The following is a 144,179-nucleotide window of genomic DNA, read 5'->3' as shown; positions in this document are numbered from 1 at the left end:
ATTGTTATGCAGGTTAAGTGAGTTAACAATGGCAACACATTGAGAATCACACCTGAAACCATAAAGGAGTTTGCTAAGTAATACCTAAGTATATTCAACTGTAAGAAACACAGATGTAAATGGCAATCCTTTAAAATTACTGCCACAATAATCAGATAATCAAACTGATGCTGGCGATCATGACATGTTAATTGAATTAATGCTCTATTATCATATATATACTGCATTACGCAGGGCTAAGCAGAAGGTAGTACGTCCGTGTAGACTGCATTAAAGCGAAGAGAAAGAATACAGACTTGAGATGGCAATGTGATCCTGTTTGGGTGTAGCTTCTTTGACTAGAAACTAATTTTTCCAAAAATAGATCAAACTGGGAGAAATATATGTAACAAATTATGTGATGTAGGTAATTCGTAAAAACATGAATAAGCCAGCAAGATGAAATTAACGCTCCGATATCCGGAAGAGAGAGCTCTCTGGTATGCCTCGAGAGAGAAGGTTTTATGAATGAAATGTCCATCAGATGGGATGTTTCATGTCCAAACATGGCAGGGAAACTGTATATAAGAGGCATCCATGGAAACTCGATGCAATGAAGTGAAAAGAGAAGGGTTTGATTTTCTTTGAAGTGTTTTCTTGTAACGAGAGATAAAAGCAGGCATCTATTTTCTTTGAAGTTTTTATCCCAAATTTGTGTTTGATTTTCCTATGGAGATCACAGAAGTTTCTCCTTTCCATGCACTAGACCATGTCCCCATTTTCAAAGAAGCGAAGACTCACAGGAATGGTGAGTGCCTCGTAGGCAGCTCTGCAACGATGAGCAGATTTCTCACGGTGGGACCGCGGGTTTCACGTTCACTTTCCTAAGTGTTAATCCACTATGCAAACTGATGTGCCCACCTTAAACCAAATGTTCTGCACTTCAGTACTTTGCATGCTGTTTACTCCTCAGAAGAGGGTGTTAAACCTCGGATAGGCAAGGCACACATCTATGAACCACAGTGATATCATTCAATGCCATGTTTATACCTAGTTAGAAAGAAGTGAACATCTGCTGATGAAAAAATAGAACTGTAATAGTGGCCAGCAGGGAATAAAACACTTTACTGAGCTTTGTTATGTAGATGGAAATGTGCTTTGTAGAAAGTGCTTTATTTGCAAATAAAACAACTAATTGCTGGAGCTAGAAATATATGCACAAAGTGGATTCTGAACTAATTTTGAGAAAGTATTTGTTTTAATGTGAGCACGATTCTGCCTCTCCCTAAATTTATATTGATTAACTTCACTAGCTTGATTTTGGCTACTGGGGGAAAGACTTGCCTGCCCCCAAGAAAATCCTGCTAAATAGGTATCTGTTCACCGTCCAGCCACAGTCACAACTCCTGGGAACTTTGCCTGAAGTTTTTCAAAAATGTCTTTGATTCTTCATTCTTTCATTCAACAAACAACTCAGATCCTAGTATATCTGGTTTGATACCCAGTATATGTCATCTCTTTTTAAATGGAATGTTGATAGAACTCTTAGAACACATTATGAACAAAAGGTATTTTGTTACTCTGTCTTTATTCTCAATATGTCTCCTCTACCCTCCTTGGAAATGCATGTCTTAGGTCATGCAGGTCTTCCTAAATCCCAAAGCCAAATTTTCTTTTTGGGCAGACCCTATTAGAGATTTGTGCAGATTTTTAAAGTTTCCTTGTTTTTTTTTTTTAAATTGGATTCATTAAGGTGACGTTGGTTAATAAGATTATATAGGTTTCAGGTGTACACATCTAAAATACAACATGTGTATTGTGCCTTCACCATTCAACGTCAAGTCTCTTTCCATCACCATTTATCCCCCCATACTCCTTTCTACCTCACCCCACCCCTTTCCCTCTGGTCATCATCATATTCTTGTCTGTCTGGGAATTGTTGTTGTTGTTGTTGCTTTGGTTTTGGTTTTGGAGGGTTTTTTTTGTTATTTTTTTGAATGTCCATTTTAAAAAATATTTCCTGGTTTGTTCTGGCTGGTGTGGCTTAGCAGATTGAGTGCAGGCCTGTGAACCAAAGGGTCACCAGTTCGATTACCAGTCAGGGCACATGCCTGGGTTGTGGGCCAGGTCCCCAGTTGGGGGCATATATCAACCACATATTGATATTTCTCTCCCTCTCTCTCTCTCTTTCTGTCTAAGAATAAATAAATAAAATATTTTTTAAATTAGCTGACTTTAAAAAAAGAGAAAATATTTCCTGGCTAAACAACTTCAGGTATTATATCTGACTGTGTCTCTTTCTGTGATACTAGTTACCATTTATACCCAGTGCTACATCTATTAATACATTAGAGGTTGCAAAATGGCAATATTTGAATATTACTTCATTGCATTTCTCATTAGGAATAATTTTATAAAGAGTTACTTCTCATCTACCACTTGGTTACCCAATGATTTATACAGATAGGCAAGACGGGATAACCACTTGATTCTTAACCAATAATCTATCAGTTTTGAAGATAACTGTTTCCCTATCATCTTCCAAAGATAAAAATATTAGCTTTTTTTCTTTCTAAAATACATTATGATGATTTAGCCAATTTGGAAAACAGGGTGGCAATTTCTTATAAAGTTAAGCATCCACTTACAATGTAAACTGGGAATCCCATACCCAGGTATTTACCCAAGGGAAATGAAAACTGTTTCTCACACTAAAACCTGTAAATGAATACTTATAGTGGTTGTCTTCATAATAGCTCAAGCTGAAAATAACCCAAATGTCCTATGCTTAGCTGGTAAACAGATAAACGGTGGTGTATCCATGCAACGTAACAGGACTTAGCAGTGATAAGTGACAGACTATTGACACACACAGTGTGGATCAATCTCAAGTGAATTACATTGTGTGAATGAATCCAGACTCACAAGACAGCATACCATATAATCCCATTTACATGATGTCCTAGGAAAGACGAAACGATGGGGATTGAGAACGAGGGAAGTGGCTGCGGGGGGCTGTGGGCAAAGAGGGAGCGTACGTTTAGGGTTGGCAGAACTGCTCTGTATCTGAATATAATACTGCTGACATGACTCTACGCAGCATTTGCCGAACTTCTAAGAACTATATACCAAAAAAAAGAACAAATCTTGCTGTATATGAATTTAAAAGAAATGCATATAAAAGCTAACAAAGAAGACATTGGTGGAATCAACAATTAGCTCTCCAGGGGCAGTGCATATACAAACTGTTGTTTGTTCTGCATTCCCTTTGTGGGGGAAAGGTGGGGCTAATTGATTAAAGATGTATTTTTTAATTCATGAATATAAACAATATTTACTGGATTTGGGTTTATTACATTTATTTTTTCACTGAAGTTTAGATAGACCCATCTTTGCTAATGACTTCTGACTGGCTCCAGCATTCTTGCAACATGGTCCCAACGTCACCTCGGATGACGATGCTATCCACCCTTGCTATCTGGAATCAAAGGTGTCCCAGACTCAACTTGTATATTGCCTGCCCCAAACCTAGAATGAGCCCTGTCAGAAGCCCTGGTTTATGTTACTGTAAAATGTTATTTAAAGATCACAACCTCTTCGGTGTCTTTTGCACACCGGGGAGGGGGGTGCATTGTCACCTAGTTTTATTGTAAACATTGTCCACGAATTTGGGGTTTTGCTCTTTCAGTGCTTTGTAGTCCAAAGTCTCTGCTATCCTGGTTACCGGCGTATTTCCAGAATCCTCAGAGGATAACTTCTTTTGATTCAAGATACATTTTGTAGGCAGAGACTCAGTGATGGACTAAATATGGGGTGTGAGGGAATGAAATGAACCTAGGTTCACTGTTAGGTTTCTGACCTAGGTAGCTGAACAAATACAGAAGTATTTTCTAAATTGATAGGAAAGCCTAGGGGAGGTGCAGGTTGGGGGCAGAGGGGACACATGGAGACAAAGTCGGGGTTCTTATTTAGATACATTGAGCTTGAAAACCCTCCCAGACCTGCAGCTGGAGCTCTTGGTTAGATCAGTCCAGAGCAGAAGTAAAAGGTTACGGCTGGAGATATGGACCTGGGGGGTCATTGGCCCCTGGATGACATCACAAGCAATGGGACTAGGTGAAAGGGTATGTCACTGGAGAAAAGACAGTGACGCAGGAGAGATCTGGGCAACTCCGAGAGGAAAAGCCGAAGAGGCCGAGAAAGAGCTTCAGGGGAGGGCGAGAGGAAGCTGTGCCAACAGCCATACTGAGGAACAAGACTTATGGCCGATCCCTCCCAGGGGAGCAACAAAGATGTGACTTTGACTTCCAAGATACCCTCTTTCCTTGGGCCCATGATGGAAATGTAGAGTGAACATATCATACCTCAGCAGTGCTCTGAGGTTTGTTCTCTTGATATATGATTTCTATCATACCATGACAACTCCAACAATCTGTTACTTCTCAGAGCCTGTTGTCTGCAGTCTGGACACGTGAGGCAGCCCCTATGGCTGTCCGAAGGAAGGCCAAACCTACTCTCCACCTCCTCCTGCACTATGGCTCTCTCAGCACCCCCCAGCCCACGTAAACCTCTCTTTCTCAGCTCTCCGCATCTGCTTTCTGTCTTACTACCCAGGGACACTCACTGAAATGATTCCACTGCCCTAGAGTCTCCCTCCCCGCCGCCATCCCCCAGCGTCCACATGTCTAAATCGGACTCACCACTAACGTTACTTAGAGGAGCCACTTGCAGCAGCCACTGAGAGTCTGGTTTTATGATTATTCTGTGTCCAATGTCCTGCCTTAAGGAGGTGAGTCAGGACCAAAAAAAGTGCCCATAATCCAAGAAGAACATCCATGGAAGAATTCTATCAGGAAAAAATTACAATAATATGTCTCTTAGAGTCTGGCAGAACCTTAAGAACTAATCATTAGAACGAAGGAAAAGCTAACATCACCAGAGGCAGGTCAGACATGAATCCAAGGAAGCTTACATTTGAGGGCCACTTGCTTACATAAGCTCTGCACCTGATTTCATACTTGCAATATTGTTTTGTTTGTTTGTTTGCTAAAGACAGCCCCCAAATGTGTATAAGCTTGAGGACTCATAGACTATTCACCATTTTTTATTATAGTACCAAAAATGAGAGAAATAACTAAGAACAAAAGCATCACAGATTGAGTCACTGACCACTTACACTGTTCCGTGATTAAGTTACATAACTTTCCTCTGCCCTACTTTGCTCATCTTAAAATAGGGATAAGGTCACTTTCTCTACCTATATTTAAAATACCTGGTGAGGATTAGACAGGAGCCTTCAATCATCAAGCAAATGTTTGTCAAGAACTGACAGTGAGCCAAGTTCAATGCCGGTTCTTGGGGGCTTACTGATAAAGAAAGAATAGTCCATGCTCTCATGCTAACAGCTTAGTGTGAGACAGTTGTTAATAAAAAGGTAACTCAAATAAATGTAATAGACCTGAGAACAGTTAATTAACTGTAAGGTGATAATGACATAAATGTGGTGCTAAAAACATTTCCAATGTCCATGTTGCTTCTATAGATCTGGATTTTTAATCATCAATATATACAGAGGTGACTGATCCCTCGAGGAGGAAAAGGTAACTCTCAAGGTAGCCCAAACCCAAAATTAATTACCAGGAAGTCAATTAAATACCTGATAATAGGAACTATAATGGCTATGGGGACCAATATTCAAAATAGTTGGTCAGCACATACTTTCCCCAGAGAGGGACCTACTTAAATAAAGATTGAAAATTTGCTTAGTAAATATGTAAAATAAAAAAAAAGGGGGCCAGAACTATGAAGCTGAATCTACACAGGCTAACAATAGAAAGCCCGGATTAACTCAACATCCTCTTGCTCAGCAATTCTGGAAGTGCAGGCTGTGAGACTCTGAGCAGACAGGGTCCTGCCCCGCTCCTCCCCAACATGTCTGCTCCTCATGCCAGGCTGCAGAACGCAGGGTTTTAAGGAGAACGACAGTACGTGCCGGATAAAAACGTGAACTCCACAGTCAGACAGACCTGGTCGTGGAAATCTCAGTTCCTCGGGGTTTTCGCAAAACTCTGGGAAAACATACATAATACCATACAAGACACTATAAATCAGGCAAAGTCCTTCACTTTCAAATCCTTCCTCAAATACACGCTAGCCAGGTGACCTGAGCACATTTTTATATTTCTCTTTACCTTCGTTTCTTCTCTATGAAGTGTGAGTAATAATGGTCCCTTTTGATTAGTTACAGGATTGAATGAGAGAACTCACACTAGGTGCTTACAGTGGTGCCCGTCAGCACGCAGGCGATGAAAATTCACAACTGCCTCTCCCACTACAGCCATCAGCACTGCCACCGCGGTTGCTACCACTATTGCCACTATTATTACTACTGCCACTACTGTTACCTCAACTGTTACCACCACTACTATCACTACTACTACACCACTACTGCTTTACTGCTACTACTGCTACTAATGTTACTACAGCTGTTACCACTACTATTATTGCTGCTACTACACTACTACAACTGTTACCGCTGATATTACCACCACTACTATACCACTACTGCTGTTACTACAACGGTTGTCACTGCTATTGTTACTACAACTGTTACCACTACCATCACTACTGTTACTACACTACAACCGTTACTACTATTACCACCACTACTATTCTACTACTGCTGTTACTACATTGTTGCCATGGCTACTACTGCTACTACACTACTGCTGCTATTACTACAACTGTTGCTACTAATGTTACTACAACCGTTACCACTGGTATTACTACTGCTACTACACTACTATTGTTGCTATAACTGTTACCACTACTGTTACTACTGTTACTGCTATTACTACAACTGTTAGCACTGCTATTACTACTGCTACTAACACTGCAGCTGCTGGCACTGTTACTACCACACTGTTGACCTCAAAACCATCTCCGCGTATTTTAGAAAACTTTCACTTAATTCCTTCCAGGCTCATTGAAATTGGTGAGACTTTATTGGACCCAGACATTAGAAAGTGACTTAGGACCAGACAGTTAGCTTAACAGTTACTAGATCTCATTCTTCAACATGCAGAAAGAGCTTTGCTCAATTCTTGATGCACCTTCATTAGTCCCCCTCCCCGGCCCACACCACCCTCCACGCCCACAATCACCCCACACCCACCCCACCCCGGGGAGCCCAATGGAGAGGACAGCTAACGGGGTCAGCTCCGCAGTCTCATCAGGTGGGCTGGGCTGAGTTAGAGTGAGTCATCCTCAGAGCAGCTCTCTGCACACTCATCATTTTGCCCCAAACCGCTGCTGCTCTTCCCTTCCACCCAGAGGTTGGCTATGGCACACAGATCCCGTCTACTGCATGTACCTGCTTTGGAGAGAAGGACAGAAACATGTCCGTTTCCTCCAGAAAGTGACCAAAGGAAGAAAAAAAAGATTTAAAGCCTCAAGGTTTCTTTGGTTAATGTGTAGAAAGTGAGATGAGCTGCTGAGGAGAAACCTCCTGCTGGAGCAAGAACAGCATCGTACACGGAGAATGGAAGGACAGAGAGCAGAATTGGGAAGGGGATACACACAGTACACAGAGTGGGGCAAAGGTGAGTTTACAGTTGCATGTGAGACAGAGTTCATTCTCGTCTTATTTATTAACTACGGTATTACTTTCCACACACACAACTGTAAATCTACTTTTGCTCCACCCTGTACATATGCGCCAACTGAGGAACAAGGAGAAGAATGTCGGTTCTATTCAACATTAATAACTGCAGAGAGCTGTTTGATGTGGCAACAAGTACTAATGCCCGCAGAATCCCGAGTGTCCGCTGCCCACCTGCTCTGACAAGAGGATTATCCTAATCTCTGTGTTTGAGTAAAGAAAACAAAACACAAAATGTTGTTTTCTATGAACTAGTTTGTTTTTTAACCTCCTTGATAAATCTTCTGCATTTCGGTTCTTCCTGTTCCAATTAAAATAGTTGCCAGAGTTCAATTCGCGGGTATAATGACTATGATTTCTTTCAGAACTCTATTCCTAATTAAAAGCAGCATTTACAGAGAAAGGGTTTTATATATTTATGTATTACCTTATTCAATCCAAGCAAATTGCTTCCCTGTGTAAACTTCTGAATAGTTTCATTTCTTCAAACACTGAAAGCCATTCTAATGTAGATTTTGTATTAATTTGGGAAGGGAAAATGAAGCATAATTTAAGTGGAGTTACTGTTTCTAAAATTAATTCTTGATTTTATAAATTGATATAAACACACATGTATATTATAATTGTGTGTGAGTGTATTACTATCTCCACAAGCCAAGCAAAGTCTGGACATTTTGATTATTTAGGAAATTTATGCAAACAATTTCCCTTGTTTCTTCCTTAGAAAAAACCAATATATTGGAGGAGGAAATGGGGTATGATGGTTAGCCGCACGCACCTGCGTAATGGGTACCAGGTTATTTCCTTGTACTAATTTAATTCTAACACTATTATTTTCCCATTTCACAGAGCAGAACACAGAGAGGCTAAGTAACTGGCCTAGAGCAAGAGCTTAGACGGAAAAGGGAGGACCCGGGCCCAGGCCACCAGGCTCCCCGGGGTGGTCTCGCACCTCCTCATCCACCACAGCACCAGGATGGCACCATGGAGAGAAGCTGTCTGTAGAGACAGACAGGGAAAGTCTCAGAATCTGGATCTGGCTCTTTCTGGCCATTTCATAGGGGACTAGTTCCTTGACCTCAAAGTTTTCTCAAGGTCTTCTCAAGGTTTTTTATGTCTCATAAAGTAGGAAATGGCAGGTTCCAGGATAAATGTCAAATTAAGTTAACTTCAGTGAAAGAAACTTTCTTACCCTTCTTACTCTATTTGGATCTAGATTTAATTAAACTCAATTTATAATTAGCCCTCTCTTTTCCTTCTCAGTGTGGTCTTAGGCCGGATGACGCTGCGCGGTGTCCAGAGGTGCAATGAACGTTTTGACAGACTTGTTTTCGCACATCGCCTGGGGCTCCGTCCACTCCTGTCTTATTAGAGGAAACCTACTCAAAGCCTTCACAGTGAGAATTTCTCACCGCACTGAGTCAAAAAAACAAGCACGGTCTTTAATGGATATAACCACATTGACTTAATTGCCTTAAAAATGCATGGCTCAAAAGGCTATTGTTATTATTATTTTTTTTAGATTTTGCACCTGTGTCTAACTGGAAGCTGGCAGTGCTGGACGCCAGCCCAGACCGCTGTTCCGAGGGGATCCCGAGATGCTCTTTGATTCCGGAGGTGGGAAGCCAGTCCCCGCCGGTCTGGTTCCTGCAGGCCTGGCTCTCGGCATGCCCCTTCCGCCTCCCTTCCCACTGCGCGGCGTCTAGTCAAAGTGGACGGACGAGGCTTTTCAAAAACTGGTTTACCCTCTCCGATCTCCAAAATTCTTCCTAAGCCTTTAAAAAGCTCACAGGGGAATTTAGAAATCAGCATTTGTGTCTATTCCTGATATAAATCTAATCTGATATGTATATTGCATAAATTCAGTCCATACACTCGGCAAATCCTTGATGAAAATGGCCTAGTTGTTTCTTGGCTAAAGAACTTCGGTAAAATCAATGAAAACGCAGGTATGGTTTATCCCGCCAACCCCGGCCCACTGTCACGCTAGTAGGAAGCTTCGGAAACAACAGGCATTTCTAAAGTAATACGTTATGAGAGATGGGGACAATCAGACATGGCTCTGAAAGCAAACAGGAGACAACTGAAATACACAGATACATAAATCAACTTCAGAAAGGCAAAGGTATAAATGTAAGCCTAATGCTTTCAGTGGCTCACTCTCCTAGATCAAAAAGCCTCCAGGTAGAGAGTTTCTGAAGCAGCATGAAAATAGATGGGAAGGCTTCAAAGACTTGTTTTCCCTGTATCTACCCATGACTAGGTAAGGCCTTCCCTCTCGCACAACTTGAATATAACAATTACATTGTTAAAAACGACTTTCCATTATATCTCATAAGCTTGCATTTGACAGTCTTTCAAATACCTGAACACGGGCAAAAAAAAAAAATTATTGCACAAGTGTCTTTCAACTTTTAAAATGTATTTTAATTCTGAAAAATACTTTCATCAATCACACATTAACACTCCTTAATTGCACATTAACACTCCTCAATACTTATGTATAATGAGTTTGTTCTTTTATACATCAATTAACAATTAACGTTTTGAGCAATCTCAAAGAGGCTGAATATGCAAGCCTTTGTTTCATTTTCAACTGCATCACCGTTTGTGTTTGTGCAAAAATATCTGTGTAATCACGTCAATGCTTTATTGTATTTAGCCCTTAAAGGTGGCGATAGGATAGGTCTCGTAAATTTGGTACAATTGAGAGAAAGGTGGCCATCATTAGTTTATGCCAAGAGGCGAGAAGACTTAGCTGATCAATTATGTGTATTCATAATAGGAAAGAATAAAAGAAAAACAAAAGCTCATTTATAAAATATTAAATAGGTACCTAGAGGGTGAGGTATAATTAAGTCTTAAAAAATTTTTTTAGCTCTTAGGAGACAGCATTCTCCTTTATAACCTACAAATCTATTCTTACCTAACAGGTGGGGTGTCAGGCTCAGTTTTCAGAGAGGCACCACGAATGTTGCGGCTGGCGCACAGCCTCTAGCCCACAGTGTTCTCGCTTGTTGCTGTGTCTCCCTTTCCTTCAGAGTTCTCAGCCCGCTAACTACCTGTGCGTACTGACACTGGGCCAGGCTTGCAAGAGGGTAGGCAGGTGAGAGTAGGGTCTTTTGAGACTTTCTGCTTAAAAAGCAGTTCCAGATCTTAATGTTGCTTGTGTAGATTTCCATTTTCATGGGTTACTTCAGCGTTGGCTGCTTTACCAAATGCCTGTTCCTTGACTTCCTTTGCTAGGTCCTCCCAGATAGTCCCCTGAACTATGCAGGGGTTGACAAACCTCACCTGTGAAGATCCGGGCTACAAATACACTTTCAGTTTTGTGGGCCACGGTGCCTCTGTTCTAACTACTCCACTGCCCAGATTGCTGGGCTCCAATAAAATCTGATTCACAGAACAGGTGGCCAATGACGGCTAGGATTTGACCCATGGGCTGTAGTTTGCAGAGCCCCCTTAATAGTTTTGCTTTCTCGCTCTCACTCATTTCCCACTGAATGATTTGAGAGTCCACATCTGATCAAGGCTCAGCCTTCCTCGAGGACCAGAGCCCGGCCTCTCATCCTTGCTTCTGCTGGTGTTACAACTGGAATGCTCCTTGCCAGGCATACAGCCATTGAGAGGAATGTGCTGGGAGTGAGCACAGTCAGATCCTTTCATAATTTAATAACAACAGCAACATGACAGCAGCAACTCTTTCTGCGTACTTTCTGTGTGTCCCACCACATGCCGAGTGGCTTCTCTTGCATCATTTAACCTAGCCCACATTCTTCAGAAACAGATATGATGAAGGCCCCCATTTATACCTGAGCCATGGGAGACCATCTACAAGTCACAGTTGCAAAAGCAGCCAAAGGAGGGAGTAGGTACCACGCCTGCCTTACCACTGGGACCACTGCAGGATTGCAATCATTTCTTGTGGCACCTTTTCATAGTTGCTTTGCTACAGAGGTTTCATTGCGATTAACCCTGCCTTTCTAAGTAGGTTGCCTCCAGTGGGGGGTTCCATGTGATGTCTATAGAAATCTGCATGTGGACAACGTGGACAAAATTCATGACCCTTCACTTAAGATGCGGAACGAGAACCCTGAAACGTGTGGTACAGTGAAGTGCCGAAGGCCAAGGAGCCAGTGAGCCTCACAACCAGGAGAAAAAAATCACGTGTTTTGACTTCTAAATTAATGCTTTTCTCAACCACACCCCGCTGGAATGTCGGTTGCCTCTAACTTTTGTTTTCCACTTTAGTTTAAATCTTCCTTTTCTTACAGCCAAACCAAAGCCCTGCGGAGGAGAGTGACAGGCTCAGTCAGGGTAGTCTGTACTATTTGATTGTTTCTCCTTTGCCTTCAACCTGGACGGGCATTCTCACCTGCGGAGGTAGGTGGATACAATAAGGCAGCTTTTGGGTTTATACAGGCAAACAAAAAACAAGGAGCACCACACCCCGGGAAAGTAGGGCATGGGTCACAACCACATTTCTGTTTTGAAGCCAAAGGATCACACCCTCCAGGCAAACTTTTCTTCTGACAATGGCAGCCTGTGGGCTCATTCATGAGCTCGAAGTTGTGGCTTTAATTTGAAGTAAAGGGTAAGCCTTCAAGGGGCAATAATATAGGCCTCTGATTACTTGGCCCTTTGGTTGTAAAACTGGGATTTGTCCGAACAAAGGAGGAAGAATGCATACTAAGTACAATTTAGTATCTACTACCTTTGGTTATCAGATCTGCTAACTAGTACTAGGCTCCCCCATTTAAGTATAAAACAGGAAGACATATTCCTTTATTATCAGTATCATCATTGGTATCTTCAAATTCTTTGTGTTTGATGGAACTCTTACACAGTCAAGGGTAGCGCCTTGCTGTTTGCATTTATTTTTTCTCGGCACAAAAAAGCTGAGCAGAAAATGGTCCTTAATCCCTGCTGAGCCTCCCTGGAGGCCTTGGGGAGGTTGTGTAGGTTTTTCTCACCACATGACAACGTTTACTCACTATACCTATTTTCATCAATACCAATTGATCATTTTTTTAATAAAGTGAGGTGAGCTCTTCCTATAAAATTTATGCTAATTTAATGCACATGCTTTTAAGCTACTCTTTATTTCTCTTTACAATTCACATTTCTGAAACACAAAGCAGGCAGTCTTCCAAAGAAGCAGCATTCAGCACATTTTAGTGTAAGGAGACACATAATTAATAAAATGTACACACGCCATTTAAAAGGTGATCAGACCCATGAGTGCGAGAGAGACTATATTTGACCAACTCATAGATCAGTTGTAGTGTTTGAATAATGATTTCAATAAATGTATTGAAAATAATGTCTTATGACTTGTGTATTATCACAAATGCACTCTCAGATAGCTCCCAGTTCTTCACCAGGGTGGCTTCCCTTAGAGATGAATTTATATGCTATTTAAGCACCATTGATATTATCAAATGATGTCAGATTTAATTAGTAAAGAGCAGATTTTATAAACGTTGACCTTGGTTCAGGGGGAAATGAAAAAAAAAAAAACCTGACGATGAGGAGATAACAATTGATGGATGGAACATTATTCTATTTGAGAAAACGAAAATGGTAAAGCATTCAGAAATTGAATTCATGACCTGCAAAACAAGATCAAATTAAAAACTGTCAGCCTGGTGAAAAATTCCTAAATGTGTGAAGGCAGAACTTTCTAGTTCTGAAATTCAAATGAGGATAGTGAGACATGTCTGAACACAAAGCTCATTGCAAAGTAGAGGGGAGACGGCCTGAGAAAAGAGAAAAAGCATGCAGCATCTGGGTTCCTGCACTGGCGGTGATGTTGGAAAGGATTTCAAGTGCTGGCGATTCCATAAACTGGGTTAATGATATATTCACAAGGGAAAGGATTCTCTACCTGAGTGTGTTAAAAGGACATACATCCCTCCTTAAAATGTTTAAGATGCTTTAACCTGTGATATTTGAAGTGCAGTATAATCTACCGCATGCACTGAATGCTGCCTTGCACACGGTAGACAATAATTATTTACTGAAGATGTGGGGATGTTAAAAGAAATTTGTGAATGATCAGGAGTAATAATAGGTGCTGTTAAGTTATTTTCAATAATTGTGAGAGAGTAAATTAGAGGATTTTTTTTTGATGATTAAGAGAAAAAATGGAAAAATAATACCGGCGATACCATGGATATTTATACTCAAAGGAAATCTGAGCACATTTTCCCTGAGCTGTAATTTACCTCTGTGTACTCTGATGATAATAAAGGAGTAGGATTATTAAAAATATAAAGGAATCCCAAGGATATGAACTACAACTGAAAGGGCAAGTGATGTGATCTTAATTTACCAATCCTAAAGACATACAAACATAAAATAAATAGATTCTTCACACTAATGAAATGCAAAATTGGGCTGAATGTTGAACTACGATAATAAAGACAATAGCACAGTGTGTTTATGAAGTGCAATCCTGTTTATAAACATCTCACATTCACACCTTATCAGAGATGGGGTAGATATTAATCCATTTGATGAATGAGGAGACTGAACCTCAGCAAATTTTATTCAGCCTCTGACTTGACTTGTTTATTGAACATTTACCATAGGCCAGGGTCTCTGCCACCTACTGGGATCTAAAAATGAGCTTCAGCTCTCACAGAGGTCACAGTACAGGTGAGGCAAGCATCAGTTAAATAATCACACTAATGTTTCTTTGATCACAAACTGAGAAGACGGTACAAAGGAAAATATCTCTACAACCATAGTTTCTCTAAATGGAAGTCTGATTCAGCTTGCAGAGAGAGATGCCACCCTGAGGAAGCGATGGTAGTGCGGAGGATACATAAAGGGTTAGTCGCACCTTATAAGGTCCAGAAGGAGGAGGAGAATTGGGAGGAAACAGCCATCCAAGCAGCGGAAACAGCATGTGCAAAAGCCCTGAGGTGGGAGTGCGTGTGGCACAACTTCTCTGCTCAGAAAGCTCTCACTCATCTATCAAGGTCCATACCAGATGTGACCTCTTCCACCAATTTTCCCAAGGTGCTGGGCAAGTATATTTGATTTCCTATTGTTCTCTCAAAGCAGTAAGGTCACGGTATTATAGCCCTTATCAATTTCTATTAAAATTATTATTCTAGGTAATAATCTTCTGCAACAACCTGGTATGAGAAGCTGCTTCCCAGCTTCACTCCTCAACTGTTCACTCCGCAGTGCATTGCTCAATGTGTAGCAAAGACAGGATCTCTATAAATACTTCAAAAAATCAGTGAACATACAAACGAATCCAAGAACCATATGAGAAGCCAACTTCACTTATACCAAATTAGCAAAATGAAAAGGAACTTAATTTCTAACAAAATTTTAAAAGAGAGCATTTAATAAGAATGTTTAAAGCAAATTCATAGCACAGGTACTGAGAGGATGATTACATAATATGGTAAATCACTTGAAGAAAATAACCAAAGCAAATGGGATTTTGGCATGATTATTATGCACCACCTGAAAGGTGAAAACAAATCTGTCTTGAGATCTTGAGTCGTATCTTTAACTATAATTTTCAGAATCCAAGAACTGGATTATTGTCTTCTTCTTCAGGACCGAGAGCAATTTATAAATGTTATAGTAGGGCTTGAAAAACATGGTGATTTATGTTTCTTGTTAATAATTTACTGGGGAGTGTGATGCATCTTTCTTTCTCTCCTAGACATTGCTGGGTTTTTTCTTGATGAAAAGGCAATTTATAACCAAAGTGGTAGAGAAAAATGCCCCAGAAGACTGGAACACAGCTATCTTCCCCCTGTCCACTGAGGCTGTGTTGGATATTGATTTTAGAATGTGTAGAGCGGTATTCTTTTCCTAACTAGTGCTGCTTCTTTCAGTTTTGTTTTAGTAAACAAGTCAATACTTCACAATTTAGATACTTCCCCAGAATAGTTAACTTATGAAGTGGAAATAATGGAGTTGTGAGCTCCCAAAAGTATTCAGCGGATCTGATTAGTAAGGACTCCTTGAGCTGCTTACCAGAAATTAAAGCTCTGACCAATTTAAGTAAGATCTAATGGTCTGCAGGTCATGCTGGCGAATCCATACTCTCTCTGGTATGACATCAAACCAGTGTTTTGTTTAGGAGAAAAATGACTCATGATATAGGAGGCAAAAGGATGGACGTGTGAGCACACCATATTTTGCCATGTGTAATGCGCTCCCATGTGCATTGCACGCCCACATTTTTCGCCCTAGCTTTCAAGAAAAAATAGTTCATTTTAATTTTTAATTCAATTATTTATTTATATTTAGATACTTGTTTTTTTGTATTATAAAGGAATTTTAGCATTTATTTTTGAACATATTATGGTACAAGAGATTTTATTGAACAAATACTTACAAAACACAAGAACAGATACAAGGTATTTCAGGCACTGCCCATGTATAATGAGCATCCTTACTTGCCCCTCAAAAATTTGGGCAAAAAACTATGCATCATGCATAACAAAATATGGCACATGGATGAATACGTAGTGTGTGTGTGTGTATATACACACATATATCTGCTTGTGTATATATGTAGTCTGAGAAAATATATTCAGTAATGAGACAATTTGATATTAAAGCATTTTTAAAGTTCTATTTTTTCATTACAAATCCTTATAAGTAAAACCTAACAAAAATAATCTTGACCCTTAGGGACCATGATCAAAATAACGTTGAAAGCACTGGTCTTGTCAACGGTTGGTAGTCACCGGTCAACAAATGAATAATGGAGCAAATAAGCCATCCGTGAGCATCGCTATGTCTATTTCTGGATTCATTTTTACATTTTTGTCAGCTAACTGTGACAAGTGAAGGAGAAATGAAAGGTAGACATGATTTATATTTTGAGGATCTGTTAGTCCAATTGCAGTAAAAATGGTAGCACAGAATAGAAATAAACAAACAAGTGAAAACCAAAACATGGTCACACACAATAAAAACAGCCTACCAGGAAGTAACCTGGAATACCCTAGGATGAACTAATGAAGTTTGGAACAGGCAAAATCACTATTATGTAAAAACCAGAAGTTCCAGGTCAAATAGCTTAGGGAAAAAGCCCATCGCACAGGCTGAAACAGTTGGGCACGCAGGGGGATAGCTAGAGAAGGAAAGGAGGATTTGCCCTTCTAAAACACACCTCTTTGGCATGGCAATTATTTTGAACTGATTATTTTTGAGAGGCTGCAGACACAGCTAAAGCTCTGAAAACTGGGCAGAAATTACCCTTTTGTAAGAGACATTTGCATTGGTAAGGGAAGTCTCTATTTGCCCAAGTGTATGGGCTCTCTGTAACAGGGAAAGGCAAAGTGACTAAATTTCTAGAAACTTAGACATGGAGAAGGCTATGACGTAAGTCCACATAATAGCCATAGCTTTGTTACTGTGCCTTCCTCGGTCACATCCCATAAGCAGCCTCCCCACAACACACCCTGACATCTTACTTTTGTCTGTAGCTGAAGACGGTATTGAAGGTCATGGTTTAGACCACTTTGGAGAGTGACTCCATTTTCCTTGGTGTCTCCCATGTACAGAGGAGGCACACATGTTATTAAACTTCTATTTGTTCTTTTCCTGCTAATTTGTCTTTTTATTACAGGGGTGTCTTAGCTGAGAACCTTAGAGGGTAAGGGGGAAATTCTTTTTCCTCCCCTACAGTAGGAATTTAATATCGCCAATAATGCCTCTTACTTTGCCCCCAACCCTGCCTCTTTCTGGGCGTCAAGTTCAATCTCATATTTAGAAAATATGGGAGGCAGCTGGGAGTGGGGTTGGCTGCTGTCCCTACAGAGGTATCGTAAACAAACAGATAAACTCCCCACAACTTGTGTGAGATTGATCGGATGTCCTTTTATTTATTACCCATATGCAAATAAATTTAGTCCATAAATGTGATGATATTAAACATATTGTTCTATTATCTGCTTTTAAGACTTAACTCTCATTTCATGCCAGTACATAAATGCCAAGCCGATCTTTTTCTTAATGACTATGGATATGAATTCATAATGCATTCAAATCTGCTACTCACTGGCTGTATAACTTTGTGTTAGTGTTTAACATCTCACAGCTCAGCTTCTTCATCCAAAAAAATGGGGTTAATTAGAATACCTACATGATGGAGAAAATGAAGTGATATAACAAACATGAAATGCTTAATGTGCTGCTGAAACTTAGTAAAAATCCAATAAATGTGATCTATTATTTTTTATTATTTTTATCAGTTCCATATGAGCACATGGATTAATTTTACATCAATATAAATAACCCTGGAATTGATATTCTTACATTAATCCTTGTGCACAAATCATTTCTTTCCCATTCTTTAGGATTAATTTCCAGAAACCGAAGAGATCAAAAGGTCTGGCATTTAAAATGTTGGGAATCACTGCTAGATGGTTCTCTAGAAAGGCTGTGTCCATCTGTACACCCATTTATAGGGGCATTTCTCCATATTCTTGACAGCACTATATGCCTAGCTGATCATAAGTAAGTCTGTCCTGCCTCCTACTTTTGGTTTCAAAATAAATATTCTTTATGGCTTGCTATCCTACAATGTTACAATTATTTAAAACAGGAATAAAAAGAAAGTAAAATAGTATCTGGGGACTATAAAAAAGTTTTCCAACTCTGAATCCTACTGCTATTGAAAAGAGGGTGTCTGGGGAAGAGTTACCGTATTTTTCGGACCATAAGATACACCTAGGTTTTAGAGGAGGAAAATAGGAAAAAGTTTTTGAAGCAAAACATGTGGTAAAATATTTAATAACATAATATTTCACCAATGTAAATGTAAACAGAACTCAACAGCAGCATTAACAACCATTATTCCTCCCAAATTTGGGAGGGAAGTGCATCTTATAGTCTGAAAAGTATGGTAAATAATGGTTCTGGGGTGAGCAGCCTTTGTTGCTAAGTAGAAAATTTTGGAAAGAAGCCAAGTGAGTTTAACTTCCCACAATACATCACTTCAACCATCTGCGAGAACGATAATGCTCTCTTAAAAGGAGAAACAATGACTGAAAAGGGGGTTTAGGGGAAATAAGTTGATGCATATTCTTTATTCTTCAATTAGCTCTGTTAATGGGTTACTAAGACACATAAAAATAACATATTAGTGTCTGAAACACTCATGTTAAATAACGTAAAGATACATGACCTAAAATGAAATAATATTCCCTGTTATAACTAGGCATGACTTTATTAGTACGTATGATAAAAAAACAAAAGAAAACACGACTTTCACCTTCTTGTGATAGAAGCATGGATGGCTGGAAAGAAAAAAAATCCTATGACCAGTCGATTTACTTGATAAAATATTATTATAACTTAGAGGATAGAATAAGGAGAATGGCTTTCCCAGAAGAATGATTTGAAGAGAGATGATTTCTAAAATATTTTTTGTGGGGAGTTATTGCTCTTTTTCATTCCATATCCCTACAGATAAATATACTATCAATTTTTCTGATACATATATTTCTCTAAAGTTTATCTCTATATTGAGTAAATCTTAGGCTCTATTAGCTATATAGCAAATATTTAGTTTTCATCAGCCACATTATAGGACAATCTCCAAGAAAGCTGCCTCTGCGGCAGGAAGAGTCGACTACACAAAGAACAATACTATAAATTACAGGATCAAGTATCTCGGTGAGCATGTGCTTTACTCATACATTAAAATTCATCTCTGCAGTGATGCTACAAACAACATTCTTGGGGGGAAAATTCACAAAAACCTTCAAATTATGGAAAGCATTTGACTTGCAAAACCAAGTTAAAAAAACAACACAACAACAACAACAAAATCTTCTGTGTAAAATTTCCTAGAAACACAATTTGTGTCCTAGCATACTTAAAGGCTAGGGTTGTCCCAGGCAACGCGGGCTTTTGTTCAGCGTATCTGGCTTTGGGTGGATTCAGGGACCATTTGCAATCAGCGCTGAAATGCAGGCTCCAGTGAAAACTGTGAGAAGCTGAGAAATGTTACATGCATAATTCATGGTTCCCTCATCACTAGATGTATTTGTGTGAGGATTCAGGGTTATACTGCTACCCAAGTTCATTGAAAGTATGAATCTGGATGTATTCAACATTCTTTTACACATGCTTAGGAAAACACACTTTTCACTAAAAAGTCGATCTTTTGGAAGGGTAGCCTAACTTTAATGCTCACAACAGCCTGCTGGAGCCTACCCAGCCCTGAGTTCCCACGTCTAGTTTTTATTTACCGCTCCCATCCCATTACACATATTCTGGTCTCCCACCTCTACCTTTAAGCTGCACTGGTTTCTTGACAATTTCCAGGACATTCCAAGCTATTTTCTGATTCAAAACTTTTGCTACCTCACTGTTCTCACCACCTGTGGTGGGCAACCCCTAGGATGGCCACCGGTGCCCCTAACTCCCGATGTGGACGACACCCTTGTTTAGTCCTGTCCCTGAATGCAGACTGGACCCAGGGATCAGCTCCTGGTGAATAGAAACAGCAAATCAACAGCATGTCCCTGCTGTGACTAGCCTGCAAAAGTATGAGTGTTCTTTCTCATTTGCTTAAAGAAACAAACAAACGGAAAAATGCCCTCAGCCTCAGTGCTGTGAGCTGTCCTCGGGAGAGGCCCACGCGGCAGGATGCTGAGGGAGGCCTTTGCCCAAAAGTCGTCCAAGAACGGAGGTTCTCCATCCAGTAGCTGGTGAGGGACTGATTTCTGACTCTACGCCTGAGTGAGCAAGCGTGGGAGCAGATTCTGCTCCCGGCAAACCTGCAGAGACCACGGCCTACAGGACCAGCAAATCCACAGGCTGCAAAGACACCTTGAGTCACAGGCGCCCAGCAAAACCGCAGGAGATGCAGGTCTTCGGTGTGTGTTGTTGTCAGCCAGTAAACGTTGCCATGCAGTGCTGGGTAAGCGAGGCGCCGGATAAACCGGTCTTCTCTTGGGTTTGGCATGCCAGGCTCTTTCCCATTTATTTCCCAGTTTCAAGGTCACCTTGCCGGAGAGGCTTTCTCTAATCACTCCATGTAATTTAGGCTGCATTTTACCCTTTGTTCTCTATGCAAAAACTTGTTGAATTTCTTACTAGGTTAGCAAATAGAATAGTTTTCTATTTGTTTAGCATAATGTTAAAACTCAAGGGGGTTTCCTAGTATTCTTTTGTTCACAGTGTCTGTCACAGTGCCTAGTGTTTAGTGGGAGCTCCGTAAATATTTGCTGAATTAACAAAACCAAAAGTTCAAATAATTCACAAGAGTTCAGTTTTTTAAATATTTTATGGTTGCTATTAGTAGTAGTATTTTAGGTCATTAAAATGACTAAGAATAAACAGAATATAATGGATATTTCACAGATATACAGTGAACTTCACTTAACCTTATATTTAAAATTTGTCCTTAACTGATTTTCTTTGACTCGGAGATAGCAGGGTAATCTTAGGCATATTCAAGAAACAAATAAAGGAGAGAATAAGCTGCCCCAGTTTCTCAAATAGCTCGTATCTTCTCTAACACCAGGTTCTTCACAGAATAGTATCAATGATCAGAATATGAGACACAGATACCCATATAACTTCCCATTACCATTTAGAAAGCTGAATGGTTTATCAATGGCACCAAATGTTAAATGTTGAAATGTAAAGAAACATCAACAAATTTTAAGTGAGTTAGAGCTACAGGTTTGTGCATCTAAGAATTAAGCGGGGGTGTTAAGATGAAAGACGTTTAATCTTCTAAGCTGTTTTGAAACATACTATTATAATAAGAGATTGTTATTCTGTTTATGATAATACATTTAGCCAAGGAGAAAAATAATCTGAACTTATTATAACTTATTTGAGTTGAAGGTAGGCTCAACTGGTAAAGACAAACCATGTAGGACAAGGATACGTTCTTTTGAATAAAATACCAGAGATGCTGCAGTAGTCTAAAATTCTTGGAGGTGTTTCACCTGAGATAAGAAGTGATTTAAATAATAAGCAAACTCTCTAGGATAAGGTGGAGACAGTTCTCTTAAGACGGTGGTGAAATCTGGGTGGAGTCAAGTACACAGACTGGGGGTTTTCTTCCTTCTCTGCCGCTTACCCGCGGTATGATTCCAGCCACTTACTAAACATCCCTGAGCCACTACGTCTGACACAAAGGGAACAGCAGAATTTCCTCTGGGTTGATGGGAAGTTACATGAGCTTCTCTGTATTAAGATCAGAACTTAGGACAGGGTCCATAACAAAATCCAGGCTTAATAACATCCACTGTAGAATGAACATAGTCATTATTATTTCCTCGCTGTTATTATTACCTATTACCATTCCCAATATATGGAAAATGAAATCTGCTTGTATCTGTCTACCTATGGTAAATAAAAATAAGAATTATATTAGCACGTTAAGGAAGTACGATTGATTGTTACTCATAAACAATAGGATGAAAACTTTTGGAATGCCCTCTGTGATATATGACCTATATGTCTATATATACAACAAAGACTTTTCTACAATGTGTCACTTACAATAAAAGGTATCATTCTAGCATTATTTGGTTGCATGGAGTCAATATTTATGAAAATATTAGCAAAAATAAATAATGGTGTCAGTGACCTTCATACTTTGAACCTAATTTCTACAGTAAATATCTTAGGGAACAAATAAACAACGTCTGAAGTCAATCCAGCATCCTGTTTTGTCCTTTAATATAAAATTCATGCCATTTCCAAGGTAATCTTAAATATTTAATTGTACATCACACTAGTGGTGTGATTATAGATTTCATTATAGATCTGATTATAGACTTAATGATGTCAATACTCATTTATACCAACATTGCTGTAAGTGCTAAAAACTTATCTTTGCTCTCTTCTACATTTAAAACCACTTAGAGGTGCTTCTAATTACTTCCTAGAGACATCTAAACAGAATTTCTCACTGTGGCTTGGAGATGTATATTAATGTTAGATCACAAGGCAACATGACCTGAAACTACCTTCGGTCTCTGCAGAATACCTGAAAAATCCTTCAGCAAGGGGTTTGAGACTTTCCACTAACACCCCTATCTCCTTCTTCAGACTTACCCCCAACCTCTTTTCCTGTTCCATAACCTTGAATGAATCCCTTAATAGGATTCATGTGTTGCATTCTCATAGCTGTATGTTTTTACACAAACTGCCAAATCTGAACATGTCAGCGCCAAAAATTTCATTAGTTTTTTTCATTCAAGTCCCAGCTAAATTCTCATTGTCTCCATGAAATCCCCACTCACTTTTGTCCCTTGCCTGTCTTCCACTTCTAGAGATAACGAATGACTTGCTTCTTTGTGTGCACTTAATTTTTATCTCCAGCAGAGCATGGCAATTGGTTGTTGGCCTCTGATCCTTACATTGTTTCTTTCAGGATATTGGGATCTCTCTGACAAGGATCCTATACTCTATTCTTTGATCTTGCTTCAGGACCAGCAACAAAGTTTGGTGACCAGTAAGTGTACTTGCGATTGAGGTACTGGACTGAAACACATTTCATTATTATGCTAAGCTTGGTTTTCAGGTATGTCCTTACAAAACTAGCACATTGATTCACACATAACTGGTGGCAAAGATATTAATGAATAACTTTTATCCCGTGGGCAGTAAAGCAGGCAGGGAGAGATAAAGAGAAGCTGCCTTGACCTCCTTCACAGATATGCACACATGGACATGTGTATGTCCTATGTGAGAAGTACCAGGACCGTGATCACCACAGGGAATGTCTGATTTATGATTAACAGAGTTCCAATGGCATTCCTTCTAGACATTATAATCTTTCTTATTTTAAATAAGACCTGTCAACATCAACAATCCAAAAACACTTACGGTGACCTATTCATGAATGATGGGCTTTTACTGGCAAAAGCGCGGAGAGCTGAGTTGACTTCATTGATTAGATGTAGCTGCTCTTAAAACAGTCGTCAGAGAGGAGAGTGTAGAGGGGATAAATGGTGACGGATGGGGACTTGAGTGACTTGGGTTGTGAGCACACAATGCAGTGTACAGATGACGTGTTTTGGAACTGTGCACCTGAAACCTGTATCGTTTTGTTAACAAGTGCCACCCAATAAATTCGGTAAAAAGAAAAAAATTGGAAAAAAAACCCATAGCCATCAGATTTTTGTAACTTATCTTAAAATTTGGAATAGTATTTCATTCTACACTGTGTGTGGGAATTAATGTATAGAATGTCAAAAGAAGTGTCATTAGAAGAAGAAAAGTTCAGAAACAGATAGCTTATTTTAAAGCAAAAGGATTGGGGAATGAGAGACTCCAAACCTGAATGGTTGGTTTCCACTATAAGCACACATTCAACAAGGGAAGGTAAAATACATGGAGACAGTCCAGAGTGCCAGATGGATCCAAATCAACAGTGATGATATTTGTGTATGTATGTAGGTAATTGCATCTATAAGCATGTGCATAAGCATGTGTACGTATGTACTCAGTGGTTTGCATAGTGAGGAAGGTAAATTTCTGATGGCATGATACACACTTAGATTCTACACATCTACAGTGGTACCTCAGTACTTTTTGGCCTCAGAACTCATGAAAACCAGTATATGTCACATTTTGATGAGGAAAAAAACCGTGTCAGCATTTGGTGCTTGCTTGCCACTTATTGGATTTGCTAGAACTTGCATGAATCATAATGACACCACACAGGAGAAAATGCTTCATCAATCATCACTTGTTTGCCACACCTCGGAACAAATTAATGACCAGTACTGAGGTACCACTGTACAGGGTCCAGCAGAAGTAATGCCTGCTTGAGTGTGGTTGGTAGAATAATAATGTGGGTGTAATAGTTTACAGTTTTAATTCGAACATTTCCCCTAAAGTATCACATGGCATGCTTGAATGTGATATTGTTATGTTGCAGAATTACATGCCTATGATTGTGTAATAAAATATTTCGTAATAAAAAGGGGTGTTATTGGTGCCAGACCCTGTATATTTTTTTGATCCAAGGAAAGTTGCTGGATGCATTAACTTTCAAAGTATCAAGAGTAAGAACTTCTTTTTAAACATAAACAAGGATAATATTATTCCTCAGGAAGAATCAGCTTGGTATAATCACCACAAGATAGCAACTATGCAAATACCAAGATTTGCTACAGAAAATTTCAGAAAAGCCAGCTGAACTTGCTGAGTAAGAAGACTTTTTGCATGCAGTAAGTGCTTATTTTAACATATAATTTTTAAAGCTTTATGGTTTATACAGCTACATTGCTAAAAAAGAAAAATGAGAACCTGGCTAGAAAGCAAACAAATCAATTATTAGAGTCTTATCCAGAGTTCACCAATAAACCGGGTTGGGAGGACAGGGGATCACTGAAGAAAAAGGAGTCAGAATGAAAAACACTCTCCCAGTATTTACTACACAAGAGCTCTCAGAAGTAGGCAAATTAAATGATAGTGAAAATTCTTGGAATGGATGAGCTCAGCTTCGAATCTTCTCTGCTTATGTCATGACGGGTGTTCTGCCCCAAAACCTGACTGCCCGTTTGTCACATCCCTTATTAATAACCTTGTCCTGTCTTCTGATTACATGTATTCTCAAGTGACTAGACTCAAGAAACAATCAATGTTCTTCCAATGGTCAGCTCTAAAAAATAGCCTATTGGTCATTTTTTAATGATTAGAATATACAGAAATCACAGCTACTCATTGCTGATTATATCCAGCCGATGATTTTATAAAGCAGAAAAACACCTAAATGCGTGTCTATGTATCTTTATAAACAGGTCAGTCCTACTCCGTCCAAGACTGAGACCTCCCTTGAAGGAATCTCCCCCTTCCCTTGACTCCAGGAAGAATCTAATGATGAGCATGAGGTATGATCCCCAAGAGAAAAAGGTTCTTATATAGTGGTAAATCTGAGAACATTTTTATACCGTATAGAGTTACACAGAAGAGGTTTCTTCTCCAAATACCCAGTTAGTCAATCAGAGACAAAGAATAAAGGAAGAATCACTTCCTTTCAAAAATGCCTAATACTGAGGTGATAGGTATCTCATTGTTAGCTGGACGCCATTTTTTGAAATGAGAAAATTCCGCTTGCTGAAAAGAAACCTACGGTTTTACATTTCACATGATACCAGTTGCTCTCATGTACTGAATACCATCAGGAACCTAACTTTTTTTTGTCCTGTTATCACTCAAGAAAGTATCTGTTTGAGCTTAACATGGGCAATTATTATTCACGATTTCAACAGAAGAACTTTTGTTACTGTGATTTAAAACTGATGTGGAATATGCAAGTGTCTACAGAAAATAAAAAGCAAAAAACAACTTCCAGAAAGTTTGGTTTCAAAACTGATAGCCTGATTCTTTGCAATATATGTAATTAAAGTCTTTGAAAAGACTGGAACTCTAATCATTGTGGCTCACGATGCTCCCCAACAACTAAAACCTTCAGGGAAACAGAAGGGCCAACTCTCCAAGAAAAGAAGTGACGGGCAACTGGACACTAAACCTGTCAAATGGATTATTCTATCGAGGGACATTATTATGTGAAGTAGAGATGGGTGTAAATGCACATTCAGCATTCTCCCCAGTATGAACTTGACCACTGTTTAGATGCAGTCTCTTGACTTTAGGTTCATGTCACTGATCCTTCTTACATTTTCTTATTCCCCACTTTTGGAGATGCCCATTTAGAGACATTCCCTTTTCTCTTTCTCTCCATTGGTGGGATTTTGCAAATAAACCAGGAACAACTGTTTTCCATGTCAGTACTTCTGAAACTAAAATGCATGGGAATTCCCTGAGGATCTTGTTAAAATGCAGATTCTGATTCCATTGGTCTGGAGTGTGGAAAATGATTCTGCATTTCTGGCAAGCTCCCAGGTGATGCTGATGCCATTTTTCCACCGACCACACCTTGAGTAGCATGGCTCTGTGTGACCTGGAGCAGGTGATACGCAGTGTTACTTAGCACCGGGTGATCAGTAGCCTTGTCAGTTACTATAATTAAAATCCCGGGCCAACAAAACTTCAGTTATAATTCACAAACCCTTGGGACGAAAGAAGTGGTGAAGAATCAGACAATAAACTTTTCATTTCTAGTTTGACAACAAAACATATTTCTCCAAGCCTATTTTCATTACCTTTATAATGAAAATAAAAATACCTACCCAATAATATCACGTGAAGATTAAATAAGATGCTGTGTTGAGGGCACTTATCATATGTCCTTGCACATAATAAGAGCTCAGGGGACATTTTGCATTTGTTATTTATATTATTACCACTATCTCACTACTATCAAAATAGAATTCTGAAGACGACTGGGGAATCAGGACCAGTGTAATCATTATACAGGTGAGGAAGGTTAAACCCCAGCAGTGGAAGTAACTTGTTCAGATGGTACAACAAACCAGGAGGAGAGCTAAGCTGTGAATCTTCTCTCTTCTAATCCAAGGAATCGATTCACTCATTCATTCATCCAAACGTTTGAATGTCAACTATCTGCATTTACTACACGCAAACGTAAAATGAGAACAGACGACTTCTTGCCTTCAAGGAACACTGAGGGACTGTTTGCCACTAGAAAGCCATTTAAATAATTGCACACCAATTTGCTTTCTTAAAGGAATACTTGCTATAATAGAGGAATATCAGAAACACAAATAGAAGAATTCACAGAGAAATTTAAAAAAATTGGAGTTTACTAAGTATGAGAGAGGAAGCATTTTACACCAAAGCATCACCATGTGCAAAAGCAAAGGATGGGCAGGCAGGAGCCGGGTGTGTACACGGGCCCCCGACTGTGAAGGGTCTGGGACAGCACAAAATTGGATGATAATGCATCGCAGGGCAAGACTACTGAGTTGGCCGCTAGGAGACCCAGCTCTCTGGAAACTGTTGTCATATATGATGCTTTAACATTTTTTGGTTTAGTTACTAACTCTTAACCATTGGGAATTGCACATGAATATCCCACTTTTCAGTCTCCCTTTTAAATTTAGAAGACCTTATCACACAGGGTGCACTGCCCCGTGCTGCGAAGCCTCATTAGAACTAGGTGATTGGTGTCCCTTGTAAATGATTTATCTGCTCCCCAGACTCAGGTTCCTTTTGATGAATACCTGAATCCTGTAGGCCTCTGAAATTTATGACCGAGGTAGCTCATATATTAGGACTTTTCTACTTTTTATGGTGAACAGCATTGAGGTGTTTAGAATCCAAGATTCGTGGCCAGTGGGTGACACACCAAAGTAAAAGATTTTCCAAACGCTTCCTATATTGGGCAAGCTAGCCATCGATACTAAAATGGTGTGTTCTGTACGTGAGGACCTCCGTGGGTCCTCTGTGGGTCCTCCTTGGGTCCTCACATACTAGTCAAAAGTTCTATCTCTTTGGACACAAGTAATCTTAGTTGATCCATAGTTATCGCTGCAGATGAAGAATTATCATTAAACTGTCATCCATAATGAAAAATAAATTTCAAATGGAAATAATCAAAGGGAGTCAATTCCTTGTTAGTCGATGTTTATATTCAAATTTCTCCTTTTTTATTGTTGTTCTATTACAGTTGTCCCAATTTTCCCATTACTCTCCCCTGCCCCAACCAGCCCCCCACCCCCGCTCCTACAGACAATCCCCACCCTGTTGTCCATGTCCGTGGGTCACTCATACTTGTTTTTTAACTAGGCCCTTCCTCTTGAATATCTACATAAATCCAAAGATAACCCTTGAATAAAACTCATATTCAAAAATGCACATAGAACAGGGCTCCAAATGAATACAGATATGAGAGACAACTCAATAAAAGGATAGTTCCATATGCTAAGCACTGAAACATATTTGCAGAAAGAGAACAATTCTTTCAAATATTTATGGGACTTTGTCCTAATCTTGAACACAATTCTCTTTACTAGTTCATTTTTTATGAAATCAAATTCCACAATGATATTTAAAATCCAAAGTAAAATTTTACTGGTACTATTTATTTGAATGTACAAAGTGCACTTACTTATTCATCTGGTATTTTAGAAGTGTGGGTGGGTTCTCAAGGTGTAATACAAATTTTTTCAAAACAGGTTTGGGAGAAATAATATGAAATATATTAATGAGACTATTTATAGTATTTGTTGGCATAGAATAAATGAGGACAATGTATGCGTCTAGGCAACAGAATAAGAATTATCTGAAAATAAATGGTCAGGGAGAATTGTCAGCATTTTTATTTATGTACTTATCTCCTATTTATGAATTTATTTATTTGCTTTCTTTAGGGTGAATAAATTGTCTACAAGTTCTTATTGATTACATACATTTTAAAGAAACTGTCCTTTTCATTGGTAGTTTTTAAAATTTTTTAAAAATATTTAATTTTTTATTTTTAGAGAGAGGGAATGGGAAGGAGAAAGAGAGGGAGAGAAACATTAATGTGTGGTTGCGTCTCATAAGCCACCCACTGGGGACCTGGCCCACAACCCAGGCATGAGCCCTGACTGGGAATCAAACTGGCAATCTTTTGGTTTGCAGGCCCATGCTCAGTCCACTGAGCTACAGCAGCTAAGGCTCATTGGTAGTTTTTGATTGACATTTTGGGATTCTATTGCCATGGGGAAGGGTGATCAATGACCTTAAGAGAAGCATATGGGTGTTTAACAGTACATAAACCTAAGCATGTATTTTTTTTACGACTGCATTGAGAATTATGCATTTCATGCATAATTTACATAGCATAAAGTTATGAATTTTAAGTGTACTCTTCAAAGGCTTTGTAAACTTTCTGAGTGTTGCAGCTGTTACCCAGATCACATTTTAGAACATTTTTATCTGTCCAGTAAAGTCCTTGAGCCTGTTTACAGCTAATCCCCATCCCTGTGCGCAGCCTAGGCAGCCATTAATTTACTTTCTGTGTTACAAATTAGCCTTTTCTGGAAAATTACACTTAGGTAGACTCATAATATGTGAGCTTTTGTGTCTGTCTTCTTTCACTTAGCGTGATGCTTTTGAGGTTCATTCATACTGCATAAGTATTTTGTTCTTTTTTGTTGTATAGGCAAGCCATATTTTGTTTACTTGTTCACCAGCCTAAGTACACTTTTTTACATTTTATTCATAATAATTCAAGAACTCCTTTGTTGGCTCCCTTTGTAATGTTTCACATCTTCACAACAATCTTAATATTCCCCAGCTCTTAAAGAGAAATGTAAAATATATATCTGGATTCCATTTCAACACTAAGTTGGCCAGGCCCTGATGTATTTGCATTCTATGAACTAATTATGTAAATAAACTACCTACTAATAAAACAAATATAATTTAGTTGTGACACGGAAATCGTACTGAAGCGAAAACAATTTCTAGGACACAAATAGTAATTTTTCCAGACACTGTCACACTAGCAGAACCAGCAGCAAGAGCCATGGGAGAGAGATTTGAGGAAAGAATTACAAATGGAAAAATCCATTAATAAAAAGAGCACGCTTAAAGATACTCCATTTTTCTAGCAGAGGTCAGAAGGAGCTGTTTTGTTCAGCAAAGCTTTAATGCTTCATGAACACAGAGCAAAGCTAATCCCAGGCTAGTTAAAAATGCCAGGTTCATGTGATGGCAAAAAGGAAATGTTATACTGATTATGGACTTGCAGAGAGAGCAGAAGAAAGCATTACATAATATGTTGCTGTATATGCTAACAGGCTTCAGAAGAAGCTTCATCTGCTAATAATCAAAATGCTGATATTGGCTGATACATACTCAGAATACATAAACAGAAAGAGAGAAGCAAAAGAAGATGTGAGAGATGTAGCAGAGTAGTGTATAATTTATAAATCCTGGAAAACTATAGAGTATAACAGGCAAACAATTGAGACTCATTCTCTGTGCACCACAGAGAAAAGAGTAACTACCTCATTAGTATTCAAATATATTTTCTTTGTAAGCCCAATATACTTAATTTACAATGGATTTTTGGGTAATCATATTTTTAATCTTAAAATTTTTAAAAAGTAACATTATTAATGCATTTTCAACTTCTAGATATTTATTTTAAGCAAAGGAAACGGGTAAATAAAGTAAACAACATCTCAATTCTTCCTTCACATGTTTTTTAATGAAATATCATCTCAACGATTTTATTTCTCTGGACCAAGTCTAAGTTCTTAACATTTGTGAATAATAAAACCTTTGCTTCATTACACAAAGTCCTTGGGATACAACATATCTCTATACCATAGGTCAAGGCCCACACTTTTGTCACTGCGCACTGTATTGAATTGCTAGAGAAAGAGAAATGATGTCTTACGGAAGTAAAATGACAGCATCATTGCACTGGATGTTTGGAAATACTTCCTTTTTCTTATTTGCTTTGGGATCAGGAGTTTTTACATTTCCAAAAATACAAAAAGCATTATCATCTGTATGGGGGGGCATATATAATTATATTATCTAGGGAGTGTCTTCTTAATTTTGGGTCTATTTTGATTCCAGAATTCTTTTCACTCAGTAAATATTATTTCATGGTTGCTGGATTTTGCTGGAGCATTCTAGAGTTTCTTGGTATAAAAATGTCTTAGGAAATCTCTCAGAATAATTTAGGAGGGCCTGGGAGAGGAGCGCCTGGCAGTGATGGTGCTCATATTACTATCCCCAGATGCTGTACCTTCGCTCAAGTGCTTGGGAATAAATTCACACACTCATCCCACAAACAGGTATTGAACATGTGCTAAGAGCCAGGTGCTATGAAACACACAATTGGGATGGAGTAAAGAACAAAGAAGAAAAAGAAATCCCTGCCTGGTTGAGATTACACATCATACAATCAGCACATTGCAGGGAGGCAAAATATACAGAACGGCAAAGAGCGACTGAAGATAAGAGGAGGGAAGAGATTAGTGAAAGGGGACATAAAATGTTGCTGGGTCGGGTGAAATAGGAGATAGGGAAGCCTGGAGAGGCCTTTCCAGGAAGGTAAAGGAGCTAGCCCTGGGTGTATCTGTGGGGAAAGCATTGCATGAAAGGCTTGGAAGCAGAATTGTAGCCAATAAGTTCAAACTGTATTCATAACCCAAGCACAGTTCACTACCCACTTTCCCAGCTCCCTCCTTCAGCCGCCAACATCCTTCCCTGGGTTATCCCCTTCCTTCTCTACCTGGTCTCCTTACTTACGCGATACTGAGCTCGTTCCTGCAGAAGTCAGCAAGGGAATTAGGGAAGCCAGACCAGGATCTAGAACCTAGGGGAAGCTGCTTGATGGGAGAAGAAGGAGCAGAGGGGGATGAAATAAGGATTTTAGCTTTGGACAAAGCTGGGATAAGTATTTGACATACCCATCCCACATGCAGGTAGAGATGCAAGTTGGCCACTGAACATATGTCTGGAGTTCGTTGTGGATGTTCGGTTGGTAAATGATGCTGGGAATGATCAATTGTTTAGTCTGGGGTTAAGCACAGAATAAGCTTTGCATGATTGTTATTTTTTTTTATTTGTAAAGCATGTTTCAGACACAACAAGTTAAAATAGTAAGAGTACTTATCATACTCCTATTGGCCAGGGAAAGCTTCCGTTACTATTCACCTTCACCCACACGTTCTTAGAAATGTTTCACTCATGGAATCATGTCTAACACTAACATGCCATCACTCTATAGTTGTCCACGGGACCGCTTCTCACTTGATTCCTCAAGCTTGGAAACGCGGTGATTTCTGTACTTGTTTTCATCTTTATACCAAATCAATATTGTCTCATTGTTACTTCCATCAACAACATTTCTTTAGCTTTCCTTTTTGTAGTTCCATTTCTTCTCTTCTACAGTGGAATCATATACAATTGCAGTTTTCACCACTTGGTCTCTCTCCTCTTCCAATGGCCACGAATTGGGGAGAAACACCTTAAAGCATTAGGCGTCAGGGTCTCTTTAAGATAAGATTAAAAATAATGTGCTGTCCTCTCCTATTCTCCTTTTATTGTACTGTTCCCACCTACCTCTTTGAAAATGCAAATCTTTACTTTTGTTTAACACAAATCTTCCTGAAGATGTACTTGATCATATTTATTCATTATACTCCTACTTCTCTGAATTATTTTCTCATCTGAAATAGCATCTAATCTACCATGTGTCACATACTAATGATTTCTCCCCATAAATTGACTTCTTGCTTTTCAGACCTTATTGTAACTCTCTCAAAAGTAGTGACCCTTTTATTTATTTTATGTGGGTCTCACCACAAGCTCTAGCAGAATGCTAAGCACAGACTGCGTGGTTAACGTCTTTGCATTGATGTATAGATTGAGGAATATAAAAATTTCTAATGATCAATAGGCAATTAAGCATTTTCATCTTTATTATGATGAGTACAATGCTATTAAAAAGCTACAGAACTTCTTTAATACATGCTTGACTTCTCAGAATTACATGTAATTTCTTTTCTTAAAATACTTAGCATGGTATGCAAGTCAAAAAATTTCCAAATCTCTCCATATGTAAAATGCAATTTTCAGAGAGCTGACTTTGGTCATTACCATCATATTTCTTATTAGATCCAATTTCTGATAAGCTATAAACACACTTTATTCCAGTACATATTGGCAAATTCTTTAATTAATTTGCTTTTTAGTGGAAATTTTGACTGCAATAAAGATTATAATAAACAGAGAATATATAAACCCAGGCCTAAGGAATAAGTTGTGACCTAGTACTAGCTTCTAAAGGCCATTTTGTCTTGTTCCAAATCTCCAAAACTATTTTTCATCCGGAGGTAGAAGGCGAAATAAGAGGAAGTTCCTGACTTGTTCTAAAATATTCCTGGAGTCGACAGAATGACCCTCCAGTGGGGAGCCACCAAGGCCTGCCATTCTTAAGAGCAGGGCCCGAGAGCCAAGTGGAGGGCTGGCTTAAAGCTCTGAACACAGTATTTATCACCACGGAGGGTCTTCTCACTGTGCTGCAGGTCCGACACCACATAGGGTCTTCTCACTGTGCTGCAGGTCTGACACCACGTAGCATTAAGTCTCCACTGTAGACTAGGTTGCTGATATCATAGCTCGAACATTTGCATATTTCCATTTGATTGGCTATAAGAGACAACGTAGAGTAATAGTCCATTTCCAGATAAAGCATGGGTGTCTCCCCAAACGTGGGCAATGACTAGAGGCCACCTATCGCTCATTCATGTACTGAACAACTTTCTTTTTATCTACAATGGCGAATTGTACTTGGTGGTTGTTTTAAATCTATTCTCATTGTTCACATCACTTCCGTTTCAAGGTGACAAAGGATTACTTGTTTCTACAGAATCTCTGATGTTTTGGGACTTATTATGGTAAGCAGATTCTCTAAAAAGAAACCATTTTCTAAATACAGAAGACAGACATGATGTATGGCAACCCATCCGTTTACTTAGCTGCATCCATATGCTGGCCTGGATCAATGATGATGATGTGCAATGCAGAAAAAGATAAAGTAGTATTAAGTACAAGCAAGGTGCTATAGTAAGCAACACAAAATATCAATTAAGTCTCAACTGTGTGGTCATTATTAAGTGTGTGTATTCATTCGTTGGTATGGATGCATGCACGTGTGTGTGTGTGTGTGTGTGTGTGTGTGTGGTTTTTGTTGTTACCTTTGTTAAGATGCAGTGGAATTTCTTAGTTCCTCTCCTACCTCAGGATATGAACCAGAGACACACTTCTCCATTATATGATGTTCCAGTAAGTGTTGTGCTGCTTAATAAGGGGTTATGACTTTGGCCTCTGTTTCTAGAATTCCTTGGAGGAATATTGCCTGGAGTATGCTGTTCATGGGGGCTCTAAGTGTTTAGGGTACTTTCCTGATTGACTAAGTCAGTGACACACAAAATTTGACCAGATTTCTGTAAGTCACTCTGATGACAAAAAGCATTTAGACTGAAATTCTGATGCTGCTCTCAGTCATGAAAGCCACTAGGCCCACTGTGAGAGTTTCTGCCAGCTCAGTTGTGGGCTTCTGCGATCTTTATAGCCTTTCTTGTAAACCTAGGCTCCATGGGCACAATGTGTCTTGGAGGGAAAAGGTTACAATAAATATGCCTTGGGATATGCATGTCAACATGAAATGTGAAGGCTAGTGGGCACTTACATGATTCTAAGGATGCATATTTTTATTTAATGGAGCATGGAATCTTTCTTGGAATTTTAGAATTTATTCTTCAAATTGGGTTGCATTAATAGAAAACAAGCCATGCCTGTTGTCAGCTGTCTTGCGATGCTCTGATGGGCAACATCACATCTTCAAGGTGTCCTGGGTGAGAAAACCAGTGCCTGCATTGCCGCTCACTGAGATCTTGTTCTGCACTGAGATGCCTCTTTCAATGCCTTACCTTTGATCTGCCCAGCCTCTTCCATTTCCTTCTTCCTCCGGACTTCTTTGCTTCCCCACTTCTTACACCTCTCTGTCTTGACCCCAATCTGGTAACTACCCTGTGGTTTTCAGGTTGCAGGAAGGCAGAAAGAAGAATGAATCCTAGAATAAATGGCTCCCAAAGAGTGAATGTTGCCATTCCGTAATTCATTCATTCCTACAATTTTCCTTTATATGCTTCTGGCTGTAGGGATGTTTTTGAAACTTTATATTGCTAGGTAGTGTTTCATATGTACATTTCCCCTGTATCTCCTCATATCACGTGGTCATCCTGCCAAGTCATCAGCCAGGTATTATACATCAGGGCTGAGACAGAGTGGTCTCAGGAAGCCCACCATTCACCTCAGCTGTTGAGAAGAAACCTCAGCAGCAATTCTTGGCTTTTGAGTGCCCAGGTGTTGGAAGACAGGGATGAAAAGCAGGGCATGAGCAACACATTCAGGGCACGACTTGATAGGAAGCAGTGACTAGGCTTCCCAGAGGCAGGAGGAAAAGAAGCAGAGGGTGCGGAGAGGAAATGCAGATGGGTCCCTGAGAAAAGAGAGCTTCGTTCCCTGGTCTGTGGACCAAGCCGCATGTAGAGGGAGATGAGAGGAGTATCCCTGAGGAGTTTGTGGCACCTGCTGTCAGAGGGAACCTGTGCTTTACCTCCTGGGTGGAACCCCGGGAGAGCTGGTGATAGCCTAGAAGTCATAAGGCAGTGTTCAGGGTTGAGAGAAAGGGGGTCTAGAGGAGGCTGTGTTGCAATTGGTCAGGCCTGGCAGGTTCACAGTATTTGGGCAGATGGAAGAATATTCATGGAGCCATTGGGATATCGGGCATGCCTTTATTCACGGGTGGGCAAGCCACGTGCTCTGCAAGCTGTCTGTCCCCCTGCATGTCTCTGTGTGGCACACTGCACACCACCTGTGCCCTTGCATGGCACCTGTCGTGGAACCCAGGGTGGAGCCCCTACCCCCTTAAATACTCGATACAAACAAAGCCACCAGCAAGCCAGAACAGGTTGTATAACAGCAAGATTCTGCGTAGACAAGCCACTTCGTATTATGGGAACCATTTATTGGACCCAGTCTAATGGCTACGAGAACACTACTTATCAGGCCCATTCAAGGTTATGGGAAAACTGCTTCCCTTAGTTACCCACACACCTGGGTGAGGAAGCCAGACTGCCTCCATTTACCCTACAGAGCCCCACTGGTCCAGGTACAAAATGCAGTAAAAGAACAGCATCGACCTTAGCAACAACGTGCTGCTAAGGACCCGAACCAGAATAATGCTGGAAGATGGAGCAAGAAGCTGATTTGGCATGGACGACTGGTGTGTGCCGGGGATGAATGACAGACATATGACCACACTTGGGGTGAGAAGTCCTTGCTCATCACTCTGAAGATCCGGCACCGTCCCACACAAGCCTTCCACCCCCCGTCTACATACGCCTCTGGGTATTTGTGCTGAATCCACGGGAAAGGTGTCAGAAAACCAAGAGTCAACAGAGCTTCAAGGTACGTGAGACCACATACTAGAAATGAAGCTAGGTTCCCAGCAAATACATGGTATCTGCTGCCCATTTCAGGAATTAGATTTCCATCCATATCAGCGACATATATAATAATTTAAAAATAATGTTTAGAAAAACACATTTCTGTAGAATGCAGTGTCTTTTATTTTGATAGCACTTACACATGGAAAATAAAGTAGAGGAGAAAAGAAAGACCTGTACAAGTGATTTGTTTGCTATCTGCCACGATTAACACACTGGACTAGGTGTTTCACAAATACTTAGTATTTTCATGAGCCTCATATAATAAATAGAACCACCCCCGTTTCATAAAATAGAGTAAGGAGCCAAGCCCTAGGGAGGTCCAACCACTCCTCGGCATGGTTAAAACACGAGAGAGGTAGGATTTGTGCCTTGCTCCTAAATATGCAGAGCCCTCAAGCCCTTTTATATTTCCCACATAACAAAGAAAGGTTAATTGAAATAATCAGGTAATAGAGCATAGGAAAAAAAACCCTACCTTTTTCTCCTGAGTCATGAAGAAAATAACCTAAATTCCCCACTTAACTGTAACTTTAAATGTGGATGTAAAAGATATTGATATATAAATGAAACATATTTCCCCATTATCATATTACAGAATCCATTAAAGATATCATGGACTCTTGCCTTTGAAAACTGACCACACGTTTTTCATTCTAAAAGTATTTAAGAAGAAGATGAAATAATGGACAGCAGCATTAAAGAAAAACCTAACACAAAAGCTACTACAGAAAAGAAATGGTTTATAATATATATCCTGATTATTCTGAAAGTGTGTTATGAGAGACAAATACTAGACTTGGGCTTGCAGGTGGAATTTATACCACAAAGTAGGATGGAAGCTAGAATTTAATTATCGGGATTTTATTCTGCTCCTGCTTTATACATAAAAAGTAAAGGGTTATCTGGCCGTTAGCATGAGGGAGATATAGATATACATTTTTTCCTAGAGCTGATAAATTCCAGTTAACAATTAATAAAACAACTAAAAATAATGAAAGAGCTGGAAATCTCAGAAATCACTGACACTTTGAAAATCCTGTTTACCAGAATTAGCACTAGATCTAATGGAAACAAATTTGTTATTTACATAATCCAGAGGTGGCAGATAACAACAAGCAATTGTGAGTCAAGTAAGAAAAATTGTTACTTTAATCCAAAACATTCCACAAATCAATCAACACAACAAATTATCAGTGTGATAATATATTCAACACATTTGACATTTACATTAATTGGAGGTAATGAAGAAAATATTTTTTGTTGTTTGTTGGATGGAGTTAAATGGGCTGGAAGTGCATATGAATAAAACATCATTATTACTCTCACTCTACACCTGTTCAAATTTCTATTGACAATTTGATATTTTTATTAGAGCCCGCACAGAAAGACGAGAGACACAAACAACAATTTCTTACGCTCACAGGATGAAAGTAAACACGCAGGTTGCGTGCCCAGCTCCCCTAAAAGACCACGGCGCTGTGACAAGGGCTTAACTAGCCCCTGAACGCTGCCACTTAGTAATGACTTCTGGTTTTATAAATTATTTACAGTTTGCTAGGTATGAGGCTGGTGGAAAATGCTTTTCCTAGCTGCCTGATTGACAGTATAATTATACTGTGTTTTGTTTTAAGCACTGTTATGCAGAATTGTAATGCCATGAAAAATAAATAGGGATTTTATGAGCTTTTAACTTTGACAAGGTCATGCTGAAGTGAACCAAAGAGATGTCAGGAAAAGTCATGGCCACTATTAGCCGTGTCCTGTATCTGCCACTGCACCTCGAAGCTCCCTTTGGGTTCAGACATGTACTCGCTGCTCTCCGCCTCAGCAGAGGAAGGGATGGGATGATGGGAACCATGCAAGCGGTGGGCACACTTGGTCCTTTAAGGTTTTCCTTTCCTTCTCACCTTAAGTGCAGCCTGCTTAACCAGTTGAATTTTATAAAGATAATAAAATACAGAAAAGCAATAGGAATCATTTTACGTTTGATTTTATTTTGGCTCATGTATTGCCGTATCTGAGGAGAATAAGAGAATAAATTCTCTTGTTTTCCTATCTGCTTGCTGTTGATGATTTTTATTCTAGTTGAAGCATGCTAGGACTGTGGCGATGGGGGCGATGATGCTACATAATATCAGTCACTGTCATGATGTGAGTATCAGCCTCGAGTTCTCACTTGGTACCCCCAGGGTGCCTCAGAATGAAATGCCTACTCTGCTAAAACCTGCAGTGGGATCTTCGAAAGACACAGAACAGATGGGGTTTTAAGGTCTTTCTCCAAAGACCCATCTACCACGTCAATCTCAATTTCTCTAACGTGGCAGAAACGGATGCTGCATCACCCCGCTGGGGACTGAGCCCTCGGTTCTAGCTGACTGCTGACCAAAAGTTGTTCTTCGCATGCAGTGGGACCTGAAGGTCAGCTTGGACGAGGTCTCTTCCTGCACAGAATGAAACACTTTTTTCCTGGTGTGTTTCCCAGCAATGTCGTCTTTGATGTGGTTGTCTCCAAACTCCTAGTCTTGCGACACCCTAAGTCTCTTGTTTGCACCAACAGCATGAATACATTAATATTTGTCTTATGCATCCTGTTCCAGCTTTGGTACCGTGACAACATAGTTTCTCATTTCTCCCAAGTCATTTATTCTCTGTGCTCAGTCTCCATGACCACTATAAGGAAATGAGAAAGGAACACCGCGTGATGATGGTGGCACTGGCAGGGCACAAATGTCACTTCAGACCTTCTTGTCAAGCCCGATTCCAAATGCTGCCCATCTTGCTGAGAAAGAGTGATTGCTTGGCGGCAATTCCTCTGGTCCATCATCTAGGAGTAAATTGTTCTGAATAATGACCTATTCCATCTTTCCCACGCAGAATATATATTACAAGGTGCCTAGAAAATACTACTTTAACCCCGTTGTAGTGATTCAAGTTCACCATAAATGCAAGAAAGAATGCTTGGAGTCTTGAGCCTCTTGAATGGGAAACACGACTCTGAGTCAGATTCAAGCTTCTGACAATTTCCTGGGTCCATTTGCCTTAAAAATTCTTCTGGAAAGTGAATTTGTACAGGAATTGCAATGGAAATTGCATAGGCAATCATTTCGTGCCTGTGCGTCTTGTGTGTGTGCAGGGGGAGAGGAGGTTGGGGGAATTTCGCTTGTGCAATGCTTCAGTTTGAAAACAAACAGAAATTTGTTTTCTGTGTTGTGGTGCTACCAGACAGTATAATAGCCCGATTATTTTTACTTGTGAAACTACATTTTCCCCTCCTCACACGCTTGAGTGGATTGATTTAAGTTCTTTATTCTACAGCAGAAAGGAGAGGCAAATTGCCACCTTCTCTTGTGTGGTACTGTTAGGGGTATTCAAGTCTCATCTGGAATTGCTAACTCATCTTGGAGGATGTTTACAAAGGGATCTCTTGAATGCAGTGTCAAAATTCCTACAGAAAAATGAAAGGTTTCTTGCTTTGTGGTGTACCTACCTGTCCCAGGAGCTGCGTTTCAGATTTTAGGCTTTCCTTAGGTATCACAATAGGTTCAACTCTCTTGCTTTATATTAAATTATAAATATATATATATATATATACACATACACACATATCATATATATGATGTATCTTGTGGTTGTACATGTGTATATATAATTCAAACTTGCTGGCATTGTATTATACATAAAATTTGTTGAGAGATTATTTGTAAAGGTTTAATCTTACAAAAAGTTAACAATTCAAAATGTATCTATAATGCATATTTCTTTTTAAAATTAAATGTTATTTATTTTAGAGAGAGGGAAGGGAGGGAGAAACAGAAGGAGAGAAACATCAATGTGAGAGAGAAATACAGATGGGCTGTCTCTTGTACTTGCCCCTAGGGACCGAACCCAGAACCCAGGCGTGTGCCCAAACCAGGAATGGAACTGGTGACCTTTCACTCTGTGGGATGACACCCGACCAACTGGCCCTCACTGGCCAGGGCCCATAGTGTATCGTTCTGATTTTTAAGGAAAGGAACATAAACGACATCTCTCCATGAACACTACAGAGGATTACAAGCATGCCTTTTCCCTCACGAAGTCACAGTGATGTGCCACAAATAGCAATCAGTGTTCCACACTTCTAATGAGATTCAATCCCGTATCGTCTGTTAAATCCTGATGTTACATAGTAAACTTAGGATGGAGATGCCCAAACCTTTGTGCGTCTCAGAATCACTGAGTGCTGTTTGAGAATACGGGTGCCTGGGCCTCACCGCATAGTTTCTGCTCATGTTGACCTGGGGCAAATCCTAGGCGTCTGTATTTTTAACAAGACATCCAGGGAACCCTATGCTCAAAAATGTTTGAGAATGACATCCAAAATGCAACATTAATCACGTTTCTTGTTTCCTTTAAGCAACAGAAATATTAAGGTCAAGGTATTATGTAAACATTAAGTTTAATATATAAATTAAGGGAATGATAAAGTAGATAATAGAAAATGCTTGACTAAAAGTCTGTGATTGAAATGGTGCTTAATTTTGTACTTACTATAGTCTTACCATACAGGGCTGCAGTTCAGTGGAACTGTGCAGAGGATTGGAGGGAACACATCATCTAATATCTACTTAACGAAAGGAAAGCGTCCATAATAAAGAAATTCCAGGCTGTGTGGATCACTCCAGTGTTTCACATAGGGTAGGAATGCATGATGGTTTAGGTTTGGGAGTTGGCTCTGGCATCAAAAACTGAATCTCTTCTCTGTATAATGAGGGCAATGCTACAATTGACCCTTGGACATGGCTGTTAAAGACAATGTAATGTCCCTGTTTTGGCGTGCTAACAGATCAAACAGAGAAAAGCAATAGTCATTTTGAAGTAATTTTGTTATTACGACTCCGTCTTGATAATTAGTGTATCGTTTCTGCTATGGAAGGCTGGAGAGTGTCCACTCAGCACGCACGGGTGGGCCAGCCCAGGCTGACTGTTTCCCTGCAGCCTCGCCCCCCATCTCAACCAGGCTTTTTACGGTTCTCCTGAGTCTGAGTGTGAGGGGCGCTGATCCTTGCCTTCACTCAGATGATGAACACGAGAGACCAGCTGTCACCCGGCAGGTCCAGTAAGTGAAGGAACCGTTTCCTTCCACTGTGGTAACTGGGAGAGCGTGTGCCCCGTCGCCAGGAGAACGGGCTCTAGCAAGCCCCATCCTCAGTTACCGTTTTGAGAACAGGGGCCCAAGTCTGCCGGTTCTTCTAGATTTTCAAAGGAAGCTAGAAGTCTGTTTTTAAGTCTGAACTATCCCTACTTAAGTAAATTCAGAAGAATGTGGACTGTGTAGGTCCAATAACAAAGGTGTGCAGGCCAGGTGTGGCTGAGAGCTCCCGGCTTCCTCCGTCTGACCTTCGGGAGCTACACGAGAGCGGTGAAATGAGATCTGTCTTCTCACTGCTCCTTTGAATCGGAAGCTCAACCTGCTCCTCTAAACTTGCAATTCTTTGGTCATGAAAATGGCTGTGTCTTTCAATAAGTTTCCGACGTATAACTCCTAATTCAAACACTCACACAAGCAAGGCATTTAACACTAGTATGGGTCGGATGTAAAAGGCTAGGGAGAGAGAGAGAGTGGGGGGGTCGCAAGAGTACGTAACTCCCCTAGAGAAAAGTGATAAAGTTATCTTTCAAGCCAGAGCAATTTGAAAATGAGGACGAATGACATTAATGACACCAAAATTAGAGGTGTAAAAGGGGACCTAGGAGGTAAGAAACTCTGAGATCCAGCAGCTGCTCATGTAGGGTCTGAGAAGGCTGTAGCTCCATAAGAAGGAAGGAAATCTTACCCACTGAGACAGCACGGATGGACCTGGAGAGCATTATGCTCAGTGAAATAAGCCAGCCAGAGAAAGACAGGCACCATATGATTTCACTCACATGTGGAATCTAATGAACAAAATAACAAAACAGAAATAGATTCATGGATACAGAGAACAGACTGACAGCTGCCGGAGGGGAGGGGATTGCAGGGCTGGATGAAAAGGGTAAAGGGATTAAACAAACAAACAAAACCCCCCAGAGGCACAGACAGCGGCATGGTGATTACCAGAGGGAACCAGGGGCAGAGGGAGGCCCAGGAGGGTATGGGGGTGGGAAATGGCAAAGGAAGGAGACCTGACTTGGGATGGTGAACACACAATACAGTATACAGATGACATGTTATAGAACTGGGCTCCCGAAACCTATAGAAATGTATACCTGAACCTATACAATTATGTTCACCAATGTCACTCTAGTAAATGATAATTTAATTTGTAATTCCTCTTTAAAACAAAACTATAAACCCACCACCCATAGTTGCCAGCCCTCTGTCTTTGTTTGCAGCCTCACCACGTGGCTCTACGTTTATATCTGACTGTGTCTCCCAATACCTGTTTCTGACTGATGGCTGTCTTTGTCCTTGGTTTGTCTTTGATGCCCTAATCTAACTCCCATACAAATGAATATGACTTGTACCCATCCCAGTCCTTAGATATGAGCTACAGAGACGGAAATGCTTGCACCCTCTTCCATTTCTACTTTTACTACCCATTTCCGGACCCCTGCCTAGAGCTGCTTACCCTTGCCCATTCCAAACAAGGTGTCCTCAGCTTCACCTTTGAATCTGCGTCCTAATATCTCATTGTGGATGACAGGTGCTTAGAAAAGAAGCCCTTTACAACTGTTATTTCTATTCTTTGGCAGGAATTTTACCTCTGTCAAATTTACTAACTATAAGACTATTTGCAAACATAAAATAATTACAGTCCTATATCAGTAAACACACAACGGGTGAACAATTTCATAAATAAATATGGCCCTCATAAAGCTACTACAAATATCAAAGCTGCGTGCAAAATGTACCGGCAATGGTAAATACCAGATTAGTGAAATTTTCATAATTGCACTATTTTGTTAGGAAATTAAGGAATTTTCAAAGTGAAGCTCTCTAAATGTTATATTTAATACATGCACACTTTCAAGCAACCCTCAGCAAATGAATAAATGCATCAGTGAAAGCAATACGTCTTCCAGAGTTAAATTTGTACTTATATGATGTACAGCGATTTCACTTGCATGTACATATTTAATAGGTGTGTAATCTTCTCGTTTGAATGAGAGTCATCATATATGCAGGCGCCAAGAGTTGGCAAAGAAAATAAACATTAAATTGAGTTTAAATGTTCTTCAAAATTGATTATAGCAAATTACCCAAACTAAGGCTATATTTAGAAGTAAACCTAGGAAATCTTGTTTTGGCAGAGGATATAGGTCTCCTAACTAAAGAGGTGCACATTCATCCCGGGGGCTTTCAGGAGTGCTTTCGAGCTGAGGGGCAGAGCTAGGGAGACTCTTTGATTTACTGTCCCAGGCAAAGCCATGCGCCAATAAATTATGCGTCTTGATCCAAGATCTCAGTTTTAAGTAAGTTACATTTTCCACAAGTCTAAAGCGAGTCTACTATTTATTTTACAACTCTCTACTTGATGGTAGCTGGACATAACGACATTATCCCCCAAGTCAGCACAGGTTTAAGTATCTGAACTTCAAATAGTTTGATTTCTCCTCATACACTTCCCATACCCCCTCACCATACTTCTGTTCTTCATATATTCATGGAAAATATCAATATTTCCATGCATTGAAGTATTTTATCTTCTAGATCTGGCTAGTTTTTCAAATGTCCTTCAGTATGCAGTTAGCACCTTTTGTGTTTTAAATATACCTAGAATGAACATTATTCTTTTCTCTTATGCCAATATTCCCACTCCTTTCTAATGTGTGCCGACAGCCTGTTACCAGGCAGTGTTCTAGGCGCTGTGAATACAAAGATGAACACACACGGTAGCAGCCCCCAAGGAGTCATGACCTGCAGGCCAGCATCTGAGACTTCTGAGCAATTAAAGCAGAGATGTGCAAAAATACATAATAAAGATGGGGGATCCGATTTCAGTCTTGGGGAGTATTGCACCTTCAGAAATGTCTGCTTGACACATCATTAAAACATTAGCACTGGAGTAGAGGATCAAGACAAAGCTGGGAATGGAGAGAGAGGACAGGTAAGATGCTGGGTTGCGTCTTCATCACGAGAAGAGGAAAACATCTACCTGCCGGTTAGAAAGTCGGAGGGGAAACCGTAGCCTTGCTGATTTGGGGCCAGCTGAGAGATATAGCTCATGGCTCCTTACATCTTTCCAGGAACAGGCCGAGCCTTGCAGTCTGCACAGATCTGCACCGATAGATATAACTCTTATCTCTACAGGGCCAGAGAGAGGCAGAATTGTAGACAGGGCACGGCTTGGCACGATTAAAAGGAGGTTTGGGTTTTTTTTTTTTTTTGAAAGAAAGCAAGGGAACCAGTATTTATTGAGCTTCTGTTCTGTGCCAGGTACTGTGGTGACTGGTAACAAAATGGAGATGGAGATGGTATTATTCTCACTTTACATACTTAGGTAACTAATGGTCTTAGCGGTCAGTTGTCTCAAATCACAGAATTAATACATATATTATCTGGGCCTGTTCTGTTTAGCCCCAAAGCCAAACAAATTCTTTCATATTGAGGTCGTTCCTTGTGGACTAGCCCACAAGGTCCACTTCAAATGCTTGTGTAAGGGTGCACGCGCGCACACACACTCACAGACACCTGGCAGCTGATGGCCTACGTGCCTCCTGAATCAAAGAAGTGGCTCTGGATCTCCGTCTGAAGAGAGATTGAAGAGATGTTCTCTCAGCAAAAGATAAAACAGGAATGTACTGTTCGGGGAGCTCCCTCACTCCACCGGCCGCTGCCACTCCCTGGCACCCCGGCCCTCCCGTGACACCAACAGTGTTCTGAATGAAGCCGCCCCAGCCAGACGTCCCTTTCACTGCTGACCTGAGCCCACCTAACTGCTGACTTCTTCGTCCACTCCTTGCTGACAGCTGGAAAAGCAACTACACAACATGCTTGGGTTCATCCAGACCCAGTCAGGGGTGAGGGGCCATTTGAATGATGGCCTTCAGGTTCTATAGAAACCCTGTGTCTGACCAGATCAATGCATCGATGACACTCTTTAGGTCAGGAGTGTGAATGCCGCTGTCACGTCACTACCAGAGCATCTGCCTCAGGAGCGGGGTTTAGATTTGCATGGAGGTCCGGTCAAGATGGTACGGGAAGTGGTACCCCTGCAGGAGCCATCTGCAGAAGAGGGCACAGCCGGGGTTCATCTCTGCTGGTTTTATAATAGTTCTCCTACAAGGAATAGCCTTTGCCTTCAGATAAATAAACTTGCTTTTATAGTTGGAAGTGCTGATTTGTTTCTTACTAAACCATAACAAAAACATTAAAACTGGTCATATATTAATATTGTATTATTTGTCTGTCACATCTTAGCACTCAGACCTTACTCATTCACTCAGAAAAGACTGTGTCCATTTTGTTCTTTTATTCCTTTACTACTTGAAACTTGGTAGGCAATTAGCATTTTCTGATTAATTTCTCAGGACTCTGAGGATCGTACTAAGAATCTGTTTTTCTTGTATCCCTAATGCACGTATTTTATTTCAGACAGTTGTGCTTTCTTGTCCTTGGGTTGTATGCAGCATGATTTATTAAACACCTTAATGCCTCTTTTTGATAAACTATAAACTGTCTCATATAAAAGATGAGCTTTATTTTTTAAAGACACAGACTCGTTTGTACTTGATAGTGAAGGAATCCTAAGTCATCAAGAGCCATGATGCTGTGAGCCCAGGATGAGGTGGTTTATTTTGTCCTCATTATAGATTCTCTGGATAGCTTCCTTGCAGGGCGAAGCTTTCTTTCCCACATCAAAAAATGACTCATAGTTTCTTCCATCGTATTGTTTCACCACAAAGAAGAAAAAAACACTGAAGGAATAAGAGAATGTGTACATTTGTGGAAAAGATATCAGAAAATAGGCAGTGAGGAAAAATATCACCTGGTTGATATTTTTAATTTTTAATAACTCACATGTATTGAAATAAGATGAAGCCAACCATTCCACAAATATTTGTTCAGAATCGACAAAGGGTGAGAGACAGCAGTGAGCGTGGAAAAGATGGGCAGATGAGGAAGACATGTTTTAATTTCCAGGAGGGCGCACGAGACTGAGATGCTCCCACATAAACACCACACAGAAGGTGAGAAAGGAAGCAGACGGATTCGTACGCTATAACTAAACTATTAACCAAATGCCAAGTGCAAGTTGATATAAAGACAAGCAAACAAACAAACAAACAAACAACACACAAACCAAGTCCGGGCATTTCATCTATATTTCCACATTTACCCAAGTCCACTGGAACTAAGAGAGTGTTCTTGATACTTTTTCTTACGTTTCCCATTTATACGTTAATTTAAAGGTAGGAAGGGAAAAATCAGGTAGGAGGATGGCCGAGATTTCTAGGCAAAAAGAAGCGGTGATATCAGAAACATATGAAGGAGGATCAGAAAATCATAATTTAATATAGAGTGTTGGACCTTCAACAAACGTCTCCCAAAACTAAATGAACATGCTAACCCTTGCATAGATGAATCAAAGCAAAGCAAAGCAAACTATGGAGAAAAAAAGACAAGGGCAACAAAAAAGCAGATGTGAATGCATGACACGTGTGTTGAGGTTAAAATAAAAGAGTGGTTTATTTTGCTGTAAATGTGTTTTACAAGATATGCTTTTCCCCCAGAAATTGAACTTCATGCTCATGCTAGTAATGTTAGTTACTCTCATTCTCCAGCTGCATGTCGGGATTATGCTCATTTGCTACATGACTGCAGTTGTGGGGATAGGGGCAATGAAGGCAAAAGAGCTTGTCATAAAAGAACCATGCTTTGAAGTCCAGTAGATTCGGAACTACATTCCAGCCCTATTATACTTTCTGGGTCTCTGGCCTTAGACAGTCATTTGACTTTTCTGAACTAATGTGCTGTCATCTGTCAAATAAGAAAAATCATCTCACAAGATTTATGAGTTAAATTTAGGACAGTGTCTGACAGAGAGTAGGAGCTCAAAAATGATAGAAGGAGAGGAGTAACATTAGTGGTAATCCTAAGGTCACGGGGACAGTGGATTGTTAAACTCACTTGGGATAATGGCTGTTGACATAGGAATTGAATTCAGTTTCTACAGAACTTTTTTCTGGATTAAATGTTAAGTTCAGAGCGGTGCTTTCAGTGCGGGGGGGAAAAAAAGTAGCCTGTTTGAAAGCATCCTATCGAAAACCATCATTGTTGACCTTGTCAGTTTGCCCTGTTATATCACTGCTTCTCGTCTCTCTGGCTGTTTCCCCCGGGGGACTGATGTCAGCTGCATTTCCTGACTTTCTGAGACTCCCTCCCTTGGCAATCTCACAGACCAAACATGACACTCTATTCCTCTTCAGATTTCTGGTTCTCAAAAACGCCAGTTTTCATACCACCCGAAGTTAGCCTAAAACCTCGAGCAAATACTGCTGTAGCCTTGAAGACTCTGTTTGGTCAGAAGACGCAGTTTCTGTGGCTACGTACTTATTTTTCTATATAAGGGTCATTCTCATAGTCATTTAAATGGACAGTTTTTCTTGGAAAAGGAAACCAAAATATCTGACTCCTGAGAGCCTAAGGACCATGATCAGCTGGCCCTAAGCAGAAGTGTAGAAGACACCATTAACTGGCCTCCATCCCCACCTCTCCCTGTCCTGACAGAACTCGGTCTGTGCACATTCACACCAGCACACAGCCTCTAAAGCTCCAGGAAAAAATGGCTCCTTCAATGTCAACATTTTCCTCTTTTACCAGAATTGTGTTTCGAGGATATGGGACCAAATATGGGCTATGAAATGTTAGGAGATGTTCTGGGTAATTTAAAAAGAATTTAAATAGAAAACTATTTCAAAGGGAAGGAAGAAAACTTCCTTCTCTCTAAATCTCCTGAGAAACTCCCCAAACTGCCCCTCTTCCCTCTGGATGCTATTCATCATGACTGTGAGGTGTACACGGCTGCAGCCACCTTGAAGATAAAGCCCTCCACAAAGGAGGCCAAGCCCAGGACAGAGAGTCATTAAAATAGATCCATTCCCCATGTCACCTGACTTCTGGACTTACACTGTGTAAGCAACAGTCCCTTCCATTGTGAATCAGGTGCTCATTGCCTGTCTTTGAATGAACTAAAATGACTAAGGTCCTGAGCCCCACATGTGGTCACCACGTCTCCATAGCAACACCTCTTCATACATGTGTCCTGGCCTGATTTATTCCAATTAGTTGCTTCCCAGGCCATGGTCAGCATTTAAGTGTACGTCTCCTATGACACACACACTGAAACCAATCCTGCCAGAAAAACATCAGTGGTTTATGGATTCTCAGGACTCAAAGTGAAATTCTGTGGCCGGTCATTTTCCCTCCTCTTCAAAAAGGAATGATGCGAGGAAATTATCCCAGGGGGTGTCTCCCCTTTTTCTGTTTCTGTATGAGGCGTCTGCCCAGGAGACAGTATAAAATAGTCCTCCAGGGTGAGGGTTCTGGGATCAAACTGCTTAGGTATAAATCCTCTTCCTTCTGTTCCGCATCTCTTTAAGCTGTGGTAGGTGGCAACTTTGAAAACTGTCAACATTCTTACGTTGAATATTGGGATAGTGACTATATTAAACTTATTGGGCAGTTATAAGAAAATGAGATAACACATGTACTTAGCAGACATCCCAATTCACATGAAACACTCAAGGCATTAGTTTTAAAAACTAAACATAACTGACATAGCATTTTAAATTGTTTGGAGTCAACACATCTCAACTAGGAAATGACTCTTTCAGACACAGTTTAAATTATGGTGTATACAACAAATAGCTGATGAAATGCACATGTGTATTCTTCTAAAAAAATTGTAACCTAACATCTTTGATCAACACCCTGAAGTTATCATTTTTGTATGAAAACATACCACATTTATGTACCCTTACCCTTGTGTGGGGGAATTATGTTTTTCACACTGCAAAAATGAACATTTACGAGCTTCCTCTGCTGTGTGTCAGGATAGACATTCAAGAACTTCCTTTGAGAATGGGTCCCTTGCACAGCTCCAGAATTTCCCAAGGAGTTGCATTTCTGTTTTCTTTTTAACTAATTTTTAAATTTGTAGTTTGTATTGGATTTATTGGGGTGACACTGGTTAACAAAATTATACAGGTTGCAGGTGCACAATTTATAACACATCACCTGTATACTGCGTGGTGTGTTCACCACCCCAAACCAAGTCTCCTTCCATTAGGGAAAATTCTGTGTACCTAAAACCTTATAGGAGTGTCCGATCTTTTGATATCTCTGGGCCACACTGGAAGAAGAAGAGTTGCCTTGGGCCACACATTAAACACACAAACACTAACGAAAACTGATGAAGAAAAAAAAAAGGTTGTAAGTAAATTTATGATTTTGTGTCAGGCCGCATTCATAGCCATCTTTGGCCACATGTGACCCATGGGCTACGGGTTGGACAACCCTGCACCAATAGCACCCTAATAAATTTGATTTAAAAAGAATTTAAATAGAAAACTATAACAAAAAATAGGCAAAACAAAAAAAAACACTGAAGTTTTACATACACGGTGTTTTGAGTCAAAAAGTTGAAAAGAATTATATTCTACCTAAAAGGGTGGAAATCAATTATTAGTCACCACTAATCCACTGAACTTTGTTGCTGGGATCATTCTGTAGCGTAGCCGAAGGATTTTTGCATACTTTTCCTCAACAAAACCTCTTCAGTCATTAAATTAATGTACATACCTTGAGCAGAATATAAATTAAATTAAACTCTTTCAACAGTGCTGCATTTGTTCTCAAGGTTTTAACTTAGAAGAAGTGTGGTTCGCGTCAGACAGAAAGAACACTACTGCTGCATTACTGCTACCACTTCCTTGCACCTGAGGTATATTCATTTTAGCAGATTAAGTATAGATTAAAGTGCAAGTCAGAGACCTACAAGTTATAATTTGATCTCTAGCTCTGCTATACCGGTGCAATATGGCAATTTCTCTGCCTCTTCAAAGACAGTTTCTTTCATAAGTATAGAGATAATATCCATGTTTTTAAAATTACAGGATAAAATTGCATACTAGATGGGGTTATGTTGTATAAATTTAATAGAATTAGAAGAAGACAGATTACAATGAGTAAAAAGAGTAACAGTTAATAAGTCATTATTATTTTCTCCAAAGCACCTGGCTACTTTTTATTGAGGTATAATTTACTCAGAGTGCATGCATAATCTTAAGAACATAGTTCAGCATGAAGAAATGTATACACTCAGTAACCGGCGTGCTAATCACGAGATACAGCATTTCCATCATCCCAGTAAGATCCCGCATACCCCTTCTCAGCCAGCCACCCCCACTCACTCAAAGCAACCACTATTTTTAACAACTTGAATGAGGTCTAATGAATGTACAAAGAATTGCACTGCCCATACTTAATGCGCACAACTCGATGAGTTTGCACGCATGCAAACACCCGTGACACTGTCACCACAATCAGAATAGACGACATATCCAGCACTTCCTGAAGTTCCCTGTGTCCCTTCATTTTTTTTTTATTTCTAGGTTCTTTTTAGTAAGAACACTAAACATGAAATCTACAATGTCAACGAATTTTGAAGAGCAAAATACCATATTGCTACCTACAGGTACTATGTTGTACAGCAGATCTCTAGAACTTATTCATCTAGAATAACCGAGACCTTATACCTGTTCAACAACAAATCCCTATTTCCCTCACCCTCCAGCCCCTGGAAACCTACTGTATTGTCTACTTCCAGTTCCACGAGTGTGATCTACGAGTGTGACTATTTTAGGTAACTCAGACATGTGACGTCATGCAGTGGTTGTCCTTTTGTGACAGGCCTATTTTACTTAGCATAATGTGCTCCAAGTTCACCCATGCTGTTGCAAGTGGCAGGATTTCCTCCTTTTTTCATCTGAGTAACATTCTTCTATATATATATATATATATATATATATATATATATATATCACATCTTCTTTTCCATTCATTTTTGGATGGACACTTCCTTTGTTTCTATATATTCATATTGTGAACAATGCTGCAATAAACACGGGAGTACAGGTATTTCTTTGAGATCATGCTTTCATTTATTTTGGGTATACTTCCAGAATTTAGATTGCAGCAAAAATTTTTACTGCCTCCTACTGTTGATCAGATAGTTCCACTAAACATGATGCACACGATTAGGAAACTAGAGAGCAAGAGAAAGCTACACAAATTAATAAATCTGCATTGCTTTGATGATTAAACCTGAGACTTTAATTCAATAATTTGTAATCTCCCTCTGCAAATTTTGCAAAACAGAGCCTCACCTAAGAGAAGTGACTTAAAGTTGCAGTGACACCCTGAGGCACATGTGGACTTGTGTCATCATTGGTACCCGACCGCTTAGACCTCTCTTCTTTATGGCCAGCCTGCTCTTGAAACTGGGTCCTGCTCCTTAGCTGCTTTGTACTGGCTATGGACTCATCTGTGTGTTTAGCCTTTCTAGATGTCATTCCTTTTTTAAAATACAGATTATCAACATACTGTTGCACTATTAATGTTGTAAGAATTAAAGGAGGTAAAACCCAGAAAGTGCTCTTCACATAAGTGCCAAATAAATGCATGTGTGATCACCAGTCCCACTGATTCTGTCACTAACATAATTACTTTTTTTCCCCAGTAGGCCTCAGTTTTGTGAGAAACTAGGAAGGCTATGTCAGGCTCCACAGCTGGATTCAAATGACATCTGTACATAAAATATAAATAATTCAATTTCTGTTCATGTTTCCTGAAGTCACTCTAATGTGTGAGCAACACCAGGGCTGGTCCTTGTGGTACCGTGGCATAAAACACTTCGTGGCAGGAAATGTTTTGGTCTCAAATCATTGCATCCATGCATGGAGGCACCTACTCTGCTTAATGTGAGTTGATGGAAATGCATGATGAATTCTATCTAATGTCTATCACCGTCTGTAAAAATCAAGCCATCCACTAAGACGCGGATATGACATGATCATTTCTACATGGGGTGACATGTTCCTGTTGTACTGTCAACAAGCATAAACTTTAATCTCTACAAAGAGAGTTTCCATAAACTGCATGTCACACTAATGCTTTTCTTTTGCATGCCACTTCTCCCAGAGAAATTTCTTTTACCTTCATTTCTATACCACGATTGTAATTCATTTCTGACTGACATGCTGACAAATCTATTCAATTTCTTCATGTTATTGCACAGCCATTGATTATTTCAACATAGTTTTTGCTCTTTTTTCTTTTAGAATAAATATTGCTCCTATCGTCTTCACAGATGGCTTTGAATGTACATTCAAGTTCAAGGGGGATGAACATATCCCCAATATTAGGCTTGCCATGTCTAATTTCATATGCCGTACCTTGACTTGAACAGAAGACTGAAATCATTTTCTCATCAACAAAACTGTCCTTTAGAATTGAAAATCTATCAGAATCAATATAGTGTGGTTTTAAAAACCGATGCGGCCTGTCTGTCTATATACAATAAATGAGCCAAATATTGAGGTACCAGTGGAGGTTTGAATTCAGTTTTATGTCAAATTTGACCAATTTCAAAGTGGGAAATAGGAATTGATATTTTGCAAAATGGCTGAATAATATGTTACTTATGTTATTCCATTTCTCCAGGTACTTTTTCTCCTATTCTACACCATGTCCCTCAAGGCCACATTATAGTTCTGCATTCATCTTGACCTTCAATGAATTTATGAGCATTGTTCTCTGTGCCACTTGCCTCCTTGCGGGTATTTGTGTTCCAGGCACATCACTGGCATCATGGGTACCAGATGCATATTTGTTGACTGAGAAAATTAATAAGATCCCATGAAGATACTGATTTACACTCTCCTTTCTTAGGTTCTATCGCAGTATTTAAACAAATATTCTTGAGGAGATCAATTTGGTTTGTATTTTACTAAGCCTAGTACTCCTCGCCACTACACTTTCTTCTGAAATTGGTTTCTTGGCTGAAGTATAACTTACTGTGGTCATGAACTTCAGTATGTGTCCTCTATGGGTGATTATTTTTAAAGTGGAAAGAAAATGAGAACTTCTATTCAGGACATCACTTCACTAATGTGTTAAAATATATACCAGCTCAGTGTTTTTTATCCCAGTTTTTATTTAAAAAGATATAAATAAAAGAAAATTAGATAGCCTAAGTTTTGTATACATATTTAAGTCAGGTTTGATAAAACAGAGTTAATTTACAGTAAGTCACATAAATTACTTTTAATTGCATGGAGTCGACCCTTTCTACTCTGATATTTTAAAATTGATGATCATTTTTATCTATTAAGAACTTGATATGAACTCATAAGAAAAGTGGTATGCTGGTCTATTACATTTATAATTTGAGACTGAGTTCTGAAAGATGGATATGTGTTCGTGAGTTCAAAAATAAAATGGTTTATTGATTCCAACTACCCAGAGATGATTCTGACTGTCATTTAACTTACAAGTTGGTGGTAGATACATCGCTTCTTTTCTATGCATTTGAAAGTTTATTTCAAAACTGCGAAGTATCATGTGACAAGATAAGAAGTTGTGATGGACACTTGTGCTGATGACCATTCCATGGCTAGAGAAATAAAGAATTATATAGCACTGAGCCATAACTCCATGCTAAGTTAGTTACAGCTTAGCTTAATACCGTTTAATATGTCCAAATTCACTTGTAGAGCCAACAAGAAGAAAAAATGTCAACACTTTGGATTTCATAGCCACATATAGTATTCTTGCTCTTTATGATTCCTGCACTAAGAAAACCTGGGATCGGGTGCTGAATTTATTTTTTAAAAATTATGACAATCAAATCAATGTCAGGTCTCTTTTTACCGGCATTAATTAAATTGTTTAATAGCCATTGAATTATCAGCCTGCCTTTTTGTGGCTTTGTCACTTCCCGTGGACAACCGACAACTGTGAGCTAAGGTGACAGAACTACAGTAAAACGGGTATCAGATCTTTTGGTCTGAACCCAGCAAGGCTGCAAGCCTTCTCCAAACCAGGGCACAGGCCACCCTGTCATTCACAGTCCACAACAGCATACGGCAGCATAGTGTTTGTGGAATCCCTACTGTCCTGGAACCCAACCGTTACTGATGGAGTATCTTCTCGGAAACTGAGTGGGGAAGGCGTTCCTGGAGAGGGTGCCATTTCCAGACAATGTTCTCAATTTTTTAATGCAACGATTATTATGATTTATAATTGCCCTGAAGGTTCTCTGTTAATTCTCCTCCGGATGTGTTCATTGTTATCAGTGAAATCCTTAACTCCTTAGGAGGGATGTTTCGTGAACCTCTTTAATAATATAACACTTCCCTGAAAAAGAATGCAACCTTCACTTCTTTTTATGGATCAGATTTATATCTGCAAAGTTAGAAGGGCCTCCTAGTTCTAAATAACTCTAACTTGAAGGGGTATTGGATTTGAGGGTGCTTTTTCATTACTCGGATTAGGAAGAAACACAAGGTATCTATGTTTTTATACGTCATAATTCTGAACTGTTTATCAGCGTATCCATAAATTAATGTTTATAGCATGATTTGAAGACATTGGCAAATATTGGAGTAGTTTCTTTTATAATCATAATTGTACTAAATATTTCAGGTAATTAATGAATTCTAGTTGAATAGAGCTTGTCAAAATGTATTTTCCAGAACTACTGCACTGGCTTGACTTACCAGTGACTAGGAGCTGTCTGGACAAATGCAAAAATATTTTATTAATAGAAGAAATATGTTCAAGCTGCATTGAAGCTTCAGCATTACAAAATTTTTTAAACAGAAAATTAAAAAGAAGGAGAGTCTCTATTAGACTATGTCTTCAGGGTCTATTACCCAAGATACAGGAAGGAGTTTGCAATAAATATGTTTCAGTCTTGCAGATGTGTCTTGAACATACTGGAATCACAGGGCTCCGGCATATGAATTATACATGCCTCTTGATAGTGCATTAACACTATCTTCTTCCCTTAACTCTTCTTCTAATTTCTCAAAAGCAGGTTTTGGTTACAGTCAAGTTTTGAACATTATTTCCTATTTATTCAGAAAGTTAAGAAGAAAAGAAAACTCGAGTGCTAAGAAATACATTTAGCTAAGAGAAATACTGGTTTGGAGTTAAATATTTATTTCCTCATGTTTTTTTAACTTATTAGATACCAGAATTAGGACTTGGAAAAAGTCAGCCTAATGTGTTGCTTTTACCAATAATTATTCAACGAATACAAAACAAATTTAAGAATAACATGAACATCAACAATGGGGAAAAGTCTTTTGAATTGCTTCTGGATAAATACAAAGAAAATGTAAAGGGATTAGATTAAATTGCTGCCATTGGGCATAGAGTTGTTAGAATTGGGATCAACATAATTATATATTCTCTAATCAAGCATGTGAGAGTTATCCATATGGTAAGAGAAATTTAAAAAGATGGAGCAATAAATCTTGGTAAACTAATGAATCCAACACATCAATGATTAAGGAACCTATTAGACACTAGTATACATATATTTTGTTACAAGAAAGTAAGAGCAAGGCAAAAAAGTTGTTGCAAGGTATTGCAGTACCCAATATTTTGATGTTTGGAAACAATTTCTAATTTTACCAGAAGCAAGCCACGTATTCATTCTAGCGAAGTGCAAAACAACAGCACACTACTTGTTCCCATATCCCAACAAAAAGCCATTTGGCAAAGCAAAAATGTCTGTAGGAAAGAAAATTATATGAGGGTGAAAGAAGAGAAAAATACCAGTACATATCAGCTAGTATTTTTTTTAAAGATAAAGTGAGCATTAATCACGGGATTTTGAAAGGAAAGAGGAAAGAAATGTAGGAGAAAGGAAAGGAAAGAAAATACAATGTGAGCTATAATGTGCACCATAACACCCAAACATTTTGTCACCCTCTTCAATTTGCTACGAGATTTGTAGGTTTACAGGACGGGCCCTGATATTCAACTGGTAACGTGGAGGGCATATAAATATCAACTAATATACACACATATACACACATATATATTAGAAGTTTTATAAAATGATATTAAGTTCAGAAGTTGTGTTAAGCCACCAGGAAACTTCTATTTCAGTCCAGTTTTAATTACATGTTATTAGATCATAAAATATAAACTTTCAGATTTAGCACCCTGGTTTTTAACTATAAAATTTTCTGTTAAGGCCTCTTGTCTCTGCCTCTGAAGTTTCTGAACTGAGACTGTAGACTCTCTTAAGGCTGACTCTAGGTGAATTACACGTGGCGGCCATGCTTCACTTTGGCATTCCATACTACGTAATTTATAGTCTACCACTTAATTTACAGTCTGGATAGATTGTTTTGTTGTGTAGGTAGATTCAAATGGAACATATTTCATGATCTTAGCTCCTAGAAGAACACTGTAGAGAATGAAATGGGTTTAAATCGGCATTCCTCACATCATGCTAGGTTTTGGAAAGACACAACCCGGTGGCTTTTAGCTAAATCAGACAAACGGTCTTGCCAAAATTCGCCAATATAAAATTCCTGGGCTGTACATGGGTTCCTTCCTATATAGAGGCTACCTCTGTTGCTGGCTCAAATGAACACATTTAGAGATACAAGATTTAGATATCCCAATCATGTCTACAGACAGAACAGGAAATTCTCTCCTCAAAATGTCACAATCTGAGGTACTTAAGTCTAGCATTCATTTTCTTAATTCCTCCGGTTTCAAAACTCACTCTTCCATAACATTCTCAGGATCTTTGTCTTCTTGAGCTGTCTCACGATTTTCCACCCACCCAACATTACAGGGAGAAGGGAGCAACTGCCCAGGGCTCCCTGCGTGGTCCCGCCCCACCTGACTTCTTTCGTGCATCCGTGGACACTTTCTCTCGGTGGGTCCCTTTCACACGGAGTCAAAACCCACATCCCAGTGTCAGCACATGAGACAGCAGCCACCGACATATGCAACCCACATGCACAATTGGTGGGGAGGACAAGCTACGCCTTTGTAAGGAGAAGAAGTGCAAACATCGTCTTAGAAGCTGCTCCCAGTGTTCATCATAGTACGGGCTTGTTTTTCTGGAGGTAAACAAATGACCACACAAAAGGACAACAAATATAACAAGCCTGATATGTATTTAGTTGACACTCTGGACTGATGGCAAGAGGAAGGAAGAACTGCTTAATATGGGCCTAATTCAGTCACGTGGCAGCTTTGAATAGACACTCCTTTCCTGATTGCTCACTCGCCCATCTAAGATTCCATCACTTTGGAAGCAGAGCAGCATAAGTTGGGAATGTCCAGGCCACATACAGTTCGCTACATGGCTGGTACAAGAGGGTGAATATAACACTGACACTTTTTCACATCCATTAAAAATTCTCACTAGAATGAAAGCAATCCACTACACAAAGTGTTGCTAATTTCACTCACTCTCAAATAATCAGTTGGTGATATAATATAGCAATGAAGTTCAAAACCATTTTTCAACATGTGAAGATATTTCAAAAATAATTTTTGAATTATTAATGTTTAATTAAGAAATATTTCAAAAATAGAAGTAGAATAATCAACATTACAGATATCCACATACCCACCAGTTAGGTTTAACTGATATTAACATATTGCCAAATAAGCTATTTCTTTTTTGAAATGAATTTGTAGGGAAAATCCTAATATGAAAATTTCACCCTTTGTATAATCTCTGTGACCTCGCAAACATACAGTGCCTACTGAGTACTGAACTGGCAAGATTCAATAATGCACAGACAATCAAAGATCAATAATCACTATTTTTAAGTCCATTACAACTTAGACTATTGAATACACAAGTAGAAAAAAAATAAGTCTACACTACAGCCATGCTTTTCTTCCCTTCCTCCTCCCTTGCTCACTCCCTCCTTCCCTTCCTTCTTTCCTTTTTCCCTCTCCTCTCTTCTCCTTCCACTATCTTCCTTTTTCTTTTACTTTACTTTTAAAGGAGCTCTTGGTCTTTATATTTTAATCACACATGAACGTGTTATTTGCTCTGACTTTGTTATTCATTTACACTCAGAGTGACTTTAGAAAATACCTGAAAACGCTTTGACCTCATTGTCTCTACTTCAAGATGATTCTAAATGTCTATTACACACTCAAAAGCGAAGTACACCAGGTAAGTCATCAGTAGAAATGCCATGACTTTTAATTATATCTCATTGGTCATAATATCACAAATGTTTTATACTTTCCTAATATCGAATGCATATAAACTCTTTTTAAACAGCAACTACTACATTATGCTAAAATACCAAAACACAAATTCCATTATGATCAACTCCAGTCTATGACCTTTTGCATCTGAACTTGAATATGAGTCATATTCAGCTGCCTAGATTAATACTACCCTGAAATTTTAAACACTGTCTTTGCCATACCCGGGGAAAAGACAAAAACAAACTACACACAGAGCTAAGATTCACAATTCAAAAACAGGAGATTGTACAGAGATTTTCTTGTTACTGTGGCTGTGACCCACTCCACACGATGGCACAGCAAGGTGGCTGGCATGCAGAAAACAGCAGTCTCAAAATGTCAGGGACAAGTGGCATGATTCTGAGCAGCACAGCTACCGCAATCATTTCATTTCCCCCTGAAACACTCAATTTGTCTAATTTATCCGAGACACGAGCCCCCGAGAGCTCCCAAACAAGCTTTGCGTGATGTCTTCTGCACACTTCAAAAGTGAGAAATAAATATGATATGACTTACCCTGACCTCCTCTCCAGTAATCCCTGCCTTTATTCACTCCACATTCCTAAAGAAAGAAAAAGCAAAAAACACTTATTATTTGTGTAGCTACCAGTGATATAATTTAATCCAGAGTCAAATTCAAAAATTAACTGCTGAATGGTAGCTGTGCTTTTTTTCAATGTTTGACAACCTCTTGAAAATTGGTTCTTTTTAAACTACTTTATTGAGGTTGACATACATGAAGATGTACGTATTTAATGCATACAACTTGATGAGTTTAGAATTAAGTACACACCAGGAAACCATCCATACAATCTATGTCATAAGCATACCCATCACCCCAAAAGCTACCTTTGAAAATTATTTTAATATTTGCTATCAATAACTGTCCACTTTACCTGTTAAAGTAAATCAGTATACATCTGTTCAGGGAATTTAAACTGCTCCCTTTTTCTATAGAATCCATTTTGTCTTTAGATTTTGAATTAAATGCAGTTTTGGCTCTATATTTCACTTTGGAACTTTATAACATCTATTTAACTACACTGGAAAGAGAATGTATAGCCACATTTTTTCCTTTCCTGTTGTTAATTTAGGTCAAGCCCCCTCTCCCATTTATTTTATTTCTTTAATTGTCTCATATCTAAATAAGTCGACATTGATTTAAAAGAAATAATCAGGTAGCGAAATTCAATAAGTGCTAAGAAAAGTGGGAGAGTGGCAATGTCATATGTTGAGCATAGTTTCTCATATTTTAAAACGAAGGGAAGAGGGGGATGCAAAGGAGAAATAGCTGATTGAATGATCATGCCATAAAGAGTTACTTTTAAGAATTTGAGCAAGTTTGCATGGTGACAGATGACTGCTAGTAGTAGTGGGGTGATCCCACTGTAAGGTACAAAAGTGTTGAATCATTACACATATTATACATAATATTGCATACCAACTCTACTTAAATAAAATGGTATTATTTTTAAAAAAATTAAAAAGAATTTAAGCATGTTTATTTGGTAAGTGGATTCTATTCATTTGATATACTTTCAAAAATAATAAATAAGACAATGTGGTTTGATACCCAGTACCCTTTGGTATAATTCTGAGAAAAAAGTCAAGACCATTTGTTAAAAATGGAAGAGTCACCTTATTTTCTTATTGCAATTTTGTTTAAGGCAAAAACTGAATGACCCCACAGGGCCCCGCTACTATTATAAGAACAGGCTATGGCGAGGTAAAGACACCTGAGCTCTTTAGCGATTGTACAAAACTAACAATACAATAGCAACAGAATGAGGAGTTGGCACAACCGCATCTTTCTATCATATGCTGACAGGAAAAAAAAAACAATAAAGCTGCACCAACAACTGTATTTCAGAAATACATGCATGTACATGAAATACTGGATACGAGGCAATTCGGGTTTTTCATTTACAGCAGCTTGTTTAGGAGAGTGGTACCCACAGTCCTTGGTAATTAGAGGTGTCAGCTCATCCCTAGACCTTCCGTGAGGAAAGTGAGAATTCACCTCCTGTTCCTTGGGAATTACAGTTTTCGAATCAACTTGAAACAGAGGGTGACGTGCTTAGTCAGCTCCCCACTCTGCAAGACACAAGCGGCCCGTCTGGGAGACAGCTGCGGAGGAAGCGGGCACCCTGCGTTCCCTGGGACTGCATTCTCCTCTCAAGTTCCCCACCGTCCTGTTCAGCGCCCTTTCGGGGTCACTTGGCTCTGAACTTTTACAAATGTGTATTGTTTTATGCTCTATGTGCCAAGGAAGCTCAGTACATCAAGGAAAAGACAACTGCAAGGGATGGGGACACGTATTGTATTTTCGATGAAACCGGACGGCTCAGCTCCCTGCTAATAGGATCCTCGGGGGCAAAAGGGGTAGCGAGAGCATCCGTAAAAAGCAGAAAGCTCCCAATTTTTTTTTGAAATGTAAACTAGAAACAATAAATTAATAACTATGTTTGTCATGATTATTACGCATTTATGATACATTGTTCTCATTCAGTAAATGGGACCATAGACTCCAGTGTCCCAAAGGATTAAAAGAAGACGGCACAACTGGGGCTAAAAGGCCTTGGTGACCGACCATTCCGGTGCTACTGAGGACGCCATCGAGCCGTTAGTGGGTGTCAGCTACAATGTGATTCCCTCACTCCGAGCGCTTAAGCGTCTCTCTTCCTAAACCCCATCTGATTGGTTGCTGCGTTTTCCACCTGAAAGCAGACCCTAGCGAAGATGGTGCTGTTCTCGCTACAGAACCGTAGTAGAGTTCTGGCATCCTCCACCCCCCACCCCCACCTTTATTTTTAGTCCAATCCTGAAGATTTATTTTTCAATCAGGCCACACTATCAAAGGAAAGTTCCGCTACTTTTAAGCTGTCCTTGCGGAGGGACGAAGCAGCATTTTGCAAAAGAATCATGACCAAAGCAATGGAGGTCCATCTGCCTAATTAACCGGCGATGAAGATCGCCTTCGGTAAACGCAATATTAAAACTGTTCTTGCGACTTCAAAGTGTGTGCTGTCCCGCCATCCTCCCTGGAAAATAATGAAAGGGAGACGCGATAGCAGAGCGCTGGAGTGGATGTCGTGCAGCAAGGGCTCCAGGCAGGCACTGGGTTTCCTCCTGTGAGAAGTATCACCGTTTATTATCACTCATTAAAATTTAATTTTATATGGCATCTTTAAAGGTCATTTTTTAAATTGGAATTTTGTAGGCAACATTACTGACTGGTTAACTACTGTGAAAAAACAAATGCTCATAGATTTATTGTTTTAAGCTATTATTAAAGAGGCACCAAAACAAAACAAAACAAAACAAAACGAATTACTTCCCTCTTATAGAGCTGGAATGTTCTCCTAAGTAGTTGACACAATATCTTCCGTGGGTTTTTACACTAGAAGCCCCTTGGAAACCTAATTATTAGTGGAAGATTATTAGCACATAAAGAGGTGAAGTTTATAACTGGACTATTACAGATGTAAACTACAGCTGAGATGATAAAATAGGAATAGCACTAGAATGAAAAGTGGGGTTTAACATATCTTTTCTTTGCAGTTACTGCAATTAAAATCTTTTTTGACTGAAGCTTATTTTATTATAGACCATGGCTATTTCAACTTCTGATCTACAATGGTTCAGTGTAATTGTAAATTTGTAATAATATTCATCCTTATACTCTCCATGTAAGCTAAACCCTTTATTCTCCAAACGGAAAGAGAAAAGGTGTTAGCGAGCACCAATATTTCCAGGTACTGTATACACATTTTATTATTAATCCTGCAAGGACACATCAACACAGACGTTGGGCCCTTTTGGGAATCAAGGGAACGGGGCCTTCAGGAAGACAAGTGTTACACTAAAGCTGCAAGGAGATGATGGTAGGACAAGAATAATAGAATATTAATCTGGATCCCCCTGTCTCCAGTGGATTTTCCACTGCCGAGGCTATCTCCTAAAGAAAGTGTGTTTATCTGCATAAACACATATCTGCATAGAACAGGGGTCAGCAAACTCTTTCTGTAAAGAGAAAAAATAGTCAATGTTTTCTGCTTTGCAGGGCACACAATCTCTGCAGCAATTATTCAAAGTCACTATTGCAGCACAAAACAACTTCAGACAAAATATAAAGGAATGAGCTAGCTGTATTACAATAACAGTTTGCTTAGCAAAAATGGTCAATGGGCCAGATTTGGTCAAACAGCCACAGTTTGCCTTGTGCTGGAATGTAAGCTATACAAAGGCATAAACTTTATTTTGTTCAACATTGTGTAACTCCATGCCTGAAAAAGCAATAGTTAATGGCGATATTTAAAACAACGCTAGCTAATATTTATAGGGAGTTTACAATGTGCTGGTCAAACTTGTGTGTCATTTATCACTCCTCACAATATCCCTTAAGTTAGTTACTATTTTCACCCATTTAAGAGATGAGAAAACTGAGGAATACAGAATTAATTTGTCACAGTAACTCAACAAGTAAGTGGGAGATCCCAGATTTATGCCCTAAAAGTACATAATGCAAAGTAGGGTCTGTAGAAGTGATTAACTCCATGAATAAATAAATGCCTAAACAAATAATTAAATGAGTGAACAGTGAATGATTGAATGAATCAACATAGTTCATCCTGGGTATTTAAGAATTATGGACCCTGGTCCTCCAGCCACTATTTCTCTTTTACCTTGTCTGGGTTTACAAAGCTGAATTTCAAAAGAGAGAGAAAAGCAAACAAGCAAACAAAATAAAGGAAAATAAAAATTTGCTGTTGGGCATATATTTATTTATCTGAATTCATTTAGGTAAACTAAATTTTATCTTAAATAAAACTAAACTTTTTATAAGTAGATAGAACATTTTAAATGTAACTGGCAAGTCCACATTTCCCATGAAGGAAGAAGGAAGAAGGAGGAAGGAAGGAAGAAAGGGAGGGAGGGAGGAAGGGAGGAAAGAAAGAAAGAAAGAAGAAAAAAGAAGAAAGAAGAAAGGAAAGAAAAAAAAGAAAAGAAAAAAAAAGAAAGAAGAAAGAAAGAAGAAAGAAAGAAAGAGAAAGGAAAGAAAGAAAAAAAGAAGGGAGGGAAGAAGAAAGGAGGGAGGGAGGGAATATGAGCGGAAGGGAAGAGAGAGAGAAAGAAAGAGTGAGGAGGGTGAGGGTAGGGAAAATGGGAGGGAGAGACAGAAAGAGGAAACGATAGAAGGAGGGAGAGAAGGGGGGCAGTAGGAGGTATATAATAACAGTAGGAATCATTTTTGTGGGAACATTCCAAATGTAGATGGTAGCTATGGAAAACCTGGTTGAGAATAAAAATCGTAGGGCATATTTAACTGAATAGAGGTATTTACGTAGTGTCCACACGCCTTAACACTCTGAGCTACCCCCGGGTGATGGTACAAGGAATAGAGTAAAGAAAAGACAGAAGCAATCCGGGACACTGCAATCCATACAGGCTTACAGGATATTAAGGAGATAACACAACGTTCATTTAAAAGTGGAATTATGAATCATTGTAAGTGCCACGAAAAATTGGATAAATGCCCTGAGAGTAGAGCAGTGGGATTGGAGGGTGTAGGAAGATCTTGCTGCGAAAAGAATGTTTAAGGATTGCAGATGAATAGGAATTACCTGTATTGAGGGTAGGGAAAACAGCATTTCAGGGAGATAGCTAGGAAGGATAAAGTTCCAGAGACAGAAGTGATGACGAATCCCCAGAACGGTGCAGCTGAGGATAAACGCCAGGTTGGAAATAGATGTGGGCATGCATTTGTGGGTTAGATGTAGCGGGGTGGGGGGGAGAAACTGTCAAGTGTGGATGGGGTAAGGAGATGGGAATTGAAGAGTAAAATTTTGGACATGTTAAGATAGAGATGCACCTGAGAAACATTCAGGTTGAGCTGTTCGGTGGCCAGTGGATCCATAAACCTGTCCGGGAGAGAGAGGCATGGGTGCGTGAGCGGTGATGGTGAGGGCTACCATCTGCATGACATTAAGTCCCAGGAGAGGAAGACCTCTGAGGGGCAGACTGCAGGGAGAGTACAGGACTTTGACCTTTAGGAGTGTGGCAGCGAGCGCACCTTCTCAGTAGTGGTTAGGGAGCAGGAAACACAGCCAGTAATCTGTATGCCTAAGGAAGCCAAGGAAAGCGAGGCTTCAAGCAGGAGGCGTGGTTCACGGCATGAAATGTGGTCAGTGGTGCTCAACAGGGTGAGAACTGAGAAGTGTTCAAACGTGGGAACCTTTACAAAGCTGTTCTGGTGTCGTGGGTGCAGAAATAAAACAGGAGCAGTAAGGGAATTATGACGGGAAGGGGGTAAGGGTGTGGCTGCCTGTCTTGATGACACGTTTGAAAAGCTTTAGGATGGATTAGAGTACATACAGTAGTATCAGACAGGGCTAAAAAGACAAGGGCAAGGTGTTAATTATCAATGTTTGGGTGCCGATCAGAGAATCCAGTGAGAAGGGGAGGTGGGAACAGAGGGATGAGAGTGGCTCTGTGTACAGCTGCAAAGACAAACCAAAGGGAGGAATGTACGACGGAGTGAGAACAAGAGGCTTCAGGAAAGACTAGAGAGCCAGTACATGGAACTGAGCTGGGGTTGTTGGTGTGAACAACAAGAAAACCTGAAAGCCAAGTGCCCGGTGTTGTTGTACAACAGGTTACACTACTGAGATTCTCCAGGAGGCCTGCGAGGGGTCCCTCGTACTAAGAGTGGCACACATCACACAACCGCAGTTTCTCCCACTATTTATGGGTGCAGTCAATTAAGTTCCGCAACGTTATTACACACTAGGAGCAGAGCTACTGCATTTCCCATCCTGTGGGGAATGTCAGCGTATAGAGTCATTTTCCAAATGTCAGGGCGGAGGATTCGGTCTCTGGGTAGTGATTACCATCCTTTGCGTGTTTATGCAGAAAGTCTTTCTGCCCAGAGGAGAAACTATTAGAAGCACTATCAGTGAATGATTCACTGCTTCCTTTTGCATTCTTAACACAAGCATAACTAAGCTACCAGATAAATCAGAGGAGCACAGACATTCCGTAGGAATTATGTTCCTGAATGTAAATAGTCATTGATTGGTAGGGACCAGGTCCCTACTTCTCTCTTATTTTTTACATTTAATTTTAACCAAGTCCTGGATCTTACCTTTTAGTCATTGATTTATTCAATGAAAATTTATAAAGTTACTTCTATTTATCAGGGTCTAGAAATGTTATCATGAATAAGACACTCTCTAGACTTTATAGAGCCCACATACACCCCAGTGAAGGAGACGAGAGCCTTACGTTCATTCTGTATCATTCTTTGCAGTTTACAACAATCTGAAATGCACAGAAACCTTGAGAGGAAGACAGAGTAGATACTATTACAGTAAGGTTGTTTTGAAGGTAAACTGAAAGGGCATTGTGGGAATCAACCTGAAAAGCACAATGGCAAAGCATAACAGTTCTTAAGGTGTGGTCCTCCAACCAGCATCATCTGGAAACCTGTAAGAAATGAAGTTTCAGTGGTCCTAATCCAGACCAAGTAAATCAGCAGCTCTGGGATGTAGAGTAACAATCTCCTTATCAACCAGTGATTCCTTCTGTGGCACACTCCGGTGTGAGAAACACTAGTATAAGAGGAAGACATTGGATTTAATTTAAAAACTGGACATTGGATAATTTGACCTTGGGCAAATTATTTAACTACTGGGCCTCCGTTTTCTAAAAATAAATCCTATCTTGCTTCTGGCTATAAATAAATCTATGCCGAAGGTGATAATCTCAAATCTCTAGGAGACCAGGCCGACAACATCAGTGAATAAAACAGGACAGATATCAGAGAAAACAACAATAGCATAAGTGAGCTGATAACAGGCATCCAAGCGTGCCGATGTGAACAGTAGGAAGTGTAGCAAACAGGAAATAACAAAGGACCTATTAAAAGTTTTCAGTAGAATTAGAAACTTGAACTTGTGTACAATCACTTGATTATTAAATATGAACTAACTCAACAGTTAAAACTGTATGTGTATCAAAAGCAAAATAACCAAAATGGAGGAAGAGAAGAAACGGGGGGGGGCAGGAGTAAATGGGTGTTTTGAAGCTGGAGAGCTACCTCTGGTATGAAGGCTATCTGCATGGACCATGCTGTTTTAGAGGTGCATGTGAGACCAGAAATATCTCTGGGGGTGACGGTGAGGAAGGTAAGGGTTGTGGTAGGAAGGGATAGGTTGGATGGCCAGGTGTAAATGGTACACTTGCATGATGGACTCCTGACATGATGGTCTCAATCAAGGTCAAAGAGCTGGTAATTAGTGGAATGACACATGAGTGTAAATTAAGATACTCAACTAAGACTCGGAAGGAATGGCATATAGTTGAAGTTATGATGCTCTTAAACTCAGTCTCAAGCATCAAAGCAACCGTGGCCAGCCAGGTAAGGACAGGATGGGAAGTCTGATGAAAAGAGATGTCTCACCATTCAGGTAGGCAACCTGTTGTGTGTTAAAATAGCAGGGAAATAAAAATATTGGCTACATGCAATAGATGGGGTATAGGAAGATACATTTTTTTTAAAGGGGAAAAATAAGCATTTATACCACTTCCTCTAGGTAGGAAGATAGTATTTAACCAGAAAGGCAAAATGAACTAGCAAAAAAGACACAATCAAGTCTAGGGCCATTTCCTTCTGTCCTTTAAAAATACACTGCACGCTGACTCCATGCTTTGGCCACCGGTAAGAATTACCAGAAGGTGAGGAGAGGAATGCAGGCGCTTCTCATCCTTCTTAGGAACCAGTCATGATCATGGATAAAAATTGTGGCTATAACCCTCTGGTTCTACTATTTCTAATGAAAACAGAATACAACAAATGGAGAATAGGGATAATTTTGAAGGGATCCCTCACTACAAACGAGAACCCATGCTCTGGAATACGACACAGGAAAGCCCCACTGACAGTATTTCCGAAGAAATAAATGCCATGTTTAATAACAAAGAACGCTTCCTCCTCTCCATCCCCCTCCGCAACCTCCACACTACAGAGTGAGATGAGATTCCATTCAAAGCCAGTTGGCAAATTTGCAAAGAGTGTGTGCTTATATGTGCTTCAGAATGTCATTATATGCATTAATTATGATACATTTTCACTTCATTTCGCACTGAAGTGAACCAAGATAAGAATGGCCATATTTTTAAAGGGAATGTTTCTCTATTAGAATGAGAACAAAATCTTTTCAAAAAGAAATCCAGTTCATACTCTAGCTTATGCTGCTTGACTTGTATCACAGCCTTAGTTAGGCTGCGGGAGGAGGAGACCCTTCTGTGGAAAACCCGAACTCCCCCGGGGTCTCAAATGAAACCTGGGCTGCAGGTCACCTCCAGCAGGCACTAGGAAGGGGTACTCCAGCGAATTTGCACAGGCTCATTTCTCTTGGCACAGCCTCCATTTGTATTGGTACTCGGCAGATTTCTGCTCCTCCTTCACAGTGTCGCCTTCTCTGGGGAAACCTCCTGGACAGCTGTGCGCAGAGCGATTGCTTCCCTCCTTCTTCCTCTGTGCTCTGCCCGTAGCTCTGTTTTGATATTTGTTCTCCTCACTTTATCACTGCTCGTGGCTATCTTCTACTTTAGACTGTGAGTTTCTCAGCAGCAGTGACCTTGACTCACTGATCTTCTAATCTTCAACATTTATCAGAATATCTGGCCTGAGAGATACTCACTAAATAAGCGCAGATTTGAATGAATGAAGAGATGAACATCAGAAAGTAAGATATGGAAGGCAGTGGGTATTTCATTTCTCCAAGGCCAAAGTTCCACCTCTGTCCTGTGAATGATTTGGAGGGGAGGTAGTAATCTCCCATTTCGCTTAGCAGCTCATAGATCATTCTACACTAATACCGACATGTTGAAATTTCCATGGTCTACGTATGCAGAGAAAAGTAGAGACAGGAAGTGTATGAATTACGTCTATGTAATGTTGGAAAAGCAGTCAAGTCAGAGAATTCAATTTAAATTCCAGTATCTCTACACCATGGGTTTCTATAACCATAATCAGATTTTTCAGGAACAAATACTATAGCTTCTATTTAAAAAAAAAAACCATGATCCCATGGATTCAGGATTGAAATACACAGCCTGCTTTTTCACTAGAAATGCAAGAGCAGATCTAATGCATTCTCGGCCTAAGAAGTAGGGGAAATGATGGGTGATTGTGGTTCTTATCCACATTCATCACATTTTGATACATTTAATCATATTTTATAGTAACTTTCACTTTGTTGGGGTAAAGATGAGGAAGTGAGGAACATATTCTCTTGTAAAAACAGTTCCTGCATCTTGTTTTTATACTTCAAAATGCATTTGAAAAGGTTTTATTTATTTATTTTCAGAGACAGGGAAGGGAGGGAGAAAGACAGGGAGAGAAACATTGATATGAGAGGGAAACATCGATCGGGTGCCTTTTGCGCACATTCCAACTGAGGACCAGGTCTGCAACCTAAGCATGTGCCCTGACCAGGAATCGAACCAAGAACCCTTCACTTTGCAGGATGACATTCAACCAATTGAGCCACGTCGGTCAGGGCTCAAAAGGTATTTTTAATCTCATACTTATTGTTCCTTCTGTTAAACATGGTATAAAGAATATTTTCAAGTCAGTGTTCATATTTTGGTCCCATCTGTGTGTATACATATGTATACACATATTTATACAGATATAAAGCAGCAAATGCCTGAGCCACTGGAAAATGACACACAATTTGAACCAAGGGGTGAGAAATTGCAGGTCTGTGTCATTTCATGTGAGGGAAATATAAAGAAAATTGCTTGAAAAACACAAAAAGTGTTGCAGGTAAATGCTCAGCAATTGCAGAAGGATTGTTACTTCATGAAGCATTTTCCCTTATTATTTTTATCTTTCAGTAGAATATGCAGGGTTCTGGGAATGTACAAGCTGACGTCTCAGTTTTGCTCTCTGGCCTCCATCTGGACTCAGCCATGGACCTTGCTGTCAGATGCTCTTGCGCTGTCTCAGGAGAAGGTGAGAAAGACTCAACTGCCTACCTGCAAAGGTGAACAGAGCCTGGAGGAGAAGTACTCATTTCTGATTTGCAAGACAGAAACTTGGGAGTAACCACTCCTACGCTGAGCTGCGTCACCCATGCCCTAGGCTTGAAGGGCTTTAAGAAAATCACTCAAAACAACCATGCTCTTGGTGTGAAACAAAAGGAAATTTTTACTTTGTTGGCTTTAATTTCCAAGATTTACTACCTTCCCATTTGATTATAAACATCTTTCAGTGTTTACTGGTCAGGGCAGTCACATTTACTTCACATGTCATTTTCTGATACGCAAACTCTCTCTGGTGCTTCCTCTAACGAAAAGTCCAGTCTTCTGTTGGGATACAATTCTCTTTGTGTGGCTAATTTCTTAATTCCTCTGTTCATACCCTCTCTCTTTACTGCAAAGTATCACTTGAAACTAAATGAGATTTTTTTTGTTGGTGTTATTTTTAAGTCTTCAACTGTCCTGCTGCTCAATTTCCAGCTGACGTTATAATCTTGTGTTTGGGATACTACAGCTGATTACTCTAGAAATGACTGTAATAATATTCATTATCCACCATTTGTTGGAAGGGTGAAGAAAACTGTGATTAAATAAAAATTGGCTTGGATTTTGTTTTAGACATCTACTACATTACTTTAAGGGCTTAATCAAAATTTTGCTGTTGGTGTTTCTCAGTGTTTTCTTCCATCCCTTGCTTGGACAGCACAGATGTGGTCGACTGAATTATTCACTCAATTATTTACCACTGCCAGAATGGAAGTTTACAAGGAACATAGCATTTCTTCCCACTGGAGGTGGAGTATACACGTGCACTGTGACATTTGGCTCAACTTGGGACTTGCTTCGACCAACAGGCCTGGGATGTGCATGTTTGGGATTGTCTTCTTGACCGTCTTGGCATCTTCCTAAAAGAACCCACCCTGTTTAGCATGCTAGCCCGAGGGAAGTGGGAGATACAGACACATTTTTGGACTCCGCCCTCACAGGGGGACCCACCCACTACCTAGGAAGCTAACTCTTTGCCTCCCCGCAAACAAGTACGGAAGAATAAATGGCTGTTGCAAATCACCAAACTTTGGGAATGTTCTTTACGCAATAGTAGCTGAAGAGTGCACCAACCCACTTTTAGGACCATGAGGAGAACATTTTGTTGTCAACTTCAATCACAGCATCAGTGAACATTTACACAGTGCTCACTGGGTGTCAAAATAGATCCATAAAAGACAGAGAAATTTTGGATGCCGTTCTAGAAGGTTCTGGTAGAAGAGCATGATATTCACCTCACTCAGTACTTTCACAGCATTTATTCAGAGCTTCTGTGTGCCAGACACTGCGCTACAGCCTGAAAGAGCAAAAATGAAAAAGGGGGGGGGCTGACCTCGATGATCACGGAGTCTGGGAAGAGGGGGCAGACTGGCCAACAAAGCAAGGGCAAAGAAACTGAATCTGCAGTTCTAGGTTCAGAAGACTTCACTGGCTAATTGTATAAAATACTTAAGGAAGGAATAATAACACATGCCACACAAACTTGTCAAAAACATTGTGAGGAAAGAGATACTTTGAATTCATTTTATGAGACCACAATTGGTTCGATACCAAAACTACAGAGACGCTTTACAAGAAAACTGCCCAGTAATGATCACAAATAATTGTAGGGGAAAAAGTTCAAAATGGAATTTTATGAATTCCCAAAATGTATAAAAATGATTTTATGTCCTGACTAAATAAAGTTCATGGCAGAAATACATGTCTGGCAAAAATGACCCAAACATGAACATCTCAATAGATGCGCAAAAATCTTTTGTCAAAATCCAACATCCATGATAATAACTCTTAGCAAGGTAGAAACTGTGCAAAATTTACTTAGTCTGAAAAAAGTGCATCTGTGAAAATCGTGTAATTAACAACAATAATGATGAATAGTAACCTAACATCAGAAGGAAGATAAGGCTGTCCATTCCCCCCACTTTCATTAAATATTTTGCAAGAATTTCTAGCCAGTATTAAAAAGTAGGGGTGGAGGGAGTAAAAATGGTTTTTATTTCCTTATATGATTGCTTAATTTGAAAATGTGACAGATTATAAACAAAAAGTTAAAGAATTTATAAGCAAATTTGGCATGGTGCAGAAACAAGATCAATATTAATAAATTAACTGTGTTCCTATATTCAAATAGGCAAATTTTAAAAACATAATTTAAATTGGCATTGATATGTGAAATTATTAGAGATAAACCTGACAAAAGGTATAAAAGCATTTGTATATAGAAAACAAAAAATGCAATAAGAAATGAAAGAAGAAATAAAAAGAATAATATAATATGCTCACAGTTTGGAAGACTCAATATTGTTAGGATGCCAATTATTTCTAAACTGATCCATAGATTCAACACAATCCCAAACAAAATTTTATAAGTCTTTTCTTATAGAAGCTCAAAAACTTACTCTAACTTCATTGGGAAAGGCAAAAGGCTTATAATAATCAAAACAGCTTTTACAAAGAAGAACAAAATTGTATGACTCAGAATCCCTGATTTCGAGACTTATATAAAGCTACAGTATTAAGACAAGGTGCTATTAGCGTAAAGATAGACCAATAGGTAAATGGAAAAGACTGCTCATCATAAATGGATCTACACACAGATGGACCACTGCTTTTTGACAAAGGTTCAAAGACAATTTAGTGGAGAAAGGATGGTAGCCTTCCGCAAATAGTACTATGTCTTAGGACATTCCAAATCTTTTTGTTTTTTAAATTTGACTCCCCCTGGGCATTTAGGAATCCTATATTTGTCAACTGATTTGCAGTAAATTTGGGATCATGTGGCAGAAGTAATTAATATGAACCTTCACATGCCTGGATCTTCAAAACATCCTTCATGAGCTGCTTGCCTTCTCTTACCCAGTAGAGCACACTTGGAATCACAGGTTTTGAAAAACTTAGTGATGGTTTGGTGCAGCTTCCAACAGACTGGTACCCTCAGTGACCATGGGCTACAGTACCCTGAAAACCTGCACTAGACATATAGTACAAATCCAAGGTAAACCTTTGTTCTGTCAAGTCCCCGAAATTTGGGGGTGTAACCTAGCAAACACGACTGATAATTTCTCCATGTTTGTAAACTATGGAAAGCTCCCAGGAAATACTGAGTTGACCAAAAAGTCTGTTACATTTTTTTATGGGAGGGTTCTAGCAGTACTTAGTTGTCTTTAACTTCATTTGAAACGATTTTGTTAGGTTGTATTGTGACAGCTGTCATATCAATGTGCATTTAAAAATCTTAAAATTGGTGAATTTTTGTGCAGCCGTTTTAATATCGAAGATGGAAGAAGATATACAACACTTTGTCCTATTATGCTTTATTATTTCAAGAAAGGTAAAAATGCAACCAAAACACACACACACACAAACATTTGTGCAGTGTTTGGAGAAAGTGCTGTGATGGATCAAATGCGTCAAAAGTGATTTGCAAAGTTTCTTGGTACTTTGACATTTTGGTGAAATAATTCTTTGCTGCGGGGCTGTCTGATGCATAGGAAGATGTTTAGCAGCAGCCCTGGCCTCTGCCCACTAGAAGCCAATAGTGGGAGATAGCCGACATACTCAAAATATCTAAATTCATAAAGTTATTAGTGAAAATGAAAAGTGCACCTTTTATTTTATGGAAAAAGACTAAATGGACTTTTTGGCCAACCCAATATATACAAAAAATAAGAGATGTTTCCTCTTTAAGAAATGTGTGTTATTTCCTCTTTTGCTCTTCTGTGCACTTTATATTTTCCTTCTAAAAATACGTATTTATTATGCAATATTTAAATTATTTAGAAAATATTGCCTAGATATAATTTATAGTTATTAATCAAGATAGATCCAATGATTCAGAAAGTTCCTCTACTGCTTTTTGAGAATTTTTTTCAAATGTATTTCTTTTTCTCAGCTTAGCACAGGTTTTAATCTCAGTGTATTTGTCTAAATATTTGCAGTCTTTTAAAACCATACTAATCTTCATTTACATTGACCTTAGAACATAATTTTTCATTAACTGCTATGTTATTTTATTGTTTTCTTTAAATGTTTCAAAATTTGTTTAATTTATTTTGGATTTTATTTGAAAACTCTCATTGCATTGTTTTCATTGCCTTAAGGTCTACACGGAGCTCTTTAAATACAAGAAACATGTCTTATAATATTTGATATTTCACACAAGCCCAGGTATAACTGTGACTCCAAAAATATTCACGACTTATGCTCATGAACATGCCAATCTTCATTATAATGTGAGCATTATATTTTATTAAGGAAGGCTCCAAGCTGTATATTGACAATCTAAGCAAGAGGGAGTAGATGAAGAGGGAGGAAAAGGTTGAGTCAGTATTATACCAGACAGAGGCCTTCAAGGGACTCTGAGAGCTGTGTATTGATTATTGACAGATATTTGACTCAATAAGCTGATCGGCTGTGAGGGTTTGTCCAAAAGTCATTTGTTTCACTGGTCCACAAAACACCTGTTCCAATTGTGTTTTTACATTTATGTGTTGGTATTTATACCTCTGTGTCTGTGGGAGCTAACAAGATCAGAAAGTAGGAAGGAAGAAGGGAAGGCAGGAATGAAGAAACAGTGACAGGAACTCACAAACCACCAGATCAAGAAGTGCTGGCCAGCTGGATTTCTTTTCTCATGAGCAGTGGCATCGGCAGTAGCTCATCTTGTACACTCCCATGCTCGATGAAAGAAATTCGGGCTAAAAACACCATTGGTCTTTGGACATTGTTTGGTTTATTGGATAGTGAGGAATAGTAACACATCTTCTAAAACTAAATAGCATCTAAAATAGCATCAGAAGCCATGGGCTCTTCCTTGGCTTATATTACTCTCTTATCAACAGAACTCAAAAATAGTTTCGGGCAAAGTTCTTCAGAAAACCGTATTTGCAGAATTTGCCATTGTTTTGCAATTAGGAAATGAAATATCTTTTAAAGGAAGCATTGAATGATAAACTTCTTGAAAAATAGACTGCCTTTTAAGTAAGGGCTTCCGGAAGGCATGGATCAGGGGTAGGAGTGCCTAGTGCCGACTGAGTTTTAAGTAGTTTTTAACTAGAAGGTTTCTACTCTGAATAAATAAATATTCCTTGTTTCAATGTGGGCAGCTGCTCTCACCCTCTCGTAATCATTCCCACCGTTCTACAAAATTGAAAGTCAACATGGAGCATGTGGCATCCTTATACCCTCCAGTTCCACAACGCCAAGGTCATTGCATATGCAATCATATCCCGACTTCCTTCTAAACCCTTTGATCATCTCTGTTCGACAGCTCCATCTGCAACGTGTGCACCCCTCCAGGTAGCCATGCACATCACCAGAGCCCCTAAGTAGAACGCGAGGAATGACAAGACAAACAAATGTCCTCTAAGATGTAGTTTGCAAACTCGTCCTTGCTTGCTGCCTACTGTCTGTTTTTAAATAATGCACAAATCAACTTCAGTACCATGGAAATAATCAACACAAGATCAAAACCTGGAGTTTCTAGTACAGCACAAATCAAAAGCTGTAGGAATCCAACAGCTGGAGCCTATCTCATTATTTCTCTGTGCTTTGATGTGCTTTTCAGCCAAGTATCTTAGAGAATTACTCGCAGACATGTCTATCTACAAATTCTACTTTGCTTACATATTATAGTTTCCAACCGAGATAAACACTGTAACTGAGTTCTCATTTTCAAAATAGAACCCCCCTCTTTTTTTTCATCTTCTATTATGCACACAATCTTGTAAACAGCAGAAATGAAAATCAGCTGCATCTAATAAGAAAATCTAGTTCGTTACTGACTGTGGATGCTAGTTTCCATTAGATCATCCATCATAGCTTTATTATGTGATCAACTGCTTAATTAATTTTGTACTGGGGTATTTAGACAGCACACTGAATGTTGCAGTGGGGTTTTGCTCTAATCCTGCACCTGCGGCCTCAGAGATTTAGATAGCCTCCTATCATAAGTTTGTACTATGCCTATAATCACTTCTGCTTCACCAGGATTCTAACAATTCAGCCCAATGAAATTCGGCGATATTAATTTCAGAAACACTGGAATATTTGCATCTGCGGTTAGGTTTCTTTGGACTTTAATCAGATCAAAGGCACTGCAAGATATTAAGAGCGCTAGATACAATATTTTGTTCAGACAGTTTTAGTGGTTAAATCAGAGACTGTTTTGATTTTCTGTGCTTATCTGTTAATATGAACAGATGCAATCATGCTATTGTATAATGACTCTTGATTGCCAGCAGTATTTGATTTTTTGCAACCATTCGGCAGTGATAATTAAAGATAACGGGATATCCTATACAGTAATAATTAAAGATAGCTTTGTGAGCATTATCACATGAATAAATGCCATAGAGGGAAAATCTGTCCTCTGAAGTTCATTATTTCATGCGTATTTGGGGAGGCCAAGTTTGAAAAGTCTCAAAAAGAGACATTTGAGTGTCATCGGCTTAGCTGTAGCTGAGCTGATGTGAAAATTTCCACTGTCCTGGTACGGTACCTTGAAGCTTCTTTCTTCGTTTGTTCGGAAAAGACCGCCATGAGTGTGGTGCTCACAAGACAGAGACAGAGTGAGCCAGATAACGTGGACTCCTGTATTTCACACAGAAATAGGCATCCGGAAATGTACACATAAGGAATCCGTGAATCTATCTTGAATTTGACAAGAGGAAATCAAAGCCCTTCAGACCCTGTTTTTCTGAGCACTGTGGAAGCCAGGCGATTATTCAGGATGCGGGCAACCCCTCTCCTAGGATATTAGAGCCCCTGAGACTGAAGCAGAGCCAAAAATTCTATTAATTATTTTTTAAATTAAGTCAAGGAGATGATAATGGCATGTTAAAAAAAGACAATCCTTAAAGCAAGGATGTCCATGGGCCCAGCTGAGGACACTTGCCTCCAGGAAACCATTGCCAATAAATGTAGGCATGCTGTATAAATTGCAAAGCCACAATTAAATGTGAGTCTTGGATTTTAAAAATAAATATTTAGTATAAATATGTCTCATGAAATATTTGGGATACACTTATGCTCTAAAATGACTTGTTGTGTATCTAAAATCCAGACTGAACTCCTGTATTTGTATTTATGGAATCCAGCAAGCCTTTGTGAACATCTATACTTCCTGACAACCAGGCTCGGGGAACCCGCTGTGTTTTCCTAAGTGATGGCTGATGGGGTGGACGAAGGGTGAGAGTAATAGCAGGATGAAGCCTGGTGAAGGACAGAGTAAGGCTTGACGGCTGGGAGTCAGCAGACCACGTGTCGGCCAGGTGAGTGTCCTGGGCAGGGAACCAGCCTCTCCGCGGGCCAAATCAGCCCGTGCTCTCCTCTCTCCAGCTGCCCCGTGAAGACCATGCTGTTGAAGGAAAGGAGGAGATGCCTCACATGTTGATACTCTAAGTGGAGGCTATCATACTTATGAGAAGAGGGCACTTATAGTTTTTATCACCTTCTTAAAGGATGGATAAGAAATGAAGATCCCCTATTTGACCACAACTTGACGAATCTGGAATAGTGTACATGTTTAGGACTCCACCTCCGTCCTAAGTAGATTCTTGACCCAATGGACAGCTTTTTCCCTGAATTAAGGGAAAGATAAAGTATTTCTATTTGTGGTCTTTTAAGCTTTCTGATAAGCCAATGTAAAACCACAGAAAATGCATAAATGGTAATCAATTTGTTAATAGACAGAATGTACTATACAGAAGGTATAGGTCAAAGGAGGGGGGCCTTAAGGAAGGGCAGACTTCTCTCTCTCTCTCGCTCTCTCTCTCTCAAACATACATGCCAAGAATCTAAAATTACCTCTAGTGAGTGGTGCTAAAGAGCCTGAATCATCATGCTAAAATAATTAGCCACCACTTACTAGCTACATGAACTGGGGGAATTGCTTCCCCACTTCAAGCCGTAGCATCCCGTTCCGTAACCTGAGTCTGTTAACAGAACAGCCACGGGGACTGAAGATGCACAGGAGATGAGATGCAGCAGGGCATGGAGCCCAGATCCTGGCACGCAGTAGCTGCTGAAGTAAAATGAACTATTCTCCTGAGAATTATGACTTGACCATTCCTAACAATTCACATGTTAAAATACACTTTTAGATAGTAATTCTGTAAAGAACTTGAGAAATATTCTTATCCTTCAAATAGGACTTGAGAAAAGCAAACGTGTACAAGTTCAACACACCTTTGCCTAGTAAGCTTTTCAGCAAAAGGAAGAGTGTGTTCAAGAAAAGTACATTCTACGACTACTGGAGTTTTGCCATGTTAAGGCTACGACATAGTAAGCATATAATGGATAATTAAAATTTCCACAGATTTTAGTTGAGTCTATTCTGACACCTGTTTTGAATATGCAAATTTGGCCTGATGCAAATGATATACCAGGGAATAATGAATGGAACCTGAGTCCATCGTGGTTACTTACGCACTATTCCTACTGGGTGAAACCCTAAGTAAACACGGACAACCACACGCAGCACCCAAGCTTTGTAAAAATACGCAAAACACACACTCCTCAAACATCCGACAGCCACTGGAATCCTCTGCCTGTGTCACGAGCCTTAGTTGGTGTCACATATCTTTCCTTCTGACACAAGATAACCCTCCTTCTGAACAAGCTGCAACCCTTTGGATTCTCATTTCCACCAAGGCTTTGTTTTTTTTTTAGAGAAACTACCATATTTGTTATACTATTTATATATTTCTTAACCATTTAACATGTGTAAAACTGCACTATTTTTATTAGGTCCCTATCTTTTTAAAGTCCATAATAATAACTAAAAATAAGGTGAATAATGAAGTTTCTGAGTGCTGTGCCCTAACCTCATTTCCCCCACAAGTCCCCTGGCTTGTATTGTGTGATCTTTCACAGTAAAGTGGTTTTCATAAATGAATGTGTTGCTTTCCAGCAGAACTGACTGCACAGTGAAGGTACAAATCTCCCAATTTTAAATTAAGTTTATGGTTAGAGGGAAAAAAAAGACAAATTAATCCTTTTTGTTTCTGGAATTTAATTTGTACCATAAGCATTTAATTCTATGTCCAGTTTATAACTTGTACATTTATTCAAGATTAGAGAATGTAAAGGTAGGGTAGAAGGTTAGTAGTAATTTTTTTCCTATTTATAGTTTGACATCTAATTTTTAATAATTAGCCGAATCTTGCCTCACATAAATAGTAGCTTGCTGTCTAAAAGTTGCTATGGAGACTTAAGAAGCTGAATCAAATGTAAGTAGGTATTTATAACCGGTAAACCCATAGTTACAATTTCACTTTCTTCTCTCAAACAAGAATAACAATTTAACAATTTAATGTTAATACAATTTTAATGATTTCCAGACTACCCAGTTTTAAAGCTAATGAGGTTCCTTTTTATTTCTCTTCTTTTTCAGCACTTAGTCACACAGATACCTACTTCATTTTTAGGCAAAAACATTTCCCGTCTCAGCGCTTGTTACACATCAGTGCTGAATGGGCTCATGCTATTAAAGCAGATGCTGCCATTTCCAATGTGGCATCCGAAGGCTTGTCACTAAATTCCAGGCTGCACGGTTCATTTTGATCATGGTTCAGGATCCAGCCTAGCTAGCATCCCGGTGAGTCTGCCGGCATTCCATCTAATCAGTGATAAAAAATATTAAAAAGCACTTGCACGGGAGCTTCATTCCATTGGAGACTTGATGTGCGCCATGCATCTAAAAGGCCAATTAAAGCATTTCTTTTCTTTCTTAAAGCTGCTGACTGTATACTGAGAGGTGCCTGATAAAAAAATAAAAATCTTCTGTGTTTTTCTGTTACTCTTCCCCGCAGGGGCGAAGAAACGCCTACGTGTATTTTTCTATGAGGAAGCGGGTGAATAATGGTGCTTTAGGTGTCCTGTCCTTCACTGCGGTCCTGCGTCTTAGGAAGCGATCGCTTGCTTCAAGAACGAGAGCTCCAGAAGCATTTGTGCTGACAGTGTGCTGGTTCCTTTTTATGCCAATTTACACATAATAGGGTGAAACGACTTTACGACTCCATGTGTGCCCTATTGGGGTGACAGCGTAAGCCTTGATTAGCTCATCAGAGATCAAACTCTTTAACAAGTTACCCACAGATGCCGTTTTAAAACCCAGGAAGTAGGTCAGGTTTATTACCCACATCAATCCTTTTATATAGTTGGGCAGAGACATCAAGGGGGAAAAGAGAGCGTTTGTGTGCAGGAATGAGTTGACAGCCACGATACAAAAATAAGTCTATCCTTCAGGAAATCTCTCATCGAAAAGAAGAACACGGACACCGCATTTCCAGGTGGACACCATTCCAAGGCTGCCCTGTGGACAGTGACCGTGCTACCTGTCAGGATTATAAAGGATCTTTTTCAGGACACATGGCCAGGGACAATAAACATCATTCTCATTAGGCTAACGCGGCCCTGCTAACTAAGTAAATACCACCGTACATTCTGCTTTGACTATGACCTCTAAATTAAAATATGCAGATGCTTGCCAGCTGAGAGGTGAGCCCATTGTAGGAATAGGTAAGCCAACGGCTTTCTCAGAAATTCCCACAGATTTTGAGGCTTGTCTAAAATTCTCAAGGGGGTATTTTTGTGAGGTCATCGGTTCTACCTCCAACCTGTCTCTTCTGTGCCCTTTTAGCACGTTCTTTTCCACTGCTGTTACTAAAAATAGTCTGAAAATAAAATGTAACAAAGTAAACAAACAAAAACCATGCTGTAGTTTATATTTTTAGACATGTATTTACTTCGATTTTTGAGGAAAGAGAAATACCATTCAAAGAATCTCTCTGTCCCTTTCTGATTAGATAATTAATGCATAAAATAAATAAATTAAAATGATTATTTCCATGAGAAATTAGGGGTTTGCTATTTACACTGATAAATTACAGCACAGTCACAAAACCTTTTCCTTTTCTTGATCCCCTTTAGAGTTTAATGTATGATAAGCCACTAAAAGTCAAAAATAAATGTCCCAGATTAAAATACCTAACATCTGCACATGCTAATTATTAAAGTTTTAAAGAGCGAAAATAATACATGGAGCCAGAAATGAAATCTACAGAGAATCATGTTTCATAATTCTAACATATGTATCCTAAATATGCTTTCTTGGCCAATCCTGTCATTTCTATGGATATACCATAAAAATCAGAGTGCACCCACATATTCCAATTAATGTTTCTACCTCCGCCAACTTACTCGGTGGATTCGGAAAGCCAGAATATGCTAACAACTTCACATACAGAGCAGAGGAGTTGGGCCCATACTTGAACATGTTATTCTTTCCAAATGCCAACACATGCTGCTAACACCACATGACAGGTAGAGTATTAAAAATAACACCATAAAAAGCTAAAAAAAGATAGCGAAGTTAATATTGTATATTAATGCCTGCAATTATAAAACCATAACACACTTTCACTCTTTAGGTGGAGGGGTTACATAGCTCCGGAGGGCCCCTCTGTTAAGCAGTGCTGATGCACCCCACTGCAAAAGAATTGAAAGACATTTTCAAAGCCCTCAGTAAAGTTATTTATTTATCTGGTTGGACAATATTTCTAAAATAAACTAAATTCATACATTTCAAAGACTCAGTCAAAACCTCTACTCTATATTTATTTCATCCACCTATTCCATAACAGATACATTCACCGTCTTCTAAGGTGCAGTTGCCAGATTATAATCTTAGTTAGAGATCATCCTCGAGAAAAATCGCAGGCAGACAAAAGGAGACAGAAATTATTAGAAGTAAAGTATTTGTGGGGATTGGGGGAGATTCTAGCCCAGAGAAATACCTTTCAGGATAACATATGTTCTTAATTTAAGTTTGTCTCTTCCTCTGACTTGTTTTTCTTAAGCAACATTTAATTGGTTTCTAACGCAATTGATCAATTCCCTCCCACCACTGCGGCTGCCGGGGATTTATGCCCCCTTTGGTTGCTGTTAGATATTGAAAGATAGTTTCATTTTGCTACCACGTCAAATGTGTAGAGTTAAGATAGGTTCTATCCAGTCCTCTACAGCTCAGCTGGCTGATTATTTAGGGTTTACTTTTGTGCCCAGTAGTTTGCACTATTTCTAGGCCTATAACTGCACACACAGCAGGCTTTTTTTTTTAATGGCAGTAGCAGAATTCTTCAGGTGAAATTACATAAAGCACGTAATAAAATGCTCATTCCCAGGGCCCCAACACCGCCCTACTGAACCAGAGACTTAGGGTCATAAAGCTCCAATACTGACGATTTTCCCAGTTGAGTCTAATGTCCACTAATGTTGGTGATGAGGGTTTTCACCAATTACACAGATCAACAGAATCTCCACTCTAGGTTGGTTAAGAAGCAAAATCCAAATGGAGAGAAGAAAGCATCATTCTATATGTTAGTCACACTTTGGTGGAAACAAGAAAAAAATACCAGCTAAATGAGGTTTTGGAACTGTTCCTGCCTTTTATTAATTCTTGCCATCCCCTTTCCCCACTACTATCATGAAAAATAAAAATGTGATGACCTGAACTTTGGGCCCATTATACAAACTGAATTTCTGAAGCCATTTGTGGAAATTGTAACAAGTCGAATGGAGACACATAATATGCATTCATACATTCTTTTATGTACTCGTTTCCTCATTCTTATATCAATCACATATTAATTGCCACACATTATAAGTGCATCAAATAATATTTCAAATCTGGGGCAAAAATAACAAGAGAAGATCTTTGACTCCAAGAAGAAAAATATGTTACCAACAATTTCAATTGACAGGAGAATAAATATATACACAGTGGGGCAAAAGTAGGTTTTTGCATGGTAAGTATGCAAAATGTAGTTTATTCTTGTATCATAGTTATTAATAATTATATTATTTTTCCATATAAAAACTGTTAACCTTCTTTTTCCCCACCCTCTTTACAGTGATATTTATAGTATTTAATGGGTGTGTGTTTAAAAACTGATTGAATGAATAGAAGGTCCCCAAAATAGTAAATAACTACTGGGCCAGAAAGATATGGGCTCATTCAGGTGAGCATGGAATCTGAAGCCATTGCTGTAAGGTGTTTGCCAACCCTACAGCAGACAGCTGTAGGCTGAGCGTGGTTGTTGGGTTAAATGGGCAGATAATGGTATCCAAGGTGTTAGGTGGAGAAAACCTGTCTGCCCTTCTTTGGGTAAAAATACCAAAACACTGCATCTCAGGAATAAGTGCAAAAGAGAAATAGACAGCCACTTCGGGGTTTTGCGGCTTACCCCCAAATGAGTGGAATCCAAGACCCCTGTCTCCCACAGGTTAAAAGAACATCTATACCCTGTTTGCAAGAAGATATCAATATCCAAACATATTGGGTAACAATACCCAAATTATTTCTACAAAAAATTGTGCAAAATGCAATGCTCAACACAATAAAAAAACAAGCAGCCATATCAGGAGACAAAAACACAAGAACCCAATCAGCAGAAACAATACAATTTAGAATCATACCTGATGATGGTCCAGATACCAGAGTAATCAGTCATGGATTAAAAAATTAGCAAATGTATTATGTTCAACAGGAAAAAGAAAGAGTGGTAGAATATTGGTAGATCCAGAAATTTAAAAACAACCTAGTGGAAATTTCAAAGCATAAAAATGCAATATTTCATATTAAGAACTCAATATATGGGATAAATAGTAGGTTAAACAGGTGACAAAAGAATTAGTGAACTGCTTTGGCTGGTGTAGCCCAGTGGATTGAGTGACAGCCTGTGAACCAAAGGGTCACCAGTTTGATTCCCAATCAGGGTACATGCCTGGGTTGCAGGCCAGGTCACCAGTAGGGGGGCGTGCAAGAGGCAACCACACAATGATCTTTTTCTCCCTCTCTTTCTCCCTCCCTTTCCCTCTTTCTAAAAAATAAATAAAATCTTTAAAAAATAAAAAATAATTAGTGAACTGAGAACTCAGAATAATGAAGAAAGCAGACAGAAAGAGACAAAGGAAGAAAAGTATAAGGAGGAAAATAACAGTCAAAAAATATTCAGTGAGAAGAAAGGGATTGAGAAATACAGACTGGTAGTTACAAAACTAGTCATGGGCTTGAAAAGTACAGCACAGGAGATACAGTCAGTAATATGTACGGTGTCAGGTGGGGGACTGGACGTATCAGGGAAAACACGTGGTAAAGTAGATGATTCTCTAACTACTATACTGTACACCTGAAACTAATGCAAAATAATATTGAATATAAATGAAAAAACTTAAAAATTAAAAAATATAAAGGGCAACTACAGAAGAAATAGAGTCTTATTGGTGTGATTTGGGCCACATGCCCATCCACATTTGGCTTGAGAAGGTGAGTTCTCTGCATCCATATGTAGTCCAACAAAACCACAGAAACATAGGGATGAGGGAGGGGTATAGTTCCCTACAGGAAAAGAGGTGCTCCTACCAGAAGTGGAGGGGTGATCCTGGGAGCCAAAATTAAGAGATGACTTCACAAATTATCTAATCCCAACCAACTGATGAGTCTTTCCTACCTTACAAATGAAAATACAATTAGTTAAGCCCCACGTTTCCTCTTTCAGGAGTCTTATTATTACTAGCGTTCACAGAGCCTGTGTATGCAATGTAGTTACGGAAACCAGGTAAAGGAGGAAAAAAGTTAACCAAAAAACACATCGCTAAGTGACAACGTATCTTTTCATAGTCTAGTAAAATTACCATCTTTTTCAAAAACTGTAAAAGGTAAAAACAGACCACCTTTCAGAGTAACACAATGAAAGAGATATCTTTTCAGGTTATTCCTGTCCAACCTTTTTCCCTTTAAATTGTCACTGCAGATACTTGGTTAATTCATTCACGTCTTGCTGGGTGGTTGCAAATCTCACATGAATCACGATGACCTGGCTCCTCCTGGTTCAACATGGGGCTCTGGACGCTATCGTATGTGGTCCAGTGGGTCTGGGGACTGTGAATTCAGAGTCTCACTCACTCTCCCAACAAGATTTCATGGCCTTCTGTCGGGACACTGTACAGCACTGCAGAGTCTAGGTGACATTTCTGAGTCACAATAATAATGACATATGCCACTGTCTTTATAACCCTTCCATTTGGGAGCAAACAATTTTCTACTTATTTCCTTAAAACACAGGGGCTGAGTGACTGCTGCAGCTTCTGAAACGGACACTCGACACTAATGAGCAGGGGCCTACGGTGACCTATTTGGAATGCAAGGCTCACCGTGTGGCCTTCTGCTTAAGTGGGCTAAATGATTGGACATCAGTCACCGGAGTTTAAAGGTCTGAAGAGATGGCAAAATATTATTAATTCATATCTTTTCACTGCTGAAAAGGATGGCCAGAGGAGCCCTTTGACAATTTCTTGGGCTATCCGAATACCTAACTGGAGATTAATCTGTAATAATACCATTCAGAAGTTTAAATGAAGCCCAAACAAGAAAGAAATTGTCAGTTCGGTAGTGTCATGTACAGCGGATGCTATGAAAAACTGTTTAATTCATCACAGAGGCGGAGAGGCCCATTTCAGTGTTTGCCCTATTTCTATCTGGCCTATTAAATAGAGTGCTGGCTAAACACCAAAATTAGAAAATGGGAACTCCTGTACCCAGCATGAGCTTCTTCGGACACTTTCTGGGCTGCTGAGTAACCACCAATCCGAAGGACTTCCTTCCTTTGTCCCCCAGGCTAGGTGAAGCCCTCTGTGTCCTCAGAGCACCTAAGAACACCGAGGTTGTGCGTCAAAGACAAAAACCCTGTCGCCTCCCACAAAAAGCAAACTCCACAGGAAGAGGTGATTGACCTTGCTTAGAAATGTATCCCAGCACAGGGAAGAGTACCTGGCTCATGAAGTAGATGCACCCTGACTCATTGAAAGTAAAGAGAGTGAACAAATACATTAATGAATGAGTGCCCATGGATGCCTCATTTTGAAATCTATTGTGAATGTTTTGTATCGGCTCCTGCTCTACAAATGTGATGACCACTCTATAAGCACCCAGCTTTAGAAGAGTGGAAGAACTTTCTCAACCCGCTACAATTTCCAGGCTTTTAGAAAGGTGCATCTGAAGGCTACGAGGTGCCAGCATGGCACTGCTCTCCTATGTGTGACCCCACGTGTATCTCAGGGAAGAGGTACAGAGGGCCAAAAGGGACTGCACCCCAGCATTCTTAATATTGGCTCCCCAAGCTTGTTTACTCTCTTAACGTGTCCTGCTTTGTCTGCATTGCCTCTGTAAGGAAGCTGTCCGTGCATTCTGGAGTAAGGGGCCTCGGCATTCTCCCGTTGCAGGGAAATCGAGTCAAATCGAGTCTGACCCCACTTTTTGATGTTGGGCCAATGAAAGCAGATACACGCTCCCTCCTTTGGCCCCGTGGGACAGTCAAACCTCACAATCTGCCAACCCAAATGTAGCACATTTCCTAATTTCACCCTCTTCCCGTAGTCAAGGTCCAACCCCTTTCCCCAGTGCCATTCAAAACATCCTGGACCTGTCTGTGCCCATCTTGCTCTTTCCAGAAATCTCTTGAGTGAGTAATAAACTTTCTTACAAAGTGCCAGATGCTCAAGCCCCTACCTATGAGCGGGAGGTGGTCCAAACCACGTCAAAGGGGTCATCACAACGGCTGACATAAATTGTTTCCACCATTGAAAGGCTCTATCCCTCAAAATAATTTGGATACATTTATGATAAGAGTTTATCTCCAAAAGGCCCTTGTTAAAATTCACATTTGACTCCTGATTGCATGTTGGTTGGTTCCACAGAGAGAGCTTCTACAGGAAAAAGGTTTTAAACAATAAAATATTAATACACCACATGGGCTAAAATTAGACCCATAGGAATCAACTCTACCTGGACCCTGAATCCATGGGAAAATGGCACAGAAAAGGAAGAGTGTTGTCAAGAGAGGAAAAAAGAGGAGAGAGGAGCCCTGGCTGGTGTGGCTCTGTGGACTGAGCGTTAGACTGCCAAACAAAAGGTGGCCAGTTCGATTCCTGGTCAGGGCACATGCCTGGGTTGTAGACTGGGTCCCCAGTTGTGAGAGTGAGAGAGGCAACCAGTGGATGTTTCTCTCACGTATGAATATTTCTCACCCTCAATTTCTCCCTCCCTCTCCTCTCTCTAAAAATAAATAAATAAAACCTTTTAAAAAAAGAGGAGAGAGAAGGTATCTTACTCCATTTCCTACGTTCCTGGTTATCCCCAAGTTTAATAATGTTTTTCCTGCACATCTGAGTTACTGGCTGAGAACCATAATCTCCAATATCTCCAGTTAATTCATCTCTGTCGGAAGCCAGCTCGTTAACTTGGTCTTAGCAGACTCTTTCAAACAAGCATGTACTTAACTATCGCTGACTATTTTACTAAATAACATTCCGAAAGCAAAACGAGCAACTCACCAAAGGATAAATCTTGTCCTCTGGTACATTCTGCATAAACGACTTCTGTTAGCTTCCTTTCATCAAGACTTTTTACCAATTAATTCATAAATATTAGCATTTCATTAATTGCACCAATATTAGCATTTCAAGTCAGTGGGGATCTTTAAACAAATTTCTAATTATATTTAAAAAGTAAAACAAGGGAGAGGTTTTCTAATAATGCTGGTATTACCAGGCACTAGAATTGTTTTGTGTTGAGTGCATATATATTCTAGAATCTGTTGCTCTGAGTTTTAATGATCAATTTTATGGGTATATTGTGAATAACACACAGTGAATGTGATCAATTGGCTAATGATTTTCAGTGCTTAAGATGAATTTAAGAAGCAATTCACACATCCTATGAATTTCTCTCTCTCTCTCTCTCTCCCTCTCTCTCTCTCTCTCTCTCTCTCTCTATATATATATATAACCAATTCCCAGGAAATAAAATATATCTTATATTCTTATTTAAGTAATCAATAAAGTGAATTATAAGCACAATTTAAATGTATATATATTTCATCCCTTTTTCAAAAGACAATTGTTTCTATAATATAGTAAAATAAACCAAGAGTTTCTTTGAGAAAACATATAACTTTTTCATTTGAATAATAACCCAAATAGACACATTATTTTGAGACTTGCTGGCTATGATAACACTAAATTTTATGCTAATTTACCATAATTTAATTTGCTTTACATGTAAATTGCCTTCACTCCAGTGAGGTGCACAGGAACTGAAACACCAGTTCATCTGTTTAATATCCCTTTGTGGGAGCTCCGGAGGTCCAATGAGGTGAGAACCTGAGAAACAGTGACTTGGGGTTTCAGTTGGTGCAAATCATTTTGTTTGTCTTAGCCCCTGTCAGGCCCATTTTCGTTTCCGTGGGGAATTCTCGAGTAATTTATGGGAAAATTTGATGGTGAATAACAAACTTAAAGGTAACTTGTGAATTATATCTGCCTTTGACCTAAATCCTCATTATTTCTTAAGAACATTTAGTTCTTTTTGAATCATTTTTCCTTCATTTTGAGACTATTTTCCTTAAAAAAATGTAAATCACTCTCTAAGGCAGGGATGTCAAACTCATTGTCACCAGGGGCCACATCAGCCTCACGGTAGCCTTCAGAGGGCCAAATGTAATTTCAACTCCTTAACAGTTAAGGAGTAGTTCCATTGATGCAGTCCTAAAATGATTTCAGCCCTTTGACGGCAACCACAAGGCTGATGTGGCCCCCGGTGACAATGAGTTTGGCTCCCCTGCTCTAAGACACAGTTAGAATTTGTGTCTCATAAAACATGTAGAGAGCACGAATGTCCTTTGTCCTCTGCATTCTGCTGCAGCAGCGGTGGCCTTTGGTCCATCTCGGAGGGCTCTGAGGTCTTTCCCTCCTTAAGTTCTTCGCCCCTGATATTCCTTTTCTCCAGCTAAATCCTAATTTTTAAAATCCCATTGGAACAACTTCACTTTCTCAGAATCTTTTCCTAACTCTTTCATCTAAATTAGATAACCGTGCTCCTCTCTTTGCTGCCATCCTGTTCTTTATCTTCTTGGCATTGAATAACTTGAAATGATGTATTTGTCTGTATACTTATCCTGTCTATATCCACTTGTAGGTTAGACTAAATCCAAGACGACAAAGCCATAGCTTACTCATTGAAGTTTACTGAGCGTAGTGTTTGACAAACAATTGGATCTCAACAAGCAGACAGAATGAATGGGTGAATGCAAGAATGAAATCCATTTGCCTAGGAAAAGGCCTGCCTTACTAAACTATGCAAACCACCCAGCATGGCCACACCACGGCACTTTCCTAGGTTTTCATAATGGAGTTCTGAGTTCCCTAGAATAAAGTTAAATCACTTCAACACATTCTGAAAATAGATAATATATCTAAAGTAAGTTCCATAAAATTCAAAAATATCAATGAAGGGAAAGGTCCCAGTTATGGAGAAATGTAGACATTGTAAAATGTGTATAGCTAAGTGGCTCCTTATGCATTTTACATTATTACAGTGACTTCTCCCCTCAAATCCAAGTACGGACCTCTGAGGAAGATGCAGCTGACAATGCTCAGCCTGAAAAGCTCCTCTTGAACTTTACATTTTAGGAGCGCTTTATTGGACAGCAGCGAGAAAGAAGACTGGAAATTTATAAACATTCATTGACACTCCTAACCGGCTCAAACACTGCAAACCTAAGGCTTCTCATTTATTTCTCCAGTTAATTATTTCAGAGTTCTTATGTAATAGGAGGAAAGGATGCTGAGCATGGACACCCCCTGCATGGGCCGCCGCCTCTGGACCAGCGTGTTACAAAAAGCTGGTAACTGCCACGTTGAGTGAGAGCAACGGACAGCCCCTGAGGCTCCGGTTCAGATGGGATTGTAATGATGGACTAGCAAGATAAAAACCGGCCAGCACATTGTCTCCAACTATATGGCAACGCCGTCCCCGGGAAGATAGGATGCTGGTGGCTGAATATAGATTAAGATCATGGCTCCTGTCAGCAGCCCTGGGAGGATGTGGTGTCTGCTCAGGACTAGGATTCCAGCCAAGTGTGACAATTTTGTTTTCTTGCCTGGAAACACTCATGTGTACAGTGGTGCGAGTGGTAAATTTGGGGTGCCTAGTAATGTTGAAGTCAAGGGAAAGAAGGGAGGAGACAGACACGCATACGGATGTCTGCCCTTATTAGGAATGAGTACACAGACACTTCTAGACCTAACGCTGGGGCACAGGAGAGAGTCATACACTGCTTGAAAATAAAGTTTCTTCCTAGGAGTACTTGAAGCCCTACTTTCTGAGTGCACCCTTGCGCCATGAAACACTTCATTCTTCTCTCCTCCACAGGGTACATGCAGTTGTCCTTATTTTTATTATTTCTCTGGCTGATTCTTTCCTTCTACCTCCACAGAACAGAAAATTCACCCTCTAGATGTACAGAGGGAAGAGGCTTCCCTCCTTAAAAAAATCATTTCTCCAAATCGAAGATTTGGAAGTAAAGCCAAAGACCAATTTCTGCACCTCTATGTTACAGTGGTTAATAGCATTGACTTTGGAATTAGACAATCCCGATGTTTCTCCAGCTGTGACATCTTAAGAAAGTCAGTGTAACTCTCTAATCATCTTAAGGCTGTTGTATGCATCTAATGAGTCACGGACCAGAAAGGGAAGGAACAGAAGCTCTCTATAAATGCCATCTAAAGGCATTGTTATTACTACCACAAACACAATGAAACAACACACCGTCTTTCCCAGTCATGCTAACTGATATTTTAGCCTATGAACCCAGCTGAGGATGAGGCTGAAGTACGGCAATGATCTATTCATTTTTTGTTTGCTTTGTGTTTTTTTTCTTTTTTAGATAAAGGAGCCAGGAGAGGCATGAAGCTCCACCTGAAACAGTGTGAGATGCATGAATTTGGATCATCACCTTAGAAAAACGATGAGGAAAAAGTCCTTTCTGTGACATGACTATAAAAGACATTCTGACATTTTAGATGAAATAAAATGTTTTCAGTAAAAATTTCACTGTCCTTGGACTCAGCACCTACGGGATGCACGTAATTCCATAAAAGCAATTCAGTAGTAACTTCTAGTCTTTATACTATATAATGTAAATCAAATCCTTTGCATTTTTTTCCTCTCATCTGAGTCAAATAGCTTGTTTTCTTGGTGAGTGGGAATACCTGAATAAAACATCATTTTTACTTTTAGTTTTTATTGCTGTATTTTTTAATTGGGATGAAAATCTGATAATCTGACATCGTGTAATAAACATATGCAAATCAAGAGTGTTTTATATTCCCTCCTGTGAGTTGCTGAATGGGTTGCATGTAGAAAAAATGTGTTTGCGTTTGGACACAGTTGGAATGAAAGATCATATATATCTTTCTTTTACAAAGTTAATATATGTTATCCCTATTTGTTTTTTTAAGATCTTATTTATTTATTTTTAGAGAGAAGGGAAGGGAAGGAGAAAGAGCAGGAGAGAAACATCAGTGTGCAGTTGCCTCTCATGTGCCCGCACTGGGGACCTGGCCCATAACCCAGGCCTGTGCCCTGACTGGGAATTGAACCAGCAACCCTTTGGTTTGCAGGCCGCACTCAGTCACTGAGCCACACCAGCCAGGGTCCCATTTGTTTTTATTATTATATGTTGCTATTATTTATTTTCCTTTAGTCTGGGCCTTCCAAGACTAACAGAATTAAGAAATGTGCATTGCAACACCAGTTTTGTTTTATGTAGGATCTCTTTAAAACATTTTAGTCATTAATATTATCAAATAAAAATTATTTAACTCACCTCTTCATTAACTAAGATGTGGATATAAAAAAGAAAAATGAGTGTTTCTGAACATATTGTGTTTTACATACTCACTTAAATGCCAGCCATCTGGAGATGCTCGGCAAATGCCATCATATAAATCTGGACCACGTCCGGGTGGCGTGTATTAAGTACTTAAGACTATCATCCGAGAAGACAATTGAAACCATATGTACAAGGTACAATACTACTTCTTTTCGAGCTGTAATGTGTACATACAAGTATCACCTGGGGATCTTGTTAAAATGCAGATTTGAAGCAGTGGGTCGGGCTGGGGTGTTACAAGCCCAAGGAGATCACAGATGCGGTGCTCCTGGTGGACAGATCCCGCGGAGAGTGGTGAGAATTCAGACCGCCCGGGGACAGAGTCAGAGAAGAGAAGGTGATAGGCAGGGAGATGGTCCTGGGTAACGTATCAGAAAGGAAGTGGAGGAGAAGCAGCAAAATCGCTTAAAATAGATGAGTTAGAATAAAAGACAAGAAAATAAGGAAAATAACAACTAAAAGGAATCCATTGTCAAGAAGTAGTTGGCCAAACAGGGACAAATGATGTGAAAAAATAAGCCATAAAAAGGAGAAATTAAAAATCCATATGCTTAACAATTTAAAAAAAATGTAGTTGTCTTCCTACAAGTACTCGTCACATGCATGCAGTGTGAATATTTTCGCTGCAGTGCACCCGTTTATTTTCTTAGTGCCGACTCCTGATGAGCAGCGGTTTTCAATTTTTATTAAATCTAACAGCATCATTTTGTTATGTGGGCAGTGCTTTTTCCCTGTCCCAGCCAAGAAATTTCTGCCTATGTTGGGAACATATTTTCCAAATTTTTCTTTTGAAAGTTTGCAGGTTTGGTGATTTTTATCTTTCATTCCATACCCTATTTTGAATTAATTTCTGTGTATGGTATGAAGGAGGGTATTTCTGTAACTAAATAATAAAAACCAACTAGAAAAAATGAGCAAAATACTCGGATACTTCACAACTGAACACTAAAATCAAGATAAAGTGCTCAACATCCTCAGTCATTAGGAAAATGCTAGTGAAAATCACATTCACCCATTGTACCTCTGTGCTAAAATGGTCAAAATTAAAAAGAGTGAAAATGCCAAATGTTATTGAATATGTGGATTAACCAGATCTTTTACACATTGCTGGAGGGAATGTAAAATGGTAACCCACTTTGGAATATGGCGTGGAGGGTTCTTATAAAGTTAGACATCCATCTATCCTATGGTTCAGCAATCTTGTCCCCAAAAGTATTCACAAGGAAACATCTCCATGCTCATATCAGCTCCACTCAGAGTAGCTACAAACTGGAAAAAATGCAAAAATACACAAACAGGAGAAGGGGTTAAAAAATTGAGATATTTTCTTTTAATGGAAAGCACCTAATAGTAAAATAGAATGAACTTCTGCTATACATAATAACTTTGATGAAATTCCAAAATACTAGACTGAGTGATAGAAGCCAGATACAAAATGTACACACTGAATGGGGTCTACAATAGGAAAAATAATCTATAATGGAAGGAATCAGAATGCATTGTCCATATGCTCTGAGGCATCTCGCCCATCGCACCCACAAGGGGCAGGAGGGGAAGTTTTGAAATGATGCAAACTACTATATCTACCTACGTGTGTGGCTATGTAATGTTCACATTTTCAAAACTATTTAGAGACTGATTTTGTAATGAATATAAATTGTGTCTCAACTTAGGAAAAACTTAAAAGGTGAAAAGGAATCGTTAATTATATTTTTAAAAGATATTTCAGTGGGATGGTGCAGCTGACCCCTATTTCAGGGACTATAAAAATGTACCATGAAATCAGAAATACAGGCTGTTCTCGTGAGACTTTTATCTGTGGAGGGATAGGGACCCTACGGTTGTTTGAAATGAAACATGGTATTTTGGGGTTTGCTGTTTAATTTAGGAAATATCTAATAAACACTGTATCACATGAGAAGGAATTTGTAAAGAGGGTCGAGAAAAAAGAGTCAGATGGAGAAAAACTAAAATTTGATAGTTGTGCTTAGGAACAATGTTCAATCATCCTAGGCCACAGATACTCGAGTCCATTATCAGCTGAAACAAAATGTTCAAGGCCTTTGTTCCTTAAATTCGGTTTACCTTTTTCCCACCCCATAATTACTTCAGCCTACATTATTGCAGTTGAGTCCATGCTTCAAATCATTTCGGGGGTATTAGAAACTCTTGTGCAAATACAGCACTGAACAAGATTTATTTTGTTCTCCCTTCCTGTTTGTCCATTTGGTGAAGCACTTGTTTGGGTTTGAGAAGACGTGAAGGAGCATTGCTGTTCAAGCTCAAGGAACACAGGCACCAGGCAAGCTTACGCTTCCTGAGAAATCACGCCACTTAAATGTCCTCTGCGCTTCTCTCTCGTGTTCTTAAAGGAGGGGTCTCAGTTCTTTTAGGACTCTCGTAATAATTCTCACAGCAGAGGTTTCCTATGGCTGTCGGGTTTTGTGCCTGCCCAGCGGAAGCCCAAGGTGCTCTCGGGCCTACTGTATTTTATAATAAATTATTCCCTGAAATAATTTACATTTAAGAATCGATAAAGGCTCCTGGGATAAAGAGATCACTTAGGTATGACCAAAAAAAAAAAACAGACGTAAAAAATAGAAAGCAAGTTTAGGGAACCCCTAAAAAATATTCGCAAATATGCAGGGAATCCTGCATTGTAAAATCACTACATCTGGAATAAACAATAGGAAAGCTATTTAAATTCTACATTTACCTGTAATCTATTTGGTTGTATTATGTAGAAGCTGGCTGCCGTAAGCCACTCTGGGGCCTTCTGCAAGGAAGCAAATACAGGAAAAGCTATTTGCTAATATTTTTCATGGGCTCAAACTTTAATCTATTTCATGTTTAATTCCCAGTTTTACATTATTCTTTCAGGGGGGCCGAGTGGATTCATGATGTTCTTTCCTATTTCTTAATATTTCACCTAGAATTTTAGATGTTATATCTATTGCACTTGGCACACATAATATCACCTTACTTATTCTAATTCACTAATTCATATAGTAGATTTGAGCTAATCCAAACCCCATAGGAAGAATATACATGTATTTCCCATATGTAGATGGGATTGCAAAGCACAAAATAAATGAGTGCTCCCTAACGTTTAGGAAACTACAGAAGGATCTTGTGAAGGATGGTTTTTCTTGAGAACAGGAATCTGGACTTGGAGAGAAATCTGCAGCAACGTGATTAGAGTAGTGACTCTGAGGCCAGACTCTGTTTGGGGGAAGTTACTCAGGCTCTATGCGCCTCAGTTTACCCATCCGTGGAATGGAGTTTATGATAGTTACATTACCTACCTCACAGGGAGACTGTGAGGGATGAGGGGAGAGAACAGAAGTAATGCTGAGAACTGTACCCTGCTGTAGTAGGCACTCAAGAAATGTTAGCCATTACGAACAGAGTGAAAATAAACACTGTTGCTTCCAGTAGTGGCTCTTCCTGAAGCAGTGTGCACACACAGAGACAATACACAGAATGCTGGGTTTATGTTCCAAAACATGTTTGAATTCACACAGCCATTATTGCTCTGGCTTCCTGACATCTCAACATACAGCTCTAGCTAAATGACACCCTTTCTTCCATATCCAACGTTGAATTCGTTTGTCAAATACCTGCCAGAATTTCTGTGTGGCTGAAGAAAAATTTCCATTGTTGAAGAGCACACTACACATTCTTGCCCCTGCTTGCTCTCCCTGCATGCTTTCAAACCAATATCCTTTCCTGAAATTCTAGAAAGGGGTTCTTCTTTATTAGATGCCTCAGTTCCTATCCTCTTCTTTATGATGTGGTGATCTTTGTTATTTCCAGGAGTTCTCGATTCACTGCGGAGATAGCCTGCCCTGAAATCTTTAATTACTGTTCACATTATTCTCCTCATCTTCCTTCCTCCTCAGTCTGTTCACCCAAGGGTGACTTGTGTCTTCTGTCAAAGTCCCTATCGATGAAACTGCTTCTCAATTAATGTGCATGTTCCCCCCACCTGCTGATTTATAAACAAAAAAACAAAACAAAAAACACCCACTCTGCAAAGAATGCCGCTTGGAAAGGTTGTTAATCACCACATGCTTGTTCTGAATCGCATTGTTCTGCATTGTGTCAGGCTGCTGGATTGTAAGCTCCAGGGGGCAGAGCCTTTGTTCGCCATGCCCTGACTATTGTTCGGTGCAGTGCACATGGATGGCACTAGAGAAAAACAAACAGTGGCTCCTTCCACGTTTTTCCATTTCAATTGTCAAATGAGATGGTGCACAAACACAATCCACACAAGGAGTACCCAGTCCCCGAAGCTGCTGAACCAAACCATGTTGGCTCAGAGGCTCCGCCTGTCTTTTTAAAGAACTCAACTCTTGTGCATTTGTCCTTACTTCCCCTAAAAAGTACCTGAACGTCGAACATGTCTATTCAAATAATTGCAGGTACCCTTTATACTTAGGGGAGAACTGTGGAATCGTGTGCCATTCCCCAGGAAGTTCACTATTAGCACCATGGACAGCACTCAACACATTTATTTATTTATTTTTCACCTGTGTTTTTTGTAAGAAAGTGATTTTTTTAAGGGTGTTCATCTCCTATGGATGCAGTTTGCCTTATTTCTAGGAAGTTCACACAATGCTAGTGTGGCTGTTCGTTCACTTGCCAAGTGGGTTAGCTGCTGCCTGCCATCCATTCCTACAGCACGATTTAGTCGGTATGGTTTCGGTGCATTTTTGGGCTCAGTCTCTCACCAGACAGAATGTTGATTGAATGGTCAAAACTCTAGACACAGTCTAAGAAATGGCCGTGTTACAGAAAATAGATGTATAAAACCAATACATAGAAAAGTAGATCACAGCCCTGGCTGGCGTAGCTCAGTGGATTGAGTGCGGGCTGTGAACCAAAGCATCGCAGGTTCAATACCCAGTCAGGGCACATGCCTGGGTTGCAGGCCACGGCCCCCAGCAACTGCGCATTGATGTCTTTCTCTCTCTCTCTTTCTCCTTCTCCCTCCCTTCCCTCTCTAAAAATAAATAAAATCTTTAAGAAAAGTAGATCACAGAAAAATTGATTTATTGATGGATATCACACAGGTATAAATGTAAACCTTCCCCAAAGTCTCAACTATAAACATAGAGAATTTAAAAATAAATATGTCATCCTGCATTTTAGAACTTTTTATATAGGCTTAAATGATAAGTAGTGATCTTTGATCTTTAAAACAAAATTATATGGTACAAAGTTTTCTATAGTATTCAATATTATAATAATAATAATTTCCTGGGGCATTTGTCCAAAGGACTCTCAAGTTTCAATCCAGAACTGTTAGTGCAGATCTTCTAAGGGAAAATCCTAGGTCTCTGCATTTTTAAGTGTTTGCTCAGTGGATGCTTTATGGCCAGGCAATAAGAGCCCGAACAATCAAATAAAATTGGAAGTATCAAGCGCTGATTGCTGTTTGGATTGCTTGCATCTGCCAGATATCTCCTCGTGAGCCTTGGGTCAGTTGTTTTAGCATTCCGAACCTCTTTTTTTCTCTGGGTACTATTTCAAGGACTTTCCTATTTCAACATTCATTCTATGATTCCAATTAAGAAGATGAGCTGGTTCATGTTGTTTTCTTCTTTATGTAACTGAGAGATTGAGGAAGCTTGCAAAGAACAAAGCCCATTCACTCTGTTGCTTCTCTCGACGCACATGACTCCGGGTGAATTATATGTATCCTGCCTGCCAGTACATTAACGCTAATGTAGGGAAAGGCTTTCTTGAGAAATTTGGGTTGTGGGGATGTTTAAATGGGAATAAGCAATAAGTAAAAAAAAAGTGTTTGATACAAAGAGTAAATTAGGTTTTAGAAGACTCTTAACAGGCTTTTTAAAACATCTATTCATGATATGGCCACAAGCCCCTGGAGAGTCAAATAAATTATTCTTAAGATTCTTTCATAAGATAATGGAGGCTAATTTGAAGAAGTAAATAGTAATTGCAATATCAAGCAGTTCAGACTACCTTCACAACTATTTCTGGAACTCCCCATGCTGACAGATTTGATACGAAGTCCTTTTCCCTCATCTTTTAAAAAAGCGTTTTACATAATCCAGCAATACCTATTTTACATACGTGGCATTTTGCTTAGCATTAAAGTTGTTTATTCGGAGAAGATCTTTTGCAGACTATTCTGGGGAACAGCCTGCCACCCTCTTCAAGACACAGCAAAAGATACAGGGATGCTTGTTTAAATGTGGCTTCTCGTAACAGCTTGTTGAGATAGGGAGCAGAACCGGAGTGTAAACATTATTAAAATAGTCTATAGTGCCAACTGCAAGGAAGCACTGCGCCAAAAATGCTCCGCAACGAGCATGGAATTGATGAAGAAAGCATACTCCAGTATTTACACTCTTGCTTTGCTAGACTCACCCAGGTTCCTGGAACAACGACATGTTCTAATCACTAAGCTCCGGCTGCACACCTTCTCTTCCCAACGGCTCTGCCGAGAAAACAACAGGTGTTCCCAGTCAAATTATCTAGTGGAACATAGTCAGTGAAGACCCAGATGGGCATAGTAACCCACAGATTTGCTTTAAGATCTGCTTTTAATAGACTCTTTTTGCTTTTCTGGTCTTTAGGAAACATTCACATACGCACACACTCAAGGTTGTTTATACAGCCCCCGCTTCCCCCCCACCGCGCCTCCCACACTGTTTAACAGAATTCAACTGTATTTCCAACCTACCAACCAAGGCTTCAGGTACAAAAAGAATGGAACAGATGCCAACCTAGGGGCATCTGATAATGCCGAGTGCTTTAATTGTAACCACCCATGCCCTTTGTAAAGTACTAGCTGCTCTATGTTTGTACACAAACAGAGTTCAGACGCAGAGCTGAGACAACAGCTAAGTCCTTGGGACCCTCTTTTGAATATTGTGTACAAGAGTGTGGTGAGGATTGCAGGCGCTGTTTCTGCTAGGCATGAATTTTAATCAGTCCCCTCTGGCCTCTTGGAGGTCTGAAGGTTTTGTACGAATGAGGCAGGAATTTACCGGTGCTCTGAAACAAGGTCATGTTTTAGGCTGTATTCCCTGGCAACAAGCTATGTCTGCGGTCCCTCCAAGGAGACTCACCCTGCCTGACAGCTGGTGAGTCTCGCGTTACTTGAATTGGTTTTCTCGTAGTTAATCCAGTTCCAGGAATTAATTGACTGTGGCTGGACGTGACAGGGCTTTTTTTTTTCTTTTCTTTTTTTTTTCCTACTATAGTGTCCAGAAGAGGAAAGAAAATTTCTGAGGTTACAGGTTACAAGTTTGAATAGTTCATTACGTTATCTCCAATGAGATACAGGAAATTTTGTTCCCTGCGATATTTTCTAAATCTGTTTTGCAGCACCACCTCATTTCTAAGACTAAAGGCTTGGCGGCTCTAATTTGCCACATGCTTATCTATTTAATCCTGCTGTCAGTTCTGGAAACACTGTTATCTAGTGAAAACGCTTTAAACAGATTTTGAGCTCCTGGAAGTTAAGTGAGATCTAGTATATTCCTGGACACAGAACTGACATATGTCGAATGAAGAAATACATAATGATAATGCAAATAATACTGATTAATAGTTTTGAATGGTCATTATGTGCCTGGCACTATATAACCTATCTCATTTGCATTATTTCATTTAATTCTCAAAATAACCCTTTGAGTTAAAGACTTTAACTCTTTTGTGTGGTTTTTTTTTCCATAAAAACAACAGAAGTAATTTGCTCAAGATCCTAAATAAGTGGACAGGAAACTATTCATGCCTTGCTACTTATTCATTACTTTAGAATGTCTCCTAAAAACTTATACCTGCCTTATACCTAGTGAGGTCCATATAAATGTACAAATGAAAAGATACTAATCATATTTTTAACATCTTATTATATGTTCAGTGAATGAGCAAGATACAGCATAATGGATATTTCATAATTTCCTGTTTAAAATTTACTTATTATTTATTTTTTAATTTAACATTTATTGTATGTTTCTATTAGTTCAAATATATATTTTTTTTTTCTTTACCCATACTCATGTATACACATGCAGGTATACCTTCCTTCTTACTGGTGAAATCACAGGTGATTGTGTTTATTCTTTTTGCTTACTTTTATTTTTCAAATGTATACATGCATTGCTAAATAAATAATTTTTAAGACATTTAGCAAATCAGAAGTCCAAAAGCAGTGATGAATGCAGTGTGACCTTGGCAGCCTTCATAAAAGTAGGTGATGGGGCCAGTCTGAAGAATCTATCAGATTTAGGCAAGTGAAGAAGATCAAAAAAGGCATTTGGAGAGGATATAAAATGCTCCCTGTAAAGCCAAAGGCCAGAAAACAACAGGGCAGTCCCGTTTTCCATCCCCGACACAGGCCAGTAAATGAGAGAGAATGTGCCGCGTGGGGAAAGGTGTCCCGATATCACAGTGTCCAAGGTGCCGTTTTCAGTCTTTCCCATACTGTTCCCATGAAGATGTCTGGATATACGTGAAGCCAACACTAACAACTAAAATTCCATTCATTCTCAAAACAGTCATTTCGGGCAAGGTCTGTCCTTCACCATGTGCCCTTTGTTCAACCCTTCCATGGCACCAAGGTCCCTAATGAGTGAGACGGAAGCCAAGTCACACTAGGGCTTTAACAACACTCAGACTTTGGTGAAGAATTCTGGTTCTTGACAAACCGGCCTAAGAGTCATACCAACTTACTTGTGTTGGGACGAGAAATACACAGACATCCGCCTGCCGAGGACTTAGCACCACGTCAGCACCATGTTAAATGCTGGCCGTTAACGCTTACACTCAGCAGTTCTGCAGATACTTGAAGGGCATGGTAACGGAGCAAAGTCCTCTGTAGGGCATTGGACGCCACGTTGCAGAAGAACATTTACCCCAATCGCACTCAGATAATCTACAACTTCCACCATTGTTCATCTTGTTGACAGAACAGGCCAAGCCTCCTGCTTAGATGCTAGCCTTACTTCAGGAAATAAAGAAAGAGGAAAGAAGAAACTAAATATTCACCAACAAACCAGTATTTCCCCAGGCACTGAGCTAGATAGTTCACACACGTTTCTGTATTCAGCCTCACAAAAAATCCTGTATGGTTTCTGCTTTTAATCTTATTTCAAAAATAAGAAAATGGGAGCTGTGAAGGAGTACCTAATTTGCTCGTAATTATTTGGTTAGAGCATGGGAAAATGAAACTGTTTTCATGTGATTCTAAAATTCGTGGTTTTTCCGTGAGGAGTCATGTTGCTTCTGGAAGAAGGTGGACTGTGGTACAGCAGCAAAAGCACAAGGAGTATGAGTTCTGAGCCCATTAACCATCCCTTTGCCCTTGGTCAGATAAGTTAATTCTTTATATGTGAGGATATTGACCGTTTAAGAAAGGGCTTGAATTCTGTCAGTATTTCAGGACACTTTTCTCTTCTAAAATCTATCAGCTCTAATTATCTAGGGCCACTGGCAATGGACAATTTTTAACAAGAGCTGAGGCTTACGGTGTCCTGAAGTATGTGTCAGGATCTATTTCAAGCACTTTCCATATCTTACCCCATTGAATCCTCACCATAATTTCTGACTATTACTATTATACTGTTGTCATCAACATTATACACAGAAGGAAATTCAGGCTTAACTGATATTAAGTGGCATGCCCAAGGTCATATAAAAGGCAAACAAGGCCCTCAAACTAAGAAATCTAGATCTGCTTTGTGATTGTTCAGTGAACGTGCAACCATCAGATCTTCGGGTCAGGCTCTTCAGAGGAAAGCAGGAAAAGAGCACGTGTTTGGATTCAGAATGGTAAAGATCTGGTGTTTGAGGGTGAGCAACATTAGGTAGTCAGAATAAAATTATGAAGCTACCACTAGCTGAAGGTGAAATAGTTAAGGAGAAGGGAAAGGGGATGTATTGTAAGCGATTATCATAGGCTTCCAAATTTTCACAGATGGCCATAGTTTAAATCTGTGGTTTCGGCCTTCCTGAAATTCAGTCCATGTCTTCAGGTAACAGGACTCAGGTTGTTTTTTTTTTTTTTTTTATGAGAAACTGCCCTTCCAATTCTGTAAGGCAGTGGTTTTCAAAGGGTGCCCCTGGCCCTGCAGTGTCTGCATCACCTAAAACTTGTAAATACAGCCCTGACCTGCTGAATCAGATACTGGGCAGGGGACGGGGTAGGGGGACAGTCTAGAATCCGTGTGTTAACAAGCCCTCCAGTGGAATCCAATGTGTGCTCAAGTTTGAGGGCAACTGCTTTAAGGCATGAGATCTGGGTATGCCTAAACTAGATTTGACTTTTAAAGTAGGCTTCTTTAATGAGATGTGTCCAATCAGAACATAGCCCTTGAGAACACATTGCCTGGTTCACCCCAGTGGAGCCCAGGAGACACCATTTTGAGAATCTTACTGGAAATGTTGAGAGGACCACCTGTGAGATTGGAACTGCTTGTCACCAGCGTGGGGCAGCCTGAGACCAACACAAAAACGCAGGGACCAACACAGGCAGAAGGGATATTGGTGGATATGCTGTCGTCCACCAATATCCCTTCAATATCTCCTGTGTCTCTGAGTTCTAGGCAACACAAACCATACACTGTCACGTGTTCATTTACTCATGTTGTTCCTCTGATCGCAGGGCTCCTGCCACTTCTCCACCTTCTTCAGGTAGAGTCACCCATATCCTGTTCCCATTCACACACCAGTCTTTTCTCACACTGAACACACCCTAATTACCCTTGATTGTATCATTAGGTATTATGTATCTCTTCCCCTTCCCCCAAAAGTATCTCCCTTTTTGCTTTGTTGATGGTATCCTTTGCTGTGCAGAAGCTTTTTAGTTTAATGTAGGCCCATTTCTTTCATTTTCCCTTGCCTTTGGGATCAAATTCACAAAAACCAACAACAAAACCGAAAGGCAACCAACCGAATATGAGAAGATATTTGCAAATGTTCCTGATAAGGGGTTGATGTCCAAAATAAATAAATAACTCATACAATTCAACAACAACAAAAAGACTCCAAGCAACCCAATTAAAAAGGGAAAAAGAATCTGAACAGGCGTTTTTCCAAGGAAGACATACCTATGGCCAACAGGTACACGAACAGATGTTCAACATCACTAATATTTAGGGAAACACAAATCTAGGCCAAAATGTGATATCATCTTACACCCATTAGAATGGCAAAATTATCAAAAAGCCAAGAGACAAGTGTTGGAGAGAATGAAGAGAAAACAGCAGCCTGTGCCCATTGATGGGAATATAAATGGGTGCAGCCACCGTGAAAAGTAGTACAGAGGCTCCTCAAAAAACTGATAATAGAACTACTACACAATCCAGCAATTCCACTATAAGGCACTTAGCTGCAGAATATGAAACACTAACTTGAAAAGATGTATGTACCCCTCTGTTTATTGTAGCCTTATTTACAATAACCAAGATGTGGATACAAGCTAAGTGTCCATCAAGGGATGACTGGATAAAGATACGTTGCATATGTAACATGGAATACTACTCAGACATAAGACAAGATGAAATGTTGCCATTCCAAACAACGTGGGTAGATCCTGAGGGCATGATGCTAAGTGAAATAAGTCAGACAGAAAAGGACAAAAGCCACATGATTTTACTCATAGGTCGGTTATAAAACAAAAAAGAAACAAATAACTCAACTCATAGATACAGACAAAAGGTTTGTTGTTGCCAGAGAGGAAGGGGGTTACAGGATGGTAAAATGGGTAAAGGGGGTCAAATACATGATGACAGATGGCAACTAGACTTTTGGGAGTGAGCATGCTGCAGTGTGCACAGACATCAAACAATAATGTTGTATACCTAAAACTTACAAGGTTATTAACTAATTTTATCTCAATTAAAAAAAATAGAAGAAGGAACTCCCTAAAGGTAGAAGACAAAATTGCTGCTTATTTTTATATTTGTATTCCTAGAACACTGCATCATAATAGATGCTTAAAATGTTTGTTGAATAAATAACTTTCCTAAATTCCTCATGAGATTATGCAAGAATCAAATGAGAATAAGACTTAGAACAGGCTTAGTAAAATATAAAGCTCTATGCAAACATGAGTCATATTTATAATTATTAATCTTTTCTCTTGTGGGCTCATTGTTTCCACAAATGTGTCCTCATAAGGAATGACTGGGAAAAAAAGACTGTTAAACCCTCTAAATCTATGATAAATTGATTACAAAAATGTCTGCAAATTTTTTGCTGCCCCCTGTATGAAATCAGTACAAAAATACATTAAAAAACAACCTCTGTGATAGGAATATAAAAGAAGGATTGACGTTCCCTGAATATGTTTTATTTGGAAATTTGACTTACTCTAAGTGCTTAAGCACAAGAGTAGCACAGGGGAGAAATGAGAATGAGACTTTGAGGCAAAGGTAGTAGCATGTGTAAAGGCCCTGTGGCAGCAGGAATCTGGTGGGCGGGGTGTTGAAGAGGTAGAAAAAGGCTGTCATGGGCACTGGGCTATGACAGAGAGTTAGTTTTATTGACTGATTGATGGATTTCAGCTACTACCCTTGACCTTATGGCTTTTATATAGTTATTCTAGATCCCACCCTGATATTTCATTGTTTTTATTACTTCTCAGTTGTAAAGTTAAAAAGTATATTTATTGTTTTAAACTTAAAAGAGTTATCTTTATCTCATGTTTCCTAACTTTCACATGAGCTGTGAAATTTGCTGAATACTAACCCCTTTTTACATTTGGGAGAGAGTTCTTCCACTTATGCACTGTGAAAAATAAACTTAAATTTAATAGATTCTAGTCACTATCTTTTAAGGAAGTGGCTCATTAAAGATTAAATTGTACTTACACAAAAATTAATATACATGTATCTGATTCTTGTACACATCATTAGGATGCATGTACTAACCTCAATTATTATATTAAAGCAATTTCTTCACTGTTTTAGCAAATTAACACATATAGTCATTTTTAAAATGATAAACTTGCCAATTTTTATAAATAAAATTCTGCAGAAGCATTTGTTCTTATTTAATATTGAAATTAGAAATTATAAAACATGGACACTTCCAGAGATTACTATTACTTGACATCCAATTAAGAAAATACTGCAACAAAAAGAATCATAGAAAGCCCTAGGAAAATTTAGGAGATTGTATACGGAATCTCATAGCACCACCATTTACCAGATTGACTATTTAAGCCCTTAGTTTAGCCTAGATAAGAAACAGTGTTTTACCTAATTTTTCCAGAACCTACACATTATGCTAACTCTACATTCTTTTAAAATGCGGTTTTGTTTCATGGACGTTCCAGCGATGTTGTGTGCAGATGTTTGACGCTGCCCGGCCTAAATCACAGATTTGACTCTCCCACACAATTTTCATGTGTCTCCACTGCCACTTTAGGAACACAGTGCTGTCAGCTAAAATTACCACCCACTGCAGAGGTTTCCTTAAGCTGTTAGTTAGAGAAAGCATATATACATAGAGTTTCAGCAGCTTTGAGACAGAGCAAACTATGTATGTAATTTACCATATGATGTTTACTTTGTATGCCAGTATAACAGAGAAGAGAAAAGGCAAAAGACAGAGAAAACCTCAGCCCTTTCTGATTTTGAAGCCTGATCCCAACCTCTTGAGCCTATTAGACCAGGCCTCTTTGAGAAACTTCTCTGTTTTCCTGGATTTATTTTAGCCCTTCCCAGCTACTAAATGTGACTTGAAGACAACTTGATGCCCATCAGTAAATGAGTGGCTCAAAAAACTGTGGTGCATTTACACAATGGAATTCTATGCAGCAGAAAGAAAGAAGGAGCTCCTACCCTTCGAGACAGCATGGATGGATCTGGAAACATTATGCGAAGTGAAATAAGCCAGGTGGTAAAAGACAAATACCATATGATCTCACCTATAAGTGGAACCTAATCGACAAAACAAACAAGCAAGCAAAATATAACCAGAGCCACTGAAATAAAGAACAAACTGACAGTGACCAGAGGGGAAGTGGGAGAGGATAACCGGGGACAAGGGGGAAGGGTCATCAAGGAACATGTATAAAGGACACATGGACAAAGCCAAGGAGGGATAGGATCGAGGGTGGGAGGTGGGGATCGGTGGGGCACCAGGAGTCATAGGGGGAAATGGAGACAACTGTATGTGAACAACAATCAATCAATCAATCAATCAATCAAATCTTTACCCCCTAAAAAGACAACTTGAGATATATAGGTATCACATGATCTATTCTCTGAAACAGTAAGGACTAAACTATTATCTGCCATTCCATGGAACATACACCTAAAATGAAAATCAAAATTAGATGACTTTAATAAAAATCACACCAACAATGAGTCAGTTTTAAAAAAGCCTTGTACTAGACATTATCAATTCACATGATAATGAGCTTAATATTGTGGTGGAGCTCCAAGTGCCAAGCACCCCCTCTATGACTGCTAACAAATGGAATGCCACCTTGTGTGGAAATTTCACGATGACGCAGTCTGTGCTTCCCGACATATTTCAATGGATCGAAGGAGTTATGGCTAACACTTTTCTACCAGTCTTCAGCTGTCATTGAATTTCATTGTGATCGGACAACCTCAAGTCCCATGCCAGGCGGTAGCACAATTTTCTGAAAATGAGTGGATAGATAAACTCACAATGTCCAAAATGCCTCGTGGAATATGTTTAATTATGCATAGGTTAACAGCTGTTCGTTTATTGTGCTGTGTATAGGTTGAGATATTCGAGTCAGAAATAATATATAACCTACTGGAAAACATATTAAAGACAGCTACTGTGTAAACATCCACTTCGGAGCTGGACGCCAAATGTCAACATTACAAATATATGAGTGACTGCACTTTCTTATCTTTCCTGCTGCTTGTGGTTTTGTCATTAGTCCAATGTGCAAAGGCGATATTACAAAGAGCCCATGAACCTAAATTCGTGATTTAATTCTCCCTTTAATAATAATAATAATAACCTTTTTGCTGGTAGCTCAGCTTAAATTCTGAACCCAACTTAAAAATCAATGGATAATTTAAAGTAAAATGAAACCAAGATAAACTGACTACCCACTTCCAAGAACACCACCAAAATATCAGGAAATGCAGTTCCCTCAACCCTGCACCTGAGGAATACAGAGTAGTAAACCACACGGTGGCAGGGAAAGCGACTCTAATTCTTTCAGATTAGCAGCAATGCCTTGCAGTCCACAATTAGACTACATTATCCTACTGGTCTCTGAAATTACATACATTGCCTGCCACTGAGCTTTGGAAGAAAAGTGTGTATCTTTTTTTCTGCTTAAGAGAGTGTGTGTGTGTGTGTGTGTGTGTGTGTGTATACATACTTTTTTCTGCTTATACATACACACACACACATATATATGGAGAAGTGATACAAGTGTTTGATAAAATAATTTTAAATTTTAATTTTTTAGGCCAATTCCCACTGTCATTGGATGGGAGGGACATTTCTACATTGTGTCCATTTATCTTTGGGCTCTTCATTTCCTTTTCATTCCGACAGTGAATTATTTATATATAAAAAATAAAAGTGTTTAACTGTTTGTGAGGAAGACTTGGTGGCTTATAGAAGACTAAAAAAAAATGCCAATTACAAAAAGGGAGATGAGGAAGAGATCTTAATTTTATTAAATACAATATGCATCCATACAGTGATATTCTTTTTAAAAATGATATACCCTATAATTGTTACTAAACTTCCATATGATTGGAACTGTATCTTAATTTTATTTTCCTGTAAATTCAGTAGTTTTGTAATATGCCCATGATTATAAGCTAATTATTGAAAAATCAAAATTTAAAGCCATAGTTTTTCTTTTGAATCTATGCCCTTTTGGAGCATTTTGGGTCATATAATCAACAACATTCATTACGTATCTACCACTCACATAAGGCACCATGCTACATCCTCAGAGCCTGGCAAGAGCTTATTTAAAGCAGAAAATAAATTAATACACATAATTACAATAGATTAAACAGTAAACAATACAGATGAACTAAGAAAATGTATTATTTTATCAAAATATTTAGCATGTTGCCCATAAAAATAGATTTTGTTACCACTTTTAAATAAAAACTGAAGAAATTTAAAATGACTCATGATGGCATCAAGCAGATATTGTTGACATTAGAAATTTCCTGAACTCTCAAGAGGTGCTGAGTAAAATGTGAAAAACCACACACTGTCATCTCAAAACCCTGCCCATAAAGCTATTTTACTAAAAGCCTCCTCTGTGTGTGTGTGAACACAGACAAACTTGGACATGACTTAATGGATCGCTCTATAGATATTTCTGCATTTCGCATTTTTAAAAATAACATATCTTGCCGCAATTTCTATGCTAATACATTAAGGTCTATCATGTTTATTTTAACTGCTGAGTTGTGTTCTAGTGTGCAGAGGGACTAGAAGTAGTCTAGTCTCCATTGATGAACATTTAAATAATTTCCAGTATTTGCTATTAAAAATGTGACATTAAACATCCTGTGCATTAGTGTTTAACTATGAACTTTTTAATGCATATTGGTGAAATCCTAAGGCTAGATAACACATTAACTTACAAATGACAAATTTTGTATGTTGTGAAGTAGACTCCCTACTCTCTAGGTAAATAAGTAAATAATGTTAATTACTTAAGGACTAATTTAATGTTTTTCTCAAAGTGAGCTTAAACATCCATTCAGATTTATTATATTCCCTCACAAATGCTCAAGGCAGTTTGGTGCCAATATGTAGAAAAAGGTCAAATAATTTACATATTAAAGTACTTAAAATAATGATCAAAAAAGGAATTGTGGATGTATGAGAGTTTTGTGGTCTCTTCTGTTTTACTTTTAAATTAAGTTATAATATAGAAGTCCAATGGAACCCCCTGGTTTCCTTAGTAGCTCTCCATTGAGCTATTTCTCATTCTACATTCCCTCTCCTGACCCCAACACGTCCTGTAACCATGAGGGCACTCGGAGCCGCCTCTCTGCTGCATTTCCAACCATACTTTCCCCCGTCGTCCTTTCTGCTCTAGTCTAACGGGCTTTCTGCCAGTTGCCGATGCCTCTTAGGCTCCCTCCTGTCAGCGGGGCTGGAACTCTGTGCCTTTCCACCTCAGCCCGCTCACCCTCCAGACCTCCACTCAGCTGTCCTCTCCTCAGTAAAGCCCAACGACTTCACTAAGTCAAGGCTCCTTTATATGTTATTAGTATCATGAATTTCTCTTTATAACATTTCCTCCATTATTAGTGACTGTTTCATATCTGTCTCTTTCAGTAGACTGTAAATTTCATGAGGGTTCATATCTACTTAATGTATAAGGGTCTGGATCTATTTTTGTCCAAAAGGACCTAATACAGTATTTGAATATAGTAGGCACTCAATAAATATTTGCAGAATGAATAAATGAGTGTAAGAGAGGGAATTAATACAATCAGGCTTCTCAGAATTAGAGCTGGGTAGTTTCTTTAAGATAATTCATATTTTCTTTTACAAATTAAAGAGCGCCTCTAAGGCAAGTTTTCACTTGTCTTTAAATAATAACTCAAAGAGTTTCCCAAGTGGTGTCTTACACTCTATATAAAACTGAACCACTGGAAGGATAAAGTCAGTGGCAGAATCAACAGAGGAAGATCTGGCAAAGACAGTGTCAGAAACTCATAGAAAAGCTGATTGGAGGGTGGGGGCTCATGAAATCATAGAGGATGAAAACTGGAAGGAACAATCAAGATAACCTTATTAATCATTGTATTTAAAGCTATTGCTACCCTCATGACCTGTTACCATCTGACTCAGAATCAGAAAAGAACTCTCAACTTACCAATCAATATTAGTTCTACTATTTACTGCTTTAATTCAACTCCCCTTCCAGTTTACATAGAATTAGTTTTGGTTGGCAGAACATGGTTGTTTATTCTGAAGTTTTACTACCTTGTTAAAAATGTTTAGATTTTGATTTTCCTTTTTATCCTAAAATGACTTTACTAACTTTTCAATTTGCTAATAGTGCCCCCGCCAAATAGTTCATAATTTACAAATGGAGAAATTACACACACACACACACACACACAGATGAGGAATACCTTTTGCGATAACTTTATATATTTCTGGATTGCGCTGTAGGACATGCTGTGCTGTGGTAATGATGTTTATCTGGTGATCTTTATTAGCGACAATGTCTCAGACATCAGTTTTTTTAGCGCATTTTTGTGCTGTCCTAGGTATGACTTCGATTTTTGTTGATTATTGAACACAATATATAATGAAGTTATTTTGACAGAGCATTCTGTGAGGTAGAATTTGTCAGTTCCTTCTATAAATAAAGCCAGAAAAAGCTATTCTGAAAAATGCCAAATGGATAGAAGTCAATTATTCTAATAGAAGGACATAACAGTGTTTGACAATGACCTTCCTTATCTGTAACCATATTGGGGTGCTAACATTGTTGAGAGGAAATGTAATCATTGTGTGTAAATAAATGTCAAGGAGAACTCTAAGAGGAAAACAGCAGAACAAACTGACATTTCTTTCAGGATCACCCTCAAAATGAGTAGGTGCCATATGAAGTGAGCTATAGCTTTTTAAAACTTATTGGTCATGTTTTCATTATAGATATGTTTTGGCTGACTGCCATGGAGGAACTTAACATAGAAGTTAGTGGTCAATATTTAAGACATGAGACTTCGAGTAAAAATCAGGATTTCTGCTTCCTCTTTAAAACAATCCAGTGGCATCCTTGGTCGCTTATTCTCACGTAGCCACAACAATCCAGGGGGGCAAGCGTTCCTCAGTTCATTGCAGCCCCTCCTGGCTTGCCACATGCCTCTGCGTCACCTCTGCATGGGCCTGCGTGGGCCTGTGGGTGTGCAGCCCTTGGTCTAGAAGGGCAACACAGAGGCTCGTCCAGAAGCAGTGAGCAACTACAGCTGACTACCTATGCCTTGTGTGCATGCTGTTGAAAGAAATCTAAGAATATGCAGTTGAGCTGCTATGAACAGAACTCAGACCGCCTACCTGGAGGAAGGGAGAGAGAGAAAGAGAGAGGAGGGGAGTTTCTTTATCTTCTTCTGACCCTGAGAAACCAGAAGAGGTTAGAGGAGGTGATGTTACTCAGACACCCCACATCCTCCCTGTGGGCTTTGGCCTATGACCAACTGCGGGTTCTCTGCAGGGTTCTCACCAATAGCAGAGACTGAATCCACCAGCAGATATGCAGGGTTTTTTGTTTTCATATTACGAGGCAACTGTAACCAAAAATGCTGACCCCTTGGATTAAAAATACTCTCAGATGTTCTTGATCTTTCTACAACTGAGGGATCCCAGAGCAACAAGAATGATATTCTCGTACCTGTGAGGAAGGTACTAAACATGATAACCTGGATTTCACAAAGGCATGTTACCTTACTTGGGTGCCCTCAAAATGTGAAATGAAGTAAACTAGTTATATGATGGAAACATTTAAGTGTAAACATTTATAAGTCTGGATTAATATTTAAATTGCTTGCCAAATGTTTTTATATCACATCCTGGAAGCACATTCGGAAGTGCCCCCGGGTGTGCGTTTGACGGTGATCTGACCGTACCGATGGTAAAATGCAACACAGAGATTTGCAGGCCAGAAGCCACTTCCCAGGGATGCTGTACTGAGCCACTCTCACGGTGTACTCTATGGAGTTGTATGTGGGCACGTGCATGTGTGTGCGTGTGTGTACACACATGCAAGCGAAGTGTACCCTATGCACTTTATAGAGCCACTGGAGAAGCTGTAAAAAGTATCATCATGGGGATGAATGGAGATTCTTAGGCATTTGCATGAATGACACTTCACTGACAGTTATCCCTTAATGAAAACACTATCCGAACAACATGTGGCAAAACCCTAATAATGAACTACACTGATTACAGCCAAGACTTCATGTCAAAACTGCTTATCGTGGAGGGGGTGGAGATTAATTTTGCTAACGAGAAGAGGCTAATCTGACCTGTTTTATTACATGTTTTACTTCTGTCCCCTTACACATTTTTTTTATTGAGACGCTATGACAAATTATTTGTGTAAAAAGTAACACATTTGTCTCTGCCCCCGCCACAAAAATATCAGAATGGGTCTCTGATCTGTTCCTTACTTGTAAATTAGAAAATTAGTTATAAATGATGTACTCTTCACATAAATCTAAGCATTAAGCAACAAATATATGTACCTTCTAAGCTCTTCTACAAGTGTTCTTTAATCAAAGCAATTTTCTACTAATAAATTCACAAATATTATATTCATTAAAATGACAAGAAGATGGTAAGCACTGCCCCAGTGTCTTCTAAAATACCTTCTGCGAAATAAGCCCCAGCTGCTCGGTTTGGTGCGGGAGGTGCTGAGGCCCCTCCGCCGTGCCGTGTGCTCTGACCTGTGTCTCCGCCTTGTCCGCCATCCCAAGGGGCACAGCTCCCCGTTCCTGCGCCCGGTCCTCTTTGCTCATAGTTTTCTACCTACGAGTCACTCTAACAGTCTCTCTTTCATGGGGGAATGCACAGTTCAGTGTTGCTTCTGAGAAGTCTTTCTTTTCTTTTCCCTCCTTTAATTTGCCCCGGAGATTCATAGACACGAGGTGCGATAGGACATAAGAAAAGGCTGAAGTAAGGTTTCTGTGACAGGCAGCCTCGGGGCCCCTCGGTCCCCGCTTCCTGGTAGTCACCCTTGTCGGGGGATTGGAAGAATGAGCAGGACAAAAAAAAAAAAAAAGGACAGGGCTGCCCCTTCTGAGATGAAGCTCACGAGAGACTCTGGCTTCTGTTTGCACACCCCTCTTTCTGCTCACTCAACTGCGGAAACCCAGGGGTCCTGCTGTGTTCTGCACCAACGGGAAGGCAGGGAGAGAAGCCTCCAGCCAATCGCCAGTGAGGACCCAAGACCTGCCAACAGCTGTCAGTGCTTTTGGAGGTTTCATTCCTACTTCAGATGGAATGAAAATGATGGCAGCCTCAAGGTCAAGAGCTTCCCACCTAAGCTACTAAGCTGCATCAGGGCTCCGAACTCTCAGAAACTGTAAAGGAATACGTACATCTTTGTCACTTAAGCCTCAAGGTTTGGGGGTAACTGATATGGGTGGTTGCTGTCTGTTCCTTTTAGTATAGGAACTGATATGGTTCATATACAAATATAGTTGCTTCTCTTTGGACGGAATATATTTTAACCTAAGATTATGTCCGTCCTTGTTTTCAATGTTACTCATGACCCACATTTTATGATTTGTGATAATATATTCTGTTTTCTAAGCATATAATTAGCCAAATAAGTCTTTTGAACCCTACAGAAATTTTTTAAAAGTTTTCTGATTGATGCAATATAAAAGTTTGGGAATTTGGGCTTCAAACACCCTCCATATCATTTACATTCTTTTGTTATCACTATTTTGTATAAAATAATAGAAATATTTATTTATATTGGTGGCACCTAAATAAACTGAATCTTGAAGTGCAAGAACTGTGTGTTTGCTATTCATGTTCAAAAGCACGAGGTGTAGATTCCACAACTGTTTATTAATGAGTTAATAAATGCAAATATGAATTAATAATAACATTAAATACAGCCCATGCCAGTATTTCCCCCTCAATATTCTGGAACCATAACTTATACACTATGGTGTGAACATTTCACACAAAACAGAAAGCATTTGCTCTGTCCTCTGGATAACTTCTTTTTTTTTTAACCTAGGATGTTGAACTAATCAGAATCCCCACTCTCTTTCCAAAGCATAGTTATGTTCATGCCTGTATTCTATACACAACTTAGTTGAATATTGATTCAAATGTTAAGTTTTGCCTTCTGTTTCTATCATCATAAAAACACAGCACATTTAAGTTACTTATTTATATGCTGGGTCACTGCTGATAACCGTTAAGAGCATAATTAGAAATAAAAACTGCCAAAATACAAAATTCTTAGATCTGTGCCTGCCAAGACAGACTGTGATTCAGGAAACACACACTGAAACATTCTATTAACTTTCTACAATCAGACACATAAAAATAATATTTAATAGTATCTGAGGACTGGCATATTAAGATAATATCCTAAAAAATGACAACGCAAAGAGAAAAGACCAACTACTCTAGTAAATTTTTAAAGAAATGTTGACATTCTTCTGTAAGAAGATACTCAACTTCTTAGCAAAAGCATGAGCCCTAGAATCAGTGATCTGCCAAGACAATCAAGTTCACTGACTTCGCGACTTCCCTGATGGGGACAAGGCCTGAACAGCTGGTGGTCAGTGGGGAGCCTGTACAATGGCCACTTGAGTACGCAGCACAGAACATACTGCTGTGAAACTAAAAGTGACAATGAAATGACTTCAGTAACAAATGTATCTGAAGTTTCCCTTGACAAGCATAGAAGTGCTATTTGAGAGAACACAGAATCCTCAGTGAGCTCACTGTAAAGTGAAGACTATGTGGTTTTCTGCCTCACTGCTGTCAAGTTTGGTGATTAAGCTACTGGATAGTAGCAAAAAGTGAACAAAAAAACTGTCAGCCCTATGGCGGAAAGCAACTTGGGACCTGATGCCTGGTAATCATGACCTTGTGGAATTCCCTCCTCTTGAGCATGGGTCAACCTATGACTTGCTTCTAACCAACAGACTATGCAAAATATAATGTGATACCACTGCCAAGTTGAACTTACAAAAGGCTATGACTTCTATCATGTTTATACTCTCTCTTTGACCCACTGGCTTGCCTACTCTGATGAAGCTTAGAAGAATCGCTATGTAAAGAGGCCAACAACTCAAGGAAGTGATGGCAGCCTCCAGCCAATCACAAATGAAGAACTTGACCTTCAGTCCCACATCCCTTAAGAAACGGAGTCGTGTTGACAACCATGTGAATGACTTTGAAGTTAGATCCTTCACCAGTTGAATCTGAAGATGAGACCACAGGCATTGCTGACATGTTCAATTGAGCCTTGAAGAGGCTCTGAAGCAGAGGACCCCACTAAGGTCTGTCTGTATTTTGTAAATACAGAAACTGTAAGGTAATTTGCTGTTTTGAGGTGCTGAGATTTAAGGTATTTTTTTTAATACAGCAATAGACAGCTAATGTACTTAATGCCATACAGGCCTAAACAGTGCTAAGGAGAATTTTGCTATAGTTACACTAGATAAATACTTTCCTGTGATCACACTTCTCTAACAAATACTAAATATGCCTGTACTATTAGGAGCAGTCATTGATGGACAGAGAAAATGCAGAATTTTGTTTTAATAGTAAGTTTGAGATAGGGGAAGAATTTGGTCAAAGGAAGCAAGAACTGAGCCAGGCTTGGGCAAATCATTTTAAGAATCCTTGAGATAGAGGAACTCATAAACCAGGGCTCAAGAAAAAGCATGATCTGGGCTGATGCCAAGTGTGCGGGGGTGTGGTGTCGACATGTACAAAGAAGATAAGGTTGTTGCCTTATATGATGAACCACGGGGAGGAAGCACAGGAGTGGCCAGACCGATATGGGTGTTCCCAGCACAAAGGGGGAAGTACAGAACTCATGGGGACTTAGATTTAGCAAGGGTCCTGTGGGCCAGCTAGGTGTTGCATCTTCTTGATTCTATAATCTATATTTCTTCACTTAAAAAATCATTGTCTATATCAAATTATTCTGTTGCAAGAAACAAAAACTAACACCTATGCGACAATTTCTTAGAAATGGGTAAAGTAGCTTGTAGGTATTAAGATAGAAATTGAACCTCTAGACTTTAGGAAGGTCAGAAACTTGGACAGTCTGGAGGTTCTAATACAAGAACTGATGACCAGGTGATAATTGCTTTGTCTTCATCATTCTAGGGAAGAAGTTGGATAAGACTAATTTGATTTCCATGCGTGTATCGGACTTGATGGCTGTGGTTAGTGGAGGTGGGTCCCTATGTGGTCAAGCGTGTTCCTCGTGTCCACCTCTGGGACAATAGATTGGCCCCGATGAACCACATGGACTGAGATGGAAAACCAGTGGATACCGAAAGGAAAATAAGGCTGCTATTAAAATAGAATAGAGAAGGGCCTAGGTTTACTCCCTAACTTCAAACAGCGCGCATCTAATAGAGAAGCCACCGTGGAACAGTGGAGCTGTCTCCGAATCCAAGCAATGTAATTCCCCTAAACTGGCATGGCTTTTAACAGGCTTGATGCATGTACTGGCTGGTGCCTTGGGGGCACTACCCGGCACTTAAAATACGTTTGATGCCGGGGACAGAAGAAATTACCATTCCAGTGAAGGTGTGCTCCACCGCCACGACTTCACATCCTCTGTAACCTGCAGAGAAAATTCAGCTAAGCCTTCAGATCAGGCTGCCCCAAGGCCAGAGCTGTAACACCTCATTCCATCTGGCTCTTCGTGATAGCTAAGACTGGAGATGTTCAGTGATGCTACCAAGTTATACAGAAACTTTAGCAGTGGCCCAACTTCTTAGATGCTATTTCAGTGTATAACTAGCAAACTGATGATTACACCTTTTATGAAAGATGCAATGCACACTCTAACTAAGTAGCTTACCCAAATTCATACACTATATAGCATAGTTAAAAGCACAGTCCTGGTCTCTAAGATCCTGCCAAATGTTAGTGTGACTGCAGTTGCTCCCTTCTTTTCAGTGCCTCAGCACTCCCTGATGGCATGCAATTGTATTTCCAGCTGATAGGAAGCTGAAGGGATAACTACTATATTATATCATATTATATTATATTACTAACTTAGGATCCAGAAAAGTTATGTTACACCACAATGCTGAACCAAGTCATTAATTCAATCAGGATAAATGTCAAATCCTGTACAAAGACATACTGGGTAAATATAGGTAGGTTGAGATGTAACTTAATAGCAAAGGTTATAAAGACCTAAATTGTAGTGGATATAATAAATGTGGAACAGAAATGTAACCTAATGGACAACGCAAATCTACCCTCAGAATGCATCAAAGAGATGATGTGTTGAGGTCTTTTCCTTTCCCAAGTTCACCAAGCCAGATTCTAAAAGTTGATACATGTATTATTTCCGGATACTTGGTCTCCCCTGTATCATTTTCTAAACTGATCCAGACAAGAAAGTTAACATCACCTCTCACGATGTTAGTAGTTTAGTGTGAGTCTTACACAACCTGTTCACTGCTTTTATCCTCCGTCTCCAACACTTACCTCCTACAGAAAATATTTTATGGTGTTTTCTCAAACCCCGAGAAACTTGAAGCTGCCCCTCCCTGTTGCAGACATGTAGAGGCTTGGCGTCCTGGTCTAGAGCCATCTTTCTCTTGCGATTGCCTGATCCTGATCTACTGGTGTGCATACTACTACTCCGTCTACCCAGGCCCTAGGTTGCAGCTGCTAAGAGGAAGAAGAATGCCTGTCATTGTTTTGGAGGCTGCGGTTCTTCCATGGTGTCACAGGAAAAGAATTTCAGGGACATTGGCAAAGGAGGGGTTTAGAGATAGTAGCAAGATTTATAGGAGCGGCAAGTGACAAGGGATGGCACACTCTCAGAGAGGCAGAGAGAGCAGGAAGGCCATAGGGTAGCAGCTGCTCTGAGTTCCTTGCTGAACTACCATATATTTCCTTGGGTTTGTGAAAGAGCAGGCTCTCTTTCCAACTATCCAATCTCTTTCCTGGATTTTCCCAGGCCTGGGCTACTGCCCTCCCCCTATCCAATCTCATTCTTGAATTTTCTGGGGGCTTGTGCCCTTCTCCAATCTGATCCTTTGCTCAGACTTTCCCAGATTAGTGTCTTCCCCACCTTATTATGGTCACTGTTTTGGATCCTCCTGCACATGTGTCATAGTTCTGCTTCATCATTTGGCTTCACCCAAACACCAGCTCAGTGAAAGAAATGTCCCCTGGCCATTTTCTCCCTACCCCATCAATCTAGTGGAATGTTGCTCGTTACCGCCTCCCTCTGGGGTAGCTGTGAAACTGCTGTTTCCCGACTTAATTAGGCTTAGTTTGCTCCTTCCTCTTTCGTCAGTAACTCACTGCCTACTCTGACATGAGCTGGGTTGGTGCAAGTGGCTTATCTCTCCTGGGATCTGGAATTGTAATGGAACAGTTGGTTGGTCTGAGGAAACCTTAAGGAAAACTTGTAAAATCGATAGCTAGGAATGTTGCGTAAGCCAGCCTTTAGAGACAGAAAAATATATAAAGGAAATACAGAAGTAGAGGAAATAAGAAATAAAATGGATGTTGAGAAAGAAAAAGAAAAATAAAGAGAAAGATGATTGAACAGACTTTGTGGGTTTTTTTAAAGCTCTAGAGATCTTTGTTCTAGCTCCCTTTTGAAACTTGGCTACATTTCTGAATTTCACTTCTATGAAATACTGCTGATATTTTAAGTTTCTGTATCATAAACTCCTTGCTTGGCTTCAGCAAAGCACATACCAACAGCCCAAGGTTTTAAGGAATTCCACACACCCTTCAGGCCCAAAGCAGCAGCTGAAGCCCACGACCCATAAGACCTTTTCACTCTTTGATTTTATAGCTTCTTCTTGCTTTCAACTCACATGGAAACACAGAGAGCTGCTGCCAACATTGGTGTAATCTCAGGGACATTAGCAATATCCATATGTTTAGGAAAGGTGTAAGGTGATAACTCAGAACAGTGACCCATTAGAAACTGCAGAAAACCCTCAGGGTTCCCAGCTTGGAAAAGAGATGAGCGGAAACAGTAAACGATCCGTCTGCAAAATATGTATCTTAATGTTTTATGTGGGATGATGGGTTTGTAGTACAGGACCATTAAAATTAAATGGTGTCTTTGACAGGTAGTGAGTTTCTTGAAACTGGAGGTATTCCAACAAAGCTAAATGCCCTCTTAGCAAACTATGTGTAGTAAAACCTATTTAAGCATCAAATCAAATTAATGGTTGTTTTAGCCTATCTCTAAATTCTCTGCCAACTGTAAGATTCTATGATTTATCAATTTATCCTGAATGCCCACAGATGTAGTGCAAACTATAATGTTAATTTCTACCTGATTAATAACATATTGTTTAAATCATAATATGTAGTACTAGGCAAAACTTTTTGATGGACAGGAATTATGAACATATTCATCTTCAGATATATTCTATTTACAATAAATTTGGAATGCAGTTACTGCTAGTAGGGCATATTACTACAAAAAGATTAAGCCAACTTAAAACACAATTATTACTAGCCCTGAGTTCCTCCTGGGGCCACACCTGTCTGAGCATTGCTAAAAAAAGAAAAAGAAAATAAAAGTAAAAACACACAATGATGAAACCTCATTCTGCCGGATGCTCCGACAGTCTGAGTACTCTTCTCTTCCCAACAATGGTGAGAGGGACAGCGGAAGGGTGACCGTATCTCATTCCCCACAGTCCCTTCTCTCCACAAACCCAGAGCATGTACGGTACCAGGGTCCCACCTTCTCTTCTTACATCCTTTAAGATTATCTATGTTTAAGGGGCTCAGTGGTGGCTCCCCAAAACATATGTCCATATGCTAATCCCTAGAAACTGTAAACAGTATTTTATGCAGCAGAAATAGTATATATATTATGTTGTATGTTAAGAGATACAGTAAAATGAAGAACCTTGAGAGGAGATCCTGAATTATCCCACTGGGCCTTAACTGTCGTCACAGATGCCCTTGTAAGAGAGGGGCTGGGGGGTCAGACAGACACACAGGAGAGGAGAAGGCGGTGTGAAGACAAAGACAGAGGTGAGAGCGAGGTGGTCTCCAGTCCAGAGCCCTTGCGCCCACCAGGCACTGGGAGGGATAAGTAGTGGCATCCCTTCCGAGGCTCTGCAGAAACACGGCCCAGCTGACATCCTTACTTCTGACTTCTGGTCCATTAAAGATTTGCCTAGTGTCTACACTGGCCATAAGCTGGGAGGGAACCGCTCCTTACATCAATATTCTGATATTTTGAAAGAAGTGTCCTGAAAATTCATAAAAAAGATGTAAATATATCTTTTAAGCATATGAAAAGATACTGATCTTCTTTCATGATAAGAGACATGTAATTAAAACTAGTCTGACATTGCTTTTCTACACCACCAGAGAGGCCAAAATTAAAAAGCTTGAGAATCCATTCTGTTGGAGAGGCTGTGGAGAAAAAGGCTCTCCTGACATTGCTGGTGGGAATCCAAAATGTTCCAAACCTTAGGGAGGGGAATTTGAAAATATTGTATCAAAGTATGTGTGCATTTATCCTTCAATCCAGCAGCCCCACTTCTAGAAATTCACCCCGAAGATACACCTTCAGAAATATGAAAGTGCACATGTTATGTGTGAATAAACAAGGTTATTTGCTGCAGGATTATTTGTCTTCAATTGTAAGAGAGTGGGGGAATTTAATGGAGTGCTAGACTGCTTTTAAAAAGAATGAGGAAGGACTCTATTAACAAGACATACTGTTAAGTGAAAAAAGCAAAGTATAAAAGAAAATACATTTAAAGCTATATATTGTATAAGAAACAACAGAAAATAAGAACATATACATATACCTGCTTATTGGTACAAAAATGCAACACAGGAAGCAGAAAATATGATTTTTTTTTAACTGAAGTGTAGTTATGGACTAGAAGGGACAGGAAAAGGAGTGATATTTCACTGAGTATAACTTTATGTGTAGCTTAGAGGTTTTGAGCATGTTACTGGCCTACATACGGAAAAAATATATTAATTCAATTGATAAAAATGGGAAGGGAAAAAGCACATCAAGAAAACAAAGAACTGAGCCTCATCATATTTCAAGTGAACACTATAACCACACGGAAAGGATGAAAAAGAAAGAACTAATCTGAGTACCGTGAACACAGTATTTAACTATAAACTCTCAGTCTCGGGCAGCTTGGCCATAGAGTGGCATTGCATTACAGCAAATTAATCCTGCATTATTTCAGTCATTTTGTTTATTTTAATGGTATGGTCAAGGAAGAGTCAAAAAATGGAGAAAAATGCAAACAGTAATTATACCACGGAGAAATGAGAAATGACCAACACCGTGGCCAGGTGTTGAAATTAACACCATCAATGAGGACAGATGAGCACTGCCACGCTCCAGATGGACCAAGTATCTCCTCCACGGCATTCCAGGGAGAACGCGCGGCCACAGTCTAGTCAACCAGGAAGGAGCAAACCAATATACGGGGGAAAATATTCTATTTTTGATGGATTTTTCAAATATTTTAATATCATTAAAGACAAAAGAAAAGACTATGAAAAGGCTCCAGATAAGTGCTACACCTGTTCCTATTGGATCCTGTCCTGGTAGACAAAAAAACTTGCTATAAAGAATATTATTGCATCGACTGACCAAATTACCAAATACGTTCCTATGCTCTTCTAGATTATGGCAATGCATTTCACCATGTGGTTTTCAGGACTCCTCTTCCTTGGGCACATTGAAAACTCACATGTCAGGTTAAAACTGGACCCAAAAAGTATTTAATCATAAAAGTTGATTGCAATTTATTTTCTTTATTCATAAAATGACAATTTTTCAAAAGTGGTTTATGTTGTTGCATTATAGGCATGTCAAGGTTGTAACCTTTAAGTTCAAATGGCCCCACAATGACTTGACAATAGTTCATGGTTGTCAGCAAAATATGTGAAGCATTCCAACACAATGAATATTGCATGAGTTTACAAGAAACTTCTCTATCTTTACATTTCTATTTGTGAAACTTTCAGAATTGTAAGGCTTTTTTTATTCTTTATGGATTCTTTATCCCTCCCTGTCTTCCTTCCTTCTTTCCCTTTTTGATGTGAGCAGTGAGTAATCATTTCTCAAATAAGCGTAGAAATCTGAGGTCCCAGATTTAGCTTCTGTTTGCCAATTGCTACTCATTCCTCCTTTTTAACTTATATCATTGCCTTTGTCCTCTTCTGTTTAGTAATAAACATGAGCACTGAAGTATAATTTTTTACTCATTCATCCACTTATGAATCCATACAATTTATTTATTAATTCATGAAATCCCTTTGTCATGCTCCAGCCACAATCCAAGTTTGATATAAAATCACACAAAGAAGATGGAGTTTGTTTATTCTTTAAGTGCCCTACCTGACTCTCTCAATTAGAGACAGCATCTGGTTTTGGATTTCAGGTTTATAGCCAGCCAGGATAATCTGTTTAAAATGTACAAAGGGATGAACTGGAAAGAACAATTAAATATGTTCATTGCTAATGAATGATTTTCATGCTGGGTGAGCCCATAAAAAAGTAATGAGAGTTATACAATGGGCTGATCTTAGGCCTATCCAGTTCCCTAATTCACTTTCACCCACTGACTGTAAATGGATTCAAATGGATTCATCAGCACAGTCTACCAGCTAGCATTTGCCATCCATGTAGGAGAGATTTTCACTGTCAAGTCTAATGAGTTATTACTAATGGCAGGTAGTTCCTGGCAACAGCTGGTAGCATTTATCTAGAATAAGAAAAGTATAAATGAGTTCCATGACAGCCTGTGCTGGCAGCAGGAAAAGATAAAGGAGAATGCAGACTGGATAGACCACACAAAGGTGTAGGGAGGAACGCAATGCTAGCCGGTATAAAGGTTCAAGAAGACACTGTATCACACACTTGCCTTGGGTCACCCAGCATAAAAAGGGGAATTTTCTGTAAATCTTATGTTTCTTGGTAAAAAAAAAAAAAGTAACCTTTCCAGGGACCTTCTAGAATGTTTAGTTAAAGGTCTTTTCTCCCTAAAGATTTCATAGCCTCATTTCCCCCCATCCCCAGAACTTTGGTTTATCTTTTTTAAATGTTCACTTCAAGTATAGAGATCAACAGCTTTTAAAGGTTTGCCAATCAGTGGTGTACTACAGAGAAGTGTCTTCTGTGGCCTCTTAATTCGATTTCTGCAAGAGCATGCAACCTCCTTACAACTGCTCCTTATTCATACTTGCTTCCTAAGGACCCAGACTGTTCCGTCAGCTTGACTGGTATTACCCATATCAATCATCAGAACATCATTCTATTGTTCATCACTGTCCTATTCTTTACAGTGATTTATTAACCAATCATTATAGTAATGCTGTAATCAAATGAACCAAGGTTAGCGTTTCAGAGGGTGTTAATATTTCCTTTCACAGGGCTTCACCACTAACTCTTGCTTATGTCTTTACACAGCATCTCTGGCATAATAACCCTCTGGAGACATGATGCAAAAACAATGAGAAAAACCTGTTGCAGTGGTTAATTTTTGTGTCAGTTTGACCTGGCCATATAGGGTGGCCAGACATTTGTTCAAACATTATTTTGGATGTGTCTGTGGGGGTGTTTTTACATGAGTTTAACATTTAAATCAATAGATGGAGTTGAGCAATTTGTTTTTCCTGAGGCGGGCAGGCCCCATCCAATCAGTTAAAGGACTGAATTGAAGAAAAAGATGGACAGTCCTGTGAGTGAGAAGAAACCCCACCTCCCTGACTGCCTTCAGCCTGGGGACACTGGCTGTTTCCTGCCTTTGTAGTTGAACTGAAACGTCAGCCCTTCCTCTGTTGCAAGACTGCTACTACTGGCCTTGGGAATGAAACTACACCGGCAGCTCCCCTGGTAGACCAGAACCACACTACCCACTCTCCTGGGCAGCTGGCCAGCTTACCGACTGCAGATCCTTGGTCTTGTCAACCACAGGAATTGTGGGAACCAATTCCTCCTAATACATGTCATATATATATCTCCTACCAGTTCTGTCTCTGGAGAACCCAGCCTTCCAAACACGGTGACTTCCAAAACTAAGTGAATTTATTGAAAACGTGTTTTCATCGAATTGACTCTCAATGTCTATGCACCGACATGTTGGCTAAATTTTTTTTTCTTTTTTTTAAATCTTTACCTGAGGACATTCTTTTCATTGTTTCTATAGAGAGAGGAAGGGGGGAGAGAGAGAGAGAGAGAGAGAGGGAAATACAATGTAAGAGAGAAACAATGATTGTTTGCCTCCCATACGTTCCCCCAGTATGTGCCTGGACTGGGGGGTGAAGCTACACTCTGACCAAGAATCAAACACGAGACCTTTTGGTTCTGGGGCATTGCTCCAGCCACCTGAGCCACACCAGCCAGGGCCTGACTAATTTTTAAATAAATCACAAAATCTGGCACACAGTTAGTACCTAATAAATCTTTTTCTAAATAAAAACATAACATATACATCATGTAAATTATGTATATTATTGTTAGTATGTTGTAATTATGTTAATTGTATATTAAAGGAGTATATATAATACCAATTGTATAAATTACACATATAAGGAAATCTTGTGTTCAAGTTGTTACAAAGATGACATATCTTCCTGAAATTCAGTAACTAGTAGAGCTCTGTATTAAAAAGCATTTTTTTCCTAATGTGAGGTTTAAAAAAGTCTTTTACTAGCTGGCACTGTGGTATTAAGCAAGTCATACATGTAGTGTCTCAGAGTTCTTATAAAAAGAGAAAGCTGAAGAGTTTTTAGTGTCTTACAACTCTGTAATTACAATCTGTGTGAGTACAATGCCCAATGATCATAATATTAGAAAGGGGGAAGAGAAAGTAAAAATAAACTTATTTTCAATAATCAGTTCTAACTTTATTGTATCTTCTGGATGCGTCAACTGTTAAAAGTCTTAGCTCCTTCTAAGGATTGGTTTAGAAGTGATACACTGAATATTCTTTACCTCTTTTGCAAACTAAAAAGTGAGAAATAAAATATCTAATTAAATATTAATTCTGTAGCACTATTTTAAATTGTATGTCACTAGTATCAATTTCAATTTTGTCTTTTAACTGTGTGTATTTCTCCATTTCTCATTTTAATCCCTATCAGTCAACCTTTTTTATCACTTGCTAATACTAGTAACACCTCTTACTTCTAAATTCCTAGTTGTATTTTGGATTAAACTAATTGAGAGATATATTTTGAAATGTTAGAATCAACTGCTTCTCTTTATCTTTCTTTGTGTAAGAACCTTAAATATAGTTCATTAAAGATTGTTTTTAATACTTTAGTGGATAAAATTCAATTTTATAGTGAATATGTCTATTATAGCATGAGCCACTGATTATATGTAAAATTAAAATATTTTTCAGTTTCTTGTCTTTCACTTTTGCATGAAACTATACTAATGAAGATGGAAAAAGAGGAGGAGTGTGAGTCTAGTAAAGGAGAAAATAGCAGAAGGAGGGAAGACAAGGAGATCGAGGATGTCCTACATCTGTGCCCATAAAACTATCTCTGATGTGGATACCAACGCTGCACCAGCACATATATTCATACATTATATCTAATCAAATACTATATTATTGAAAAAAATTTAAAGAATAGTTTTTCTACTAATAAATCACATATTATGAGAAAGCTTAACTTTTTAAAAAAATGTTTTAACTGGAACAAAATTATGAAAGTAAACCAAATACTTAAAGACAATAATAGTATGATACCTTAATGGGAAAGCAATAAATATCTCAACAAAAAATAGCTGTAATGATTCATAAAATAAATATAAATGGCATGTAAAATATAAAATACATAAATCATGAGAAAATATATGTATACAAACAATGAAAAAGGATCATAAACCACTGAGGCAGTAGGTTTTAAATCAGTCTTTCTGGTGTGTATCTATGAAAATCTATTAAAATATACATGACTTAGACCAGCAAATTTCACCAATAATAAGTAAGTCTAAAGGATTAAAGAAGCTGAACTATAAACAAAAACATAATTTTATAGAAAAAAGTGAGAACTTTAGTTATAATAGCAAAATAGATACAGCCTAAAAATCCTGAAATATGTTACTTTAAAAATAAATACCAAACACTGCATAACCATGAAAAATCTGATTTTTTAACTAAAGATTTGATGGCATAGGAAGTTGCATAGAATATATTAATAAATATCAAGATAGGCTTGAAAAAGGCAATCTCCAATCTCCAACCTTCAAAAATGCAATTCAATATTCTGCACACATACATTTGTATATGCAAATAAAAACTAGAGATATCTGACATTAGTAGAACTATGAGTTTTTTTTCTCAAGTTTTTTCATTAAAATCTATTCTTTTTATTAGGAAAAAATCTCATTCAAAAAGAGAAAATTATTGTAGATAATTTTTAATGTTTGCCAGTTTATATCCTTCATTTTTTACTTTCTGATGGAAAGTGTATTTTTACATGACAAAAATTGTGTATTCTATAAATACTGTAATACTCTATAAACATTGGGGTATGAGATTATTGGAGATTTTATAAACAACAAAGTAAAATTGTTTACTCATTTTTCTTTTTTGAAACCAGATCACATAGTAATTGGCTACTAATGATGCTATGTGACTTTAGCTTTGGAAACTAATTTGGAAAAAGTGCTTTATGAAAGTACAATTTATGCCATTAAAAAATCACTTAACCCATTTAATTTTAGAAAATGATCGCCTATGAGATAAAAGCTTAGAAGGGAAGCTGGGGGAGATGCCATGTTTTTACAATTTCATCCCCTGGGACTTTAATACATTAAAGAAGAAAAAATCATAGAGAAGCTTTAGATTGCAATTTTATTTAAAGTCACCAAAATGGCATCTTTAGACTGTTGAGTCTTAGGAAATAATTATTCTCTCCAAAGGCAGCAAAAGAAGATTGCCTAATTTCTTACACGGGTGTGTTGTCACATGGGAGTGAAAGTCTCGGACAAAACAGAAGTTGGACATGGACAACAGTGTGGTGATTGCTGGGCGGGAGCGGGTGCTAAGGGGGCTAAATGGCAATGGGAAAAAAAATACAATTTGGAAAAACACAACAAAGAAAAAGGAAAAAAGTTGGAAAAGAACCTAGCATTAAACTAGTCTGGTAAATATCTTTCAAATGTATTTCGGTTTATGCTTCTTGCTAATTAAGATACTTTTCTCTAATGGTGGGAGGATGGAGAAAATGTATTTGCTATACCAGACTTCCCAAATAAACTATTTCTTACTGGAGAAAACTGGTTAATAGTCATTTATAGGAGGTAAAGTAAAATTTTGGAGGGTTGAAGGAATTTACTTACTTTTAGGCTGAGATTTTCGAGGCAAGTATAAGGTAGGGGAGCTAACATGCAGCTTTGTCAACATGCTTAAAACAAAATTTAAGAGGCTTTTCAGTCATTTTTATTTTCAGTTCAAACAATTTGAAAATTGTTTGGGCATCACAATACAGTTGCTAGTCAGAGGGTTCTCTCTCTCTCTCTCTCTCTTTCTCTCTGTCTCTCTCTCACACACACACACACATGCAAACTAAGAACCAATACAATGATCACATTTGAAAACATGAGATAAATTTCTCATTATAAGGGAATCTGCTCCTTAAGTTAAAAAAAAAAGAGAGAGAAACACTAAAGCTCACAAACATAGCCCTAATGAGGAAAAGAAAACTTTATAGACAAATCCAAACCTTCCAAAAAATCCTATGTTGTACATTTTTATCATTCCTGCATTATAAGTACTAAATGATTTTATTTACTTGGACAACATTTGACACTCTTGACATTCTTACTTATACAAATGATGGGCTAAAAAATCATTAATTTCCCCCTGAAATATAAATAATTGAAACTTCTCTGATCATCAACTGGAGTATAGTTATCCCCTGTGTACTCACCACATAGGTACTCGCCTATGTGGACTCAGTTCACAACGGCCTAGAGGATGTGAGAGAAATACAGGATATGCCCTGTGAGCTTCTTAGATAGTTTGCTCCAGAAATGGAAGCGACACAAAATGAAGAGATAGTGGCACAGACAGAATGAAATCAATGGGCAAATTAGGAAGCCCAGAGGAAGGGCGCTTGGCTTCTACAGATTGGTGTGAAAATATTAGAAGCTGCAAGGGAAGAATAGAAAGCAGGAGGGTTGAGGATGGGGAAATGCAGTCAGAGTTGGGGACTGCATTCTATGAAGACCGGCTTCTTTCACTTGAACACACCTTAAGTCACTTTGAAGCCCGAGAAATTGTGAGCATTTAAAGAAAGAGTGAAGAAACAGGGGATGTTTTGAAATTATTGTAAAGTAGGTGCTTGTTTCAAAGACTCTCCGGAAATCCCTGGTTCTGCTATGGAGCCACGTTTTGCTTTTCAAAGACTGTTTAGGAACAAGTCGTCAGGTGCCAGGGGACACTCTTCCCGCTGACAATGGTGACCTTTATTAATTCAGGCCTGCTCGATCTCCACAACTGATCTGTCAGTGCTGACACCTTGTCACACTCTGATTTTGCAGAGTGAATGCTGAAAGAGGCCATCACACTGGCTGACTTGATACCAGAGAAAAAGTAATAATAATAATAATAATAATAATAATAATAATAAAACCAGGACCAAGCCTCACGCCTCTATATTTAAACACGGGCTAAATTGAAGTTGCACTGAGGATTACTCATGTGTCCCCAAGAGTTCTCAAGATGCATACCAGACATATTATGGGAACAGTTATACTATTCATATGCTTATATAAATTGGTTTTCGTGAGTAAATTTCCTGGTTTGCCCTTTTCTGCTGAAATATGTCCCTTGTTGCAGGAAAATGCAATAAAGCAATGCAATGTGCTTTTTAATCTGTGGAAAGTTGAAAAGGTTACATGCTGTGTATGAGTTTTCTATTCTCAGAATGTACACACACATTCCACGAAACAAAAAAAAATCAGCATAATTTAACAGATCCCTGCGTCTTTGTTCCCCCCACGCTGTAGTTTTCTGGCAAACAATGCGCAAAAGTAACTTTGCAGAGAAGCACTACTTTGTTTTTGTAAATTTCAATCAGCAATTACGACCTGAAGTTGTTTCTGTGCAAAAGAACTAAAACTGAGAGGTATGCACCATTTGAGATCAAGTTATTAAACTACAACATTCAGGCTCGATGCCGTTTAACCAACCAATAAAGTCAGGCACAGTTTGCTCACTTTAAATTTAGATATTTTTGTTTTGCCAGGTTTTCATCAGATTAGCCTCAGTATGACAACTGTTAAGTAGGCATTGTCTACTGCTCATATTATCATTAGCGTAAGCATTAATAATTATTTTCCAGTGCTGTTCACGTTCAGTTTGAATCATCTACTGATTTTCGTCCTCCTCTTTGTGAGTAGCCAACAGAAGGAAGACAGGCTTTGCAGTGTGTAGGTTTTCTTTTTTGAGGGTACCTGGGTTTTGGAGGGACTGTATCACTGAATTTGAAAGTTGGAATTTAGAAGCTAGGTGAGCTGTGTGAGATGCACAGCAGGGGAGACGTAGCGCCCAAACCTTGAGGTCTGGCACCTCCTTGTTTCCTTCTGCACCGTTGCTTGCTTGTAACAGTCGCCCTGAGTTAGCTACGCAAGCAAAAAAAGGAAGCAAAAGCCCCATGCATTTCGCATTCACTCACGCAGTTTTTAAAGACATTTCTAACAGTCATTGAGCTAAGTCTTGCTGTGCAAAAAGTTTTACTTAAAAACGATAGAAGTGTATGTCTTTGGGATAACATTTTCTAAACGCCTTCAAGTTTTTAACCTACTGGATGTACATAGGGAATTCTTCATGACTTCTTTTCCCTTCCACTCTGCCTATGGGTAAAAGATACCAGGGTTGAAGGGAAGGTCTGTGGAAGACACACTAGGGCTGTGCCAATGAAGGTGTTCCATGTGCCACACCCTGTGCCAGGGAGAACTTGACATTCCTTCTCTCACTGATTCATGCTTCCCAGACCCAAGCAGAAGTTACTCAGGTAGAGCGGGTGAACACAAGAGACCTAACATGTAAACTCTAGTTCAGAGATGAAAATGTTTTTCTGAAAATGTAATCTGCCTTAAAACTAAATAATGGTATGTATGAATTATGGGTTACTTTAAAAAAATTGGGGTTCTTGTTCTATTTTCATGTGTTTCACATAAGACCTTAAGAGCCAAAGTAATGAATTGCATTTTGGGATCATGTGTAAGAAAATAGGTGACCTGCAAAATCACAACCAGGTTACACAGAAGCAAAGTGCGTATTTCTGAATAACTCTGAGGTAAATAAAAATTACTAGTGGTGCATATTCTTCCTCTTGAAAGATCTTCCTCAACTTTCCTGTGAAAATCCTTTTAAGCCCTAAAACTTCCCATTTTTATATATATATAATTTTTACATATAAATAATGTATATTATGCATAAATGCTACACAGGGGTGGGCTATGGCAAGAATACAAAGAAAAATAGGAAAGAAAGGTATCTGTTTTCAAGTATTCTTAACCTCTTCACAGACCCATTCTTGGAAACACACTATTTGACTATTAATCCCAAACCATTATTATCTTTTCACTAAGGTAATCTTTTAAATATATAAATTTGACAGCGCATTTCTTAAAAGAATATTAAAGGCAATGAATTGTTTATTTTGTATATTATTTATTTAAATTAACAACATAATTGTTTATTTACATATAGAACAGCCTCCTTCATGACTTTGGTGCACTGGTCAAATACTTCACTCTGAATACGAAATACAAAAAAATCCCCCCCACACACAGCTGTAGTAGATTTTACTGACAGCCCCCACTACATGCTTACCCTTAGAAAGCTTAGTTTATAGGGCTAGGTATTAGTATTTAAAGGAGTGTTTCCTTCTTTCACCTACACTAAGAATCTGTGTTTTATCTGTTGTTTCACTGAAGATTTAATATTTTAGTTGATCTTTAGTGCAGAAATAATGCACAATAGTACAGAATAAATCAGCATCATTATGCCTGGAAACTTCATTAAAGGCATCTATTCTCTGAAGGACCTTTTCACCTAACTGCTGTGACCTATGTCTGTTGTATGAATCATGTAACATAGGACACCCAGCATGTGTTTCAAGGAAGAGTAAGCCCCTTCAATACCCCACTACAAATAGCACAACTGACTCACCTAAGTTTGTGACATATCCCTGGTTTGTGTAGTAATACAATGTCACATGGTAGATAGACACTTCTAAGATAACCATTGTTAATCTATGTCTAAACTTTTTCCTTAAACTTATTTACACCCAGAAACTTTTCCTTTTTCTAAAAGTTAAGGTACGATAGAACATATTTTGGGAAGCTCCGCCCGGGCACAACTGTGTTTCACTCAACATACAAAACCCATCGTAGCCAAGTGCCCCTACCATTTGAGATTCTCGTGCTTAAAGATAATTTCTATTGTATGACTATGATGGGCTAGAATTTCGAGATAGGAAATATATCAAGGTGGTCCCGGGGAAACCTAGGGAGGAGGTCTTCAAAGAGCAAAAGAACAGTTGTGACACTGTTCACGTCGTGTGATCCCCTAAACCTCGACAACATTCCAGTGATTTCTCTCCACTGTTGAAAAGATGACAAAAAAAACCAAAAAAGCAAGAAATAAACTCAAACCCATATGTGTTCTCTTTTCTTACAATTATTCTTTACCTTTTAATGATTGTGTGCCACGGGGTGAGAAGTGAGAATTTGAAGTAATTCATGAGAGCTGTCCGTATATCATAAAGTCATCAGTCCCGCCTCAGTTCTGTACTCTGCCCGTCAGCATGCAGCTGAACATGACGTTAATAATAGGGTCTAACTGATGGACACCTATCCATCCATTTTGCTGAAGAAGGTTGTAGGGCACACTTCCCGAGTCTCGGGAGTGCCCGGTTAGAACGCTGGAAACTGAGCTCAGGTCTTCAAGGCCAAAGCCAACGATGTTTGCAGAAGTATAATACGGTGCTCAGCTGAAATTCACATGTGACATCTCTCAGCAAATGAGAAACGAGGGGGAATCACCGTGAGCATACATGCACACGCATTGAAGAAAATCCCCTCATCTCTGCCTTAAAATATTTTATTCTACATTAAATACCTGTTACTCCCAAGCTTTTCCCCAGCTTTTCTTCACAGACCTTTAGAATGATTAAACATTTTATTCTACATTAAAAATACTTTTATTCTACCTTAAATAAATGCTACTGTCAAACTTTTCACCAGGTTTTCTTTGCAGGTCTCCAATGAAGGATAATCTGGTGTTAATATTAATATGACTCATTGGGGGAGGTGTGGACAGTAGTGAAGTCGCATGGGGGCAATTGACAATGCTGAGGAGATGAAGAAACATGAAATGGGGCCTGCGGCTATTTTATAACAGAACTTTGACTCAGGAACTGCTTCAGCTTCAGAAAAAAGTATGGGCTTTCATTTCTTTTTCTTTAAAAGGCCTATTCTATTCATGCTCCCCCCAAAAGGAAATAAATTATACATTTATTAAGTCTAAATAAAATTTTAATTCCAACTTTAAAAATATTTAAGAGCCCCTTTTATATTCCATTTTGTGAACTTTAGTTAATTGGGTATTTTAAAGTGCTGCTGTTCATAGTTTAATGGTGATACATTTTAAAGAGTTTCTCAGGATATAGCCATACCTCATTCGGTTCACATAGTTAGGAATATCAAGACTTATAGAATATCTAAAGAATATGGTACAATACGTTATTTTAACAGTCATTGAAACTGAATGGAGAGGTGTAATGTGACTTAAAAAACTGATATAACTTTTTAAAAAACAGGCAATATTGAGACAAGTTGTTTTGAACTGAAAAACCATGAACACATTATTTGAGAAAAAAGTATATAAATGTCACAAATTTTGTTTAGTGGAAAGAACCATTAGCAATGATCTATTGAAATACAGAAAAATCCTTACTGTGGACTGAATAGCTCCCTCAACATCCACACATTGAAATCTAACCCCCAAGGTCATGGGAGGTGATTAGCACTTGAGAGTCAAGTCCTCATAAGTGAAACCAGGGCCCTAATGAAAGAGATCCCGGAGAGCTCCTCACCCCTTCCACTGTGCAAGGACACAGCGGGACGATGGCCACCTATGAACCGGGAAGAGGGTTTCTTCCACCACAGCCTGAATCTCTAGTCCCTTAAGCACGTATCCCCAGCCTCTAGAACTGTAATAAATACATGCTAGTTGTTTAAGCTACCCAGTCTATGGTGCTTTTGTTATATAGCGGCATGAACAAAGTAAGGTGGAAAATAACTTCAGCTACCCACAGTTAACTGAGGTCCAGAAATAGCACATGAAAACCTCCAGAAACAAACAATGAACAGGTTTTAAAGCACACACCATTCTGAGCAGGGTGAGGGAATCTCCCACCAACCCCCTCCTTCCCACCCTGGATGTGAATCATCCCTGTGTCTAGTAAATCTACCCTGTAGATGTTTTCCCGCCTATGAGTCGCTTAGGAGACATTCAGTGATTGGATGGACTCTCATGCTTTCACAGTGCTTCTGTTTGTCTAACTCTTACTTTACTTAATAATCACAAGAGGGTCGTTGCTGGCAATTTGCATATGCATAAGAGAAGCCCTAAAGTGCATTTTTTTTAGTAAAAAAGGTGCAGATATAGGAAAAAACATATTATATATAGGATTCAATATTATTCTCAGTTTCAGGAACCCAGTGCGGGTCTTGAAATGTATTCCCTGTGGATAAGGGTGACTACTAAATTGAGACAACCCATTTTACACTGAAAAAGTAAGGACATGTGTTTTAGAAATAAAGTATACAGTGGTCAAAACTTTTTTTAACCAGAAGAACCATTAGTAATCACCTATGCAAAAATAAATAGAAAAAGCCTTCAAACGCCTATGAGTAACTAGGACTGCAAAGAAATTATATGCTTGGCTCCGCAATCACACAGCTGATTACATGCAAAGATTTCCATGAATCACCAGGTTTTCTGACTTCCTACATATCATTTACATTATCCATACACGTTCATTGATTCTGGACAACCGAGAGCCACTACATAAACTATGAATTGCAATGAAACAAACACATTGACTTAAACACTTCTGCACAAGTAAAAAAGAAAGCGTAGTATAATGTAAATAATGCAGATTGCACAAGGAGAAGAATGAGGAGGCTCAGCTCATGGTTCTCAGGGGACGAGCTGTGCAAGTGAGCCTCAGTTTCCTCTTCTATAGGTTAGGACGATAATAAGCCCCCTAATGGAGAAGTCCGTGAGCGTCAAACAAGGAAAGGGACAAAACACGATTTTGGCATGCTGTCAACACCAAAGATTATAGACAGATCAGTGATCTCTGCTGGACTATTCAGGGGAAATTTAAGGTGTTAACAACGCCCAAGTGAGTCAACAAGGGTCAGTTCCAAGTGCATTTATTAAACACTGCACAAGTTATACAATTCTAACTCCTCCTTTAAAACAAATAAATCCCTGATTGGCCCCCTTTTGTCAGCTTCATAACTGTTCCAAGCAGAATATGGAGCGGGGAAAAGCTCAAAACCTGAGTTTTCTGCTTTACCGACTTCATTCAGTGGAGAGCAAGGGACTATGAAGCCAAGGTCACCCGTGCTTCATACCAAGGCTTGTGGGGCGTCTTGATGGCTTCTGACCCTCAGAATTTCTAAGCCTTAGTGGATATAAACTCCAGGGTGAGAAGAGGGAAAGTGACATTTAAAAGCAGCCCCGGGGGTTTTTCACTTTCAAGTGTCACAAACTTCAATGCCGTATTTCTTTCCCCGGAATGCTCCTTTGTTCTGCAAAAAACGTCTGACTGAGCCTTTTGGTTATGCAAATATCTAGCAAACACTCCCCTCTGAAATGGAGATGATGTGCTCGAGACTCAGAGCTGTTCCTGAGGTCAGGCTGTTCAAGGTGTCGACTGGAATTGTTTTAGGAAGGACTGCCAAGGAAAGAATCTGCCTGCCTTCCTTAATGGGACCGCACTGACTGTGGTTACAAAGGTGGGCCCTTTTCTATGAAAAGCCTTTTCACAGGACAACATGTGATCATCTGGGCCCAAATGAGAAGAGCTTTTCGGTCCCAGGAAATGAAGTGTGGCTCTGAAGCTAGCCTCATCCTTATACACGTTACCATCCTTATTTTGTTATATTTTTTGTGTTATCTTTGTAACATTAAGTAGTCTTCATTTCTAAGTTCATTTTGGTTCTTTCTTTCAGATCTTTGTATTCCTTTTTATAGTCTCCTGTTGGTTGATCATTTTATGATTCCATCTTCTATTTTATATATTTATATATTTTATGAATGTACCTGAGCGTTTTAACATTCTTTATGTCATAATTGCAAGATCTGAAGTACTTGGGGATCTAAATCTTCTGTTTATGGTTTTGCTGACTCTCCTTTTCTTGCACATTTGGGGATATTTAAATGGAAGCTCAGTTTCATTCTTATCTGTGGAATATCTGAGCGCTTAACTCACAATGTTGTTCTCACAATTCAGTCGCCTTTCCTGTGAGCCAAGGCCACTGCTGGCCTGAATCTAGGCCGGTCCCATCCTGGCTTCTTCCTGAAACTTTATGAGTCTCGTGCCCACCCAGTGGGGCCAATATATGGGCTCCCTGCTCACAGCCTGTTTCTGCTCACTGTTCGATTTCTGTCCATCTTTCATCTGTCCTTTGGTGATTTCCTTCATGCCCTTAATCCCAGCAACAGAACGATATTATTTTATGCTGCTCATTGTGATTTTTTTTAGGAGAGCCTCTCGGGGTCCCTGCCTTGACTTTGCTAGAAGAGAAAGATCACTTTCCACATTGGGGAAGTTGTTCTCCGGCCACCCTTCCCGTTGGATGTGAACGTGCTCATAAAAAGCCAGCACTGAGGGACGAGAACTGACGTCTGGGTCATTTACATAAAGACCAGTTGCTCGCCTTGGACGTCTTACCCACACACTCCCCGACTCCCTTTTTACTGTCTGAAAAGCCAGTAACAATTAAAGCATCAACTGCTCATTGAGTGATGATGCTGTACTTGACCCGTTCAGGAGGTCAGAGCCTCCGGGGCAACCTGGATCCCTAAATAACCTGCATTCCTTTGAAGTACAGACTCCTACCTGGCATGAATGTCACATGAAAAGAACGGTTCAAACAAACTCTTCTGTTGTTTGAATCTTTACAGTCTGTGTCCTCCTAAGGCAACCAAGCTGCATCTTAGCGCATGCACTTCCCTTTTAGGGGGTAACATGACTAGATATCCTCACTGCGCAAAGGGAAGGAAAACGTCAACTTTCATAAACAAGTTCTCTAATCCTTTAACTGAAGATTGCAATTGAAATTAAAATAAAGAAACCAGTACCTAGGGGAATAAAAGAGAACATGGAGGGAAAGGGGGCATAAAGAGTTTAAACGTGACAGAAAACTGGAAAAAAGTCTATCTTATCTTTTGCTTGCGGGTGGGGGGGAGTTGTAATTACCCAGCAAGATAAAAGCTGTTGAATTTGTAGCAATGGAAATATTAAGACAAATTAAATACCAAGCTTATCTCTGCTCTGTGCTATCAATATTTTATACTAAACATCTGTTCCTTGTATCTCATCTCAGAAACACTTCTACACTTTATCAGCGCAAGCACAGCTTTTCAAAGCAAATTAAGCTAAACCGTTTTTACTTAATCACCAATTGATCACACCACGCAGAATGCCATATATTGATCTCTAAGAGCCCTGTTTTTCCCAATTCAGAAAAGCATATCGGAGGAAACACTTGATTTGCAATCAGAGTAAACTGGTTAGGCTTACACTTCTGACATATTTTAAGTAGGAAGTATTTCAGTGATTAAAAGGATAAAACAACAAACAGTTTCAATGAGAGGTGAAAAATAAGCAATTTCCACCTTTTTGTTTACACAGTCTTAGGGCTACCCGGGATCTTCGAAGACCTGTAAGCTTTACTAAGTCTCACTCGGGGATGCATGGGAGAAGATAGGCATTTTTTTTGGTAGGCGATTGTGACATTAACACCTGGGGGCATCTGAGAATCAGAAACAATCTTTCATCCAGAAGTGAAAGCACCATCACTCCAAGCGGGGCGGGCCTCATACAGATTTACTGCCCATCCCCAGTGCAGCCCAGGAGCTGCTTGTTCCAGTGCCTGTGCGAGCCGACTGGTCACTGCGAAGGAGTGGAGAGACACACTATGTCTGTATAGGACAGGTGGATGCTGTGCGCCTCCAGAAGGCTGCTGTTGCCCGGCACACATATGGCCCCGTTGTTAGCATGCTTTCTTACTTCTCAAGACACATCTCAAAATGAAATTACAAAGCAAGATAAACATGCTAAATCTCACTTTTTTTTGCACCAAGCATGGCTCAGCTCAAACAAAAGGGACTCGTTGACTGGGTTTGGCCTCAGACGACCAATGTTAAAACATCTGACCTGATCCCCTCCACTCAATATCCTCAAAAGGAATGGGAGGCTGATAATGAAGAAACACGAGACTGGTGCCAGGATCCAAGATTCCAGCCCAGGGGGACCAACTGCGTTTGTTTTCCACAGAACCTCCTAATCCCAGCGCTGAAGTTCAGGTCCCAGGAAACAATTCAGACGTGGGCAAACTGGAATGGTTGCTCACCCTACTCTAGACTCCTGAGTCAATGACTGTTTTATTTCACTACATCCAGACAGCATCTTCCTTTATTCCTATTAATAGGAACATATAATGAGCTTATGGCCCTAAGTTTACGTAGGGGGTGAGGAGGCCAATGTCCCAGTGCTGGTTACTGATCACATCAACTGAGACATTGCTCACCAAGCCAGGAATTGTGCTAAAGGGGGATCAGCAGTCAGGTTGACTAAGTAATCAGGTCTAGTGTGGAAAATTAGCTTTTGTGACACCTTACCCAATCACTTCCTCAAGGATGTCACATATGAGCTGGGAATTATATATGGTTATTTTGGTTTAATATATTTCTCTCTATAGGTGGGTAGGTAGGTAGGGAGACAGACAGAATGAGAGATACAAATACAGATTTAGATTGTATACATTTAAATTTCCTAAAAAGACAACCTGGCCCTGGCTGGCATAGCTCAGTGGATTGAGCACAGGCTGCAAACCAAAGTGTCGCAGGTTCGATTCCCAGTCAGGGTACATGCCTGGGTTGCAGGCTACAGCCCCCAGCAACCACACATTGATGTTTCTCTCTCTCTCTCTCTCTATCTCCCTCCCTTCCCTCTCTAAAAATAAATAAATAAATCAATCTTTAAAAAAAAAGAAAGAAAATGTGGGTAAAAAATAAAGACAACCTGAAAAATAAAACTATTTTTTCTGTTTACACATCTGTCATACTGTGCACTAAGATTCCGAGCATTTGACTAGTTCATGTGGCAGATCAAGCTGCAGAAGCTACACACGTGTGAGCCATTTCCGGAGCACAGACAAGACCTCAGGGAAAGGCAGAGAGAACGTGAGCGGGGCCTCGCAAACTGTGGGGTTACAGATCTATTACTCCTTTTACTCCATGACCCAGGGAATCTATCTGCGCTCAGAGTTCCAGTCAACTTCAAAGGGAGACTTGCGATCACAGCAGCTCGGATGAAATAATGGAACGAGCATGAAATTGGCCCTGTGTGAATTGGATTGCAAAGGCAGGGACCTAGCTTCATTTACCTAAGAAGCTCACGTTTAAATTAAAACCTTGATATGCCCTCTGTAGTTTGCTAAGAGCCTAGATTTGGTACCCACGGCGAACCCAGAGAAACTAACAAAGACATTACGGTAGGATAAAACAAAAGTGAGTGGCTTTTTTTTTCCTTTACTCTTTTCAAATAATCGTACTTACATATGCACTTATCTTTTTTACTTCTTTTTTTTTAACCAGAGCCAGCACAGAAGTGACAATTAGAAGATAATTTTCCCCCTTTGGCTCTAAAGAGACTTTAGTATTTTTCTCTTTGTAAAATAAAGCCTGCCTTTGAAGACAGGATCTCTGAAATGAGGCATTGCAAATGTCCTTTGATGAATCCGTGTCCGTGTGAAGGAGAAAGGAAGAAGGAGAAGAGAGGCAGATGGGTTGCAGCTAATGCACCTCTAGTGCCATGCCCTTTTAATCTCCCTGGAATGGCCGCGGATAATCAGGAGGTCGACCGTGAACCCGTCAAGGGGTCCTTGTCTCAGGGCAGCTTCCGAATGGCTGAAGCCCTCAAACACGCATTCAAACCAGGTAGCCAGAGTACGGCAGGAGTGGGGAAAGAGGGGGCGCGAGAAAACATCAACTTGAGGGGCGCTCTGCCAGCCGAGCGGGAGAACCAGGTCACTGAGGAAGGAGTGCAGAAAGGACTCCGCCGTGAACTTCATTCATAAATAAATAAACAGATGAAAACCTCACGTTGCACGAGACGGGGAAGACACACAAGATCGTCTGGGTACAAATGAAAAATTAATGCCCAGAAGAAGACAAGGAGTAGAAAACTCAATTGCGGTTAAGAAACACCAGAGTTACAACTTGTAACCTCTGTGGGCTGACACTTCTCCAAGTTGTGTTAAATGTCCCCTTAGGGATTACATGCCTCCGGGGGCCCTCTCGCTCCACGAGGCAGAGAGAGAAAATAGGAGTTTAGGGGCTGAGAAAGAAGGGCTTACACAGGAATCCGTAACATCTGTGAAGTTTGTGGGGCGTGGGGCTGCCAGCCTGCTGCCCCCCGGTAGAAGTACTTGGCAGCTTCGATCCTGCTAGCCTATAAAGAAATAGCCTTTTCCTTTCCTCCTAGAATGTCTCTGACTTCAGATGGCAGCCCTTTTTAAATTTTGGATGAGGTGTCAAATGAAATTTGACAGCTAACTGATAGGTTCAAATTCTCCCAGGGCAGTCTCTCCCTGAGGACAAGGACGCTGAAAAACTAATTCACTGCCAGACCGGCAAATTCTCAGCGATCCCTATCATTCCACATTCAGTTTGATGTGCAACCAACTGCTCTCTCTGGTGGGAGCACAGTGCCTCTCATTAGACAGCCCCTCTGTGACAAAGGACAGTGATTTTGGCAGACACATGTCATCCCCCAAAGTTCTCTGACGCTCCGGAATGTATTTATTGGCAAAATTAAGAACTGCCTCTGTTAGCGCAAATCGCCGACCCCAAATGGCATTTGCCAAAAATGTTCCTCTTAATATCACTTAGGTCTCTCCTCATAACTAGTTGCTCAATCAAAATAAAATTAACAATTTAAAATTGTACAGCTTGGGAGATGTTAAAAATTAAACTCGATTTTGGGCAGCATCCCACTTAATTTCGAGCCCTGGTTACTCCAGCTTTTCCTCGTTCCACGTGTTCATCTCTTCCTCGCTAGGGAGTCAGTCCTGGCCCAACCCTCAGGTCAGCTCAAACTTGAAGCTGGAAATACGTAAGCATCCTGCATCTCACCCTGTTCTTAAATGTGGGGAGGGTTTGGGAAGATGACACTGCAGTGGTTTGTGTTAAAATGCAGGCTTAGCTCACCCTTACTACATCTGTAACAACTGACCAATTACTGAATCTGGACCCTCCATGTCTCGTCTGTAAAATGAGGACAGTAGTGGCACCGCACGCACAGGTATTGAGAGATACGAGGCAAACGATGCCCGGCCCAGAGTGAGGGCTCAGTAAGTGGTGACTTGGGGAAAATAATTATCAGTCTAATTGTTCTTCAAAGATGACCTGGAAAACAACGTTTAGTATTAAAAAGGTCATTGGGGTCCAGCACTGTTCTTTCCGTCTCAAATATTTCCTTGCTCTTCTTGAGATGGTATCAGGGAATGCCATCTTGAGTTTATTGTCTGAGCTCCTCCTGTGTTAAAAAAAATAATGGAATTTGTGCTTTGCCCCTTTTTCCCTGACCCGTCTCCGCCAGTCTATCTATGAAAGATGGCTGTGCTGGGTGACTATGGAACGAGCCATGTGTCTGCCATCTTGGCTTATAGTGAAAGGAGGACAGAACCAGGAGTAAAGCTGACTTTTTCCCTAAATAGAAAACTGTTCGCCTTTTGGTGCCATGATTTTATTGCCTGGGAATAAAGACTTTAGAGTATCTGAGCTCAGAAATTGCAACCCACTGGAGAGTGTGTAAGGTAAGCCAAAGATGCCCAGGACCAATGTGGGACTTCAGGACAAATTAAGTTGGATGGGAGATAAAAAAACTTAAACAAAAGAGTAAAAATATGAGAAAATATGGTGCGATCAGCAAAGAAAACATAAGCTGACATGTAAAGCACAGTCATTCTAATCAAAATAAATACGATTCGATTTACTAAGTGAGGAAGAATATGAACACCTCTGTGTTTATAATGCAGAAACATCAAACCAAAAAAAAAGTTGCGCAAGCAGAAGTACAGAGCACCAACAATAAGAAAGTGTTGAGAGACTCAACAAATACGTGTTGATCTGCTCTATGCCAGGGGACGCCCTGCAGGACACACCAGTGAGCGAAGCAAATAGCGATACCCAGCCATGAGGAATTCATATTCTAGGGTGGAAAATAGTAGATAAATAATAAATTGAGCAAATAAGTCAAGTATGTCATACTTCAGAAGGTGATGAACATTATGAAAAGATAGAGTTGAATAAGTAACAATGGAAACAGAGGGACAGAGTCCATTTGTGGGATAAGGCAAATGGAGCGGTCAGAACGGGTGGTCCTTGAGGAGGTCACATTTGAAGACGACTTGAACGAGGTGAGGGAGCGTGCCAGGGGGTTATGCAGCTGGAGGTATTCCAGGTACAACAGGAGCTAAGGGAGCTCAGGGGAGGGGCAGCATCCCCAGTGTTGTATCGGGGTGTAGGAAGATGACGTCAGAAAGCAAAACTGCCATTTGGGCCATTCTAAGAATGGAGGCATTTTAGCAAAATAAGGAGCCATTGTGGGGTGTAGGAGCGACATGATCGGACTTGAATTTAATGGACGTTCTCTGAAAATAGGTGGCGTAGAGGGTGACAGCAGGCAAAGATTCCAAGCCGAGTGACCCTTCATGGGGCTTCTGTAGTAATTCACGTTAGAGGTATCGACGGTAGTTGCTGGGACCAGGCTGGTAGCCTGGGAGGTAATCAAAAAGATGGGATGCTACGTCTCTTATAGAGGTACAGCCACTGGAGACACAAAGTCTTTCTGCAAGACTGGGTGAAGGTATGTGAGTACTAGAGGAGACAGAGACTGGGGAAGGCAGCAGGGTCTAACGCGTGACACAGGGAGCAGCTTTAGGTAAGGCTGTGGTGCTAGGCATCAAGACAGAATAACTGGGAACAGATGCGAGCAGGTGGGCAGACGAGGCGGACCGGGTGTGTGGAGATGGTCTTGGAAGGGATCCATCACCTCCTCCAGGTACGAAGCAGTATCCCCAGCTGGGAACAAGTGTGGAAAAGGACTACTGGGGGACTCAAGAGAGAAGCTGGAAAATTGCTAATGAAGAAAATGGGGGCAATGCTTAAATGCTTGGCACCTTGATAGACTCAACTGAGGCTTTTGTTCGTGAAACTTCGGTGAGCCCAGCGTGGCCATGTGTCCCCACGTGCCCAGGGGTAAGCGTGACATAAACAGACATTTCATTTTGATAGGCTTTTGCTTTTATAAATTAGTCTGCTGAAGTGAAAGAGGAGTGGAAGTCAACATACTGGCAAGGAAGTGATTCTAACAATTGACCGGAAAACTAATACGTGCAGGGAGTGGGGAAGGACGTCAAAAGTGAGAAGCAGTGAGAAGCTGACAGAGTCCATTGACTGGAGGTGCGAATGTTATTCACGGAGGCCAAGTCTTAGAGGAAAACCAGAGGTGCACGTCAGAGACTGGGGTGCACCTAATTGTTATCATTGAAAGGGCACGGTTATTGTGGAACAGGTCTGCTGATTAAGAAAGACATCCTCTCAAGGTCTGACCTTGGGAGTGAGGAACTGAAAGAGGGTGGAGATAAAAGTCTTTGGAGAAGAGAAGTTTAAAAATGAGGATCTGAGGGCTTAGAAGGAACATCTATTGCCGTGAGTTAAAACAGCTGTACCGTGTTGGCGACCGCGACAGTGAGCCATGGGGTAGGTCATCGAGAAATGGGAAGAAACAACCTGGGACTCCGGAGCTGAAAGACACAGTGGGGGATACTGGTGATGTAATCTGAGAGCCTGAGTTTCAAAGTGAGGATTTTTGGGGAAATGTGACGGAGACTAATATAAAGCAGCGCTGAAGAACGAAGAAGACATCTACCTCACATGCGGGTTCAGACATATGGGAACATGCACCGTGGTGGAATTTGAATGTTGTAACCCGAGTTTAATGCATTACAGCAATTATGCCCTCTGTGTCCCTCCTCTTAAACTAATTCATGTTTCACTGAAGGACTAGTTTCACTCTTAATTAATTTAAAAAGAAAAAGATCCCAGAATGATTGCAATTCTTAATTTTCAATGTCACATCAAAAACATCAATAAACCTCATGTAAAACAGCTGTACCACTTGCACTGGGCCTTCTGTCTTTGTTTCTGCCTTCTCTGGATGGATGAGAAAAGAACACAATGGAAAGTGTCCCGTTGCATGAAAGAAGCGACTCTACATACTGTTATTTTCAAGTTTGATCAATCATTTCCAACTCATTTCCTATTTTTCCTTAAAAAAAAAAAAGAATCTACCCCACCAAGAATTTCAATAGGAGCGAGTAAAATAATTTGGGCAGCTGACAGGCAATTCAATTTCTTGGCAGATTTTTAGATAATCAGACACTCAGGAGAAACTTGTAAATTTGTTTTATTCACGGTCAATTTGCCACGGCACATTTTTCTCCACCAGCTCGACTCAACTTTTTCCTCAGCACAGAAGTGGAGCGTCATTATGTCTCAGAGCAACCGGCTTGGGTGGTTGACCAGACACAGGCCATCATTTCTGCAAACAAGCCCTCACCCGGCCTCCTGGATTCTTAAATGAAGTGCTCTCGGTTTCTTTGTCCTTCCATTAGGAAGCTTGCACCATACCCTTGGGGCTCAAACACACAGGGGCGATAGACATCATTCTCCTGACTCTTTGTGGCTGGAGCCAGTGGACTCTGAAGTAATTTCCAGAAGATTAAGAGACCAGTGGATCCAGGTCAAGAGCTAGAAAGCTAAGGTACAACCAAATATAAGCACTTTGACCAAGTGACTGTATATGTGCTATTGTAGCAGTGGCTGAAGTAAACATAATCTACTAACCAGGGGGTGATTATAGAATAGGCCATATTAACAAACTCATAGAAGATTCGTGTATTAAAATTTCCTCATGAGTATTTTGTACACATCAGCAGTTACTTGACCAAGGAATGGCTGTGACCACGAGAAAACGGGCAAATGGCAGCAACTACTATCAGAACCAGCAGAAACACTGCCTGCATGTCCTGTCCCCAGACACGACCAGTGAACCTGCAGATGGAGCGATGAAACTTCACAATGACACACGCAGGACAGGACACCGAACCCACCCACGAGCAGAGCTGAGAAACTGCACATCGCCAGAAGTTCCTTCTTTCCCCTCTTCCCCGGTCCCCCTGTGTAAATTAGCCAGGATGCCTGAGATGAGGAGACGGGCTTTGAGATGCGAGTCCCTCATCTTCCAGGTTGCTGGCACCGGAACAAAACCACTTTCCTTTACATCAGCACCTGCCTCTCTCCAGTGCTGGCTTTCAAAGCTGTGTTCAGTTATTCTATGATAAATGCAGGGCAGGGGATGAGTATATTTACTATAAAAGATAC

Source organism: Phyllostomus discolor, chromosome 13 (assembly GCF_004126475.2).
Source record: "Phyllostomus discolor isolate MPI-MPIP mPhyDis1 chromosome 13, mPhyDis1.pri.v3, whole genome shotgun sequence".
Classification (NCBI taxonomy): domain Eukaryota; kingdom Metazoa; phylum Chordata; class Mammalia; order Chiroptera; family Phyllostomidae; genus Phyllostomus; species Phyllostomus discolor.
This window is presented reverse-complemented; position numbering follows the sequence as displayed.